Below are 141865 nucleotides of genomic sequence, written 5' to 3' on the forward strand. Positions count from 1 at the left end.
GAGGATGATTATCATGGGCTCAGGACGGAAGGCCCTCCTTCTGATTACCATTCCCAAGAAATGGTTTTAGCCATTAGTCTGCTTCCTGCCAGGAGGTCAGTTCTGGCTGCGACAGGGAGTGGCCTGATGCATGATGGGAGGTCTCTGAAGTGACTGTTCTCCTGGTGGACCCAGGCCTATGGATGGGGCCACCGGGGGCATCGGCATACATGGCCTTGCCTCTGCTGCCCGCTTCCTCCCTCCTTTGAGAGAACAGGCTGCAGCCCATGGTGTGTGCAGAGGGGAGGGCTCACAGGCAGCCAGGCACCAGGGTCCTGGGGAAGGCTCGTGGGCAGAGAGGACTGTGTGCACTGGTGTGTAGGCCGCTGGGTACAGCACGGCCGGCAAAGGACTCCATCTAAACCCTGTTACAGAGTCTGCAGATCAGGCCCACCTGTCACCGGGGAGCTTGTTAGAAATGCACAGCCTCCAGCACCATATGATTTCACTCTCGTGCGGAGTCTAATGAACAAAATGAGCCATAAGCCAAGGAGAGACAGACCCGTCGGCGGAGAGCAGGCTGACAGCCGGTGGGGGCTGGATGGTGGGGTGGAAGGATTGAGGAAACAAGGAAAAAAAGAAAAACTCATGGACACAGATCACAGCGTTGGGTGGCGGGGTGGGGGAGCTGGAGGAGGGTATGTGGGGGATAAATGGTGACGGAAGGAGACGTGGCTTGGGGGGTGAGCACACAATAGTGTACAGTGGTGTGTTGTGGAATTGCGCATGTGTAACCTGTATCATTTTGTTCACCAGTGTCACCCCAGTACATCATCCAATTAAAAAAGAAAGAAGTACAGGCCTCCGCCCCTACCAACGAACCAGAACGTGTGTGAGCAAGGCCCCTAAGCGCCTTCCATGCACAGTCCAGTTCTAGGGGCTCCGCTGCCCTGGCCCACATCCCTGGCTGCAGCCTCAGACCGCAGTGCACACACTCACCCTCCGGGCAGCCTTCCCGGCCCCCGGCGGGCCTGATGCTCCTCTCACCCCCTGCACTGTGTCACCCGGGTCCTCAGGTTTCCTCTCTGGCCTGTCGCTGCAGCTCTGCCCGTCTGCCCTCCCTCGGAGGAGAGCGGTAGCCCGGGTCATTCTGTGCTCACCTCCCACGTTGACTGACTCGGTGAAGGAAGGAATGAGTGGGCAGGTGAGTGACAGGACAGAAATAAAAGCCTGAAATTCAAAGGGTAGGTATTTATTTTTCTCTGCTTCAGGTAAAGCTCTACAAGTAAAAATGACTTTCAACGCATCCATTTTAAACATAACCTCTGACTGGCAGTCAGGATTCCCCCAGCTCGCCGCTTCAGGCACTTGTGCACCCAGCGGCAAACAGACCTTCCCGGGCTCCCAGAGGCTCGCTCTCTTGGGGATGCTGTTGCCAGCTGCTTGGTGAGGTAGGGAAGAGCAGCAGACACAAGGTCAAGGCCACGCCCAAGCCCACAGCCACCTGCCTTTTATGAGCTGCTCATCCAGCTGGTGAGTGGGGAGGTCCTCTGTGGTGCCTGTGCCTCCCGCCACCCACCCGGCCATCCTCTCCCTCCTGAGCACCTGCAGGGGATGTGGCGGGAAGGGAGGCCGCGCACTGGGCTTGGCTGTGTCAGCATCTTTGGTACAAGGACCAGTGCCCAGGCCCAGGGAGGCAGCCAATACCCACTGGGGCTGGCGGCTGGTGGCTGCAGCGGCCATGTTCTCCCTGCTGCCTGTCAGCAGGAAGCATGGGCCCTCATGCTGCCCGGCAAGTGCTGAAACCGCGCTTCACCCGCCTACTAGCAGAGACCTCTGAGGGCCACGGAGGCTGCTCCCACTGGGCCCGTTAACTAGGAGGCAAGAGCCACAGGTGGCAGCATCTGCAGGAAGCGGCAGCTTTGCTGGCTCTGTTCTCCTCTCTCCTAGTCACCAGCCTGATGAGATGTCTTGCACTTGGCTTTCCCCCCTTTTCACTAACGGACCCTGATGAGGTCACGAAGCCTCCCCGGAGAGGCAGGGTGCCCTCTCCCTGCAGTGCTGCCTGCCCAGCCTTTGTACCCGGACTCTTCCATCCTGAGATGCCCTCTGGCCCGGAGACCTAAGAAATGTGGGCATGACCCCACTGCCCGATCAGAGCAGAGTGCAGTGCGTCCTGCCGAGGTCTCCGACAGGAGCTCCCACCCTCTGTGTCCCGGGGCTTTGTGTGGAAATGACAGACGCCTTGGCTCTGCCAGGAGCTGAAGAGGGCCAGGGGAGAACTGTGGTCACAGGGGAAGTAAACAGTTTCAGGGTGAATCAGGCAGGGATGGCATATGACTCAAGGGCACATGTCCTGTGGCCCTGGCTGTGGTCCAGCCTCCTATGCTGTGTGGCAGCAAATTTCAAGTTTGCAGCTTTGGTGGAAAAAAACGCCCAAGCTGTTTTGAATGTACCCCTCCTTTAAGAGAACTTGGAATTTTCTGGGTGCTCAGAGGTAGGCTCTGTGCCCCGGGGCAGCAGAGGGCATAGGAAGAGACCCCTGTGTTTCCAAGACCAATTTAATGAAGACATTACATACCCGGGGGGGGGGGGGGGTAGGTCCTGAGAGAGGCTGCCTCGCTGAGCAAGCCTTGGTCACCTCCCTGCGCACGGACATGGTGGGGCCTGCTCCAGGCTCCCAGCAGACACTCAAGCTGATGACCTAAAGGGAGAAGGCACCGTGGTCCAAGGACCGGTCATCACCAGCTTACAGGAGGAAAGACATTCCACTTGTTCTCAAGACGTGGCTATCAGTGCCGCCAGGAGGGAGGTGCCTTCCCCCAACCATAGGAGGACCCACCTGCAGTGCAGGGTGATGCCTGGCTCTGCGGGAAAACCTCCCAGCTCAGGGCAGATATGGGGGAGCCATTCAGCTCAACCTCCCTCCCCTTCCCCTTCCCCTCCTGGCAAAGGAAGGGCCTCAATGGGTTCCCATGGCACAGACACGAGGATCTCCCCCCCCCCCCCCCCAGCCCTGTCTGCCCTGCCACCTTGGAGCCCAGCTCTGCAAACGCCGTGGGAAAGCAGCAAAGGGGGAGAGGGGGTGCGAGGCACAACTGGGCCGACGCCATGGCCTCTCCTGGACTGACAGTGTGTGCGCATCTCTGCAGACGCCAGTAGAGCCGCTGTCCTCCTAACACCTGTCACTGGCTTTTAGATCTGCAGGTTGGTATCTCAGGGACTGGACATTTTAGCTAGTAAGTATAATTGTGAATCCTGTTATACATATGAAATATATATGAACCTACGTGTCACACACACGCGTGTGTCATTCTGAATATTACTGAATACATTTGTGTCCCAGGAGTTCGGGCCTCAAACCACCGACGTGTGCAGTTACACCAACCACACCAGGAAAGCAGCCCCGACAGGCGCCGGGCTGGCTCCCGGAGCCAGCTGCGCATCCTCACAAGTGGCTGGTCTTCTGGCCCAGGGCGTGGTCCACGGGCAGCGTGAACTTGACGGCGCTGTCCTTCTCCCAGCCCCTCCGGATCCTGGCGAGTCTGCGGCTTACGCAGGGCAGGAGGAACAGGGCCTTGGCCAGGATGACGAGGCAGGGCACCAGCAGGGTGAGCGTGAAGGTGGGAGGCAGGTAGAACTTGTAGCGGCTTTCCTCGAAGGCGCGGGTCCAGCCGTAGGTGAGCGTGTGCAGGGTGCTCAGCACCAGGGCCACGAAACCCAGAGAGGACTGCAGGAGAGAGAAGGCTGGAGTGAGGGCCAGGGCTGGCGGGAACAGTGGTCCACCAACGGCACACTGCTTGCCCGGCAGAGGAGAAGGAAGGAGTGTGGCTTTAGCCATCAAGGCTCTGGGTTCAAATCCAACCTTATCACTTGCTCTCCCCATGATCTTATTAGCACTACCTAAACTCTCTGAGCCTCAGTTTCCCCAACAGAAAAACAGGAATAATAACTCTACCCTGAAAGGCATATAAGGACTGACTGATTCATATGGATTCAATAAAGTAACTGTTATTCGTACCTTTGGTGGCTAGCAGAGGACTTTTTAATTTATTTTTGACTTTAAATAATTTTATACTTTTTAATTACAGTTGCCATACATTAGCTTCAGTTGTACACGCCAGTGATTAGACATCATACAACCCACTAAGTGATCACCCAGATCAATCCAGTACCCATCTGACACCATACATACATTAGAATATTATTGACTACACTAGTGGCCTGGTGCAAGAAATTTGTGCATGGGGGTGTCCCTCAGCCCGGCCTGAACCATCTCCAATCTGGGACCCCTGGAAGGATATCCGACTGCTGGTTTACAGGGATCAGGCCTATACCGGCAGTTGGACATCCTTCTTGAAATCTGGGACTGCTGGCTCCTAACTGCTCACCTGCCTCCCTGCCTGATTGCCCCTAACCACTCTGCCTGCTGGTCTGCTCGCCCCTAACTGCCCCCTGCTGCCAGTCTGCTAGCCCCCAAATGCCCTCCTGCCAGCCTGATCACCCCCAGCTGCCCCTGGTGCCAGTGTGCTCACCCCTAACTGCCCCCCCCCCCCCACTGCTCACCCCCAACTGATCCCCCTGCTGGCCTGCTTGCCCCCACCTTCCCTTACCACTGGCTTCCTCACTCCCAACTGCCCCCCTGCTGGCCTGCTCACTCCAAACTCCCCCCCCCCCCCACTGTCCTGATCACTTCCAACTGATCTCCACTGATGGCCTGCTGGCCCTAACTGGCCCCCTGCTGGTCTGCACCACCATGGCTTTGCCCAGAAGAATGTCCGAAGGTCTCCTGGAAGGTCTCCCAGTATAATTAACATTTTATTAGTATAGATTCCCTATGCTATACTTTACATCCCTGTGACCATTCTGTAACTACTAATGTGTACTTCTAAATCCCTTCACCAGCTAGCTGGTGTGGCTCTCTTGCTGCTTTAGCATTTTAATTATAATGTGTCTTGGTGTGGGCCTCTTTGGGTTCATCTTATTTGGGACTCTCTGTGCTTCCTGGACTTGTGTGTCTAATTCTTTCACCAGGTGAGGGAAATATTCATTTATTATTTCTTCAAATAGGTTCTCAATCCTTTAACCTCTTTCTTCTCTTCTGCTACCCCTATGATACAGATGTTGTTAGGCTTTATGTTGTCCCAGAAGTCCCTTAAGGTATCCTTATTTTTAAAATTTCTTTTCTTTTTGCTGTTTTGATTGAATATTTTCTGCTACCTTGTCTTCCAAATTGCTAATTCTATCCTCTGCTTCATTTAATTTGCTGTTAATTCCTTCTAGTGTATTCTTCATTTCAGTTATTATATTCTTCATTTTTGACAGATTTTTTGTTATAGGATCTATGTCCATTTTTATGCATGTTATCTCTTTGTTGAAGTTCTCACTAAGTTCCTTGAACATCCTTATAACCTGTGCTTTGAATTCTGTTTCTGGTAGATTGCTTGCCTCCATTTTGTTTAGTTTTTTTTTTTTTCTTTTTTTTTTTTTCGCCCTGGAGTTGTATCTTCATCTTTTATTTGGGCCATGCTCCTTTGCCTCCTCATTTTGGCTGCCTCTCCATGGCTTTTCTGTGTATTCGGTAGATCTGCTTCAGTATTGGCCTGGTGGCAGTATGTAGTAGTTGTCCTGTGGGGCCCAGGGGCACAGTTTCCTGGTCCTCTGAGCTGGGCTCTCCAGGAGTGTCCCTTGTGTGGGTTATGTGGACCCTCTGGTTGTAGTCAAGCCTTGATTGCTGCTAGCATGTCTATGTGAGTGGCTGACCTTCAGGCTGGCTGGCTGTGAGGATAGGCCATCACCACAGTGTATGAGCTGTTGTGTGGAGCTGAACCCATGACATGGAATTTGCTCCAGCAGGGTCAGGTACCTGCTTAGTCCTCCCTTTGGGTGTGCTACCTGTGGACCAATTGAGTGGTCTCTGTTGTGGTCTGAGGTCAGACACAGGGTGTGTTGGTTCTGGGGCCTCTTCCGAGGGCTCAGCATGAGGCTGACACCCTTCACTTCTCAGGCAGGTGTGGGGTGTGGGGGGACGGGGGGGGGCACTCTGCCATCAGATTCTCAGCTGCCACAGATGGGTGTGGGGCCAGCCCATTTTGTGTCTCTGCCCCTCCTTGATGAGGCTTCTTTATATCCTCAGGCATATGACTTCTGTTCAGCTAGTCTTCAGATGGCTCTCCAGGTTGATTGCTCTGTAATTTAGTTGCAATTCTGATGTGGTCATGAGAGGAGGTGAGTGCAGCAGACACCTACTCTGCCATCCTGGGCCCTCTCCTGCAATCTAATGCTGTTTAACTGGCTTAATTAGGAGCAGTTAGCCCGGCCCAAACCAAATTAAAACAATACCCCCACCACCACCCAGACTAACAAAAATCCAAATTTAATACTTTGAAAATGGCCTCGGGAACAGAAGGATAAATGTAAGCACAAGTCGCCTCTATGGAACAATGCACTGTTTGAAAGCTTCTAGCTAAGTAAGTCTGTAAGGACCCAGGCAGGGTCGGCTGGGCCCACTGAGGGCCATGGCCTCTCCATAGCCAGGTGAGGAGCCTGGTGACTTGCTGGGTCTTGTGTTGCAGGGAAAGGAGTTGGGGTCTGCTTGCTCCTCACTGGCAGTGCTGACTTTACGGAAGATGGCAGCTTGCCTCAGCCGTCAGGCAGCCACGGGCCTGTGACTTTTACACGTCTTCAGCTCATGCACTCTCCTGTCCTCAACTCAAATACTACCAGTGACCACAGGACGTGGACACAGACATGTGAGGACACAGAGGCCCTGAGAGGCTAAAACACTGTCTCCTGGCACAGGGTCAGTGAGTGGTGGTCATAGGACTGAAACTCAGGAGTGTGCCCCCTCCCTCAGAGGGACTGCATCATGCACACCCACGAGGCACCCAGGAGCCAGCAAAAAACAACTTCCAAAGCGATCCAAGCCACCCCAGGCATCTGAGCTCATAGGTCAGGGATGAGTCTGCGTATTTCTCGAAGAGAGCTTGGTGACTTCAAACTTCTTTAATGGTGGCTCACGGTAAGAATCACACATCACTGCCCAGTACACATCTAGGCATGACACATGTATCTATAACTACCGAGTCAACACGACATAAAAAAATGCAACAGGCAAAGCACTCTGATGCTTTCTTCCCCATTCTATTATATTTCATGCTTTTAAAAAGCTGGCTGTGAGCCACTAAATTGATTTCATGACCACCAGTAAGTATCAATCACAGTTCGCAAACAGTGACCTGGTCCTTCTCCTGCCCAGGTCGGAGCTCCTTGACCTCACTCCACCTCCTACTGATGGGGATAATGGAAATGCGGCCACATGCTGTAAGATTAATAGCAAAATGCTTTTTCTCTTTCACGCACAGCCCCTCACAGTGGCTAGAGCATCCTTGTAGCGCACTGGCTCCATTTCACAAGAGGCTTGGGGGGATGCGCTCTGTCCCCGTGACAGCCAGGGCCCGGCTCCAGGGCACTCACAGCTCCCCTTCTCGTCAGCACCCCCGGGGGAGACAGGGCATTGCTTTCTGGACAGAATGCGGGCAATTGATCTCCACAAGTAAAGCCCTGCCTCTCTCCCCATCTCTGCCAGCCAATCCCGCTGCTCCTGCGGGGACAGAGGGACTTGCATATTTGTCTTTTCGACTCTTCAGTATGTAAAGCAGAGCGTGGCTGCTGAGGCCCCGGTCCCTTTGGCTAACAAACCCTAATCCTCCGGCTTTCCTGGGCAGTCGGGGGCCGGCTTGTAATCTGCGGCTGCTTAAGGGAGCACCTTTCTGGAGAGAGGAGCAACTGCAGTCTGTTTTAATTGTGGATAAACCATGCACCCAGGATACTCGGGCAGGAACAGGAAAATCCCAGCTTTGGGTGAGCGACACATGCGGATTAGTGGCCCATAAATGAAATTCTTGTTCCCCTCTGATGCCGGCACGTGTCAGCCCTGAGCATTCCCCTGGGGGCCTGCTGAGATGAGCAGAGCCAGTGAGATTCAGAAATTGGCACACTGAAAAGGAAGCCGCCACCGCTCTGGTGGATTCTGAGCTGGGTAAGCGGTCCCAGCCAGAGGCAATTACAGGGTTCCACAGAGCCCTGCGCTGTCGGCGTCCCTCTGTGAATCCTGGACTGTGTCCTCACTCAAAGAGAAGATTGCGACAGGCTTTTGTTGTCAGTGGGGGTGGATATGAGAGCTGCCCTCTGCCTGCCACAATACGGGGGCGGAATGCAGTCCCAGTCAGCTCCTTCCGTGGGAGGGGAGAGTTAACGTACCAACCCCGGGGAGCTGGCCAGGCCTTCTGCATGGGGAGCAATGGCAGATGCCAGCATGGGAAAAACAGTCCGTCTCGGTTGTCCTTATCATGGAAACGTGGCTAGGCCTGCCTGGTTCCATGTCACATCCCAGGCCTCGCCTATGGCTGGCATGCAGTAAGCGCTAATAAACAGTTACTGAATAAAAAAATGCATAAAGAACCTTTTGCCATAAGCAGTGTGTTTTGTGGAGTGTAGACAGTGCTCAAATAGTCTGGTTATTGCCCTGGCCGGTTTTGCTCAGTGGAAGGAGCATCGGCCTGCAGATGAAAGCATCCTGGGTTCGATTCCTGGTCAGGGCACATGCCTGAGTTATGGGCTCAATCCCCAGCAAGGGGAGTGCAGGAGGCAGCTGATCAATGATTCTCTCTCATCATTGATGTTTCTATCTCTCTCTCCCTCTCCCTTCCTCTCTGAAATCAATAAAAATACGTTAAAAAGAAGTCTGGTTATCCAGGTTTGAGTTGTAGACATTAGGATCTCCAGTGTGCCGAAGTGCACTGTGTCTCTCGGGGGCAGCAAAGCTTTCCTCAGGTTCATGTGGCCACCGGCCTCCGTTTCTCTGGGTTCCTCACAGGAATGGGTCCTTGGGAGATGCTGTGCTTCGTCCGCTATGAACTGGCGGTCCCAATGCTCCTCTCCCCCTGCCCTGCCCCGACTGGGGCCGCAGGGCCCGAGGGCTGGGGAGAGGAGGTGCAGCGAGGCTCACTCCCCGGCTCAGCGACTCCCGCCAGGGACGTCCAGTGACCGCGCACCATGAGGTTTGGTTTGGGAAGCTCAAATTGTAAAACTGATCCTATTTAACCCAGGGCTCCCTGGGCTTTTTCTACTCTGCTCACACACTTGTATCTGCTTCCCCAGAGGCCAGGAGAATGAGCTGGTCCCAGGCAGCCTTTACCAGGCACATGGAAGGGCCCAGAAGCCGGACACCTGACTGAGCAGTCCTGCTGCGCAGATTATCACAAGCGAGGCCATTCGCAAAGGGGGAGGTGCTGGCACACGCGGGGCTAGGGGAGGCGGGCCCAGGCTCGCTGCCATAGGCAGCCCTGCTTTACCTGAACGAAGCTGAACTCCCTCCAGTTGAGCGAGTTTGCAATGGACGGCAGGGAGGTGACAGCCAGCAGGGACAACGTGCCGAGGGCCAGCACTCCCAGGGAGAGGTAGATCTCCATCCGCCAGACATTCTCTTCAACCCAGAGGTGACTCTTGTTGGTCAGGACCTGATGGGGATGGAAGGAGAACGTGAACACCGGGCCCTGGGATGCGGCCAGTGGCCCCTTCAGATGCCGGACACAGAGTAACGGCCACCCACACGCAACACGTGCCGGGTTCTGCTCTTAGAGCTCGCAGGTACCAGACAGTCTAAGTCTCACAGCCACCACGAGGCCGAGGTCTAAACGAGGCAAAGAGACAGAGTTCCTTCCCCAGGGTCACACCAGCTAGGAGACGGCGAGCTGGGACGGGGACCCAGGCAGACTGGCTCCGAAGACCTGGGCTCCCTCCCTGTGGCTCTCACTGATCTGCCTGGGCCAGCCAGCCCGCCGGTCACAGGAGCCGGTGAGAGTCAGAGAAGTCAGCAGACAAGCAGACCCTGCGAACACGACCGTCTCACCAAGTCCCCCAAAGGAGGGAGAAGCTCACCTAGCTCGGAATCTCATCAGCCGGATGGACCCGTTTCTGCCACCTCTCTGACCCTTTGCCTTCCTGGTCCCCCAACATGCCCTGTTACTGCCTCGCACTCAGGGCACACAGAGACACATAGACCCTAGTGCCCCAGCTCCCACCTTCCCACCCAGATCCCCATTTTTTCTGGAGCCATGCGGCTTTGGCTTTCCACTGCCAGGCCACAGGGACTGACACACACTCATCAAGCACTTATAAAGCACCTACTGTGCGTCACACCCTGGGCTTCAGAGAGCAAGGACACCTGTCCTCAGAGCTCTGGATCCCCCTCTCCTCCTCCCCCAGAGCTCCAAATCAGGGGTCCACGTGGGCCTGGAGGTGTCTACCCACCTCCCCACCCAGAGCGTCTTTAGCTGAGCCTCCTCCAGCCCGGCTGACACGCAGGCACACAGCGTACACGCGAGGAGCTTTTATCAAGGTCACTCCATTAGAAGTGCCCTTTCCCACCGCAAGCAGGTGGCGGGGTTCCTGGAAGTCGAGGTGTTCTCTGAGAAACACCGTGACAGGCTGGTGCTTTGTCCGCAGCACAAGGAAGCCTGCCCATTAGGAACGGTGATAATGTGTCAGCAGCCAGGCCTCTGCTTCGCACAACACCATGACTCACACAGGCTTTTGAGAAAGTGTTTCAGCAGGAAAATCAACCCAAGCCCAGCAACCAGATATAACATTGAAAAGTAATCTAATGGGCTGAGCAGAATGCTTGAGTAGCTTATGAGAGAAAGCATAAAAATAAAAAGAAAAAGAAAAGAAAATGCCACCCATTGGGTAATTCTGCAATTTGAGAAAATGATGGCGCCTGTTCTCATTGAAGGGCAGGCCAGCCCACGTTGGGGTGTGTGAGCCTCACAAGAACCAGGGGCCTGTGGACCCAGCTTCTCGTCCCAACAAGTCATGTGAGTCTGGGCCTCCTCCGTCCACCTGGGAGCGCTGGTGTGGTCACGGCTAAAACCCTGGGACTGCTGCTAGCAGACTAGCTGGCAAGGTGGCTGACATTACCAAGAAGGCAGATGGCGAAGAGGTCCCACTCACACCCTTGTGCACTAACAACCGCAAAGCCGTCCAGATGCAGGCTGTGCGCAGAGTTTGCTTCCTTAGCCACCGCCTTTGCACGGCGGTGAGGTCAGGCAGCTTCTTCTCCCGTCGGAGTTTGGATGATCACACACACCCCACAGTTGCCTGCACAATGTCTTGTTTTTCCTCTAATACTTCCACTCTGCAGGGGTGCTGGGGAGGGCGGAGGGGGGTCACGAGGGAGCAGTGGGTGGTGCAGACCCTGTGTGAGGATCTGGATCCAGCTCCCTTTCATAGCCTGTGAATCCCGCCCAACTTACTGAACCCCAGTGCTGGACTCGGGGCTCCCAGTGACCAGCACCACACACGCTGGAGCACAGCTGACAGCTCCCCACTCCCCTACTAGTTCCCTCCAGAGCTAATCAAGGAGGCCACCTGGAGACTGATGAGAGCTGTTCCTCAGCAGATGATACAATGGTGGCGGCACTCACGAGGATTTCCCTCCCCTGTAGGGTGCAGGGCCAGGAGGACCAGCGGCTGCAGCACCAGCCCCTCTCTGTGTCCCAAGGGTGGCTGACGGAAGGGACGAGAGTGGTGCCGGCCCACAGGAGGGGGAGGCTGGATGTGGAAGGGGCAGCCTGCGGTGGTGGGGGCCGGCCTCACAGTCCCAGGGCCTGGGTTCCATGCCCACTCTGCTGCGCAGTCTTGGGGCCCTGGCTAACGGCAGCTCTGTCTCCTTCTCACTGCGCTATCGCCAGGACTAAGAGGAGGCTGTTTGTGACATAGTCACAGTGACTGGCACGCAGCAGGTGACTGATGCTATTTTTCCAATGAGAAGCGGGCAGGTGGGCTAGCTCTGTTCCAAGTCCCACACGGACTCCTCTGAAGAGACGCCTAGTGTCGGCTTTGTGTGGCCACGTTAACAACCAGCCACTCCGTGAACATAAGCCGGGAATCTGTGTCACATACATGGGCCTCCAGGGGTGAAGGCCCAGTTATGGAGGAAGACAGATGTGCAATGAGTGAGCACAGTGTTGCATGAGAAAGATCACAGAAGTGTGCACAGCGTGCCTGAGATGGGGGTGAGCATGGAGGAGGGGGAGAAGGGCTGGGAGCGGAACAGCAGGAGGGTTTGGAAGGATGAAGAGGAGCTTGTCAGGCTGTCAGGGTGTCTCCACGTGGGGAGCCCAGGCCAAGAGGAGGGAGCTTCGCCCAGTCACAGGACAGCCTGGGACCTAGTGGGACGGGTCACGGGAGCAGTGGGGAGACGTGGCTGGGAGAGAGGAGGCTGCCTGCTGAACAGTCTGGCACTACCCGAGGGCGGAGGGGCGTCGCTGAGCGCTTTTCAGCAGTGACAGGGTCAAATGTGAGTTTTAGACAGTTCTCTCTGACAGCCAAGATTGGACGGGGGCGAGGGGGAGAAGAAAGCTGTGTTGGTTAAACACTTCCTTTGATCTCAATCTTGAAATCCATTTTTAGGGAACCACACAGCACCTTAGGAAACACGGTGCAAATATTAGTTATTGTTCGTAGTAATACAGTCAATAAACATGGCCAGAGGTTTTCCCTGCAGCCGGGATGCAGCTCTGCCTCCAAGTCTGCGGGCTCAGGGGCTTGGCGGAAACCTTGCGTCTCCAGAGCCCTGGCTGATGCCCAGCAGGGCAGCGGGATGGTGAATGTGCACCCAGCTGGAGGCCCTGAGGGGAGGCCCTGGGGGAGGCCCAAGGGCAGGATGGGAGAGCCACACTCCAGGCACCGTGTGACTGCTGACCACAGGATAGCCTAGATGTCCAGTCTCGGCGCCTGAGAACAAGGCTGACTTGCAGACTCAGCATCTGCTAGGGCACCTCCAGGCCAGGCGGCTCACCACTCTCTGCTCCGCTCTGTTAACCCTGCCTTCCTCTACCCCCTCCTGACATCACCCCTGCTCTGCCCTCCAGACACTGCGGACCAAGGTTAGGCCCCTTTGTGTGACCGGCCTTCGCTACTCCCACTCAGAGAGGGATCCAGTCCTCTGGGAGCGATGGTTGCCTGGCAACCTCCACCAGGGCCTCCAGCCCTAAGGGCTTGGGAACTCAGGGAAACTGCATGGCATGCACCCCCCTGTGCCCTACCATTTGCATGTTGGCAGCACTGGGAGAACATCCTGTCAAGGAGAGCCTTGGCAGAGCGGAGAACTTAGGGAAAGGCCTCGGGAGGCAGTGTGGGGGTGGGGCAGGGGATTGCCTTGGGCTCTGGGGGAGGAACCTTGCCTTCTTCCCCACCCACTGCCTGACGTGCCTGCCACTCAGATCTGCCACCTCCTGGGCAGCAAACACGATGCCAGTCCCAGAGGAGCGGCACAGAGCCGCCCTTTTTAGAAGAAAATGTCATCAAAGAATCAAAAACATTAGCACTAGGGGAGACCTGATCGACATCCACACGAGGGCCCCAGGACAAAAGAGGGGCTCTGGCCTTCAGTTTTCCCCTTCCGCTCATTTCCAGCTTCTCTGCCTCAAGTGTGGTGTCCGCTTCTCCTACAAAAGGCCAAGCCCAACATGGGTGACGCCAGGAGTCCGAGGGTAGGAAGGAGGAGGGCGTTGGAGAAGTGCCAGCAGGGAGGCTGAGAATGAGTCTGTGGTTCACAGGCCGTGACCCAGCCTCGCCTCTCGGTCCTGCTCTGGGATGTGGCCCAGCCAGGGAGGGGATGGCTGCGGGGTGTGTGTGTGTGTGTGTGTGTGTGTGTGCACCTGGGGAGAGTGCGGCCCCACCACCATCCCTGCACTCCCCCAGGCCGGAACAGAAACTGCAGGGACCATCGAGGCTGGAAAGAGGGACGGAGGAACAGTGTCCCATTGGCACCTGGGCCAAAGCCTGTGAACCCATGCACCAGTCCAGAGGCAGGAGGTGGGACTAGGGAGGCTGGGGAACCGACAGAAAGACTGTGCCACTTGCAGACCTGAGCTTGCGCCCCGTGAGCTTGTCGGCCAGGAGGCAGCATCAGCGGCCTGTTCTGTGGGTCCAGGTGCAGCTGATGCTGCCTGTGGTGCTCCTCGCCTCGGCCATAAAGGCCCCCATTGCTCAGGAATCCTGCTGGCAAGAATGCAGCCTTTGGGGTTCTTAAGTGAATGAATACTACCCCCATGACAAAAATTACCTTCTCCTGCAGCCATCCTCTCCTCAGCTGATGGCAACACCATTCCTCCCAGTGCTCAGGCCAAAGCTCGGAGTCCCCTGGACCGCCCCCTGTCCATCACAAGTCTGTGTACCTGCCTCAATGCCGTCCTGCCCCTCCACTGCCCGCTCCTCTAAGCCTTCCCTGCCTCTCACCTCGGCTCCCACACAGCCCCTACCTGCCCTCTCAGCCCCTGCCTCCAACCACCTGTTGTGGATTCTGCACCGGCAGCCGGAGTGAGCCAGCGGAAACATCAGCGGGATCCTCAGTCCTCCACTCAGGGCCTCCGCTGGCTCCCTATGTCAGTGAGTCTAAGGCCGAGGCCCGCCCCCAGCCTCACAGGCTTCCCAGGTTTGGCTCCAACCCATCAGGCCTCACCCACCACCCCCTCCCTTGGGTCCAGCCACAAGGGCCCCACGGCTGCTCTTCACATGTGCCAGGCAGCCCCCTGCCCCCCACGACCACCCTTTACAGCTGTGCCCCACCGCTGTCCCCTGCTTGATTTTTCTCCTTAGCTCCCAGACCTTCTAAAAGCACTCTGTAACTTACTGCTGTATGTGCCCAAGTGCCCATGAGCCCAGGGACTTTCATAGTTTGTTCACGGATACTCAAATCTTGGCCAGCAGGATGTGGATTCTGCCGGATCAGGGCAGAATCGAGAGGCACACCGATTGGGCACGGACTGTGTCCCGGGCTTTACAAACCCTGCGGTCCCTCCGCCCTCCCACAGGCCTATAGCAGGTGCCATTGTCCTCATTTGTCAGGGGAGCCTTTGCAGGCTGTCTCCTCAGCCCGGAGTGCCCTGCTGCTCACCGGGACTGGCGGGGCACACCCCGGGCACGGCTGGCCCTGGTGACAGGGACTTACCTGCTTGAGGGCGAGGTTGACGAGGTCGTAGCGGTAGGAGATGCGCACGGGCAGACACACGCTGTAGAGGGCGTGCAGGGCGGCGCAGAAGAAGCTGAGCAGCCCGATCTGCTTGCGGTGCTGCAGCCAGTGGTCCAGCCAGTCGGGGAAGCGGCTGTACTTGGTGCCGCGCCACAGCTGCAGGGCGGCCGCCAGGACACCGGGCAGGTAGACCAGCGACAGCAGCACGTAGGCCACGCAGGGCAGCGACGTGTTGACCACGGACAGGGGCAGCTTGTAGAACTTGCTCTTGCCCTCCTGCACGTAGGGCTGCAGCACGTCCCGGGTGAGGTTGTAGGCGTAGAAGAAGACGAAGAGCCCCAGCGCCAGGAGGACCGGCACCTTCCAGCTGGGGAAGAGGTGCAGCGGCCGGGCCTCCACCTCCCGGGCTGCGGCCAGGGACCCCACGTCCACGGGCGTGAAGCCCATGGCGTGCGCCAGCTCAGAGACGACGCGCTTGGCTTCTGGCTGGTCGCTGCAGATGGGCACCTGCGGGAGGGAGGCGAAGGGGAGTCAGACTGGGTAGGGCACTGCCACTGGGGTGGGCAGAGCCTCAGAGTTTTAGGGACAAACTCCCCGCTGAGCAGCTGAACACCCGAGGCCCAGCAGTGCCAGTTAACAGTGTGGCTGGGCACAGAGGTGGCTCTGACACCCAGGCCTGGGGTCTTCCCTCACCTGTGTAGCCTCCCAGACTCTGGCCCAGCAGTGCCCACTCCTCAAGGAGAGCACCGGGCCCCCCCGGCAGTGAGCGTGCCGCCCAGGTCATTACCACCAGCCTCCAAAGCACAGTGTTCACCTCGGCCGCCCCTGCGGGGCCTGGGGATAGTGCTGGGACTGTGCTCTCCAGGGCTGTGCACTTGGCAACTGGGCTGAACATGCAGCTGGGAGTGCAGCTCTACCCCAGTCCAGAGGGTCCCTTCGGATCATGTTCCTCAGCCCTTAGGACCCTCAGCCAACACACAGCCGGCCCTGCTTGAACTCACATGCACGCTCCCTGGTTTTGTCCCTAAACCCTCCATGGGCCTGGTGACCCCGCTGTGGTCAGCATGTTCTACCAACACTGACTCGGCATATACTGTGTCCGGGCTTCACCCCTGCCCGGTTCCATTGTCCCCATTTGTTCGGGTGAGGAAACTGAGGTCTATGACTTTGCAGGTTGCCTCCTCGGCCTAAATGCCCTGCTGCTTCCTATGCATAACATGATGCGGGTAAGAACTAGAACAAGGCCAAGGTTGACCTCAAAGTCTTCCTCAGCCAGCCGCTAGCTCTCTTTCCTCCAAGCCCTGCCACCCCACACTCACCCACGGTTCCTGGCCTGTCCACATGGGAGCCCTAGGAGGCAAGCTGCACAGAGGCCGCTGCAGACAGGGGGGGCCTGGCCCCCGTGGGCTCTCCTCGGCCTGGCAGGCAGCTCTGCAGCAGCGTCTGGCCTGACCTCAGCGGGGGGAGTTCTCACACATACATGGGTCCTGGCTCCTTCCTCCAGGAAAGTGCTCGGCCTCCTGGTATTAAACACTACCTTGTCTTGGTAAGAGCTCCTCCTGCCAAGAACTGGGAACAGCTCGGCCATTCTCTGGAGCCATTTCCACCGTCAGAAAAACCTGCTAGAGACCGTTCTGAGAAGCCCTCTCAGTGCTGGGAAGCCCCCTGAATAAATGGGTGACACTGTGGGACATACACATTTCCTCAGGGCTTGGCACATACGTGTGTGCCTTTCCTTCTTCTGAGTACAATTCTAAAAGCAAAGCTTCTTCCCTTCTTGACTCTAAACATAAAAAGAAAGCCATTGGTTGGAGGAGGTTAATGGGGAATGGGGAAGGAAGGCATATGTAATACTTTCAATAATAAAGAATTATTTAAAAATAAAAAAAATTAGACAAGCCATCAACCTTTTCCTCCCACCTCCCTAGGTAAGCAAGTTACCATAGAAAAAAGAATGTGAATTTCAGGTTCACAGGAAATAGGTTCAAATCCCGGATGGCCAGCTGTGGGACCTGGCGTAAATTCATCAATATCTCTGAGCCTCAGTTTCCTGACTGTGAACTGGGACTCCCAGTGATGTGAGACGAGCTGAGACAATGAGCACGAAGAGCCTTGGGTGCTGAGGGCTCTCAAGGAAAGCTAGCCATTACATTTACCGTCACGATGGTTGCTACACCCCCTCTTCGCCCCCGCACCGACCTGCCTGTTCCCGTCCCGTGGGCCGGCCTGCAGGGTCCAGGCAGAGATGACGTTGAAGGCCTTGACCACCGTGCAGGTGGGGAAGAGGGCGGCCAGGTACTCGGCGTTGGACTCGCGGAGCTGCAGGTGCTCCTGCTCGGTGGGGTTGCTCACGTCCACCAGGATCTTGCCGGCCAGCTGGCCGCCGAGCCCACACAGCGAGGAGTAGTGCTCCCGGAACACGGCCACAAAGATGACCTCAGAGGACTCGACCGCCTCCGCCTGGAACACCACTTGTGCTGCCGAGGGGAACAGCCCAGCCGTGCGTTTGGGGTTGCGGCTTCCCACCACCACGCTGAAACCAGAGCGCACCAGGCGTGTGGCCAGGGACCGGGCAAAGTCCCCAGTGCCCAGGATGCCCACTCTGGGGGCCCCACTGGCAGCCTCAGCCAGGCTGCCATCACTGTCCACCAGGCGACGGCTGATCAGCGGCTTGTCCATCTCTCCTGGCGTGCTGGTGGCTGGAAGAGAAAACAGGGAGCTGGTCAATGGAGGGCTCCTGGACTGCCCTTCCTGTCAGCTCTGTCTCTCGTCACTGCATGGTGGTCAAACATTCACCCACCAGGCCTTCATGAGCACTAAGCGGTGCCAGCATGGAGCGACAAGCTGAGTGAGACGCAGCCCCTCCCTGAGGAGGGCACATGTGCAGGAAGAGGAGGGGGAAGGACCTCTGTCCTCCACCCTTTGTCTTTCCTACTGAATTAGTTCTTTGGGACAAACACGCAAGAGTGAGAGTGCTGAGTAAGGAGGGTATGGAATTTCCCATACTGTGCTGGCAATGCCATGCTCATTTTCAAAGGAACATGTGGTGGGCAGTGTTACTATCCATAGTGACTGTTGACCTCAGCCTCACCATCGCTGGTTTTATCTTAGATTACCAGGAAAAGCAGGTGTGTTCCTCTGCTCGGCTACATTTTGCATTTGGAATAGTACCTCTGATGCTCTCCTTATGTAGATGGCGAATAGCTCAAAGGCAAGGACCTCATCTTATGTGACTTTGGAGCTCACACTTGTCATAGGGCTGGTGCTCAATATTTGCTGAATGAATGACTAAATACTGCAGTGCTACTCGAGGAAAGGGAGGCTGGGTCATGACTTTGAATGGGATCTCCCTCACTGAGCCTGAGGGATGAGAGGACATAGATGAAACCCTGGACTTGAACCAGGAGTTAACAGAAGTTTATTGGGAAACATTACATTTTAATTGTTACCAAATCCTAAGTGGAATATGCTATTTCCTTATGCATGAAATTAAGCAACAAACCACAGTAGTATTCACAGTGAGCTTGTCACCCATCCTGACCTATGTGACAGCACTAATGTAATTGTGAAAGTTTTCCAAATACTGCTTAAACTCATCACTAATTTAAAATCATTATAAAGAAGATCACCTAAATATATAAAGCGAATATTAGCAGATTTGAAGGCAGAAATCAACAGCAATACAGTTCCCACTCTCGACAACAGATAGATCACCCAGACAGAAAACCAGCATGGACACATCGGACAGCCCTGTAGCCTCCTCATGTGTAATGGAACATTCCTCAGGACAGACCATTTGTTAGGTCACAAAACAAATCTTAACAAATTTAAAAAGATTGAAATCATATCAAGATTCTTTTCTGACCACAACAGTATGAAACTAGAAATCAATAACAGGAAGAAAACTGGAAACTTCACAAGTATGTGGAAATTACATAATACACTCCGAACAACCAGAGTCAAAGAAGAATACAGAGAGAGAAAAAATATTCTGAAACAAATGAAAATGAAAACCAAAAACTTATATAATGCAGCAAAAGCAGTTCTAAGAGGGTTATTAATATTTTAGTGACTACATTAAGAAAAACAAACACACTCAAATAATTTAACTTTTTACCTCAAAGGAATACAAACAAAGTCCAAAGTTAGCAGAAGAAATAAAAGATCAGGGTGAAAATAAATGAAACACAGGAGAGAAAAACAGTAGAAAAAAATCAACAAAACTGAGACCTGTTTTTTTAAATCTCTAAAGGAGCTGGTTTTCCCTCAGTCTGTGACAATGTAAACATTACAGGCAGCAGAAGCAGAGTGAGACATGTTTGTTTTTAATTGAAAAATCTTCAGTGAGACTAAAAAAGGGGAGAAAAAAATAAATAAAGTAAAAAATGAAAGAGGAGAACCTTAGCGAGTTTTGCTCAGTGGTTAGAGCGTTGGCCTGCAGACAGAAGGGCCGCAGGTTCAAGTCCAGTCAAAGGCATGTACCTCGGTTGCAGCTTGATCCCTGGCCCAGTCAGGGCTTGTGCAGGAGGCAACCAATCAATGTGTCTCACATTGATGTTTCTCTCTCTGGTCTCTGCCCTTCTCCCTTCCACTCTCTCTAAAAACCAATGGGAAAAATATTCTTGGGTGAGAATTAACAAAACAAAATTAAAAAAATAAATAAACAAATAAATGGAGAAATTACAACTAATACTATAAGAGACTATATGAACAATTATATGCCAATATTTGGGTAACCCAGAAGAAATGGATAAGTTCCTCAAAAAAACATACAATCTACCAAGACTGATCATGAAGAAACAGAAAATCTGACAGGCCAATAATAAGTAATGATATTGAATCAGTAATTTAAAATCTCCCAACAAGGAAAGGGCCCAGGACTGATGTCTTCACTGGTGAATTCTACAAAATATTTAAAGAAGAATTGATGCCAGCCATGGCCTGTTTTGTCCAGTGGTTAAAGCATTACCCTTGGACCCATGGGCCATGGGTTTGATTACAGGACAAGGGCATGTACCTCAGTTGCAGGTTCCCCAGCCCTGGTAGGGGCATGTGTGGGAGGCAACCAATCAATGTATCTCTTTCACATCAATGTTTCTCTCTCTCTGTCTCTCCCCCTCCCTTCTACTCTTTCTGAAATGGAAAAATATCCTTGAGTGAGGATTAGCAACAACAACAATAAACACACACACACACACACACACAAAAAAAAAAAAAATTAATGCTAGTCCTCTACAACTCTTACAAAAAATAAGGAAACTGTAAGAAAAGAAAATTATGGGACAATATCTCTGATGGAAAAAAACCCTCAACAAATTTCCTAGCAAAAAAATCAATAGCATATTAAAAAATCCTGTACCACGATCAAGTGGGATTTTATCTCTGGCATGCAAGGATGCTTCAACATCTGCAAACCAATAAATGTGATATACTCCATTAACAGAATTAGGGATAAAAATCTTATAACCATCTCAAGCGATGCAGAAAAGAGCATTTATCCTTTCATGATTAAAAACTCTTAAGAGCCGAGACCGGTTTGGCTCAATGGATAGAGCGTTGGCTTGGGGACTGAAGGGTCCTGGGTTCGATTCCGGTCAAGGGCATGTACCTTGGTTGTGGGCACATCCCCAGTAGGGGGTGTGCAAGAGGCAGCTGATCGATGACTCTCTCTCATCGATGTTTCTAACTCTCTATCTCTCTCCCTTCCTCTCTGTACAAAATCAATAAAATATATATTTAAATAAATAAATAAATAAAATAAAAAAATAAAAACTCTTAAGAAAAATAGGTATAAAAGGTATGTATCTCTTATGTCCACATAAGATTTGGTGAAGAGTCAGAATATCATGTTAAGACAAAACGCTCACCAAAACCGGTTTGGCTCAGTGGATAGAGCGTCGGCCTGGGGACTGAAAGGTCCCAGGTTCGATTCCGGTCAAGGGCATGTACCTTGGTTGCGGGCACATCCCCAGTGGGGATGTGCAAGAGGCAGCTGATCGGTGATTCTCTCTCATCGATGTTTCTAGCTCTCTATCCCTCTCTCTTCCTCTCTGTTAAAAATCAATAAAATATATTTAAAAAAAAAAAAAAGACAAAACGCTCAAGTGACCTTTAAAGTAGTGTTCTCTCTCTATATGGGTATTGGATTCCTCAGTGACTCAAATGCTTTATGGCTATGGAAATATACTGGGTTCACATCTCCTTTAAAAAAAAAAAAAGGTATGTACCTCAACATAATAGAAGCCATATATGACATGTCCACACCTCACATCATCCTATATAATAAAGATGTAATATGCAAATGGTCATTACACCTGAAACATAATGACTGATCATGCAACAACTGGATCACGGATCAGCAGGAGGGCAGGGCAGCAAGCTACAAGCAGGTGGCAGAGAGCTACAGGAGGGGGCAGGGCAGCAAGCTATGAGGGGGGGGGTATGTGAGGGAGAGCTTCAGCAGGACAGCAGAGAGCTACCAGGCAAGCTACTGGTGCACGGATTCCTGCGCAGGGCTACTAGTATTATGATAAAAAGCTTTCACTTTAAGATCAAGGATGCCTACTCTAGCCACTTCTATTCAATGCAGTACCAGAAGTTCTGGCCAGAAAAATCAAACAAGAAAAAAAAAAAAAAAAAAAGGCATTCCAATTGAAAAAGAAGGAAAATTGTCACTAGTTGCAGATGACATGACATAGAAAACCCTAAGGGCTCTATCAAAAATTTGTTAAAGCTAAAAAAACTAATTCAGTTAAGTTGCAGGATACAAAACTCAATGTAAAAAAATTAGTTGTAGTTCTAGACATTATATAAAAAAGAAATTTTAAGAAATCTCATTCATAATACCATCAAACATAAAATAAAAATAAAAAAATACTTAGGAATAGATTTAACCAAGGAGGTGAAAGACCTGTACACTGAAAACCATGAAACATTGATGAGGGAAATTGAAAAAATAAACACATTAATAAATGAAAAGATATCCATGTTCATGGATCAGAAGAATATTGTTAAAATGTCCATATTAGAGTTCAAAACACTATTAAAATTTCAATTACATATTTTACAAATATAGAGAAAATAAACCTAGGATTATTTAAGACTGCAAATAGCTAAAGCAATCTTGAACAAGAACAAAGCTGGAGGCATCATACTCCCTGATTTCAAACTATATTACAAAGCTATGATAACAAAAATACTGAACAAAAATAGACACATAGACTAATGAAACAGAAGAGAGAGCCCAGAAATAAACACACAGATAAGGTCAACTAATCTTTGACAAAGGTGCCAAGAATACACAATGGGGAAATGACAGTCTCTTTAATAAATGGTGTTGGGAAAACTGCATATCCTCACGCAAAATAATGAAATGGAACCTTTATTTCACACCATACACGAAATTCAACTCCAAATGGATTAAAGACTTAAATATAAGACCTGAAACTATGTAACTCCTAGAAGAAAACATCGGGAAAAGATCCTTGGCATTGGCCTCGATCATGAATATTTTGGCTTTGACACCAAAAACACAGGCAAACAAATGTAAAACCAAACAAGTGAGACTACATCGAACTACAAAGTCTTTGCATAGCAAACAATCAACAACGTGAGAAGACAACCTGTGGAACGGGAGAAAGTATTTGTAAATAAGTTACCTGATAAGCTTATATCTTATACACCCAGCTATATGTATCTGATAATATCCAAGAAACTTACTTGTATACAACTCGACAGTTAAAAAAGAGACAAATAAATGGGCAAAGGACCTGAATATACATTTTTCTAAAGAAGAAATACAAATGGCCAATAGGTACATGAAAAGACGACCAGCAGCACTAATCATTAGGGAAATGTAAATCAAAACTCAGGATTATCATCGGAAAGTCAAAATATAATAAATATTGGCAAAGATGAGGGGGGAAAAGGGAACCCTTGTGTGCTGTTCACAGGAATGTAAAGTAGTACAGACAATACAGAAAACAGTATGGAGGCTTCTCAAAAAGTTAAAAATAGAACCATCAGATGAGCCAGTAATCCCTCTTCGGGGCATTTATCCAAAAGAAATAGAATCACTATATATATATATTTTAAAATATTTTATTGATTTCAGTGAGGAAGGGAGAGGGAGAGAGGGAGAGAAACATCAATGATGAGAGAGAATAATTGATTGGCTGTCTCCTGCACACCCCACACTGGGGATTGAACCTGAAACCTGGGTATGTGCCCTGACCTGGAATTGAACTGTGACTTTCTGATTCATATTGAACTGTGACTTTCTGATGCTCAACCATTGAACCATGCCAGCCAGGCAAGAATCATTATTTTGACGAGAACTCTGCCCCCATGTTCGTTGCAGCAGTATTCACATAGCCAAGATAAGGGAACAACTTGAGTGTCTGTTGATGGGTGAACAGATAGAGAAGACGTGGTACGTGTACACAGTGGAATATTATTCAACCTTAAGAGAGAGGGAAATCCTGAGGAGCGTTATACCATGTGAAATGGGCCAAACTCAGAGAGACATATTACATGGTCTCACTTACATGTGGAGTCTAAAAAAGTCAAACTCACAGAAGCAGAGCGTGGAATGTCACCGGGCTGAGGGGTGGGGGAAACGAGGAGCTGCTGGTCCAGGGGCACAAACTTTCACGTATAAGAGAGCAGGTTCTGGAGATGTGCCGTCCAGCGCGGTGACTATGGGGAATAGCGCGATGCCGCCCAGTCCTAGCAAGAACTCCCCGAAACAGGTACCATTGTTACCCCCAACTCAAAGAGAGGGAACCGGGGCTCAGAGAGGCTGAGGAACTTAGGCCCTCGGCCTCTCACACTGGAAAGTGGTTTCAAAGCATCTCCCTGTCCTCACAGCACATCAGGGGCCAGATGAGCGAAGCCTCTCCGGGGTTGTTTTTGTGGGGACCACAGATGGAGGGGCCACGCTCACAGAGACGTGTAATAACAGTCGGGACCCCACCCTGCTCATTCGGACTCGACTGTGGACAACGAGGGGATCGGCCCCGCCTGGTGCTTGCTGCTGGTTCTGGGGGAGGTTTCCGAGTGGAGCAGCCTTTGCGGGTGCAGGGAGGCCCCTGGCTCCTGTGCACAGGCTGGAGGCTGAGCCCATGGGTGCTGGGGCTGGGGGGTCGGTGGGGGTTCCGGGACCAGACTGCCTGGGTTCTAATTCTGACTGCCACTTGCTGGCTAAATGACCTCGGGCTTCTCCGTGCCTCAGTTTCCCCAGCTATGAAAAGGAGGCAATCAGACCTTCCTATGGGGAGATCATAGGAATAAATAAATCAGTATTTGTGAAGCACTTAGGACAGTGCTTGCTCAGCACATAGCAGCAGGCAGTGGATGCAGGGCAGTGGTTATGACATAAACACTGGCTACTGGCAGGGACCAGCAGCAGGGTCAGGCGCAGAAGGATGCAGAAGACCGGGGACCTCCTCCGCATGGGGCAGAGGGCGCAGTGTGGCTGGGGCTGTGCCCGGGCCTCGGCTCCCAGGGCAGCTTAGGGGATGGGCCAAGGGGAAGGTGAGCGCTGACTGCCGGGACTCCAGCGTGCCCCAGCGGCCCGCGGCTGGAGAAGGTCTGCCAGCACCTTTCCGAGCAGCTGCCTCGGCCCGGACACACCAGCCCTGGGAGAGCTTTGCCCTCACGGGGAAGGGAAGGAACCCACCACCTCCAACCGTCTTCTCCACATTTGCCAGCAACTCGCAGGAGCAAATTCTCCTCCCACTCAGTCTCCTGAGAGACTGCTATGTGAGCCCTCAGAGGATACAGATGGGAAGACGGGGTCCCACCAGGAGTGTCCTGTCTGGTTTCCAGCGGGGTGTGTGTGAGTGTGAGATAAGGCGCCTGCACAGGGCAGAACACAGGGCAGCACGGGGGCCAGAGAGCCAGGCACGCTAGGCTCTATGGCACACGTGGCACCTGCTGGTCCCTAAAGGCCCAGTGGTTTATAGACTCAAAGCAAAACCCGGCCCACCAGAAGGAAGAGAGACAGTGAGGCCCGACTGGGCACACTGCCCTCGTGGACCCCAGCTTCCAGTGCGAGCGGGAGGAGCTGTTTGGAGCTGGCTTTTGGGGCTCAGTGCTTAGCACCCCACTGGGTATTTGCTTCCTTTGGGGGAGCTGAGACAGAGGCTCCGCACAGAGGGAAGCCATAGGCCGGGCTGGGGGATGTGGGGCTGGTCCCAGCTTTGCCCCAAACAGGCCCTGAGATGTGGGAGCATTGCTGAGCCTCTCGGGTGAGTCCTGGAACATCAGAGCCTCTTGAGCCTTCTCCCCCCACCCCCCTCTTGCAGGTTGGGGAGCTAAGAGATTCCCTGACTTACGGACCTCAGGGGCCCTGCCCAGGATGGAAATGAAACATAAAGCATCTCCACTGTGCTTCTTGCCGTCAGGACTCCGTCCTTAGGACGGGAAGCGTCAGGCGCAGAGGCCTACCGGTGAAGCCTCCGCCCAGGGCTGCTCCTCGCAGCACAGCTCTGACAGGCGGACACAGGGCCACGCACTGAGGTCACCCACAGCCACACCTGTCCCTGGGGAGCCTGTGCCTGTCAGCCTTAGCCCAGGGCCTTTAAATGGGACTCCAACTGCACCTTCCACACGGGTTGCTGTGAGATGAAAGGGGGAAATTCGTGCACATGCTCAGAGGCCTCTCTTCTGATTGGCGCATGTGCCGGTGTGTGCCGGGCTGTCCTCTGGGTGCTTCATGGGCAGCGGCACGTCACAAAATTCCTTTGCCCTCCCAGTGCCCAGATCACGGCCTGCTGCTGGTGGAGACTAATCCTGGCTCTGCCCTGGCTCCCAGGCTGTTCTATTTACAGGCCTGGGGGAGGGGAGTGGGCGGGGATCACGTTGCTGCTGGGTGGGCTGAGACCCAGCAACCCACAGACCTGCCCCGCCCCTCCCCCTCCCAAGCTTCCAGCAAAAACCAGACTCTCAGGCCGCAGGAGCTCCAACCACATGTCCTAGCCCCTCTGGGTCTCTGCCAGGCTCACCCATTCCCTCCCACTTCCTGGCAGAGGCATGGCAGGGCTGTTTGTGGCTGGGAGCCACGCCTGGCCCATGGGTCTGCCTGCCAGCTCCTGCCAGCTCCCAGGCAGGCCACTAATAGTGGGCAGTCCCCACACGGCCAGCCCCGCGGCCCCTTCTGCAGGGGCAGCAGACAACCCTCGGGCTGAAGTGGCTGGGTGGGCAGCAGCCACAAAGGGGTCACCGGGGGTGGGGACCGAGGGTAGCTGGCTGTGGTGCCCTGCAGCCAGATGCAGAGAAGGCCTTCGGGCCAAGTGGGGTGCCTCCCCGCTCCCAAGCAGAGGCCGATGGAGCTAATATTTCTGGCCCAGGCTGGCCATGGGACGGAGAGAGGACAGGGCGCAGTTCTTGTCCTCATGTGACCCACAGTTACCGTCAAACTTTAATTTTAAATGTTATCTGATAGTAAAATTAAATTTGGGGGATACATTCCTGTTATTGCTACATTTACGTATAAGTTAAATATATTTAAAATGTATAATGCGTGCAGTATAACGTGATATACAGAATAAATCAGATAGAAACAAATAGAAATGTAGAGGGATACGGCTGGGATTTAAATACACATAGAAGCTCTAAATGTTCTTCTCCCTGGGGAGTTTGTGCCCGTTCTGCAGACCTGTGCCCAGGGAGAGTGCCAGGCACAGGAGGAAGCTGAACAAGGCCTCCTGAGAAGAGGGCACTGGCTTCCAAAGGGGGAACGGGGCGGGCGGGCCTGAGCCGAGCCCTGAGGGAGGCGAGGAGGAACCAGGAAAAGCACTCCTGGAAGAGGGCCTGTGGCTGGAAAGGGCAGAGCGCAGGGACCCACCAGGGCTCCGCTCCCTGGGGCACACTGGTGTGTGCCCACGCCAGCACCAGGGCCTCAGCAAAAGCCACAAGTAAAAACAGATTCTTGCACAGACCTTTGTTTAAGCCGAAAATGTGCAGAGTTGGAAGGAGTAATCTGAGAGGCTGAAACTCTGGTCCTATGGGATGATTTCCTCACTTCTAGCCTCCTCCTCCCTCTAGCCTCAGTTTCCTCATCTGTACAAAAGGAATGCCTACAGCTGCCCAGCTGCCCTCAGTGGGCACAGCGAGGGCTGTCACACCAGGGCATTGCTCTGTGGCTGGAAACTTCTCTGAAGTCCTTGCCTGCTGACTCGCATGCTTGTCCGCCTTCCTGCCCTCCTGTCACCTTGGGGAGGGCAGAGGTCGCTGTGTGTGCTCCATGCTTTCCCCCTGTCACCCAGCACCATCCTGGCACATGGTAGGGGTTCCATGAAGGCACACATCTCTGGAACTTACAGCTGCAAATCTCACTGTATCCGGGGGGGACAGAAATCCTTTCAAAAGCAGAGTATATTTCGAGAGAAGGCAGTCAGATCCTCACCTGAAAGGCAGGGATCACCCAAGCTGCAAGAGATGCCTGTGGGTCTTGTCTTCTGTTTTATAGACCCTACTCTCAGCAAGGGAGGATGCCAGGACACTGATCACAGCTGTCTGTCTGCCTCTTGCTTCCCCCCGCACCTCCTTTCCATTGAATTTATTGGGGTGACACTAGTTAACAAGATTATGCAGGTTTGAAGTGTACAATTCTATAATACGTCATCGGTACACGGTATTGTGTGGTCACCACCCCAAGTCAAGTCTCACCATCACCAAGCTGACTTGCCTCTTAAAATCTCCCCTCTCCCCACCCAAGTCCTGCTAATTTGCTGTGAACAAGAAATACAGACAACACTCCATTGAGAAAGTAAAAGGACAACCCATGGAATGGGAGGAAACTTAGGCAAATCATGTGTCTAATAAGGGACTTGTTTCTAAATAGATAAAGAACTCTTACAATGAAATATTTAAAAGGCAGCCCTGGCTAGGTACTCAGTTGGTTGGAGTGTTGTTCCAATGCAACTTAGGTTTTGGGTTCAAACCCTGGTAAGGGCACACGCAGGATGCATGGATGGGTATAACAATAAATTGATGTTTCTCTCTCTCTCTGAATCAATGAATAAAAATTAAAAAAAAAAAAAAAAAAAAGCTTTGCCTCGATGGCTCAGTGGTTGAGTATCGATCTATGAACCAGGACAGGAGGTCCCGGTTCGATTCTTGGTCAGGGCATATATCTGGGTTGTGGGCTCGATCCCTGATCATGAAGGAGGCAGCCAATCAATGATTCTCTCTCATCATTGTTTCTATCTCTCTCTCCCTCTACCTTCCTCTCTGAAGTCAATAAAGGTTTTTAAAGAAATTAAACAGAAAGAGGTAAGTATTAGGACAAATAACCTATATAAAAAGGGGAAAAGGACTTGCATAGACACTTCTACAAAGAAGACATACAAATTGGCAATAAGCACATGAAAAGATGCAAATTAAAACCATGTGGCATCAGTTCACACCTATTAGGGTGCTATAATAAAAAAGATAAATGATAACAAGCATTGATAAGGATGTAGAGAAGTCAAAACCTGCATCTACTGCTACTGGGAATGTCAAATGGTGCAGCAACTGTGGAAAAGTCTGGCAGTGCCTCAAGGATTAAACAGAGTTTCTATGTGGCCCAGCAATTCCGCTCCCAGGTAAATACCCAAAAGAAATGAAAACATATTTCCACACAAAAATGTGAACATCAGCATTCCTAGTAGCATATTCATAATCCCCCGAACATGTTTTGAGTGAGAGCTTCAGGACTCTTCGTGAGCTTAATGTGTGGATTTTGGACATTCATGTTGGTGATTCTATGATCTTCCAAAGTTGTTTCCTGGCTGTTTCCCACTATTTGAGGCTTCTAAGCCCCACTACCTTCAGAAAAGTGAGGCGCATAATCAGCACCATTCACTGTTGTTGTAGGGGAGGCCATGCAATAGACTAAGCAGGCCTCAGCTTCTGAACAGGCCCTGCAGCTTTTGCTCACACAGCGGCTTCTCTGTACTTCACCTCACACAAGCAGACAGCATTCCCGGCCACATGGGGCGGCTGGCAGAGAAGGGTGCTGAGGTCTGAGGCCAACCCACCCAGCGCTCCCGAGTGGGTCAGCCCACAAGGCAGAAGCGGTCTGGTAAGAGGGTAGGGGGAGGTATCATTTGCCAATTACCCAAGTGGCTGAGGTTTACAGGGCACACAGCTGCAAAGCTGCTGGGGAGGGGGGCGGGCCTTAGGTCCGAGTTATTCCCCTTTCCCCACCCAACTCATCCCGTCTTTAATTAGACAGAGAATCAGCCCCTGAGAGCCAGCCAGCTCCCACAATGCAGCCACAGAGTGTGGGTGGGCTCAGGAAACACAGGACGTGCTGGATTTACTCCCCAGCAGGCCAGCAAGACACAGGCTGGGAGGCAGCGGGGTCGAAGGGCAGCCCACACTTACGACGTGGTGGCCTCACTGAGTTACGTTACCCCTCTGAGCCTCAGTTTCCTCGTCGGCACAAGTGAGTGCTGCTGCAGTAATGAGCTATAGTCACATTATATGAGATAGGCCAATAATGTGACTATAATGAGCTATAGTCACATTATATGAGATAGGCCAATAGGTCTGAGCCTATTAAGTTCACTCATTTTCATTTTGTTCCTCTCTATCTGGCATTTTTGAAAACCTCTTGTCTGTGTAAGGCAGAAATAGATGTTCCTAAATCGATACATGATGTTCCCTGCTGAATGGAAAAACGGGCTCTCAAATTTTTCTAAAAATGTGCGCTGAGGTAATGGCCTGGAGGTTCGCACATATCTCCCACCAGGACAATTGAAGAAATTGACTTGCTGCCATTTGTGACTCGGGGAGTGGAAAGGGCGGGGCTCGCGGTCAGGGGCAGAGCACCAGGGTGCTTTGGGGTTAAGCCATGGGCCCCAGGCACCCTGGAGGGGCAGCTAGTCCCAACATCTGGCTCCTTGCCAAGACAGCCTTCATGCCAGGGGGCTCTCCAGACCACCGTCCTTGCCAGGACCCTCAGCTCCTGGGCCAAACCCATGCCAGCTGCCTCTCTGCCTCCATGCCTTTGAGAGCAGCCCCTTTCCTGCTGAGAAGATCTCATTCTCTCCTGTCTACCTCCTCCCTGGACTCCAAGCTCCACCAGGGAGGAATGGAGTCAAACGCACTTGGCACCCCCCAGGCTTGGCCCAGGGTCTGGCACACGTGAGGTCAAACTTGAGCGGCACTGGAGCCCCCGGGAGGGCTTGATAAGATGTGTTGTGGGCTCCATCCCCAGAATCCCTGGTGCTGCTGGTCCCAGGACCACTCTCTGAAGACCACTGCGGTAGAAGCTCTGTGCAAGGCGTGAATGTGTGGAATCACATGCAAGAACCACTCCACATGGACCTTCTTCTGGGCTCTCACACTCAGGCTCCTCCTGGAGCCCTCCTGACCCCAGGACCTGGCAGCAGAGCTCTCTCCCCGAACTCCTCCAGGTCCTGAGGGCCAGAGCTGGGTCTCTGTGGGGAGGACAAGGCAGCCAGGACCATGGCAGCCTGGCAGCCTCATCGCTGAGCCAATGAGGCCAATGCCACAGGAAGGCTCCCACAGCCCCCTCCCCTCCTGTGTGGTGGGACAGGTGGGGGGGATAGTAGGGACCCACTGCGGGCTGAGGGAGAACAGAGGCGTGGTACGAGGAGACGCCATAGATCCTGGGCACCCCAACTCCCCAACTAGGGAGATCTTCACTGAAGTCCGAGTTCCCCAGATGACTGGGAATTCAGATGGCCTTACTCTTCAAGCAGGACTCTCTCACCCCCGAGGGCGGGGCCTGGAAGAGCTGCTCACTGGACAAGCCATCATCAGCCACGGCAGCAGAGGCAGGAGGGAGGCCAGTGCTGGCTGGGAAAGGGACGGGGAAGGCCCAGTGGTCAGCACCAAGGCCAGGAGCTCCAGGCAGAGGAGATGCTTTAGGCCCATGATGCCCATGCTGCATGACCCAGGGGCACCATTGACCCTGTAATCCCTGTGACAGACCTCGGGGCGTGCAGAGCACAGCCTGTGCGGTTTTAGGCAATAGTTGGTCCAGATCATCCTCATCTGAAACATTCCTCATTTATTATTCCCTGTAGACCTACTGCGTACCCCGCGTGGAGCAAGGCACTAGGGCCAAGGCTGGAGACACTGCAGCAAGGACTGAAGTGCTTCATTGATGGCAGGGCCAGCGCTGTGCGAGCTCGGGGGAGCAGCTGACCTCCACCCGGTGAGGTCGGGGAGCTGGCATGTGGGGGTGGCTGCCAGCTCCTCTGGGGCTGGTTAAAGCAGCCGGGCTGGAGGGTAGCAGGGGGGGCAGCTGAAGCTGCAGCCTCAGCGCCCGGGTGGGTGGCTTCTAGCTTTCCAGGGACACTGGAAGCCGCAAACCCCGGGGCCAGATCGGTTCTGTGAGCTGTGGCTGCCCCACTCGCTCCCCAGCCGTGGCGTAGGCTTGCAGAAACAGGGCTAGAAGCTCTGCTCCCTGCAGGGAGGGGTGGGTACAGGGAAAGGGGCAGAGGCAGCCAAGCTACACGGGGGCAGCTCCAGGGGCTTCCGCCAAGGAGCTCAGCTGCCTCACGTGGTCTGACTCCAGGCCTGAGGTGCATGCTGCCCTGCTTTGCCCAGCAGATGGGCCGCCTCTTCCAGGAAGCCTCTGGGGGAAGGGGGGGAGGAGGGAGGTCCCTGCTGACACTCAGTGGCTTCTGGGCTTCTGCAGGAGTCCCCGGGAATGCCTCCTGGCTTCCTCCGGGGACTCACGCTGCACTGTCACGTTACCATTGGCGATACACACCGGTTCACTTGTCTGTTACCCACCGAACTAGGGGTCACTTCTGACTCACTTCTGTGTCTCTAGCAACCAGCCTGGGCCTGGTACCAAGTGGTGCTCAGTTGCTGTTTGTGGCTTGGAGGACTTCGCTGCTAGACTGGCTGAGGGCAGTGTGCTGTGCGTAGGGCCTTCTCCCCAGAACCTGGCAGGGCCTCCCGTACACAGTGGAGACTAAATACTGCGAGGTTCTAATCCCACCGCAGCCTGGCCATTTATTGGACCTGGCCACGCACTTCCCTGTTTGATGGACTTAATAACTCGGAAGACAAATAATGCCCATATGTGCTTAAACACTGCAAATAAACAGACAACACAACGGACTCAGGCAGCTCTGGCCGAGTGGGAAGCCAAATACACGTGAGGCACGTCAGCGGCAGCGGGGTACGTGGGTACTGGGTCCAGGGATGCCGGGTCAGTGGCTCCCGGCCCGCGGGCTTCTGAGATGGGGGGCAGGCAGCAGCCATGAGGAGGAGTCTGCCCAGCCTCCCTCCAGCAGGGTGTCCGGGGGGCGGGGGGGGGCGAGGCCCAGCTGTGGCCACTGGGATGGCCTCCTTGGCCTTCCCACCCCAGTCCTGCCTGCTCAGTGGCCATCGCACCCAAGCGTCAGGCTCTCCCCTGCTACGGTCACAGCCCTAACCTTTTTGCTGGTCAAGTCCCTTCCTCCGACTGATGGCAGCCCAGGTGGAGCGGAAAGGCCACCTCACCTCGGGAAGCTCTCACCTCCTGGCGGCAGGATTAATCCCTCTCCCCGTCCCCTTCCCTCACAGGCCCCACCCCCATAATCTCCATGACTCCTTCCCACCTGCTAATATTAATATTAGTACCCTTCCATATAGTAATTCACAGTTCCCAGCCAGGTAAAATGACTAGCAGCCCCTGTAAATCCTTACCATTTTGTGGATCTGAAATAATCTAAGCAAATTATTTATAAAAATAAATATTAAAAAAAATGAATTATTTATAAAAATAAAATAAAATAAAAACTTCCCTGTTTTCAAGGAAGTCCCGAGTTCCTCTTCCATGTAGAAACCCTGGGCTTCCCCGGCTCTGAAGTCACCGCCCTGCAGCGAGGCAGCGGGTGAGTCACAGCCCAGCAGCCAGCAAGTGTCCGGCCCGGGCACGTGGGCAGAGCTCAGGAGTCACAGAGGATAAGATTTTGTGAGGCGAGGTCCACAGGGAAAGATCCCACTCTGGCTTTGACGCGTAGAAAGCTCTCATGACTTCCATGTTGCAGATAAGAGAATTGAGGCCCAGTTAGGACTTCTTTAAGGCCCCAACGTTGGCTCTTGCCCTGGTCCTAGCCAATCCCTGCACCAAGCTTCCTGCAGGGTGGGGAGAGGGGCGGCTCGTCGCCGTGGCATGAGTAATAGCCGTCAGCTGGTCCCCACGGGTCTGCTCCCTTCCTCTTGGCCATCCCTTGGCCTTGCTGAGCTGCCGGAACCCATCCTGCCTAGCCCCTCGTTCTCAGCTGTCTCTGCAAATCCACCCTCTATCCCGGACTCCAGACATGGCTGCAGAGCCCCGAACCTCTCCCGCCCTCTTAGGCCAGGGGTCCAGGAGGCAAAAAGGAGGCTCCACCGGAGTCCTCCTCCCACCTGGGCCCCACAGCTGACCCGAGAAGAGACAAGGTGGAAGATGCTGGTCTCGAATTGGGGCTTAAAAGCTGGATCAGAGCCACACGCATCTTAATCGCTGCATTTCTGCTTTCTCTGCGGGCACGGTCCCTTTCTGATGGGCTCTCACAAACATCTTCCTGCTACATTTCTTTGTAATACTGCCTGGAATGGTTACTTAGACATCATAAAAAAATCATTATATTTTCAAAAGGAAGGCGGAGAAGTTTCTACAAAAGGGAATACAAAAAGCTCACAACACACACAAGCACACACATATAAGCCAAACCACACATAATGCACATGCGTGCAAATTTGGTCTAACAGAAAAGGGCACCGCTTTGCGAAATGGAAGTGAGTGCATAACTTACAGGGCTTTTTACAAACATCTAGATTTCCTAATCATTCTAGAAAAATCCAGTTCGATTACGTACAGCAACAGTTCTGTGATAAACCAACCCGGAAACGGTTACCAATAAATAAAATTTACAGTTCCCGGCGGGCCTGTCTCCACAGAAATGCATCAGAGGCATTAACGACTTTTCCTCTAACACGCCGGACCCCACACGGCTCCCACTCACCGAGGGGCTGTGTGATAAATCCTGAGCCCTTTGCTTTCACAAGGCTCCTGGCTTATGGTGTAGGTGATATTCCCATTTTATATTGGCAAGAACTTCATTATATTCCCCTCTGTGCTGCCAGTCGCAAATCTGGGGCGCCTGAATTGAACGGTGCAGCTTAGGGCCTTGGGACCCCGAGATGACAGGGAACAGCGAGCAGCCAGGGGCTGGTGGGGCAGGTGGGAAGGGGCTGTACACTCCCAGGGCCCATCTGGGACCTGCCCTAATCCACTTACCCACCACAGCTGGCACCACATCTGGCGACGTAAGGGCCTGAAGCACCAGTCCTGACAACTCCACCGTGACCCGGGCCACCCTTCTTGCCGGGTCTCCCTCCCACCTGTGGGCAGCCTGACTCTTGTTTGGAAGGCGAGGGACCTCCCAGGGCTGGGACTGTGGGCGGCTGGTCACTGATGGTGGGTTACAGAGGGCACTGCTCAGCGTTCTGGCTCCACACCCGTTCGGAAGGGAAACCTCACTGATGTTAACTAAGGGCTCAGACTCAAGTCTGCTCCAGGAACTAAAGAAGGAGAGCAGCAGAACCCAGGACACATAGAATGAATAATGTCCTCCAAGCAGGGCAGTCTGCCTCTCCACAGAGTGTGTGTGTGTGTGTGTGTGTGTGTGTGTGTGTGAGAGAGAGAGAGAGAGAGAGAGAGAGAGAGAGAGAGAGAGAGAGAGAGAAGAGAGAAAGGGACAGAGAGAGAGAGAGAGAGAGAGAGAGAGAGAGAGAGAAAGGGAGAGAGAGAGGTGCTTTTACACTCGGGGATACAAAGCCAAACATAATGGCTATAGAAAGTGGCAATTTACAAATTGCTGAGGAGGTAATTTATTGCAATCACTGTGGCTGTCACAGGCTTAGCGATAACTCTCTCCACACCTTGTGCCAACAAAGGCTTCCTGGCCGTCTCTCCTGGATGGTCATCGCGATGGTGGGGAGAGACAGACAGGCCAGCACGGTCCGGGGCAGAGCGGGCTGGGGACCTGCCTGCTGCCAGGGCTTTCCTACTGGCCTGGAGGCCACGCCCACAGCACAGGGAGCCAGCGGTTTGGAGGCTTCTCTATCATTAATGCAAATTATGCAACTTCAGTCCTAGGACAAGCATTCTATTGTTTTCAACTTGTTTGAAAACTGGTGATCTTGGAAAATTGTAGCTCTGAGTAACCCTGGTCACTTGATAACCAGAGTATACCCACAGGCGCAGCCAGGCTTACGCTGTCATTAACAGAGCAGCGCCCGCAGGGTTGACTGCTGTGGCTGGGGTCTCTCTTCTGCTGGACAGAGGTGCTCGATCCCCCGGAGTCCAGCGCTGTCCTACATGCAGACTGATGCCGCCTTAGCTCATCTTCCACCCCCTTCTCGGGTCCCTGCTGCTCCCCACTTCTGCCAACCCTGCTACCTACCCTGACATCTGGGCATCCCCCTGGCCATCCAAACCCCTGCCCTGAAGGGCCTTGGGCAGGTAGGCGCTTCCCAGCCCCCTCCGCCCCACACAGCTCTCCAGGTCTGAAGTCAGAGAAGCAGCTGTGTTCCTTGGTGGATCTAGTGAGACAGACCTGGGTATGAATTTGGGTTCAGCCATGAGCCAGCCCTGAGACATGGATAGGTTACTCCTTCTCTGTCCTGATGATTAAGTAAAACAATGAACCTGAGGGCCCTCAAAGCCACACCTTAGCACTCTCTTGTTTTCACAGTTGCCGTGCTCTGCTCTGACCATGCTCACATTTCAGCTTCCCAATTAGACTCCGAGCTCCAGGAGTGCAGGGACCTGCGTGCCCGCCACGCCTGTCTGAACAGTCCCGCACAGCGCGCTCTGCTCACTGGGGTCTGTCGATGCCACTGGGCCCACGGGCTCAGGCAGTGAACACCGACACTCAGCTCCTATCACACTCGGGGGGTCTGAGCCCCTTGGAGAACCGTCCTGTCAGGAGCCACGCTTCCTCTGAAACAAACCCTCCAGGTGGGGGGCAGGAGCTCCGAGAGCACCCCCACGGTTCCTGGGGTCATCCCGGTCAGCTGCGATCTGTCCCTGGAGTTCTCACTGAGCCTTTAGCTGTGCCCTGAGCTCCCCGCAAACCTGGGAGCCCCATTCCCCTCCCACAGACAGCCAGGCCAGATCAGAATGTTCAAGAAGAGTTGTAGAAGCTATGGGAGGAGAGGAAGCAGCGATGCCAAAACTCATAAGAGCAGAGCGTGCTCAGGCCTCCAACTTCTAGCCTCCAACCTCCCAATCCTGGGAGGCCAGAGGGCGGGGGGGGGGGGGGGGGAGGAGAGCACCCCAACACCCCTGACCACCCTGGCTGCCCAGGCTGGCACTGTCCTGTTCCTCCCCTCCAGTGCCGGGTGCCACACGCTTTGGCCAGTCTGGAGCCATCTCCATGGACCAGAGCAGAGGGCCAGGTCTCGCCTCCTGCGCTGCTCAGCCCCACCCAGGCTGAGGTTGATTTTCTGGAAATGGGGACGGACCCTCACCCCACTCGGTGTGTCCAATGCACAGTCCTGACCCATGTGCTGGCCTGGTCATTCAGAAAGCCTCGGTACAGGCCCTCGGCCACCACAAACATCGATGCTATGGCAACAGGAGGATCATTCCATCAGATGCCAGCACACCAGCTTTGGGACCTGCTATCTACCCAGAAACTGGGCGTCACTCCACCTGGGAAGCTTAGTGGGCACCTTCGCCAATCCCCACATTACACTCACCTGTGACTGACTATAATCTTGGGGCTATTTTTTACTTTAATCTCCTGATCTGATAGCGCCAGGAGGCTTAAGAAGTGCACTGTTTGCTTAGATCCCACCTGGCTCTCATGAAGTGGAAAGGGAGACAAGAATAAGCTGCTGCGTGATTGCAGGACAATTAGTGTCACCTGTCGCATGTTCTGCCAGGTGACAATGGTGATTTATGAGGACAGACTGATTGGGAAGAGTTGAGCCCTGGGTTGAAGTGACAATTCAGGAATTCCTGGTCTCGCATAAATCACCCGTCACTGATGGAGCGATGGAGCGCTGAGAGCAGACGGGAGTCAATAGCTGAAGCTCAGCAGGGAGCTGTCTCTGGTTGTGAATCCTGGCTCTTATCACTGGGGACCTGGGAAATACAGTTCCCTCACTTCTATTTAGAAAAAAAGTGGGTGAGTGGGTTTTCTACAGGGTCATAAATGGCAACCGACACTCATCCCACCAGAAGTGGGACTCAGCCAGCCCTTGAGGCTGGGTAAATGTTCGTTGAATGAATAAATGATGAGAGGATTTGGACAAGAATATATAGTTAGTGGTTAGGAGTCGAAAGTTGGGGATCTAAAGAACGGATTGGTGTTCCGTGTGTTCTCGAGCAAGTTAAATAGTTGGGAGAACATTTTCTATGTCTTAAGAATGGGAAGATTCTAATGTGCTCACACATATAGCATGCTTGGCCCAGGGCCTGGCACGTGGGAAGCTGAGTGTTCAGTGATGACGGAGATTTGTCACTTCAGGCGTGAAGGAAGTGGCTCCTGCAGGAGGGTGCATGACGAGGATGTGAAGGGCTGACATGCAGACGCCTCAGACTGGGAGGAGGTCAAGTTGGACATGAAGGTGGGCCCTGCTGTAGCAGGCAGTGCGACTTCTGTCGCTGAACCTTTGAGAACCACTGTCTCTCTCTGGTTTTGAATCCTGGCTCGCATCCTCCTGAACAGGGTTGGCGAGGGCAGAGTGTGTGGGGGAAAGAGGCACTTGCCTCTCCAAACCCCAAGAGGGAGGAAAAGAGCCGGCTTGGCCTTAGGCTCTTAAAACTACTTAAACTGGCAAGTGTCTCTGTTTTAAACGGAGGCCCATTCCTGGTGCAGATGCTGGAAAGCAATTTCATGGAGTGCTCAACCTACAGCTCAGCCTGCCGCGCCCAGGAAGACCCGCCGCTGTGCTGGGGGGGAGGGCAGAAAAGGTGGACCCGGCCTCAGGTGGGCCCAGGGAGCCTGATGTTACTGCACAGCCCGTTCCGCTCCCCCAGCCCACCTGACACCACCCACCGGCCCAGGTTCTATGAGGAGGAAGCAGGCTTCTCCCAGGGTGGAGCCTGGGCCAGGGCACTGAACAGGAGTCCTGGGGCTGGGCCTGAGGCCAGCTCTACAACAGAGAAGGGGCAATGGAGGCCATTCTCTGGGCCTTACCTTCTCTAGTGAACTGAGGGGTTCAGACTATGAGAGTGATGAGTCTGGAAGGTCCCCGGACGGGGGGGTAGGGGGGATGGGGGGTTGGGGTGGGGGGGAAGGAGGGAGAGTTCCTAATATTGCACTCCTAAACTCATTGCCCTTCACATAATTAATCCCCCAGGAAGGCAATATTGTACCCTATTTATAGGAATATCAAGTGCAAAGCCCTTAACAAGGTTTTACAGATGAAGAAATGAGTTCAGAGCTGAGGACTGCCAAGGTCACCTCAGGCAGAGCTGTGGGGATTCAGACTTGGGTCCATCTGATCCCAAAGCCGGGAGCCCTTCCCTTCACCCTCTACCACGGAGGTGCGCGGCTGTGGACTTTAGTCACTCACCTTCACTTTTCAACTCCCCGGGGCCCTGCCCATAACTGATAAATCCAAGGAGGGAGGAGCAATGGGGCACGGACAGCCACATTTGGCATCTCCAGGCTGGAGACATGGTCCCGGTGTGACCAGGCCAGGCCCTGGGGTGCCCAGCACTTATGGCTCCGAGGCCAGGGCCCACCATTTGAGTCCTCCTTCAGGAAACCTCTATCACTAAGTCACTCATCCATCAGAGACTGATTAAGCACATGCTTCATGACAGCCCCTCGGCCAGCCCCTGGGGGTAGAGATGGGCTTAGAGATCAGTAAAACAGGTCCCGGCTCCCAGGGTGACCGTGGCTGGGTGTGGGGCTGGGGGTGCCCCCTGGTGATTGGGATTCCCTTAGCTGGGGTGGGACCAGGCATCTGTATTTTTGAAAGATATTTTTTATCGATTTCAGAGGGGAAGGGAGAGGGAGAGAGAGAATCATTGGTTGGCTGCCTCCTGCATGCCCCACGCTGGGGATCAAGCCCACAACCTGGGCATATGCCCTAACCAGGAATTGAATCCATCCACTGGTTCACAGGTCAATGCCCAACCACTGAGCCATGCTGGCCAGGCTAAACATCTTTTAACAAACCTTGCAGGTGACTGAGGGACACACCCAGGTGAGAAATTTGGTCTTGTGAACACTCTGGCTGCCAGCACTTGATTGTTTGGGCTGCCACAACCCTGAGAACATGCCTCTTTCCCACGAGCAGGCTCCTCCGGGCTCCCATGCCGGGCTTTGTATAGTCCTCTCCTTCACCTCGCTGCCAGGGTACCCCTGCAAACGCCCGTGCTCTGCGAGGCTCCAGTTCCCCGTCATTAACCAGCAAATAACGGCGCCTTCCCATCCCGAGGCTGTGTGCGAAGCAGGCTGCCGGCACAGATGCAAAATAAATGTCTACCATTCATTCTATCATCACTGCATGCGCGGACAGACATGCTTCCCTGGGGGGGTGTCAGAACCCCCACTGCCAAAACCGATCACTGTCCCACCAATAGAGATTGGACAGCGAACCTGGAAGGCCCCTGAACCTGGAAGCTCTGAAAGGTCAGAGCCCACCATTCCCTATCTAATGAAGACAAAGATAATGAGGCAACTTCCCCACCAAATAATCATGTAAATCCCTACCGAGCGGATCTCCTGCCAGTTACTGGAATTACCTGCCTAAGGGCTGTCGGTGTATCCCATGGTCTCAATAAAAGGGATGGCAAGGCCAGAGCCTGGAGTATCCTCCCACCAGAGGTGGGCCCCCAATATTCCCAAATTAATACTTTTCTAGTCTCTTTTCATTTGTGTGCGGCCTTCTCCAGAACGGAGCCCTGAACCACGCGGGAGGTGGAAGGGGCTCCCACACCCCACTTCTGGAGCCTGTCCCGCAGGTGGCCTGGCCCCCGGAGGCCTCTCAGCGCCCCTGCCAGGCTCGGATCCCGCCTCTAGCCCCTGAACAGCATTGGGGTGGGCAAAGGTAGGCCTACAGTTGTGAGTACCCGAAAGTTTACTTTGTATTGTTTGTTATTGAATTGTTTGTATACACCGGCAGACCTGCTTTCCCCCACGCACAAGTGCCTTCCCTTCAGGTGTGCCCCAAGTTCCAACCACGCGGCAGCCCACCCCGATTTCAGAAAAATGCACGGGAGAGGGAAGTGCTAGCCAAGTGCCTCCTTCCTACCATGGTCAGGCTCCTCAGACCCGCGCCTCCCTGGCCAGGGAAGCAGCTTGGGAAGCCCGACCCCGGCCCCGGCCCCGACCCTCCCTGAGGCCGGCGACAGACCAGGGAGCAGGGACCGGCCACCTGGGCGGGTGGCCCCCCGCAACCCCCCGCCACCCCCCGGCGCACGCGGCTCGGAGGAAGCGGGGCGCGCGGCGTGGGCACCGGGACGTGGCGGGTCCGGCGGCCGCCGTCGCCTGCGTACTTGGGGCGCTGCCGGCTGCGCGCGGCCATGGCACAGGGGGCACAGGGGCACGGGGTGCACAGGGAGGCACAGGGGGGCACAGGGCGCACAGGGGCAGCGCCGGGTCGCGGGATCCGGGCAGGTCGCAGCCCAGGACCCCGGACCGTCCAGGGGACGGGTCACTCACCTCTCCGCCCGCCGCTCCCGGCAGCCGCTGACGGACCCGCGCCGGAGGCGGTGGCCCGGCCCAGGCTCCTCCTCCTCCCCGCGCCCCGCCCGCCGCCCGCCCGCCCCTGGCGGCCGCTTATCCGGCTGGGCCACCTCCCAGGTGCGGGACCGGGACTTGCCCGTCCGCTGTCCGCGCTGCCCCGGCGGCAGCAGCCTGCCACCCTACCCCCTCGCCCAGGGTCGGGGCCATCCTGCAGCTTCCCCATTTGCCCCCGTGGCTCCCAGTAAAGTGTGCACAACTCCGGAGCCGCCTGTGAACCAGCACGGGGGCCTGGAGGCTGTGACTTCTGAGGCCCCCTTACCCAGAGGGACACTCAAACCCAAAGTTCACAGCGGCTTTCGGCGGCTGCACAGGGTGAGAGCCAGCATGCCGGCTGGCCCTGCTCCCTTCTGCGCTGGAAGCAGCGGCAGAGGCCCCTGGCCAAGGCTGCGCTCCGGCCTCGGTGGTCCTGCCCCATCCATGTCCCTTGGCCACCCTCAAGCCCAATAGTCCCCATGGGCCTCCGGAGCTGCCGGGCACTTTGCAACTTGCCTCTGTGGACTCCGGGGACCCCAAACCCCTCCCTCCCCGGCTCCTCAGTCCCCATGCTGAAGGCAGCACAGCAGGCACGAGAGGGGCGGCCCGTGGATACTCCCTAAAGGTCTGTGCCTTCATCTGATGCCCATCTCACTCACCTCACATGGGGTGCTACTGGCTCTTCCTCTCCCTTCGAGAACACGAGAACACGGTGGGAGGGAAAAGCTAGGCACCAAGACCACCACGCTGGGAGGCTCACTGTTATCTGATCCCTGGGACTCTTTCTGGACTATTGCTGGGGGCATAGTCCACCAGCCCCTGGTAAAGACCTTCATAGCACTCCAGGAAGCAAACCTGGGCTGGAGAGATAAGCCCTAACGGGTTATCTGAACCCCCAGGCAGAGGCAGCGGGACTGGGCCTCAGAGGGCTCAGTGGGAAGAAGAGGCAGAGTTATCCCAGCCCTGTGGCGGGAATGCTGCTATGAGGGGCCTCTCCTCCCCCGGTTCCCCACCAAGACCCACCCGTGAACATCTGGTGCTTGTCCGCCTCCACAGTCTTCTCCTGTCTGACATAAACCCCTTCCCAGCTCTCTCTGCCTGGCCCCAGGGCCCAGATCCTCTCCGTCTTCTTCCGGGACCCTCCTGCCCCACCTGCCGCAGGGCCTCACCCTCTGTCTTATAGGTCCTTTATCCTTTCAACACTTAGGGAGCCTGCAGTGTCACACAACGTCCCAAGTGCTGGGGACACGGGTGCCCAAGGCCTGGTTCCTGCCTTTGCATGGTGAGTTGCCTCTGAAATGAGTTGTAAAGTTTAAGAAGACAGAAACCAGTTTCTCCCCCCCACCCCCCCACCCCTTGGTGCCCCTAGCATGGGCCCTGCACAGAGTAGGTGCTCTCCACATACTGGCGCTAGCGGGCGGGGGTCTCTGAGCATCCTTCCTGCAACTACAATGAATGGCACAGGACATGGAACTTGGGAAACGGAGTGCTGAAGTCTCCCAGTGTTTTTTGAAAGGATCCTAGGATCCACCCAGCATTCCTCCCAAGAGGCCTGGTAGGCATCTTTGTGGGGCTCCTGGGGCCTGAAGAGAGATCGGGGAGACGAACTGGCAGAGGCTGTGAGAACAGTCACCTCACAGGAGATGTGGTGGTAAATTCTTAGCTGGCATGTCCGGGTGGGCAATCACACCAGGCACAGGAAGTGTTTCTCTCGTGAGCTCTCCCAGGGCAGGCAACTTTTCTGTCTCATTTACTTTTGCATTCCCAGTGCCTGGCACATAAGTAGGTGCTCAGCAAATAGTTGCTGAATGAATGCACTCCCAATCTCACCCTTCTTGGCCTCCTTCAGCATCTCTGAGAAGCTCCCTCATGGCTCTTGCCCACCTCTGGCCTCCTCCCCTGCCTGCCCAGAGCTGGCAGGGTGCTGGGGACTGAGGAGTGCCCAGTGTACCAGTACCTCTGATGCAAGGGGCACCGGAATTGCTGGGCATTCTCTTTAGGGAGCCCGTGGCTGCCACCTCCTGAGCTTTCCCATCTCCTAACCAGGAGGGTAGCCTTTTGGTTCAGAGGACAGGAGCGTCGGGATGAGAATCTAGGGCCACGTCCTACTCGGTCAGAGAGAAGAGGCTGTTGTTCCCTCTCAGCTTCTCGGATTGATGCAACATTTATAGGCCGCACATCCATTTTACAAAATAAATATTCTGACTGACTATTAAAGCGTGATGGCCAGGAAAAGCAGTGTGCCCTGATGCACTCTGACAGCGCTGGCTGGGAGCCAGGCCACCGGAGCCAGTCCTGCCACGGCAGCACCCTCACCTCTCCTCTCACCCAAACGAGGGGAGATGCCTCCAAACGTGGGCACAGGGAGCTGCTCCCCTATGTGAGGAGGGAGTGGGGCTGCAATTTCTCCATGTAAGAACTTAGAGGATTTTTATGAGTTTATCTGAGACAAATCGAAAATTGTCAGGAAGCAAAAGCTCAATGGACTTGTTATGGGGCAAAAATAGAATAGCTATGGTTATGGGAAATATTATGTTTCATTAACCATAATTGCCTTATGCTGGTTAAAGAAAGGACATTCAAGCTGGTTTGGCTCAGTGGATAGAGTGTTAAACCCAAGGGTTCTGGGTTTGATTCCCTTCAGGGGCACATATCTCAGTTGCAGGCTCCTCCCAACAGGTCCTGGTTGGGGCTCTTGTAGGAGACAGCCAATAGTTGCATTATCTCACATCAATATTTCTATCTTTCCCTCTCTCTTCCACTCACTAAATATATATATATATATATATATATATATATATATATATATATATATATGAAGGACATTCTAACCTGGCTGGGAGTTGTATACCCCCAGGACCTGGGAGTCAACCTTGGACCTGGGAATGTGGTCCATTCTCATTCAAGAACTACCTGTTTTTGCCCATGGACTGAAAGGTTCCAGGTTCAGTTTTGGTCATGGGCACATGCCCAGGTTGCAGGCTTGATCCCCAGTGCAGGAGGAAACCAATCAGTGATTATCTCTCATCACTGAAGTTTCTATCTCTCTCTCCCTCTCTGAAAATCAATAAAAGTATGCATATTTTAAAAAGAACTGCCTATTATCATGGAAAGATTAACAACCTTATTGCCCAAGTAATGGGTTCCCACCCAGCCTGCATAGCCTACTTCTCCTTGCCCGTAATCCCTACTTCCCCATGTAATCTTTGTCCTACCTATATAAGCATCTGAAGAGCAGATTTTTGTGGATAACCTTCTGCCAACAGTATTGGAATAAACGCTCATATATGATTTGACCCTGTCTCTGCTTAATTTGCTCAAGTAGTGACAGGCAGCACTGACCCATTGACTGTGTGGTTACAGACAGAAAACACTCTGGAGAATGGCAGTTTTACAGCTTATTTTATACACTAGAGTCAAAGGAGGAGATGCAGAGGATTATGTGAAATCCATCACTGGTTGATTAGGGGGAGGGAGAAAGCAAAGGGGGAAATTGCTGGGGTTGGATAAAGAGTCAGACAGAGAGGCACATACTCCTACATTGCTGGGTACATAGCATAGAGATCCTATGCAGGAAACAGATAACAATGAGGAGTCTGTGGTCTCCTGTTTTGTTGGGAGGTTATGCCCTATGGAGTTTGGAAAAGGAGATTACTCTGACATTTCAAAGGTATGTTATCTTAGATGCAAAAAGTCAGTAGGCGGGCTCAGTTAAGGTCAAGATTGACCTTTGTCATGGAAGCTACAGGCCTAGGATGTGTCCCTGCCATGGCTTGCTTCTAGTTAAAAATTTTTATTAACTTTAAAAATTTTATTGAATTTATTGGGGTGACATCTATATCTATATCTATATCTATATCTATATCTATATCTATATCTATATCTATATCTATATCTATATCTATATCTATATCTATATCTATATCTATATCTATATCTATATCTATATCTATATCTATATATATCTATATATCTATATATCTATATATAAAAGCCAGCAACCAGAATGCTGAAATGACTGGTCACTATGATACCCACTGCAGCCAGTAAACCAGCCCAATCGGGGGTGGGGCCAACAGGCTAACCTCCCGTGATCCATCCCCATGGCTGGCCCCACCCAAGATGGGCCCCCACCACCCTGATCAGCCCACGGCCTCCCCCTCAAGCCAGTTCTGCCCCTGATTGGCCCCCCTACTCTAATCAGGGGCAGGGCCAGCCGGCCAACCACCCATGGTCTCTCCCCTAGTCTGCTGGCCCTTGATCGGCTCCCCACCCCATTCAGGCCCACCTAGCTGGCCCACCACCCACAGCACCTTCCCACGGCCAACCCCATCCCCAATTGGCCTCCCCACCCCAATCAGCAGGCCAGCCGGCCAACTTCCCACCATCTCCTCCTCCCAACAGACCTGGCCCTGATCCACTGATTGGAGCTGGGCTGGCTGGCCCCCACCCATGCATGAATTCTTGCACTGGGCCTCTAGTTGGTTAATAAAATTATATAGACTTCAAGTGTACAATTCTCTAATATATCATCTGTATACTGTATTGTGTTACTACACAAAGTCAAGTCCCTTTCTGTCACCATTTATCCCCCTTTACCCTCTTCTACCTCCCCCACCCCCTTCCTTTAGCTAGGAATTTTTATGTTCAGACCATTCTGTGTGGTTATTTCAGGTCTCTGAGTTTGTAAGGCCACCATGCAGGCCTCCTCTGAGCTTGTCGGGTTCAGTGTGTTGCCCCTTTTTCATCCACAAATTCAAGGGGTCTTGAGGATGATTTGGGCAAATGGAGAGTTGTCTGCCACTGTGACAGTGGGTTAAGTCACGTCAGAAACTCCCAGAGCTCAGGCATGTGAGCAACAGGCATGACCTGTGAGGGAGGCAAGCTGGCACAGGTGTGCTTGGGGCCTGGGATTTAGCTACAGGCTCTGTTCTCACATGGCACCTTATTTTGAGACAGGGCACTGAGATGTACCCACCCCTACATCAAGCTCCCTGCACCTGAGGTTGGTACTCTAGCTTGGCATAAGGCTGCCCTCCGTCTGGTCCTCGGCTGAAACATGAACTCTCCCAAGAGGAAATGTTCCCTGAGCTCATCAGACTGGGGAGCCGTGTCTCCTGTTAGGTTGTGTGGAAAATAAGATTACTGTGACATTTCGGAGGTATGTTATCTTAGAAGCAACATTTGAACAGGAACTGCCAGAGACTGTGTGCACGTGGCAGCCTGAGAAATGCTGGTCTGCAGTACAACCGAGGAGCTGCAGCTGTGGCCAGCACAGGTGTGGAGGAGGCTCTGAAGGCAGCTGCTAAAGGGCAGGGTGGGTAAAGGCCTGGGGTGGGGTGTTTTGCTCCCTGGCACATAGTAGGTATGTCTGTATAAGAAAGTTCACACCTACACAGAATTTTTATAAAAATCATTTGAGCCACACAGGGGATATGCCTGAAAACAAGACAGGAACAGACTGAGGAAATGCTTCCTGGAATGACAGCTTGCAGCTGCTCTTCTGCATTTGGAACTAAGGAAGAGTCCATGAAGATGGGAGGCAGTGAAACAGGGATTGGATTACAGGAGAGTTAACAAGAACAGGTGTTCTCTTGAGAGAGATTTTGCTTAAGGGGTCTGAAAAGAAGCGTTTCAAAAGTGTGTTAACTAGATGCGTGGACCATGGGCCAGAGTTTGCTTAAGGCAAGGCTAAGCTTTCACTAGGGAAGTTATAAGCCTAAGGCATGATTTACCTACCACAACCTGTGTGATCCCATCACCCTTTGGGGTTACTTTCTACAGAACCTCCCCCGCCCCCTTTTTTAAATTACCCATATTTTTCGGACCATAAGACGCACTTTTTTTCCCCCAGAAGTGGGGGGAAAAAGTCCCTGCATCTTATGGTCCAAATATAGCCTACACATATACTTTAAAAAAAAAGTTTTTTTATTTGCCCAGCTCTGTGTGGTCTCTGTGTGCTTGCCCGGCTCTAAAATGGTTCTAAATGCTGCTGTTTACTTTACAGGGTTGATTACATGTGTTTATGACTGTGATGTTGGGTTTTAATGCACATAAAATATTTTAGGACACTATTTGTTTCAGAATCTTTTTTTCTTCATTTCCCTTCTCTAAAAACTGGTGTGTCTTATGGTCTGGTGCGTCTTATGGTCCGAAAAATACGGTAATTTTTATTTATTTATTTATTTATTTATTTAATCCACAGAACTTAATAACTTTGTGTGAGATCCAGTGTGTTGGCTTGTGACTAGGCCATTGCTGGCCAATGGGAATGTTGGAAGCTGGCCCAGCAGCTCCTGGGAACATTGAGTGAGCCCAGGAGCAGGGCCTTCCAGTGAGTGTGGGAGCCTAGCATTGCCTTTCAGCTGGAGGAGAGGGCAAAGGCGCCGACTCCAGAAGTCTGGGCCTTAGCCCCTTGCTCCCGGGGTGGGCACATGATGGCCTGGGAGGATTTTAAATTCCAAACCCTTAGGCCCAGCCTAGACCTCCCGAATCAGAACCACATTTTAGCAGGAACTGCCAGAGACTGTCCACATGGAAGTCTGAGAAATGCTGGTTTACAGTGCAATCGAGGAAATACCAACTCCTTGCACACCTAGGCCAAGACAGAAAGCCAATCCCAGGCCACACTCATCCTCACTGGGTCGCACTTTAATATTGCTCACACCCTTCGTTTCTTAAAGGACCTTGTGAGCCAAATGGACTTGTTTAATATGCTTCTGAATTTAAAAATTTTTAAATTGATTTTACAGATAGAAAAAACACATCAATTTGTCTTTCAACTTACTTATGCATTCATTGGTTTGATTCTTGTATGTGACCTGACTGGGGATCGAACCCAACCCAAAACCTTGGCATATCCAACCAACTGAGCTACCCAGCCAGGCTGCTTCTGAATTTTTATAAATATGGAGTAAATGACTCTGTCCTTCACAACACTCAATGCCTGCTATGCAAAGCTTCAAGGAGCAGATAAAAGACTGGTATGCTTACTCCTTTCCAATAACTGATCCTATTTCCCTTTTTACCATGGCTACTATGATACGCAGACCCATATTCATGACTGAATTAACCTTGTCAACTGTATTTACATCCTACTTTGTTTTCCTTTAATCCATGCTTTTTGTGCCTAGTGTACTATTAGCCTTATTGTTAAGCTTTTCATTATAAGCAACCATAACTTGCTTTTAGAAACAGCACATTGTCTGAGTCAGATGACGTGGAAACGGCTGTGTGCTACAGCAGCAAACCCTCTCCCCTGCGTGGCTATCCCCCTTTCATGGTAACGGCCAGGTCAGGGCACGTCCTCAGCTGGATTTTGTTTGAGAAGAGGATCAGGGGGAGAGGAGGGTTGAGAGAAGGATGTGTCCTGGAACTTCTACCCCGATTTAGGAGAAAAGAAAACCTATCCAGCTAGAGGTCACTGAGACCGGCTAAACAGCTGGGACAAGCAGAATAGGAAAATACAATAGTTAAACGGCCAGGCAGCTTACAGCCCTCTCATAATCCCCAAACCCTCTCTTCCCTGACCAAGGGCACTTCTGCCCTGGGCTCAGTTGCTTGAGCATAGTTCCATGCACCCAAAGCTTTCTGGTTGGATTCCTAGTTGGGGCATATGCCTAGGTTGTGGGTTTGAGCCCCAATAAGGGATGTGCAGGAGGCAGCAGATCAATGTTCCTCCTACTTCTCTCCCTTCCTCTCTCTAAAATCAACAAAAACATTAAAGAAAAAAAAAAGAACCAAGTTTTCAACATCACCAGTACCAACTTGGAGTGCTTACACTGTGTCCCTCCCTGCTTCCCTCCTGCACACCCTGCCCATCTCACCTGATCCAGAGTCCTTCGTGGTGGGGGGCTCTCCACAGCCTAGGGCAGGCTCCTGTGCACCAGGGTCTTCAGCTGCCATCTCTCCATGTGCCGCTTCTTCTGTGCTGGGTCTGCAGCTGAGCGGCCGGTGCTCGCTCAGCACAGCGTGGACTGTGGACTCAGGCTACTCAAGGTCAGGAGGTCATGGATCGCCCAGCACAGGTGGGGTCAGTGGCCTCAGACTATGTACAAACAAACTGGTTCGCACACATCCCTCGAGGCCTGAGGATGTTTTAGCTTGCTCAATTCTGTTTCTGGGTCTTGGCTCCCAAGGGGAGGTGAAGGGGAGCAGCTTGTCACCCCAAAATATGCCCCTTTGGGGGTAGTGATTATTTGAGGCTGGTTAACATAAGAAACAGCAGGCATGGGAGAGGCTCTGAAAATCAAAGGCCTAAAAGTGAGCACAAAGTTTGAGAAACATTTGGGAAAAGGGTCCCCCTGGTTCATCTGTCATCTGGAGCTGAAATACAACTGAGGCCTAGATGTACTCTTTAGGGAGATGTTATCTTTAGACTTGGGAGAGGCTCTGTAAAGGACACTCACATTTGTAAGGGAATCTCCCTGGTAAGGGGCTCTGCCTCCGAGCCAGGCCTGCACTGGAACTCAGCGGCAGCCTCGCCTTGGGTCACTGAGCTCTTCCCTGTTACCTCCACCCCAGCATCATCTTTTGTCTTTAGCTGAAGGTGCTATTTCAGATGATAGCTTCAGTCATTCCCATGTGCACAGGAGGCATACATGCTATTAAACTTGTTAGCGTAAGAAACATTAAAAAATGTGAAGAATTTTTGTGAGTTTATTTGAGCCAAACTGTCCACAATTGCCAGGAAGCAGAATCTCAACGTATTGGGATAATGGTCCAGAGAATGGCAGTTTTTCACTTTGTTTTATAAATTTCCATCAAAGGAGGAAATGTAAATGGGTTGCATGAAATCCGCTGGTGATAGATTAGGGAGGCAGGAGAAACCATGTGGGGAAACTTCTGGGATTGGATAAAAAATAAAACGATCGATGGTGGGGGCCCTGACCGGAGTACGCCGGAGGTTAAAGGCCCACTCGCCATACACGTGCATGCAGGCAGTGACTCCGCAGTAGCACTGTACATACTGCGCAAGCGCACCCTTAAATAACCTGCTTATGTTATGGTGCACTGACGAAACTAATTGCAGGAGGCCTCTTTCGTTTGAGCGCGTGTATAAGGTGCCACTGACCAGCCAGTAGTTGCTGTTTTGTTCGTAATAAAGCATGTCCCACCTACCTAAGGTCATTCATGTGTTCTTCCAATTTCCTGCACCCTGAGGGGTCAGGTCCCTGGCTGAGGAATTGCATGGGACATAGACACACATCTCTTTTACACAGGTGGGTACAAGATAGTTCACAGTCAACAATTAACATGGTAAAACCATGGGAGGATTTACCCAGTGGGGGTCTGGAAAAAGGGGGGTTACCCTGACATTCCAAAGGAATGTTGTCATAGATGCAAAAGACAATAGTTACGGTGGTAAAGATTGACCTTTTACAAGGAAGATGCCAGCTTTGGTCATGACTACCCACCCTATACTGCTTTTAGTTTAAAAAAAAAAGTTTGAATTTAAACTTTGTGCTTACTTTAGGCCTCTGAGTTTGTAAGGTCATCAGGCAGGCCTCCCCCGAGGTTGTCAGGTTTCATACATAAACTTTAATTTGTTTCTCTACTGCTAATCCGTCTTATGTTAATTTGATTTTAGTCCAGCCAGAAGAACCTTGAAGGTAGAGGATAATTTCCCCTCCCCAACAGAGGTGAGGGCAGGGAAGTGACATTTGTTGACGTCTCATCCTGAGGCAAGCACTGTGCTCTGTCTACATTGCCCCCTTTCGGCCCCATGGACCTGCCAGGGGAATGGGATCAGCCCCATTTTTCAGGTAAAGAATGTGCTTGCTTTGCATCACGCAGGTGGCAGAGCTAGGGTTTGACACAGGTCCTCCCGACTCCTCTTTTTGCCTCCTCTGCCTCACCAGATGGAGGGCTCCTGTGAGTAATGGCCAACATCCCTTCAGTGACAGCCCGCTTGGTGCGAAGGACTGGAGCTAGCTCTGTGCGAGGGCTGAGCAGTGCTGTGTGTGACAGATGAACCAGGGGGACCTTTGTCCCAAATGCTTCTCACAGTGCAGCCCTGCCCTGCCTACCCGAGGTCCCACCAGCTTGTTCCTAATGGGGTTAGTGGCTGGGACTTCCTCTCATCGACACAGGAAAGATCTTAAGGTCAACGCAAAGGAAAGCAAAGCAAAGTGGGATTTGTTGAAGGAACACTCCAAATGAGGAGAGGGCTAGTGGAGAGAGACTGGGAAGTCAGAGAAGAGGGGGCTTGGAGACAGGTTGAAGGAGTCAGCCCGAGACCAGTTGCTGCTGCTCGTTGCTCCCCTGGTTGTAAGTCTTGTGGGGTACCTTGAAGGTTGGGGGCATTTGCGCCTGTGGGGGAAGGGCACGGGTGTGCTCCTAGGAGGGAGAGTGCACACTGGGTCCTTTGTCCTGAGCATATTTATCTCCCTCTTGCAGGGGGAAATCTTAGGGGAGTGTATCAATCTTCATTAGCTTTCCAGGTGTGCTCTTTCAGTCTCACTGCTTAATGAGTGCCAGGGCAGAGGGTCATTAGTCAATGTAGCTGGGCTTGAGGCAGCTACAGCATCACTTGTCTGGTTTTGCTGCCTTTCTGGGCCTGGAGCTGAAATACAACTGAGGCCTAGATGTTATCTTCAGGGAGGAAAAGATCAAGAGACCTAAATCACATGACCAGAGCCAAAACCGGTTTGGCTCAGTGGATAGAGCATTATCAGCCTGAGGACTGAAGGGTCCCATGTTCAATTCAGGTCAAGGGCACGTACTTTGGTTGCAGGCACATCCCCTGTCCAAATTCAAATAATGGACTCTGAGATACAAAGTATGGTGAAAGTGAGGGCTTTACTGTGGGCTTCCAAGATTGGGTGTCTGGTGGAGCAGGCACACCCGGAGTGGTGATCACAGGTAACTTATCCCTAGTGTGAGAACTCCCTCCCCCAGTTCCTCATTGGCTGAGCACTATGTGGTTAACAGTTTCCCGTATGTCGCCTCAGTCTTTTTGTCTCCTATTGGGTTATTTAAAGATATATAGGCTGAGGCCTTCTCTAGTTGTTTCTATCTCCCTTTGTCTAGTTATGGAGGGCAGATCTTCCTGGAAAATGTGTTGCTTTTCATATATACAGTTCTTTATTCTTATACTCTTTTCCCTTCTCCTTATATCCTGTTTTCCCTGGAAAAAATTCAGTAACCGACTGGTAACATGCTGTTCATTTTCTCCATTAAACGTTGGCTATGCTGAAGATGGATCACAGATGCTTATTTCCTACCCCAGGGTGCAAACTGCCCCATGGCTCCATCTTGGTTGGAGGGCCTGATTTTGGGTGACTGCCTCACAGTCTTCCTTGGAGTTCCAGAAACCCTCATCCTCCCAGAATGGGAAGGGGGGTGGGACCCCTCTTTTGCCCTTTCTGCTCCGGGCCTATCTGGCTATTCTTTCTCTGGAAGTTGCTCTGTGAGGCCTGGAGCCTCCTGGGCATGCTGGCCACCCCTGCTGGCTGCACAGGCTCCTCTGAGTCTGGTTCCGGCTCTGCTGCAGCCACTGTGACCGAGGCTGAGACCCTTTCCTCCCTGGGCCTCTGTTTCCCCAGATGTAACATGAGAGGTTTCATATGCTCTGCGGAGCCTGAGGTCCCTGCTGACACTACTGTGTGGTGAGGGCCTAGCCCATGGTGGGACTCAGCTAGAGCAGGACTGCGCTTACTTGTCTAAAGGGGGACCAGGTTGGACACCTCTGAGCTAGACATTCTGAAAGTGGCCTCCACATCTAAGAGACTAATCTGGTTAAATTAGGACACTCAGGAGCGGGGGACGATTGGAGTTGCCAAGACCTGCCTTCTCTGGTGGTAGAGGTCAAAGGCATGGCAGCAGCTCCTAAGCCTAAGGGGTTTAGGCAGCAGGTATGTGTGTGGGGGGGGGAGAGGTGCAGGCCCAAGGGAGACCAGTTCCTGTTGGGGTTGAGTAGGGGCCCTGGATGCCCTCTTGACACGAAGCCCAGGGGGCCACATCTCTGCTGGTGCCCTTTCCCGGAGGCAGAGATACCTGAATAAAATAATTGGCTACAAGACACATGAATACTGTGCTCATGCAAATTTATGTAAATAATATGAAAATGTAGCTGGCCTTAGGCTGGGTGCCCTGGGATGGCAGCTGGTGGGGATGGGATACCCCCCTTTTACTTCTGCTTTGCCTCCCACCTGTTTCCCAGGAGGACTGCACTGGGAGAGGCCTGCCCCTTCGGTCAGAATCATTCTCAGTGGGCTCACGCAGGAGGCAAGCATGCATGGGCCTCCCTCTGCAGGAAGCACCAGGCACCGAGGGGACGCCCCAGGGGAAGATTTTAGTCACTGACCGCTGATTCAGGACAACACCTTACCCACAGAAAGGCCAGTGAGATGTGGAGAGGAGTGTGAATTCCCATCACACAGCAAGAGGCGACAGAGCTGGAATTCAGTCCAGACCTGCATTCCATGTCCTCTGCCATCGTGGCTGTCTACGATGCTGTGCTGCCTAATAACGGAATACCGGGGGTGTGTACATGTGGGCAGGGAGTCGCCTAGAGCCTGCGGGCCCCTGCAGCGGGACTCAGGCCCCCTGAACGGGCCACCTCTGGGCCATCTCTCCATTCCCAGGCAGCAGGTATGTGTGAGGTCTGGAAGTTGCTCTGTGTGGCCTGGCACGTGGAAGGGGTAGGCACACACTTTGTGAATGCATGGAAGCTCTTTAAGCTGGTAGTACACGAAGTTTGTTTCAGCCACAGGGGCATTGGCTGCTCTTTCCCTAAGTTGGCCTTGTCTGGGCCAGACTACACTCTGAGGGGAGCTGGGGGTAGAGTTTTTATCTCAGGAAATGGATGTTCTATTAGCCAGTCATGGGGAAAGGCACGCACCCTGGGGTGGCATCTTAGAACTGGGCAAGGAGGTCCCCTCTGGGCCCAACTGCCCAACTGTGGAGGGGCAAGAGTTCCCGTTGGTGAGAGTTGAGCTGTGACTTCCTTCCTCCTCCTCCCAGCCCCTGCCCAGTCCACCCTCCAGTTCCAGGGAGTGGGGGGTGGGGGTGGGGGCCACAGGCAAGAACAGAGTGGGTCTGTAAGGTCAGGCTGAGGTCGTGTGAACTGAGAGGCACTGGGTGGTGGTTTCTCCCAGGTTCAGGGTTTCGCCTCTCCGTTGGCAAATATCACATGTGAAAGCTTTTGTGCGGGGGTTGATTTGTCAAATGGGTATAAGCCGATGGTGTTCAAGGTTTTCACCTGACCCAGTGCACATGTGCTCTAATATATTACAGATCTGTAGCTGAGCCAAAAGTGCTACGGGACAAACTTACCCTATGGTGTGTGATAATGTCTGATATCTTAATTTCATTCTACTCCACTTCATTCTCTCTTATTAGAGAAAGAGAGATCTTTTACCTCCCGTATGCACTCTGACTGGGATTTGAACCCCAAACCTGGTATGTATCCTGACTGGGAATGGAACGGGACAATACTCAGCCACACTGGCAGGGCCATTCCATTTTTTTTGGAGAATATTTTTTCCCATTGATTTTCAGAGAGGGTGGGAGGGAAGGGGAGAGACGGAGAGAGGGAGAACCATTGATGTAGAGAGCACATGGATTGGTTGCCTCCTGCACATGCCTCGACCGAAGCCAGGGATCCAGCCTGCAATCGAGGTACGTGCCCAGGTTTCGGGTCCAATCCCCAGGCGGGGATTTCCATGTACATTTGATCTTCCCTCTTGGTTCCTGGCCGCAGCTCCCCGAACCCTTGGAATGCCCAGAGTGCTGAGAGCAGTGGGAGCGTCTTTGGTTCTAATACTTAATGTCTCCTCCTCCCTCAGTTCCTGAAAAGGCCTCAGAGCCTGAGGGGGAGATGGTCTCATTATTCCACAACTGGGCTTCTCTGCTAATGAGGTGACGTTTGGAAAGCACCTAAGGGGGCTGGCTGGCCCTTGAACTGGGGTTGGAACTTTCAGTCTCACCTGATTTCTGGGGAGCAGAGAGGCTGGGGCTGAATCAGTCACCGGCGGCAATGCTTCAGTGAGGACTGTGCGATGAAGCCTCCGTGAGCGCCCACCGGAGGGTTCGGTGTGCAGGCTGGGGACCCAGAACGCTTTCTCATGCAGCCACCTGGGCCCGGCCTCCTCAGGACGGAGCCCCTTTGTGTGGGACTCACCCTGTGCTTCTCTTCTCTGGCTATTAATTCCTGTCCCTTCATATCCTCTGCCGTGAATCAGTCATCTAGTGAGTGGAGGGGTTTTCTGAGCTGTGTGAGTCGCTTCAGCAAGTTTATGGAACCCCAGGTGGTGGTGGGGTCTATAAATCTCCGCTCTCTAGCCGCTCAGTCAGAGCGTAGGTCACATCTGGGCTGGATAGGGCAGACTTGTACTGAGTGCTTAACTTGGTGCTGTTTCCAGGTTGAGTGTCAGAGTTGAGTTGTAGGACGCCCAGCTGCTGTCCATGCATCGCTTGTTGGAGGTGTGGGAACCCCACCACACATTGGAATTGGGTGCTAGCCTCTTAGCCCCCTACAGCTGGCCTGCCATTGTTCTTGGTTGAGAGTTTATTAACATTTTACTTTAGGCTGAGAAATAAGTAGAGAAAAACCAAGATCCCCTAAAACTGGGTCCAGGAACCTTTTTTCTGCCAGGGGCCATTTTGATATTTTATATATATATATATATATATATATATATATATATATATATATATATATATATATGTATTAGAGAGGAAGGGAGAGAGAAAGATATTATAGAAACGTCAATGATGAGAGAGAATCCTTGATCGGCTGCCTCCTGCATGATCGGGGATTGAATCTGGTCATGTGCCCTGACCGGGAATCAAACTTTGACCCCCTGGTTTATAGGTCAATGCTCAACCACTGAGCCACATGGGCCAAGCCCATTTGGATATTTATAACATTATTTGTTGGCCATACAAAATTATCAACTTAAAAATTAGCCCAGTATATTTGGTCAAACATTTCATTAACACCCTTCTAATGCCCTGGCAGGGTCAGACCAAATGATTTCCCAGGCCTTATACGGCCCTCCAGTTAGGTGTTTGCCACCCTGCTCAAGGAATCGCCTACTCTATTTTGCCTTCGGTCCTTTCTTCTTGGGAGACAAATAATGAGGGGTCACACATGGCCCTTACAGGTGCCAGGCTCTGTCATGTATGTCCTGACAAGTATCATCTCCTAACGCAAATCCATAGGTGGTCCATTACCATCAGCCCATTTTACAGATGAGGAAACCGAGGTACTCCCAGATTCCACAGGTTTAACCACTGTCTCTAATGAATAGCTTTCCAATCGCCCTTTGGGGTATTTCTTAAAACATCTCTGATTAACCCAGGGTTTTCATTTGGGCCAACTCAGCCCCAGGGGACATCTGGCAATGGCTGGAGATCTTTCTGTTGTCTCAGCGGGGAAGGCGCCCCTGGCATCTGGTGGGTAGGGACCAGAGGTCCTGCAGTGCACAGACGGCCCCTCCACAGCCAAGCGGGGGGCAGGCCACGGTGCCAGTAGATGGAGAGCTGTCCCCGAGAACCGCTCCTGTGGGCTGTGCTCGCCTTGACGCTTCTCCTCCTGGCTCCATGCCAGTGCCGCTGCCTTACCAGAGATCCTCCTTGGCACCCAGGAAGCCCTCCATGGCCTCAGCCCACAACCTGAGCCCTGTGCCCTCCTGCCTCTGGCCCAGACCCAGCTGGAGCCTGCCAAGAAGACTGGCATGATGACTAATTGGTCCAATGCCTGAAACAACCCATAGGACGATCAGTGGACGCAGGGTTGGGGTAGTCTTACCTAATTTCTTGTCTAAAGATGGGGGAGCCGAGGCCCAGATCGAGGAAGGACAAGTTGCCCTCCACACACCCGCAGGCAGATGAAGGAGGCAGATGTTTAACCAACGCGAGGTGATGAGTGTTGGAGCCAGCGGGCCAGGAGCAGAGCTCCAACCAGAGAGGTGTGAGCAAGTCTGCCCACACCGCTCTGGGCTGTGGGGACTCGGCTGGAAACAGCCTGAAACTCCCCCAGATGCCAGAGAGGTCTGCCAGCAGCGTGTTTTCTCCTTCCTCCTTTCCTCGTCCTCTGTGACTACTCCAGGTTGCCCACAGCAGACCTGGGCTCGGACTGCCTGGGCAGGAGCTGGGCCCTTGTAGTATTAGGGAGTCCAAAGTGAAATAGGCAGGAACCACCAAAACGACCGCGGAGGGCATGTGACAGCATCAGGGCCATGAGCGTGAACACCAGCTGCCTCCCTGGCCTCTGCTCCTGCCTCCACAGTCGTGGGCTTCTGACCTGCCTGCTTCTGAGAGGCCTTCCCTCTGGTCTTATGTCACCGGCGGGAGCCTCCCATCATCTAAACTTAGGGCACCAGCGCTGCCCAGTGGCCGGGCCCAGGAGAGCAAGGCAGGGCTTTTGGGCTTTCAAGAAGGAGGCAGGGGCTCCCCCCGCCCCCCTACTCCCCCAGGCCCATTCCTGAAACATGCAGAGGCATACTAGGTCCATCGACTGTGTGCTCTGCACTTGCCTGGCCTCCCACACCCTCCCTGTGTAGGACAAGGTCCCGAGCTCCAAGATCTTTGTGTTTGGAGGCATCACAAAGAGAACTTCATCGGGAGAGAAGGAAGTGGCTGCAAAGTGGCCAAGTGCTCACTTTACCCATCAGGTACATATCGAGCACTGTGAACTCCAAGGCGACAAGGGGACCTGAACAGCAGTGCAGTCCTCTCCCGTCCCTGGTCCTCCGTGAGCTGGACTCAGGAAGTGACAACCCAAGGGCGTCCGCTCCCTGGCCTCTCTGCTGGCTACGATCAGCACGATGGGGAGCAGAGGATGGACAGATCTGAACCTTGCTCAGCAAAGCATCTGGAGGTCACTCCACATCAGAGCACGCAACGCCCATTCCTGTGACGGCTGCAGGACATGCCAAAGGAATTCATTTTTTTGTTGGTGAGAGTTTAATGGTTTCTATGCTTTGCTTTTACAGTGTTTGTGGGGTTTTGCACATATACATGCGACTTTTCGCAGGCTAAAGTCTTAGAAGTGGAGTGGTTGGATGAAATGCCCATTTAAAATGTTGCCCAAGGTGTAGTGGTTTAGCTCAGTGAATAGAGCATCAGCCAGTGCACTGAAAAGTCCCAGGTTCTATTCCAGTCAAGGGCACATGCCTGAGTTGTGGGTTCCATCCCCAATAGGGGATGTGCACGAGGCAGCCAATCAATGATTTTCTCTCATCATTTATGTTTCTATTTCCCTCTCCCTTCTTCTCTGAAATCAATAAAAATATGTCTTAAAAAAGCAATTTCTTCTAAAAAAAATTAAATGTTACACAAATTGCATGCCCTAGTTCAGGGGTCCTCAAACTTTTTAAAGTGGAGGCCAGATCACGGTCCCTCAGAGAGCCGGAGGGCCGGACTATATGAACTACTAATTCCTACTGTAACACCTCAGCTGCGCTCACTGCCCAAAAAACCTGGCGGGCAGGATCAGACTCCTCTGCGGGCCGCATGTGGCCCTCGGGCCGTAGTTTGAAGACCCCTGCCCTAGTTGGTGTTACTAAGTGGCTAGAGCATTGGCCTGAGCACCGAAGGGTCTCAGGTTCAATTCCCATCAAGGGCAGTGCCTGGGTTGAGGTTTGCTCCCTGCCCCTAGTAGGGGTGAGTTGGGGAGGCAACCAGTCAATGTGTTTCTCTCACATAGATGCTTCTCTCTCTCTCTCTCTCTCTCTCTCTCTCTCTCTCTCTCTCTCTCTCTCTCTCTCTCTCTTTCTCCCTCCCTCCCCAACCACCTCCCACTCTCTCTGAAAGGCAATGGAACAAATGTTCTCATGTGAGGATTAACAAAAACAAACAAATAAAGAAGTAAAATGTTACCCAAATTGCCAGATTGCTCTTGAGTAGCGGCTGTGTCAGTGTGCACTCCCACGAGCAGCGGATGGGATGAGAGCATCTGCCGCGTGGACTGTGAGCTTGGAATGCGGGGGAGGTAGAGAAGGTCGAAAAGTTGGCCAGTGCTAGTCACACCCAGCAAGATGGCATTGCCGGTGCTTGGCTGGGGAGATGGTGCCTCAGTCCTCCGGCTGTGTTATAAAGGTTGCTTTTCTGAATGCAAAGTGTTTTGTCAGAGCTTTTCCCTCCTGATGGCAGACGACTTGACTTGGGTAGTGAACACAGTGCAGCGTACGGATGATGTGTTGTAAAATTGTGCACCTGAAACCTGTATAATTTTGTTAACCAGTGTCACCTGAATAAATTCAATAAAACTTTCATTGTGCAGAAATTCAGCACTGTTGCCGAAATCAGTTTGGTTCAGTGGTAGAGCATCGGTCTGCGGACTGAAAGGTCCCGGGTTCGATTCCGGTCAGCAGCATGTACATTGGTTGTGGGCACATCCCCGGTAGGGGGTGTGCAAGAGGCGGCTGGTCGATGTTTCTCTCTCATCGACGTTTCTGGCTCTCTATCTCTCTCTCTTCCTCTCTGTAAAAAATCAATAAAATATATTAAAAAAAGAAATTCAGCACTCTTGATAGCTTATGAGCCTTCATGTCCCTTCATTTGGGGCTTTTCAATTGGTCTTGTGTTTCTTCATCATTCTTTCTTTTTTCCTCCCAAACATATTTTATTGCTATCAGAGAGGAAGAGGAGAGAGAGATAGAAACATTAATGATGAGAGAGAACCATTGACTAGCTATCCAGGCATGTGCCTTTAAGAGGAATCGAACCCGGGATCTCTTAGTCGCAGGCCAACACTCTATCCATTGAACCAAACCAGCTAGGGCTCATCTTTCTTTCCTATGTCTCCTTTGTGGAGAGGGCCTCAGTTCCAGGGCAGCTCCGCAGCCCCACTGGCCACAGCTGAGCGGGACGCGGGACACCATCCCAGTGGCTGCCCTTGCCGAAGACCACCCTCTGCACCAGTGGTTTTTGAGGAATCTGTCCTCATAGCAGCATCAGTCTTGATGTGGCTTCCTCTCTAATTCCCTAAATGTAGCCAGATTTCAGGCAGTTCTGAATGATGAGTGCTCTGAAGCTTAGTTGTGATTTTGATGTGGTTGCGGGAAGAGGCGGATTCTGTGTTTACCTTCTTCACCCTCTTCACTAGAAGTCTGAAGTCCCTCCGTATAGATAGATATAGATATATAGATATAGATATAGATATAGATATAGATGTAGATGTAGATGTAGATGTAGATGTAGATGTAGATATAGATTTCAGAGAGAAAGGAAGAGGGAGAGAGAGAGAATCATTAATACAGCTGCCTCCTGCATGCCTCACACTGGGGATCAAGCCTGCACCCCAAGCATGTGCCCTGATCGGGAATTGAAACCAAATCTCCTGATTCATAGGTCGACACTCAACCACTGAGCCACGCCAGCTGGGCTAATGTCCCTCTCTAGCTGCAGCCTCCAGCTGAGCCCACAACTTTAGGACCATGTGCCCTTGTTGGTTTAAGTGGGATTTCACTTGTCTTACTCTGTGTTGTTTTTTAAATTCTCACCTGAGGATATTTTTCCATTGATTTTTAGAGAGGGTAGAAGAGAAAAGGAAAGACAGAGAGAAATATTAATGTGAGATAAACACCCAAGACCCAGGCTTTTGCTCCGACTAGACTTTGCCATCTTTGTCTTCGCTGCAGACTCCGGAGTTTGCAGTCTTGTCTTTGCTGCAACACTCCGCTCCTGTCGATCCCTTCGCCTCCCGCCTTCCCTCTCATAGCAGGTGTCCAGCATGCCAGGCTACTCCATGCCTGGAGCAGCTGGGCAGTCACCATCTTTGGCCTTCTGATTTGCATACCCACTTTGATTGGCTGTGGGCATAGCAGAGGTATGGTCAATTTACATGTTTGTCTATTATTAGGTAAGATACCGTATTTTCCGCCGTATAAGACGACCCCCTAATTTTAAAGTTAAAACATAGGTTTAGGCCTATATTCACTGTACAAGACTACCCCCCATTTCCGAGGCAACACCAGTTCTTTTTTTAATAGACTGCCTCTCTGACTCTGGCCAATCTGAGCAGGCTTTTTACTAGAACACAATGTAGCTCCGGGTACAGAACATGTATAATTTGCATGCATAAAAAGCCTGCTCGGATTGGCTGAGTTAGAGAGGCGGTCTATTAAAGAAAGAACTGGTGTTGCCTCGGAAGTGGGGGGTAGTCTTATACAGCGAATATAGGCCTAAATCTATGTTTTAACTGTAAAATTAGGGGGTTGTCTTATACGCCGGAAAATACGGTAATGTCTAAACATCATGCTGTATGCCTGAAACAAATATCCTATATAATGAAGATCTAATATGCAAGTGGTTGTTATGCCATAAAGTAGGGGTGTAGAACTCAATCAGAGAAGGGGCCAAAATCTAAAATCCAGCCTAAATCGCGGGCCGAATGGTTTACTGAACAGTCATAAACTGACAATGTCATAAACTGACAGCGGAGTGCAGTGATGACAGCGCGGTGCGGGCCACATTGCAAGGCCTGGCGGGCTGGATTTGGCCCGCGGGCCTTGTGTTTGACACATGTGCCATAAAGCATAACCACCGACCATGTAACAACCAGATCACGGATCAGCAAGAGGATGGGGCATCGAGCTATAAGCAGGCAGTTGAGAGCTATAGGAAGGGGCAGGGCAACAAGCTATGAGGGGAAGTGGTGGTGGTGGTGGGGAGGGTTGCAGAGGGAGCTACAGGAGGGCGGGGCAGAGGGCAGAGAGCTACTGGAGGGCAGCAGCGAGCTACTGATAAACTACTGGTGCACAGATTCATGCCCAGGGCTGCTAATCCTACCTAATAAAGAGGGAATATACTAACTGACTGCTCCACCCTCAAGATGGAGGCACCCACAGCCACAAGAGGTGGCAGGCACACAGCACAGCTGGGCCCAATCCCAGGTGAGTCTGGCTTCTTTGAACACCTGCCTCTAGAGTCCCCCAGTCCCCACAGCCCCCAGCCTCCCAGGGCCAGTTTAAGGTGCAGGCAAGCCTCAGATGTCAGCTGCCCAACCAACATCTGAGGCACAGGCAAGCCTCGGATGTTGGCTGACCAACGGCCTAGGGCCAGCACAAGGTGCAGGCAAGCCTCAGAAGGCGGCTGCCCAGCTGCCCAGGGCTGTCCAAGGCTCAGGTCACCAGGGCTGGCCAAGGCTTGTGCTGCTGGCAGTGGCAGCAGCAGCGGTATGATGGGGGCATTGTCTTCCCCTGATCGTCAGGTCACCTCCTGCCCCTGAGGATTCCTGGACTGTGAGAGCAAACAGGTTGGGCTGAGGGACCCTCCTCCAGTGCATGAATTTTCATGTACCAGGCTTCTAGTAAAATAATGTTCAATTTCAACTATAATAAAAAAATAAAATAAAAACAAATGAACTGAATTTTTATGTCCACCCCCACTCCCACCACCCCCCCCCCAAAGAAAACAAGAAGAAAAGAAAGCAATATAAAGTACTAGGATGAGAAGAATTTATGCCCAAATGTATATTCCTCAGAAGTAGTAGCACAGGTCATCAGCATGGGACTCTGGAGGAAGCAGGTCTAGGGAAATGGGCAGCAGAAGAGAAGGAAGAGGCAGGGAAGAATCAAAGTAGGACAGAGGAGTCCAGACCTGATGGAAGGATGGCCACTAAGGGGGAGGAGGGAGTGGAAGAGGGAGGAGACCACCCAAATCTGTCCAGTCAGGGTCAGGGGACGTGATGCCAAGCAAAGGATTCTGAATTCACATCTGTCTCTGCAGTGATCCTTGATAGTGTGCAGGTGGGAGCTAATGGAAAGAAAATTCCATGCAAGGGAGAGATGTCAGACAGCAAAGGCAGCATCAATTGTGGGAGAGCAGTGACATTGAGAAGGGGCAGTGGGATGGCCTAGAGTAGGTGGGCCATGAGGGGCTGGAAGTTCAAAAAAGAGTGAAGTGATTGAGGGAGACTTACAATCAACTGTGACTTGGGCAGGTTCTCATGCCTCAATGGGCCTCAGTATCCTTCATGAAGCCAAGGGTATATCTGTTAGGAATGTTTTCAACTGCAAGTAGCAAAATAATTGACAATCTGTTGCTTAAGCAATAATGGTATTATAATCTCACACTAGTGGCCCAGTGCACAGATTTGATTCGTGCACATTGAAAGGAACATAATTAGGATAAATATTTTACTATTACTATGTGCTCTTTCTCTGTAAGGGATGCTGGTTGCCATCTGTGGGACAATTGGTGGGGCCAATCGGGCTCCACACACACCCTCCTTAGTCTGGTGCTGCCCACTCACCTGCTCTACCACCCCACCCTGGTCCTGCTCTCATCAGGGCCCATCAGGGCTGGCAACACCTCCACTGCTGCCCACTGTCAGCACCGCATCACCAGCGCCCTCATGTTCCATGCCATCCCCTGGTGGTCAGCACACGTCATAGCCAGCAGTCGAACTCCCAGTCAAACTACAGGTAGAGAGGACAATTTGCATATTAGGCTTTTATTATCCTATCTAATAAAGAGGAAATATGCTAATTGACCCTCATGCTGTCACAAAGATGGTGGTGCCCACAGCCAATAAGGAGGGAATATGCTAATTGACTGCCACGCCCTCAAAGATGGCAGCGCCCACAGCCACAAGGTGGTAATGCCCAGTACCCTCAGCCCCACCAGGGCCTTGCTGCATGCCTGCTTCAGGAGACCCCCAGTTTCCTCAGCCCCCCACCCACCCAGGGCCAGACAGCAAAGGCAGTGTCCTCCTCTAAACACAGTCAGGCAGCGCCAGATGGAGCTCCCAGCTGCAGTCAGTGGGTGGCGGGGGGAACACTGTTGTCCACTCCTCCGTCCCTAGACAAGAACAGTGTGTCCCACGCTCCTGGACGTCTGTAGCATCAGGCTCACTCCATGCACTTGTTCAGATTCCTGGCCTCACCCAGAACCACAGAACCAGGACCCGGCATCAGCTCTGCACTGAATAACCAGCTGCCTGCCCTGAAGGGGGGATGTCCCCCGGAAGGACAGCCTTCTCTGCATGCCACAGCTACGGAAGGGTCCTGGGTTTTACAAAAACATTGGAGCTCTCCCAATAGGATATGCAAGGATTGAGAGCACAAACATTGCTTCAAGATAAAGATGGAAGTGGAATGAGCAAGTCAGCGATGGAGAGACAGTGGCTTTATCCCCAATCAGCTTTCCTCACCCCATCTCTGTTTGATGTCCGTGAAAACAAATCTTTGGTCATGTAGAAAAAATAAATTTACAAAAGGCAATATGGCTGGGACCGGTTTGGCTCAGTGGATAGAGCGTCAGCCTACAGACTGAAAGGTCCTGGGTTCGATTCCGGTCAAGAGCATGTACCTTGGTTGCGGGCACATCCCCAGTGGGGGTTGTGCAAGAGGCAGCTGGTCGATGTTTCTCTCTCATCGACGTTTCTAACTCTCTGTCCCTCTCAATTCCTCTCTGTGTAAAATCAATAAAATATATATTTTTTTTAAAAAAGGCAATATGCTGTGCACATGCATTAGTGTCTTCTGTGCAACGAAGGAAATGAGGGGCTGGAGGAAGCCAGCAGAGTGTCAGGATGTGGCGGCCTCCTGTGGCCCTGGAGCACAGCCAGTCTGCCTTGTCCTCTGAGGACTCACTCCTGTCCTCCGCGGACTCATGCCTTCTGTGGACTCCTGCCCTCCGCGGACTCCTATGGTCTCTCTCACTGGTGTTGCTCCCTGAGGCCCAATCTGAGCTCACCCAAGGCCTCGCTGAGCACACATCCCCTTCATTGAAAACCTCGCCATAGGATCGTCCTGCCTCCTTTGCACATCATATGGAAATTGTTCTCTACTGGATCCATGGATCCATTCTTTGGTTTCTCAGGGGCCATAGCCAGTGGGACCCCTCAGGTGTCCTCATCAGAGGTCCCTGCTCTGCCCCAGGGGAATACCTGAGCAGCACAGTGGGAATCTCTTTAGAATGTGTCTCTAAGTGATTCTGGCTCACATCAAGTCAGGGAACCCAGGGGTGAGGTGTTGAAAGTCAGTGGCAGTCTTTTATGTTTCTATTGCTTTTCTGGGTGGCACCCTTATGGGCCCTTCCTCCCATTCCCTGTTCTCTCCCAGCCCTCTCCCCAGAGCTCCTGCCATAGCTGCTCCATTAACTATAACTGCCACTCTCAACCCAGTCCTCAACCCCTCCACAGCTCCGACCCAGCTCCTGTCCATTTACTCTTAGCTCCCATAATTCTTTTCTTTTCTTTTCTTTTCTTTTCTTTTCTTTTCTTTTCTTTTCTTTTCTTTTCTTTTCTTTTCTTTTCTTCTCTTCTCTTCTCTTCTCTTCTCTTCTCTTCTCTTTTCTTTTCTTTTCTTTTCTTTTCTTTTCCTTTTTAATATATATTTTATTGAATTTCCACAGAGAGGAAGGGAGAGGGATAGAGAGCTAGAAATGTTGATGTGAGAGAAATATTGACCAGCTGCCTCCTGCACACCCGCTACTGCAGATGTGCCTGCAACCAATGTACATGCCCTTTGTCCGGAATCGAACCTGGGATCTTTCAGTCCTCAGGCAGACGCTCTATCCACTGAGCCAAACCGGTTTCGGCTCTTTTCTATTCTTTTCTTTTCTTTTCTTTTCTTTTCTTTTCTTTTCTTTTCTTTTCTTTTCTTTTCTTTTCTTTTTTCTTTTACATTCTTTTCTTTTCCTAAATTGATTTGAGAGAGAGAGAGAGAGAGAGAGAGAGAGAGAGAGAGAGAGAGAGAGAGAGAGAGAAACATTGATGTGAGAGGAGAGAAACATAAATTGGTTGCCTCCTGTACATGCCTTAACCAGGGATTGAACCCTACTCTGGGTATGTGTCCTGACCAGGAATCTAATCCACTACCTTTTTGGTCTATGGGACAAGGTTCCAACCAACTAAGCCATACTGGCCAGGGCCCATATTTATTTTATTCATTTTAAAACACTTATCAATGTACAGGAAAATTTACATTCTTTTGGTGTATGGATTTTTAAAATATATATTTTATTGATTTTTTACAGAGAGGAGGGGAGAGGGACAGAGAGTTAGAAACATCGATGAGAGAGAAACATCGACCAGCTGCCTCTTGCACACCCCTACTGTGGATGTGCCTGCAACGAAGGTACATGCCCTTGACCGGAATCGAACCTGGGATCCTTGAGTCCACAGGCCGATGCTCTATGCACTGAGCCAAACCGGTTAGGGCATAGTGTATGCATTTTGATAAATAAATATAACCATGTAATTAATCATTTCGGTAAGCAAGACACAGAATGGGTCCACCCCCCTGTAATGACCTCTTGTTGTCCCTTTGCAGGCATTGTCTTCCCTAGACTCTAGCCCTGACAACACTGATTCATTCCTATAATTTTGCCTTTCCCAGAATGTCATAAAAGGCCTGTGATATTTTCCAGATGTCATACAATCGTGCAATATGTAGCCCTTTGGTTCTGGCCTCTGTTACTTAGCACAGTGCATTCTGTGATTCATTGTGCCATTGCAGTATCTCATTCCTTTTTATTATTGAGTGGTAATTCATTGTACGGATATAGTAGTATTTCATTGTATGGATTTGCTTATTCATTCACCAGTGGATGGGACACGTTGGGATATTTCCAATTTGGGGTGATTGTGACTAAAGATACTATAAACAATCGTGTACAGGATTTTGGGCGCACATTATGTTGTCTTTCTCTTGGGTAAGTGGGATGGCTGGGTCATGTCATAAATTTAACTTTGTAAGAAACAGCCAAGCTCTCTTTCAAAGTGACTGAACTATATTGTATGCATATATGCACAAACAATGTATGAGATTGTATGTATGTGTGTATGTATGTATACACATGTGTGCTTGAATTTGTATATAGTACATACATGAGAGAACTGTTTTGTTTGTTTGCATGTATGTATGTATGTACTTATGTATACATAAGCAAGACGTGAGAGTTCCGGTTTCTCAACACCAGCTTCTTCAGCTCTTATATGTTTTTTTTTTTTTTTTTAAAGTCTTTCTATTGGGGGTGTAGTCATATTTCACTGTGGTCTTAGTTTGCATTTCTTTAAAGACCAATAAACATCTTTTATGTGCTTATTTGCCATTCAAATGTTTTCTTTGATGGAGTGTTTAAATTTTTTGCCCATTTTAATTGGACTGTTTGTTTTATTTTACTATCGAGTTTTAAGAGTTCTTTTTATAGACTGATATAATTTCTAAAGAATGTGTTTTGCAAACTTTTTTTTTTCTTTTCACATTCTGTGATTTGCCTTTTCATTCTCTGAGCAATGTCTTTCACTGAACAGAAGTTCCATGTAGGTATCTTTGCCTAACTCAAGGCCAGGGATATTTTGTTTTCTTTTAGAAATTTTATATTTCTAGGTCTCTGTTCAATTGTCTGTAGGATTTTCTATGCAATCAGATCATCTGACAATAAGATAGCTTTATTTAACCTTTCCCCATCTCTGTCTTCTCTTTCTTCCGCTCACTGCAATATACCAGCTAGGACCTCCAAAACAGCGTTAATAGGAGTGTGAGAGTGGATGTCCTTTCCTTGTCTTGATCTCAAGAGAAACATTCAGCCTTTCACCATGACCATGATGCTAGGAGCATGTTTTTTATAGCTGCCTCAATCAGGTGAAGGATGTTTCTTTCTATTACCTATTTGCTAAGAGTTTTCTTTTGATTACTGATGGAAGTTAAAATTCATTGCACATTTGTTCTGTATCGATTTTCTTTTTTAGTTTCTGGACTTTGTGAACTACTTTGTTTTTTGATTATTGAACAAATCTTACATTCCTGGGATTGTGCCATGCCAGCAGAGCCAAGGGTTTGGTGAGCCTGAGGAGGGGCGGTGAAGGATTAAAGAAAAGACAGACAAAGAGAATATAGCTGGGGCTTGGTGGAACTCCCATGCCTGGATGAGGACACAGAAAGAGAGGGGACCTGCCAGCAAGCTGAGGCTTGATTTTATAGTCAGAGAAAAACAAGGTAGTGGTCAACATAGTTACAATGCTCTTGTGAGTTTCACTTGTTTTGGCAGCACTTGCTGCACCTCCCACAGCTCATTAGCTACCCAAATAAGATCTAGGGAGGCTGTAAGGTCAAGCTTAATTATGCTGGGGGAGCTCTGTCCTCTAAACTGGGACTTGTTTGTGGCTCTGCCATACGTCAATCTGAGGTTTACCCCTATAGCCGCTCCCTACATGGGATAAACCCCAAATTGTCATGATATATTATCCTTTTTATACTGTGATTCACTTGCTAATAGTTCACGAAGGATTTTCACATCTGTTCATGTTTTTATTCCTGCTATTAGAAATTTGTGTCTTCTCTCTTATTTTCTTGGTCAGTTTGGCCAGAAAACTATCAATTTCATTGGTTTTTTCAAAGAACAAGTTTTTAATTTCATTCATTCTCTTTATTGTTTTCAATCTGTTTTTATTGAAACAAATTGGTTGTTTTCTGATCTTTATTATTCCCTTCCTTCAGCTTGCTTTGGGTTTAATTTGTTCTAATTTTTCTAGTTTCTTAAAGTGGAAGCTTAGAATATTGATTTGAGACCATTCTTTTTTCTAATATAACTACTGAATGCCATACATATTCTTTGAATGTTACTTTAGCTGCATCTCACATTTGGTGCATTGTATTTTCATTCAATTAAAAATATTTTTAAATTTCCCTAGTAAGACTGTTCATGACTTATGTATCACTTTAGAATTTTATTAATTTCCAAATATTTAGGAATTATCCAAATATTTTCTGCTAATGATTTCTAATTTAATTTTGTTATGTCAAAGAAAATATTTTGTATAATTTCAATTCTTTTAAATTATTGAAGCATTTTTCCTCTAAATGGGCCGAATATCTTTTTATTTTTTTAAATGTCTTAATTGATTAAACTATTACATATGTGTCCTCAGCCCTCCCATTACCCCCAAGAATATCTTGTAGTGAGTGTTCTATGTGCACACAAAGAGAATGTATATTTTGTTTCTGTTAGTTTGATTAGGGTAAGCTTATTATAGTGTTACTCAGGTCTTCTATATCCTTACTAATTTTCTGTCTAATTTTTTAATTAATTACTGGGAGCAGATTATGACATCTAAAGTTTTATTTTTCTTGAAGACAGTATACAGATTGATCTTTTTGAAAAAATCCAATCTGATAATCTCTGGTATTTAATTGGAATTTAGAAAATTTATATTTAATGTCATTATTGACATAGATTTATTTTCATATTTGTTTTCTGTTTGTTCCTCCACTTTTCCCTGCTTTCTTTTCTTTCTTCCTTCCTTTCTTCCTTTCTTCCTTCCTTCCTTCCTTCCTTCCTTCCTTCCTTCCTTCCTTCCTTCCTTCCTTCCTTTCTTTCTTTCTTTCTTCCTTCCTTCCTTTTTTTTTTTTTTTTTTTTTTTTTTTTAGTATATTTTTATTGATTTCAGAGAGGAAGGAAGAGGGAGAGAGAGATAGAAAGATCAATGATGAGAGCGAATCATTGATTGTCTGCTCTTGCTCTCCCCCTACTGGAAATCAAGCCTGCAACCTGGACATGTGCCCTTGATAGGAAGCTAACTCAGGACTCTTTAGTATGCAGGCTGGTGCTCTATCCACTGAGCCAAACCATTAGGGCTTTTTGCTTTATTTATTTATTTTTTAAATATGTTTTATTGATTTGAGAGAGAGAAATACTGATAGGAGAGCTGCATTGATTGGCTGCCTCCTGCAACCGCCCTCATTGGGGATGGAGCCTAAAACCCAGGCATGTGCCTTGACCAGGAATTGAATCAGTGACCTTTCAGTGCATAGAACAATGCTCAAGCAACTGAGCCACACCAGCCAGGGCTTTGCTTTCTTTCTTTCTTTTTTTGTTTATTATTTTAATTGAATTTATTGGAGTGACATTAGTTAATAAGATTATATAGGTTTCAGGTATACAATTCTATGATACATCATTTGTATATTGTGTTGTGTGTTTATGTTTTCTTTTGCTTATTTGAATATATTTAGTATTCCATTTTAATTAATTGGCTTTTTACTTATGTCTCTTTGTCTTTTCTTATTTATTTTTAGTGTTTGATCCAGAGGATGCCATATATGTAACTGCATAACAAAGTACCACCAACTGGGTAGCTTAAACAACAGAGATTTAGTGTCTCACTTTCTGGGGGATAGAAGTCTGAGATAAAGGTGTTTGGGGGCCATGGTTCCTCTGAAAGCTCTAGGGAAGGCCCTGAGCCAGGCCTGCCAGGGCTGGTGGCAGCACAGCTCCAAGCTTCACATGGCATTCTCCCTGTGTCTGTGTCTGTGTCTGCCCACATTTTCTTGTTTTACAAGTACACAGTTATTTGGGGTTAGGGCCCACTTTAATGACCTCATTTGATCTTGATCATCTCTGTGAAGATCCTATAAGGCCACACATTCTGAGGACTTTAACATATGCATTTGTGAGGGACACAGTTAAACCCAGAACAATAACTAATCTTTTATAGTCTGCTTAGAGTTAATATTTTATCACTTCAAATAAAATGTACAAGTAACTATATAGATCCATTTATCCTGCCAACACACAGACACACACACACACACACACACACACACACACACACACTCACTGGCCTTTACATCATAGTTATCATATGTACATGTCCTATGTAAAACTATTCCAGATACCATTGTAATTTTTGCTTTGAATAGTCATAAATATTTTAAAGAACTTGGGAGGGGAAAAACCTTTTCTATTTATACATATACTAGAGGCTGAGTGCACAAATTTGTGCATAGGTGGTGTCCCTCTAGGTGGCCTGCAAAGATTGGGCTGAAACTAGCCCTCTGACGTCCCCCAAGGGGTCCCAGATTGCAAGAGGGCACAGGCCAGGCTGAGAGACCCCACCAGTACATGATTAGGCTGGGGAGGGACTTTGGGAGGGCTCCACGGTATGTCTGGCCCATCTTGCTCAGTGCTGATAGGCCAGACCCCAGCAGCAAGCTAACTGACTGGTCAGAGCATCTGCCCCTGGTAGTCAGTGCAAATCATAGCTACTGGTTGACTGGTTGACTGTCTGCCCCATGGTGTTCAGTGCGTGTCATAGTGACTGTCCAAGTTGACTATCTGTCCCCTGGTGGTCAGTACATGTCATAGTGAGTGGTTGAGCAGCCTTAGCATATCATTAGCATATCACACTTTGAATGGTTGTTTGGTTGTTTTGTCATTTGGTCTATTTGCATATTACCCTTTTATTATATAGGATTTGCATTTTTGTTGCTCTTTCTTCAACTTGTTGTTCCCACTTTCCAAGTGGTATTATTTCTCTTCAGCCTGAAGAACTTATTTTATCATTTCTTTTTTTAAAAAATATTTTTATGGATTTCAGAGAGGAAGGAAAAGGGAGAGAGAGAGAGAAATATCAACGATGAGACAGATTCATTGATCAGTTGAGGAATGAGTCAGAAACCTGAGCATGTGTCCTGACCAGGAATCAAACTGTGACCTCCTGGCTCATGGGTCCAAGCTCAACTGCCGCAACCTTCACTGCAGGGTTCAGGATCTGAAGGAGGGGCCAACCATAAATGAAAATGCTAGACCAGAATTATGAATTTAGAAGGAATTGGGGGCCAGGTGGAACCTCTTTTTTGGACTTCTGGCCAGTCTGCTATTTATTTTCTTGAATACACATTTGCCCTTTAACGATCCATACAGGCATATCAAAGGAAAGTTTGGTAAACAGTAAAAGGATTATCAGGTTAGGGAATTGCCTTGAACTACCACTATCTCACCACAAACAATCTGTGCTTAGTGTTTGGCTCTGCCGCCCATGAGGTGGATGCGCCTGCTTCAGTAATAAGCACATAGGAGGACTTTATGTTTACAACTAAAAATGTTTGTATCCCTTCACTCAGAATTCCATTTCTAGAAATCTACCGTAGAAATGTCTACAGCCCTGCACAAGCAGCAGCTTTGGGGACGTTTAGGCAATATCATTTCTGACGGGAGAAAGTTGAAGTCACCTAAACGCTCACCAGAAAGAGAATGGATGCATGTGCACAGATAGAATGTATTTACTGGATTTAAAAGTTGAAAGCAAGGAACCAGGTCAGTGACTCTCAAACTTTTTGGTCTCAGATCCACTTTTCTATCTTAAAAAGTATTAAGGCCCTCAAAAAGCTTTTCCTTATGTATAGGCCATGGACTATATTTAATATCTATAGCATTAGAAATTACAAGACTGAAGGCTAAAACAAACAAAAAACCCCCAAATAAACAAAACCCAAAACAAAACAAAAGCCTCAGTTGGTTAGAGTGGCATCCTGATACCCAAGGTTGTGGGTTTGATCCCCAGGCAGGGGCACATACCAAAATCAACCAATGAATGCATAAATAAGTGGAACAACAAATCTCTCTCTCTCTCTCTCTCTCTCTCTCTCTCTCTCTCTCTCTCTCTCTCTCATAAATAAATAAAAATTTAAAAGAAAAAAATAAATGAAAAGACTAAGAAATTTAAAATATTGTATTAATTAAAAAGTAATAAGCCCATTATATGTTAACATAATATTTATATCAATATAAATAACTTTTTAATAAAAAAGCTATATTTTCCAAAACAAAACAATTTTGTGGTGCCTATATAAGAACATCCATTTGTAGAGAATTTTTTATAAATATTTATTTGAAGCCAAACAGAGGATGTGTCTGGAAGTAAGGTCTAAAAACAGACAGAAAAATGCTTCAGGTTGCAGGGTTTTAAAAATTTTTTATGCATTTGGAATTAAGGTGAAAGTTTAAGGAAGATTAAATGAAGGTGGGATTGGATTACAGGACACTTAACAAGATCTGTACTCCCTTGAGGGTGGTTACGCCTTTAAGGTGTCTCACTAAGAGGATTACTCTGGCATCTCAAAGGTGTGTTAACCCAGATGCACAAGAACAGCGGAAGGACTGATTTAAGGTGAAGATAAACCTTTTACTAAAGACTTTATATGCCCAGGGTACTACGATCTGCCCAGTTAGGGATTTTTGATCAGCTCACCCTGTGGGGTTACTTGTGTAGAACCCCTGGTGTGGAATGCAATGTTTTACAGTTTTTTGAAAAGCTCTTTAACTGCTGGCTTACTAGAAGACACCTGGATTCTCATATCTGCTCTGCATTCAGATGAGTGCACATGCAATATAGTTTCTTGAAAACGTCACTATAGTCTTATGAGAGAGTAAGAGCGAAAAAGACAAATAGCCTCTAAGTGCGGTTACAGAAATAGTTTTGACCTGTGGACCCTCAGAAATGGTCTCAGGGACGAAGTGTCCAGACCATGTTTTGAGAACCACTAAAGTAGACCAAGGCAGATTTATTTTAAGTGATACTTTCAGTGTTTCAGCTTGGGTTCCATAAAAAACCTGAGACAAGGGATTGCACTCAGGAAACTGGACTTGGGAAGTAACCTGAGGGATTAGGAGTTGGTGAACTGAGGAGAATGAAGTGGAGAAGTAGGGAAAGCCTCTCCAGGGTGGGTTACTGGGCTGATGAGTGCTGTGGCAATTCAGATGTGGCTTATTTGGACCCTGTAGAGCAAGCATGTCAATCTCGAGGGCCATGGACTGCATACCTCATTTATTTGGCTGGAGTTAGCATTTGAGTTTGACATGCTTGCTGTAGAATATGCCATAGAACTGGGTGCCTAGACTTGGGAGTGTGAAACATTGATTCTCTGGCTTCCATCTCCCAGTGTCAAGGATCGCCCAGGGAGGTTAATGGCTGGCACTACTGGGTGTACAGTGCACCGAATGCCTGGGCAGACAGAAAGACATAGGAGTGCAGCTGAGGTGGGGCTGGCAGGCTACACCTGGGAGCAGCTGGTTGCATGTTTTTAAATATGCCCTAAAAGATGTCCAACACATTATGTAGGAAAACCAAGTTATAGAATACTACACATAGTAGATACCATTTGTGTAAACAACAAAAGCACCAAAATAGTAGTGTATATACAAGTTAGGATATTATAGCTCCTTTTCCATGGAGATTATATATAATCTCCCAGTGCACAAAATTCATGCACAGGGGGTGGGGAGGGGATTGTCGCTCAGCCCTGCCTGCACTCTCTTCAATCTGGGACCTCTCAGAAGATGTCTGACGGCTGGCAGTTGGACATCCCTCTCGCAATCTGGGACCACTGACTTCTAACTACTCACCTGCCTGCCTGTCTGATTGTCCCTAACCACTCTGCCTGCTGACCTGCTTGACCCCAACTATAAACCCCCCCCCCCCCCCCCCCACTGGCCTGATTGCCCCAACTGCCCTCCCCTTTTGCCTCAGCCCCACCACCATGGCTTTGTCCAGAAGGACGTCCAGTAGGACATCCGGAAGGTTTTCCAGTGTAATTAGCATATTGCCCTTTTATTAGTATAGATATAATGAATGTGTGTATATGAATTTGTGCATAACCAGTTTCAAAGATTTGGATTGAGGGTGGGGTCATCTAAAAGAATGTTAGTTTTTTTAATGTAATTTCCTAATCTTTCTCTCTTCCCCAAGCTTTAAAGACAGAAGATTAGAAACTTAAAAAGATCCACTGAAGTTAATGAATAGATTTTGTCTGTTATTGCCCCCTTTCTTCAGGCAGGACGGGTTTGGGGGTTCACAGACAAGACAAGTAAGGGGCTCCAAAAGAGCAGCATGTGGAGTGGGGGAAGGGGGTACCCACCAGAAGGAGGGAATGGCTCACATCCCTGAGTGCATGCTTTCCCCAGGGCACCAGAGTCACTGGCCAGTGCGGAATGGCATGGCAAGGGTCACTGAGAGTCTGGGATTAAAGATGAATAGAGATTTCTCCAGGTGGGACACTGCCTAGGAGCAGCCCTGATGCCAGATGAGGAGGGGTCAGTCACTGGGAAGCTGCACTTCCACGCCTGGCAGGGCAGAGATGCAAACATTTCCTCCCGGAAGTTGGGCAGAAGCTGTCTTGAAAGAAGTCCATTCAAAAGGACTGTCTTTTTAGGGTTGGGTGCCCTAGGAAAAAGCTGTGAGGGGTGAAGAATTGGAGAAACTTCTTGGGGAAAATAAAGGCCCTGTGGGGAGGGGAGATCCTCAAAACCCACCATGGAAGCCCAAGACAGATTTCCCACCATGGTCCTCCAAAACAGCCTCCTGTCTAACATCTTCTCCTCCTGGACCCTGACTCCGGAAGAGGGGGGAACAGGGAGGGAGGGAGGTAGAGAGGGAGAGGGATGGGGTCCACTCCTTCTCCTGAGCTTCAAGGTAGGTCTGAGCTGGGGGTGCAGAGAAGCTTATGCCAGAATGAGTCTTGATGTAGACAAGGCTGTGCTTTCCATGCTTGAAAATACTACCTCGGTTATCATAGCTCAACGTGTCTGAGAGGCTGTGGGGATGCTGAGAGAGTGGCATCCGGAAGGAGGAATGGAGGCTGGCAGAGCAGAGCTGAAAACAGCACTGGGAGCAAAAGCCAAGCCGCTTCTTGTCTATGCCCATCGAGTACTGCCCATCGGTAAATCAGCTGCTCCTGTTTGTATTGAAAATATGACATTTAGGACAAGCCGGAAGCAAAGATGTGCATAAGTTACTTGTGATTCTCAGACTGCTGGTTCCCTGTTCAGCCGCTGGTCACCTTCTACAAATCCTATAGAACTCCAATTTTGTTCAGGCATCCACTCAGCTCTGTGAAGTCCCACGGTCAAGAGAGCTGGTGATTTAAGTCAATGGTAGTACCATTCCTTAAGTGTGTTCTGGAAATTGGTGGGGTCTTTTTTGGGGGGAGCCCTTACTATAGACATTGAATGGGTGAGGGCTAACTACCCCACAGTGTGCATGATAGAAAAAGAAAGCGCTGTCAAAGTTGTCAGCCTCTTTCTACCAGTATAAGTCTTCCCACTCCTCCATCAGTCAGCCAATCTCTTCCCCAGAGGAAACTGACATTACCAGTTTTGTATGCCTTCTTATAGAAATACTGTATGCACAGACAAGCATATGCATACATGTGCACACAAACACATTTCATTTTCACATGTACCTGGGGAATCCAGATGAGGGTCAAACCTGGCAGGCAGGGCACCTGCTCCAACTTTTCTCAGAGCTTGAACATGCTCACAAGTCTGTGAGTGGTCACCTACCGCATCAACCTGCCCCAGCGCTTCCTCTGGCAGCTCTAGAGGCAGAAGGCCTTGTCAGCTCCCTCTCAGAGCATTAGCTCAGCCTCTGCTTGGTGCATCCCTGCCACAGCAGGAAGCTGGGCAGGTGTGGGTCCTCTGAGAGGAGCAGGACATGAGAAGGAAAGATGTCAGTCAGGTGTAGTCAGAGCCTGCGACCTTTGGGTGGTGGGGGCTGGAGACCAGACTTACAGGGTGATAAAAACCAAGGTCAGGTGACACCACTGAGTGCCGAGAGCTGAACCTGACCATGAAGGGGCAATAAGGAGGGGAACCTGGAGGCTAGCAAGACAAGGGCACCTCCATGGGGGCACAGGCCATAAAGCAGTGTCAAGGGTGGGGGTTGAGGATGCCCTGGGTGGACAGCCCCTCTGGGTGGACCTCCAGGAGGTGTGTCAGCAGCCTGGAGCATGGGTGTAGATGGCACTCGTGTGGGGAGCAGAATGAAGGCTAATGATGGCTCAAAGAGATGTTGAGATGGACAGTCCACAGCCACTTGGCTGTGGGGCCCAATAACCTAGAGGCCATAGGAAATTTCCATTCTAGGTTTGACAGATGCAAGCATACTGTGTGATGTTGTAGGGGCTGCCGTGGTGGGGGTTGTGCTGAGAGGAGAGGAAGATGGTGGCTGCCGTGAGAAATGCTGAGTGGTCTGATGACTCCTCCTTATGCTCTGCGATGAAATGAATAACCATGATGTATGAATATTAGGTGTCTAGAGTGGAGGCCATCACCGATCTTTGTGTGTACTGGTTATAAGAGAGGGCTGGACCATCTTGTCATATCACAAAACAAGGACACTGGAGCCTCTCTGCCCAGAGATGGGGTTAATTTGAATGATTAATCTTGAATAGCTACAAGATTATATATATATAATAGCTACAATGACTTGAAAACCACCAGAAAGACTTAAATCCACAAGTTCAAAATGATAGAGCAAAAACAAACAGATAACACTCCCAAGAAACCCAAACCTAATTGATCACTGGAGGACACTAGGAAACAAATACAGTATTTAGAAAACTGATAAATAGAAGAAAAGAATAAAAGATCCACTTCTCGCATACAAATGGTACCACTGAGAACCCAAATACTATAGCAGAAGAGAGAAGTATCCTATATAATAAAAGCCCAGTGACCATTATGGCAGAACGACCAGAATGACTGGTCGACCAGTCCCTATGATGTGCACTGACCACCAGAAGCCAGACACTCAATGCAGGAGGAGAGGGAGGGGGAATGCAGTGAGGCCTGGAGGTGCATGCTCTGGCCCAGGGATTCCAGGAACTGCAAACCCAGAGCTTGCTTTCCAAAATAAAACAAATAAATAAACAAAAACAAAAAATGATTAAAAAAAAAAAAAGAGTGGCCAATGCTGCCACCTGGGAAGAACAGCTCCATGAGGAAAAGGCTGACACTTCAGGCTCGCATGGACTCACCAGTGACACGCAGGAATTGCAGCCCCTCCAACTCCAAAGCTGTTTGCACAAACAGCTGCTCCCCATCCAGCTCCATGGAGGATGCAGTGCTGCTGGGCTGCCTCAGCTCTGACTTCCAGCTTCTGGCTTCCTGCCCACCCTTTTGTATACTATGTGCACTTGGGGTCGTGGCTTCGGCCTCTCTGGCCAATAACACTGCAGCACAGCCAGAGAGTGGCAGGACACAGCCACCAGGGCTGGCTGGGTATTGATTTGGCTGCTGACTGACATCCATGTATAGTTACACTGTGTGTTTACATTTGTAGGGAAGCAGGGCAGCCCACTCCTGCCGCCCGCCTCACCTTCTAGGCTAAGAAAGGCCCGAAGATCTCCATGTTTCTCCTCCTATCTGGAATCAAAACCTCTTGGGGATGAATGATCCCAACAATGGCCCCAACACCTGCATGGTGTCACTGTCACATCACAGACATTCCCAGTCGTTACAGCCCGTTCCTCAGCCTGCAGTGCCCTGCTCCACCCACTGCCACTCCTCACCTGTCACCCCCTGAGGACCACCTTATGTTATCCTACCTGAAATGTGAGCAAGATCTCAAATGCCCCCGTCCTTTTTTTTTTTCAATAGCTCTCTTGCCTTACCTCTCTTCCTCTAAAAACCTTGCATATTAAAAATATATATTTGATTGATTTCAGAGAAAGAAATAGAGATAGAAACATCAATGATGATAGAGAATCATTGATTGGCTGCCTCCTGCATGTTCCAAACTGGGGATCAAAACCTCTCCTGGCCCCTCCCCCATCTCTCCCTACAGCCAGCAGGCCCCCTGGAGCAGCGCAGCACTGAGGGAAGGAGGAGAGGGGAGGGGGAAACTGTGGGGTGGCAGGGTGCTGAGAGCAGCATCAGTGTCTGGCATCTGTTCCTTCTGCACCTGCCCAGCAACCATCACCTCCTCTCCCAACCCCTCTGGAGCCTTCGGGCCCCGATCAGCCTAGCCCTGATTGGCCCTGATCACCCACTAGGCCTAGGGACCGCACCCATGCATGAATTTCATGCACTGGGTCTCTAGTCCTATATAATAAAAGGCTAATATGCAAATCGACCAAATGGCAGAACAACCAGTAACTATGACATGCACTGACCACCAGGGGGCAGATGCTCAATGCAGGAGCTGCCCCCCAGTTATCAGTGCACTCCCACTGGGGGAGCACCAATCAATCAGAAACCGGGCTCAGCAGTAGTGGCGGGATCCTCTCCCACCTGGCAGTGCTAAGGATGTATGACTACTGGTTTAGGCCCACTCACCGGGATCAGGCCTAAGCCATCATTCAGACATCCCCTGAGGGCTCCTGGACTGCAAGAGGAGGCAGGCTGGGCTGAGGGGTGCACTCCCACCCCCAAGTGCATGAATTTTGTGCACAGGGCCTCTAGTTTCTTTATAAAAGTCAGTGATAATGAAACAATAGAATTGGAATATACACATTGTAACCTCTAGTTAATGAGTCAAAGCATTAAGCATCACCCACTGCTATCATCACCAAAAGAGAGGCAATTAGATATAGTGTGCCTTCCCACAAAAGGATCCTGTGAGATAATCTTGCCAAACATGTAACCCAGACCTGAACAAGATCCAACTACTAATTTATAGAAATACAGAGAACAGAGACATGATTAATTTGCACCATGGGGTTGCAATCAACAAAATTCAGACAGTGGGAAATTTAAGAAGAAAATCAATGCAGTTTTTTCAGTGATTAAATTACAGGGCAGAGAGAGATAGAGAGAGAGAGAAAGAGAGAAAGCAAGCGCTGGGGGAACCCATAAACCAAAAGAAGCTTAAAAACTAAAGATCCAGCAGCAGTGCATGGATCGCATTTCCATTTTGCTTAAAACAAACTGCAATAATATGGCCTTTGTGAGAAGACTGGAAATTTCAATGTGACTAAATATTTGATGATACTGAGCAGTTATTGTTAATTTTTTTAAAGGCAAAATAAAGGTATTGTGGCTATGGTGTTTTTTCAAAGTTCTTATCTTTTAGTAAATTCTTCTGAAATATTCATGAATGAAATAATATAATGTCTGGGATTTACTTCCAAGTCATAGAGGAGGAGTACAGTGGGGGCAGTGTATATGAGCAAGATAGGCTATGCGTAGATAATGCTGAAGCTGGTGAAGGGCACAGGGGTTTATTATATTATTCTATTTTTGTAAATACTTTATTTTTTTTTTCATTAAAAAAAAGTTTAAAAAATTAGAAAGTGAGGGTTCAGGACCAAACTGACTGGGTTCGTATCCTGGTTCTGCCACACCAGTCATGTGACCTTGGACAAGTTCTGTAACTTTTCTGAACCTCAGTTTTCACACCTATAATAATAGCAGTGTCCATTTCACAGTGTTATTTGTGAAAATTAAGCTAATAAACATATATAAAGCGTGTGAGTATGTAAGAAATGTTAGTAGTATTCTTGTTATTATTGCTTTTATTTTGTTACTCCCTCTCTCTGGTAGTCTTCAGCAGAAACGTATGTGCATGCTCCAGCCTTACGCACTGCTGTGGGTGTAAGAAGAAGGCTGCAGCACCTGGCTTGGGCCATTGTAACCGAGGAAAACACTGTCCCCCACTCAGGGGTTCTGTGGTCAGGTCAGCAGGAGTCCCCTGGGTAGGGGTTGGGGGACTAGCTTTAGCTTCCAGACAGCAGATCCAGCTCCTTGGATGCAAATTTTATTATAATTAGTAAAACAGGGCCAGGTCCTTGCTTGCACCCCCGTGGGCCTTGTGCACACTCTCCATTGCATCATCCCATTGCATCCTTTACCCATTAGTGTTTTCAACGAACCTGGAGATCCTATGGTGGGGCCAGGTGTTCTCTGTGGCCCGTGCTTACATCCTTAGGGGTGCGGGGAGGCAGAGGAGGCGAATCTAGGTATCGGAGGTTGAGGGGTGGCATGGGAAAGAAATGGAGGGCACTCCACTCAGAAAGAATGGCACGACCCAAGCAGCTCCTGTGGCTGGAGGTTAGTCAGGGTGCACGTGTCCGAGAACAATGGGACGCTGGCTCTGGGAGATGGCACTGGGGGAAGCCAGGGCAGGGCATAGGCTCAGACTCACAGGTAGACGAGCATTGAGGACAGGCCTCTCTTAGCTTCCGGGGAGATGCATGCTGGAACCAGCTTAGCTACACCACAGCAGGCAGTGCTCTGGGAGAGGGATGCCTGGCTGCTGCTTCCCTTTGCAGGTAGGAAGTTAGCCATGAGCAGCTGGGGTGGGGCCTGCCCTGGGGTCCTGATAGGGGCTGGACAACACTGCCTTCAGACCACCTCTCTACGGGAAGCCCAGCAGCCAGCAGACCACCAGCGGGCGGGTTTGGAGCCAGCTGGTTCTTGGCTCAATTTCAGAGGAAAACGACATGACTTCAATGCGGCCTTACTAGGGCCTTGGACTAATTATAATAAAATTTGCATTTCTGTTTTGAAATTTACCCTCAATGCATGGGTTTTCTTTATGCATTATGGGTAAGGGCATTCCCAGAAGAAATATAGTTATACTGGAGGCCCGGTGCACAAAATTTGTGCACTGGTGTGTGTGTGTGTGTGTGTGTGGGGGGGGGTCCCTCAGTCAAGCCTGCCCCCTCTCACAGACTGAGAGCCCTCAGGAGATGTCCTACTGACGGGGAGCTGGCCTAAGCTGCAGTCTGGCCTTCCTCTGTGGGAGGTGACTGGGCTGATCAGGGGAAGGCACCAGCCCCATCACCCTGCTGCTGCTGCCACTGTCACAGCTGCCAAGGTGTTTTTTCTCATTAACATGAACTCCAGTCCCTTCACCATGAAAAATTGACAACTTTGTTTAGGCACTTTCAAGATGTGTCTTTCATAGGATATGACATTTTTTTCTTTCTTTTTTATCCTCACCTGAGGATATGTTTCCATTGATTTTTAGAGAGCTTGGAAGAGAGAGGGAAAGACAGAGAGAAACATCAATGTGAGAGGGATACTTCAATTGGTTGCCGCCTGCATGAGACTTGACCTGGGCCCTGGCCAGGGAGGAGCCTGCAACCTAGGTTCATGCCCTTGATCAGAATCGAACCCAGACCCTGAGATCGGCAGGCTGAGGCTCTATCCATTGAGCCAAACTGGCTAGGGCAGAATATGAAATTTCTTAGCTCCTCCAGCAGCAGACCTTAGTTTTTTCTCCAAGAGTATGGTGGAAAAACCCTAGATTACCTTCTTGCATTCTTATTACTCAAGTTACCAAGAGCACTGTGAGAGGCAGCTTACAGGGAGCTTAGCCAATGAGCCTTCAGAAAAGGTGTTTCCGCCTTAACCGATTTGGCTTAGTGGATAGAGCATCAGCCTGTGCACTGAAGGGTCCCAAGTTCAATTCTGGTCAAGGGCACATACCTTGGTTGTGGGCACATCCCTAGTAGGAGGTGTGCAGGAGGCAGCTGATTGATGTTTCTCTCTCATAAATGTTTCTAGCTCTCTGTCCCTCTCCCTTCCTCTCTGTGAAAGCTCAATAAAATATATTAAAAAAAGAAAAGTTATTTCCTCTGCAGCTTATGCACAGAGGACCCCCTGCATTGTGTCTGCAGGGCTTCTGTCCACTGGGCTAGGGGCATGCCCCAAGTCACATTGCTGGGGGGCTGCCGGGAGCATGCCCCCAGCCCAGCAGCCCCGCTTTCTGTCAGCTGGGCTTCTGTCAGCTGGGCTTCTGTCTGCTGGGCTTCTGTCTGCTGGGCCAGGGCAGTGTCCCAAGCCCTTTGGTGTCCGCTCAGAGCTCATCCCTGCCCACTCACCATGGTGACAATGCCAAAGTCCCGCCCTGGCACTATGGGTGCCACCATCTTTGTAGTGGAGTGAAGGCTAATTTGCATATTACTCTTTTATTAAATAAGTTAACCCTTTGCCAAACATCCCTAAATGTAAATGAAAGTCTCTACCCAGAAAGTCCCTCTTTTAAACCCAGGCATTCTGGGCCCTTCTCTCTCTCTCTCCTAGTCCACTCCTTGTTTAGTGTACCTTCAATAAACCCCACTTTGCTTTATGTTCATTTTCGTTGACCTTAAGATCTTTTCTACATAGACGAGAACTGAGGTCTCAGCCGGTAACCCCATTCGGTAGCTACCTGAGCACAGCCCAGCGTCCGGCACACAGGAGGCCGGAGAGGGGCATTCCAGGCCCAGCTAGCTCTCTGCTGGGCAGCCAGGAGAGCCTCGGGTCATCGGAGCAGCTAATCCTGTCCTCTGCCCACACGTGGAGGGCCTTGAAGCCGGCAGGTAACCATGTTAAGCAGAGTGGCAGGGCCAGATTCCATTGTAGAAAGTCACTCTGGAGACAGACAGTCAGGGTGTGGAGACGGAGTGTGGACAGGGAGGGACAACTACAAAGCAGAGAGGAAGACCACCCAGGCCCCAGGGACAGCAGCATGCAGCTACCCAGGGCCACCTGCACGAGCGCCCTCTCGGCTTCCTCACGCGCTGTGAGGCCTCTCATGCACTGGGCTCTGCAGGCAGCACCAGCAGCTGCGGCTGGCGGACTCTCCTGTCTCCCCAGGGATGGCAAAGCAAGAGAGCCAGACCCTGCCCAGGGCCCATTAACAAGGGGACACAGGGTCAGGAAGGCTCCCTAGACTATTAAGCAGCGAAGGAATGGAGAAAGGGTGAGTGGTTGGCCTAGGTCTTGCACCAGCCTCTGAACCAAGGAAAGGCTGAGGAGGAGGCCTCTCTGAGACTGAGGTGGAGCAGCCTGCCAGTGTGGCCTGGCCAGGGTGCTGCAGTGAGGAGCATTGCTGGTGCCCACCCTGGGATGCAGAAGTGGGGGCGGCAGAGGAGAGCACAAGGTGGGGATGAGCCGTGTCGGGGAACTCTGCGGCCACACGGCTCTCAGGAGACCTCCTGGTTCACAGGTCGTCACTCAGCCACTGTTTTATAGGCAAGGACAAGGCCTGTCAGCTCAGACACCTCCCCCAGACCCCGGAGCAGGTGAGGGCTGCAGGGGGCAGCCCCTGAGAGGCCCCAGTCCCTCGCCTCCCATGTTCACCCACCTCTATGTCTCTTCCCGCCAAGCCAGATGTGAGGGGCTGGCAGAGCCCGAGGGGGCATGTGGCTCCCCAGCCCAGGTCACAAAAGGCCTTGTGATTTCGCCTTGGCCTCTTGTACCAAGTGCCCTGGGGGCAGCCACCACCGAGCTGAGGCTTCCCCAAGAGCCGTGCTGAGGAAGCCACACACACACACACACACACACACACACACACACCAGCCAACTTGCCAGCCATGAGGTGAGGGAGGCCCTTGGAGTCAATGCCCCGCCCTGACTCCCAAGGGGAGCAGCCCTGCTGACGTCCCACCACAGCCTTGTGACCCGGCCCAGGTGAGGACCCCCCTCGGGGTCCCGACCCGCACCGAGGGGATAGCCCACCATACGGTTGTCCTGCTCCGTGGGCTGTCAGAGCACTAGCACCGCGGCGGAGCAGGAGTGCAGACCAGGTGGTCCAACTCTGCTTCACCAGCGCCACATGATCCATGGGTGTGAGAAAACCCCGGGGCACAGGAGAGCAACCTAGACTTTTTCCTTCCATGTATTTTTAAACGGAAATCAAAGAATTGTGGTGTGCACATTGGCCAGGCAGCTGGCCCGGGTGCTGGCTGGTCCCGGGAGTGTGCTGTGCTCCTTCCCAGGTGTCCTCAGGGAAGGCTGCAGGTCCAGCTGGGGCGGGGGTGGGGTAACGCTCAGCAAACACAGCTCCGAAGTGGACGCAGCTGGCCAGAGATCGGAGGGGGAGCCGAGCGAGTGTGGGGACGGCAGAGCTGCCGCGGCTCTCAGGAGTACCTGTCGGACCAGCAGGGGAAGAAGTGACTCACTCTTCAGACCTGACAGTCTCAATCTGCTGGCTCCTGTGAGCAGTCCTACCATTACCATCTTCTAGTGAGACACGAAAAGGCTTTTCCTGAGCACCATTGATGAGTGAAATTACAGCATTACCTTGAAAATACTTATTGTTATGTCTTCCTCTTTGATATGTGATTTTGCAGGTGCTTTATAGTGTATGTAATTTGTCAATGCTGTATTCCAAATATAACAGCACAAGTTAACATGCATATCTAGAGGGGGGAGAAGGGGAGCACTGAGAAGCATGCACACTCAGAAAGCCCGGCTCCTGCCACCACTGGCCGCCTGGAGAGAGGCAGGACCCCCGCCGCCCTGAGGAGCACGCAGCTCAGAGAGAAGGTGACCGCCAGCCCCCGGGATGCTGCTGAGCAGAGCTTCCTCCGGTGCCCATGCTGCAGGCGACCCGGACAGGGGAGCTGTTGGTCCTCTCTGTCAGTCGAAGGAGGGGCTGGGTACCCTTAGCCCCAGTCACCTCCGGTGGAGAGCTCTCCACCTGTGACCTAGTGCTGGGAGATGCAAGGTGGGTGCACTGCCTGGAACTCGAGTTTTTGCACATGCGCCTGTGCCGGGCTTACCTACAAGCCACGGACTTTGGTGCGAGCCACTCCCATGGCGTCGAGGGGCAGGAGCCGGTGATGGGCTGGGAATAGGAGGGAAGAGGGGGAGCCCCCAGAGCACCAGGAGCGGCTGGGCTGCCCCACGTTGCGGGGGTGTCGGGGTCCGGAGGCTGAGACATGGGCTGGGCCGAGGGGGCAGAGGGCAGCTGGTGGAAGCCTTACTAAAGGTCCTTGTCCCAACTCCAGTGTGAGCAGACGTTAGAGGAGAACTTGGGCATATTTTGGAAATTATATCAGAGAAAGAGGCAATAAAGAGGGCGTTAGATCACAAGACTAAGAAGCTTCACGTTGGGCTCAAAGAAGGCTGGAGGTGGGAGTAACGGTGGGGGGTCCGAGACTGTCCCGCTGTGTGGGGGGCAGGTGAAGGCCGGGCTCCGTGCCTTGTGCTGAGCTTCCTGAGTTTCTCCTCTGTGCCCACCCCAGAGACATGCTGCTAGCCCAGTAGTCGTGAACCCCAGTTACCTTTCCACGCCTCTCGATTTCTCCATGAACAGAAAGTTCTGGGTTCTGAGTGGCGAAGGAATTTCTCTCATGCGGCTTCTCCTTGCAGAGGTGTCTACCGTTTTGAGCCATGGGCTTCCCACATGCTCGGGAACTCTCCAGCAGCTTCCTTCACAGGTGTGGACACAAGCTGGGGGTGGGGGCAGCACCTGCCCCCCACGCAGCTCACTGGGGGTGAACCCTAACCAGCCACATTGCAAAGCCCTGCTCTGCACCTTCCAGTTCCCAATGATTCCCAAAGCACGGGCCCCAGCACTGGAGGATTTTTAAGGCATTGGAGTACTACAATGGTGGATATAGGCATTACCCATTTGTCCAAACTCAGGACGTACCACACCAAGAGTGAACGCTCATGTCAACCCTGAGCTCTGGGGGTACCAATGTGAGTGCAGTTTCATCAGTGGGGACGAGGGCTGTGCTCTGGGGGACATTGATAACGGGGAGGCTATGTATGTGTGAGGGCAGGGGGCAAGGGAGAAATCGCTAAACCTCACTTTCCATTTTGCTGCAAACCTAAAGCTGCTCTAACAAATAAAATCTTTAAAAAGTACGTAAGAAAAATAATACCAACCCTAAATATCTCTGTAGATTTAATTATATGAGTAAAATTTTAGAAATAAGCCAAAAATACATCAATAGGAGATGATATAAACTCCCTGGTAACTATAAATAACGCGTATAGGGCTGAGTATTCACCAAAAACAGGGAGCCTGAGCTGCGTGCACAGAGGAAGGAGTACACGGGGTGCACACGGGTAGTGCGTGTGGCTGAGGAGCACAGGGCTGCCAAACCACATGCACAGCAAATGCCCCTGTAACAACTATTGCTCCACACATCCGGGCACTGGAAAAGGATGCGAAGACTGTTAATGACACGACCCTCTGGGGCCAGAGCAAGGGAAGGAATATTTGGGGGAGCTCTTTGCTTCATACTCTTCTCTTATTTAAATTTTTTTACAAACAAACATGTATTACTGTGTGATATAATTAATTTTCTGAAAGTGAAGCCCTGTCTGTCCTTCTCCCAGGTGCTGGAAGTCTGTGACACCCTACACTGGGAAGCCGCTGGTGCTACACACATGGACGAATGTTATTAATTCCACTCCTGCGTGACGATGGGCGTCCTTAGCACCCCACCCCCCTGCTCGCCTCCTTCTCTCTGGCACCTTTCCCTCCAGGCCCTGTTTCCCTTTCCAGCTTTTCCTTCTTGTAGATGGTGTGTGACAGAGGTGACAGGCTGGAGGAGGAGGACGAGGAGTCTTCCCTTCCAGCTCTCTGCGCCACCCCCCCCCCCCCCCCCCGCCACGTTCTGCCCAGGCAAGGAGGAGCTGGAAGACATGCAGGTCCCTGTGGCTGCCCTCCCCTCTCCTGGGCCACATGGGCAGGTCTCAATGCTCCGGGCCCGCAGGGAGTGTGCTCCAGGCCCCTGCTCACCAGGCTGCCCGTGCCCAGAGCCCCAGCTCCCTGCAGCAACCACAAAGAGCCCTTCCCAGAGCAGGGCGGGAGCAGTACCTGGCACTGCCAGTGGGGCCAAAGCCCCCCGGATTTGCTGCATGGCACTGAGCTCAGAACTGACAGATGGAGTCATATGGGCAAACTAATTATATTTTTCTCTTTTTTTTCCTGGGCATTTGTGAGTCTGCGGGAGCTTAATTTATGTATTAATTACACCTCAGAGCTAAATGAGGGGGCTGGAGTGCCTGTGACAGCTTTCGCATTTTATCAGGAAACATTGAACACACATTTGGCTTCAAGCGAAAGCAGCTACGGAAGCTTCCTTCTGGGGAGCTGGGGGCCTTGGGGAGCAGAGCTGGGCGGGAGGTGGGGGGGAGGGGGGGAGCACAGGTGGGGGGGGGGGCAGGTGGAGAAGCTGTGGGCCAGGCTTCCTTCACCTGTGGGCGTGTGAGCAGACTTCCAAACCACCTGATTACCTTGCTCAGCTCTCTTCCCTGCCGCACCTTCTCCAGCTGAGGCGCCTCCTCCGGATCCAGTGAGGGTTGCTGTCTGCTATTGGGCCTCTGTCTTCCTGTGGTGGCCCAGCGTGAGCCATTGACCTGTCTATAGAGGCTGGGGCTTCTGGAAGAGTTACCCTCCCCATCCCCACCATAGTCCCCTCCCAGTGAGCCCTTCCAGGAGGATGGCCTCAGGCAAGCGGGAGGAGGGGAAGGCCAGCCTGGCGGCGTCTGGTAGTGTCCAGTGGTGGGCTCGGCTGGGTGGGGCCCTTCCAGTGAGTGAGAAGTTGACAGAAAGCCACTTCTTGTAGCCACACCATACGGGCTTCTTAACCACCCCCTTTTCGTCCCCAGTTCTTTCTCGGGTCTTGCCGAAAATCCTAGTGTTGCTGTCCCATGTTGGGGGTGGGGGGCTGTGAGGGGGGATGGGTGGAGTCTGGGGGAAAGGCCCTGAATCTACTCTGTGGCCAGTTTCCCCGGGGAAACAGCACAAAGGCCTCGTGGCCGGTGGCTGCTGGTATCACAGCCGTCACCAGAGGAAAGGACGGAGGTGAGGCCTCGGGCCTCGGTGCGGGCAGCACTATTAATTCTCACCCAAGGAGAGATTTTCCCCCATTGATGATGATGATGATGATTATTATTATTATTATTATTATTTTAGAAAGAATGGAAGGGAGAGGGAGAGAGAGAGAGGAGAGAGAGAGAGAGAGAGAGAGAGAGAGAGAGAGAGAGAGAGAGAGAGAGAGATATGAGAGAAAAATGGATTGGTTGCCTCCTGCGCTTGCCCTGACCAGGGCTGAGGATGGAGCCTGCAACCCAGGTACATGTCCTTGACAGGAATCGAACCCCAGACCCTTCAGTCCATGGGCTGATGCTCTCCATTAATTTAAACCTGCTAGGGCTGGAGGAAGCACTTCTTAAAAGGGCTCAAGAAAGGCCCCAAGGCTCTCTGGTGTCTATGGGCTAACGGACAAGTGCCCTGGCCTGGAAGGACAGTGGCAGGCCCTGGACACTGGCATGTCCTGTCACTGGCCTGCGGGGGCTTGCCATCTGCACCCACCTGTCCCTTTGCTATTGCTCTGGCTCTTTCACAAGCCGGCAGGGCAGGCCCCTATGCAGCAGGGGTGGGCTGGGCAGTTGTCACACGGAGGACCTTGCCATTCAAAGTGCCTGGTGAAGAGGAAGGGGAGTGCTGGGGGCACACCCACTCGAATGTGGTTCTCTGAGGGCAGGAGTTGTTGTCCGCTTTGTTCACTGATTCCAAGCACCTGGGGGAATCCCAGGCACGCAGGGGTGACCATGGAACACGCACCAGGCAGCTGGGGTTAGGGAAGGATGGCTGCAGCCGCTCCCAAACCATCTTTTGGGCCACACAGGCAAACAGGAGGTGGATGAGTCTCAGAGAGGCTCCAGCACCTGCCCGAAGTCACACAGCGAGTGAAAGCCAGGCTGGGCCAGGAATGACTCTAATGGAGCCCAATTTCCACCCTCTAACTGGCTGCCTTAGCAGCTCAGGGTGCACTAAGAGAAGAACCCACACCGGGTGGCTCATACACAATGGGATGTTTCTCCTCCACTCTAGAGGCTGGGAAGTCCAAGATCAAGATGCTGGCAGGTCCAGTACCTAGAGGACGCTCTTCTGAGTTGGGAAGGCTGGCTTCCCGCTATATCTTCACATGGTGAGAGCAGAGAGGCAGCCAACTCTCCTGTGACTCTCCCCAGGGCCCCGCTCCCATCGCCTCATGTAATCCCAGCCGCCTCCCAAAGACCCACCTTCTAATATCGTCACCATGGGGGGTAGGTTCCAACACATTGCATTGGGCGGGGGGTGGGGGCACCTTCAGTCCATAACATCTACTCATGCTACTCAAATCTGTCACATTCCCAGCTACAGCCTCCAACCAGCTGGGTTATTGACAAGAAATCTACTTTGCCAGGTGACCTGGGAATTCCTATTAGTGGGAATCTCCTCTGGAGTTTGGGGTTCTTGCATTCACCAGGGGGATGCCTGGGGCAAGGGAGCGACTGCTCATGGGGTGCTGAGGCTGAGGGCTGACAAGGGGCTCAGCTCCTCATAACTGCCCCTGGGGAGGGGCTTGGAGGCCTGTGGGCTCCTTCCTGCTTACTGCAGTCTCGGTCGGAGTGCCTGCCACCGGCCGCCATGCCACCGGGTCTGCAGGAGTACGTGGGGACCAGGAGGGGTGGTGAGAGTGTCTCCTCAGGAATCAAGCTGGAGTCCCTTGCAGAGAGTCCCTGGCACATTTACCTGCCAGCAGCTCTTCCTCATCCTCCCACCGGCAGCTTTTAGGCGGTGAACTCTTGGGGCTTGTGCTGCTGTGAGCATCTGGAATCAGGGGCCTGGTGAGTCGCCACCTGGGCAGGGAGAAGGTGCTGGCTGCTGGCCTCTCCCCCCAGGGTGGTCGTAGCCTAAGCTTTGTGTCTCCGGTCCTGACACCTTTCCCCAGGGGCCCCGGCCTGCAGACACCTGCTTGCTCTGGCTTCCTCCAGCTTCCTCCCTGGATCCTCAGGCCCCGACACCTGCCTTCTCAGCACAGGATAGATGGGGCCTGAAGGGTCTTCCCGGGGAGCGATCACGCTGCCTGTGGAGAGGTGGCCAGCACGTATGACAGATAGCGCTCCAGATCCAGGTTGTCCGAATGCATTTGTCTCGTCCTGTCGAATGGCGCCAGCCCAGGAGATCAGTCTAACTCTTCCTGACAGAATCAGTTCAGCCTTGTCCTCCGAGCAGGACCCAGGGTGGGCAGGGGCTGGCTGGGGCTGGCATGGTGCTCTGACCATTGCCACTAGCATCCTGCTGGCAAAGGGACAACAACAGGGAAGTCCTGCTGGCCCAGCAGACAGGCTCCAGCCCAGTGGATGGAGCGAAAGCCAGGAGAGGGACAGAGGTGCTCTGCTTCTGTGGCTTCTCCCAACCCCAGGGCAAAAGTAGGCAGGGGAGCAGTGATGGGGTCTGGTTTGTTTTCTTCTACCCCCATCCCTGTGTCTATTCTGAGGCCCAACTATTGTGGGAGCCCACGTTGTTTGGATCGACATATGTCACCTGGGTTTGAATCCTGGGGGTATAGGCCAGAGCAGAGGAATTGCCTAGGCCCCTTTGAGGGCACAGTGTGGACTCCCCTGAGGGCCTGGTCTGCCCTCCCCAAAGAGACCTGCCCTAGGGCAGAAATCTGTTCCTTTGCACTTGGGTGTTCTGCTGCTAATGCTGAAGCCCCTCCCCCTCCCCCTCTCCCCTTGTCTAAGCTTTGTGTCTCCAGTCCCTTTAAGAAATTGAAAATTCACAATACTGTGAAAACTCATCTTTTCCTGGAAGAGCAGAGGGAGGGACCCCAGACTGTGGATGTCACTTGGAGGAGGGGAAAGGAGGAGGGTCTGGGCAGGAGAAAGGAAAGGAAAGATGTCAGCCTGTCCCCACGCCTAGAAGGTGCAGAAGGGAATTCGGGGTGTGGAGGTCTCACTGCTGGGTCTCCCTGGATGTCAGAGAACAGGGTCAGGCTGCAACATGCACACAGAGTCCCTCTGGGCCAGAGCCCCCATCCCCACTTAGGCACAGGGGCCAGATGACAGCCTCGGGGGCTGGGCCGGGGCTGGAGTTTCCGTGGGGCTGTTCAGAGAGCTGAAACACTTCCAGGGGTCTAAGAGAGGCAGGTGGAAGCCAGTGACCCTCCAGCCACCCCTTAGGGGATCAGAGGACCTCAGAGATAAAAGTTTCTGACCTGAAAGAGTTATAAATATGATGTCCTCGTCACCACTACCCACAACATGTCAAGCTGTGAAAGTGCATGCGTGATCTTATGCAGTCCTGTGCCGTGAGGGAGCAGAGCCTGAGACAGGAGCGTAAGCGAGAGGCATTTATTCGGGGGAGAGGCCAGGGAGTGGGAAGTGCACTGGGCTGGGAAAGGTGTGCAGCTGTGTCAGCTGTGTCTTGGAGTTGTTCCCGTTAAGGGAGGACTTGGGAGTCAACTCCCACTGGCCACTGCTTAAGGGCTGCTCCAAGGATGCTCGGATCCTGGGTTTTCCCAGCCCCCTGGGCAGAGTGGGCCCTGGCTGCCAGGCAGCCCTTTCTGCACCTCCAGCTCAGAGAGACAGGTGCTGGCAGTGGGGGGGCGTGGCCTGCATGCACAGAGGCCGCGTGAGCAGGATATCTGTTGCAGCACAATAGTCCCATTGCCCAGAGGATGAAACTAAGGCTCACAGAGGCCTCTTCCCTAAGGCCCTCTAGCTGGTAGCCAAGCCAGATCTGACTCTGAAGCCTGTGTTCTGCCTACTCTAACCCAGGCGCATTTGCTCTCTTCTGAGACACTGGCCCAGGGGCAGAGTCTGCAGCACCTCCACCAGCCAGTGGCATGGCATTGGTACCCAGACAGTGGCAAATAGAAATATTATTTCTGGCCTCTAATATCAGATGCAGACAGATAGGCCTTGTTAGGGCCATTGATGTGGACCTAGAGAAAAGTGAGAATCACATTATCTTAATTTATATACTTTAAAATTGTATTTTTATTAATTTCAGAGAGGAAAAGAGAGGGAGAGAGAGATAGAGACATCAATGATAAGAGAGAATCATTGCCGGAGCCAGTTTGGCTCAGTGGTAGAGCATTGGTCTGCGGACTGAAAGGTCCCAGGTTCGATTCCGGTCAAGGGCATGTACATTGGTTGCAGGCACATCCCTGGTAGTGGGTGTGCAAGAGGCAGCTGGTCGATGTTTCTCTCTCATCGACGTTTCTAGTTCTCTATCTCTTTCCTTTCCTCTCTGTAAAAAATCAATAATATATATATATATATATATATATATATATATATATATATATATAGAGAGAGAGAGAGAGAGAGAGAGAGAGAGAGAAAGAGTGAGAGAGAGAGAGAGAGAGAGAGGGAGAGAGAATCATTGATCGGCTATCTCCTACATGCTCCACACTGGGGATTGAGCCTGCAACCCAGGCATGTGCTCTGATAGGGAATTGAACCATGATCTTCTGGTTCATAGGTCAATGCTCAGCCCTGAGCTATGAGCTGGGCCAAAATATCTTTTTAAAAAAATATATGTTTTTTTTTTTAATTTATTTATTTATTTTTTTTAGAGAGAGAGAGGGAGAGAGAGAAAGAAAAACATTGAGCTTAACACTGGCTACATGCCCTAACAGGGAACTGAACCAGTGAAGATGACAATGCTCAACCAACTGAGCCAGACCGGCCAGGGCTCAAATTCTCTTTTAAATGCACCAAGTAGCTCACTATTAAAGGACAGGGGCTGCAACTTCTTTTATGAAATGAGGGGTATCTTCTCTCTGTGTTATGGCCTAAATTGTGCCCCTCAAAATTCATATTTTGATGTCCTAACCCCTGGAATGTGACATATTTGGAGACAGAGCTGTAACGTGATGATTAAGGTTAAATAAGCTGCTAACTGTGGGCCTTATTCTAATAGGACTATCCTTACAGGAGAGATTAGGACACAGACAAAGGAAAGGCCATGTGAAGATAACAGATAAAAGATAGCTTAGGAGATTTTAGCTTCATTTTAGCTTCCAGAGCCGTGAGAAAATAGATGTGTGGTATTTGTTACAGCAGCTGAGCTGTCCAATGCAATCTGTTTCACCAGCCTAGAGTTTATGTAATGTTTGAGCTTAAAGGTAACTTAGCCACGTTCCCTCCCACCTTCTCATTGTTTAGAGGAGGCTGCAGGCCCAGGGAGGAGCCTCCACGTACTGAGGCATGTAGAGTTAGGGGCAGAAAAGAAACTAATTTTCTCATAACCTGGGTGTGTTTAAAGCAAGGGACACCTCTTGCCTGCCCTCCTGCCCTGGTATGTAACACAACCAGGCTTGGAGGTTTAAAGAGCATTGGAGGTCCCCATCTGCCATAGGTCAGAGTGGCTAGTCCCCCAGGGTGGCAGGCCCTTCAGCACCAGAGAGCATAAGGGTACCTGCACCATCACATGCTAGCTGACACCGCCAGACCCCCAATGGTGCTCTTGTTTCCCACGCTGAGGAGGCCTGGGGCCAAGCTCAGTGTTCTGGACTGTGAAATGGGATGCAGCAGCAAGAGGCTGATGAAGACACTGCCTCTGTGGGCCTGGAGGGTCTTGGATTGGAGAGGAGCTGCTGGTGAGGGTGATCCAGCATCATTGCAGGGAGATGGGTGGCTCTTCTCCAGCCCAGGTTTACCTCGTGTCCAATGGCGCTCACGGCATCTGGTCATAGCATCATGGCAGTGCTCTCTACTCCGGGGCCTTGTGAGGATGGACTATGACGGCCATTCAAACTTGCTTCTGATCATCCAAACCTGCGTGGAACCCAGCGGAAGGGCGGTAAAGGCTATAGGTGGAACCGCGTTTAAGTACCACCAACTGCGGTGACCTTGAGGAGGCTGCTTAGCCTCCTTGAGCTACAGATTCCCATCTGTGAAGTGGGGCTAAGTCCCTATTTCTGGAGGCGTAGGTATGAGGATTACATAAGAAAACAGGTGACAGGGTGGTGTCCCCATAGGGCTGCACACACACCTTGCACCCTTCTTTCCTGCTCCCCTTTGCACCTTCAAATCCTGCTATGATTGGGTAGAAAGATGTGGAATTTCAACTCTACCATCCTTCTGGGAGGTAAATGCTATTGGGTGGGGCCTCCTTTCCCAAATAATGGGCCTGTGCTGACGGAGCAATGGGCCAGAAATAAGCCCCTCCTCTCTCTGCCTTCCCATATTTCCCAGACCGTGGGTTTCAAAATCCCCTCTCCTTAATGTCCCTGTGTGTGGCTTTCTGAGGTCCAGAATGCCTTTGCTTTCTCTATCCTCTGGTCGAAGAAATGTGTATCAGATGTCCTCTCTTCTCTGAGAAACAGCCCATTCCTGCTTCCATAAACAGAACCTCCCCAACACCCAAGGAGAGCCTGGGTAAAAAGGGATTAGACAGTAATAATGCACCCCCTCCACCGCCAGGGGGCGGCCACACAGAAAGAGTGGAGGGGCCAGACACCCAAGGTTTTGTACCAGTTTGCACCGAGCTGGAAGTGACTGGGCACAGGGACAGCAGTGGATGTCTGAGGGCACTGTCCTCAGGCAGACAGGGATGGTGGCCCCACTGCACGGACCGGAACTGGGCCCAGAGCGGGTCTGCCCCAGGCAGGCCTCAAAGGTGTGGGTTCTTGATTTCATGCAGGGAAAATTGCACAATATGAGTCCTGGTGATTCTGAGACAGTGAAAACTGGGGACAGTGAAACAGGGAGAGCTTAAGGTAGAAGAAGCAGCAGGGAGAGCCTGGGTGGACTGCTTTGTTCCCTACAAACGTCATAGGAGAGAAGTGAGCCCGGGCAGGGCTGCTTTCAGCTCACAGGAAAGTCAGAAAACCGGGGCCTTGGCGGCAGGATCAGGGGGTGAGCCAGGCACAAGCTGCTGCTGCCCACAGGTCCGCTGCTCTGCTGGGTGCAAGTCTCATGGGGACCCTTAGAGTTTAGGAGAGAGAGAGCAGAGCTATCCCTGGCAGGCGTGGCTCAGGGGTCCAGAGCATCTGCCTGGACACCAGGTTTGATTCCCAATGAAGGGTGCATACCTGGGTAGCAGGTTCAATACCCTGCCCCTGGTCAGGATGCGTATAAGAGGTAACCAATCAATGTGTCTCTCTCACCTCTCTCTCTCTCTCTCTCTCTCTCTCTCTCTCTCTCTCTCTCTCTCTTTCTCTCCTCCCCCCCACTTCCGCTTTCTGTAAAAAATCAATGGGAAAAGCTTCCTCACTCCTCAGGTGAGGATTAATAATAATAATAATAATAATAATAATAATAATCCTATATAATAAAAGCATAATATGCTAAGTGTTCAGTAGTCTGGTCGTCCATTCAACCAATCAAAGCATAATATGCTAATGATATGCTAAGGACATTCAACTGCTCACTGTGACGGGCACTGACCACCAGGGGGCAGACGCTCTGACTGGTAGGTTAGGTTGCTGCTGGGATCCAGATGATCTGAACAGAGAGAGATGTGCAGGACAAGCCCTGGAGCCCTCCCTCAGTGCCTCCCTAGCTAGCCAACCTCTCCCAATCCTCCCTGGCCCCGATCATGCACCGGTGGGATCCCTCGGCCTTGCCTGCACACTCTTGCAACCCAGGACCCCTCAGGGGATGTCAGAGAGCTGGTTTTGGCCTATTCTGCAAGTTAGGCTGAGTGATCCCAGTGGTTCACTGGTAATAATAATAGGCCTCTAGTAATAATAATAAAAAGAGAATGGAAATATAAGGTGTGGGCATTCTCTAGCAAGAGTGCAAACTGGGTCTTTGTCTTGAAGCTTTTTATCTTTCTTTAGCTGGCAGGGATCCTAGGGGAGGTCTTGGAAGAGTCTTAACATAATATTCATTAGCTTTCCAAGTGTGTCCTTTGATATGTTGATTCATCAAAATGTGTGTAAACACTGTCATTGAAGAGGGGCTGGTCTGCCCAGGATGGTCTGGAATGTGTAAACCATTTGCTCCCAAGTGTTCTTGATTAGGGAGGAGAAGACCTTGCGATTCATTAGCTGGCTGTAAATTGCTCAAATTGTTTGGCCTTGTTTATTTTGTCTCTGTTTGCCTTATTTCACTTGTTAAGGGAGTTCAGTTCCCTAAGCTTCTTGCTGTCCTGCCTCACTGCCCCATCTGAGGCAGTTCACAGGATAACTGATAAGGCTCAGGGCTTCCTGCATCTCTTCCCTGAAGATGGGCTGAAGCAGAAATGTGACCAGTCAGGAGCTCATCCAGGCTTCTCAGCACACCACGGGAGGTCCGTGATGCTTAAAAACTCTTCTTCATAAAGTCTCCCTCGAGGGCCCTGAGAGGATGTCTACCTGGCAGGCAGAGTCAAGATCCTGGTCTAGAGGGTGCCAAACCCATGCAGCAGACCCCTCCCCAAGTCCCATCCTGAAGCTGTTCTCTCTGGGTGGTGGCTGCACCTGCTATGCATTTCTCAGGGCCCTTGTCCCCCACTTCTCCATCCCCTTCAACAGGCAGGAACCCCTCCAGACCATACCTCGTTCACACTCATGTCCCAGGTGGGCCTGGCCCAAGTTCAAGTCCTATTAATGCCTCACTGAGATCCTAGAGCTTACCACATCGTTTGTGGCTACATATTCTGTACGTGCCTGTAGCCACACGCTCCTGTTTCCTCCTTAAACCAAGGAGCGTCTGCACAGTGGGCTCACTGGAGAGGTCCCACATAGGAGACGTGAGGGGCAGCAAGCCTGAGTGAGAGGTGGGGAGGCCTCGTTGAGCACTGGTGGGGTTGATGAAGTGTGTCCACTCTTACCGCCTCCAGCCAAGTCACCTCCCTCCACACGAAACTCTGCAGACCTCCTTGTCCTCTCCTTGGGTGGCATGATGATCGGTCTTATGTGTTGCCATGGCTCAACTACAGTCTCTAGTTGTTCAAACACTAATCTCGATGCTAATGTGAAGGTATTTTGTAGATGTGATTCAAATTTATAATCAGTTAATTTTAAATATATTTTTATTGATTTCAGAGAATTAGGAAGAGGGAAAGAGACAGAAACATCAATGTTGAGAGAGAATCATCTATCATCTGTCTCCTGCACACCCCACACTGGAGATTGAGCCCAAAACCCAGGCATGTGCCCTGACCAGGAATTAAACCATGACCTCCGGGTTCATAAGTTGACGCTCCGCCACTGAGCCACACCAAGTGGGGTATAATCAGTTAGTTTTAAATAGAGACGATCACCTAGATAATCTGGGTGGGCCTGATTCAATCAGTCAAAAGACCTTACATTCATTCTGAATTCACATTTCTTTAATGGAAATAAACATTAATGACAAAAGTTAAAAAAAACACACACACACAAAAAAAACCACACACACAAACAAAAAAACAACAACATAAAAGTAGAGCTGGGGCTTCCATGAGAAGAAATTCCAGCTGCAGGCAGACAGCAGGCTCCTGTGCCAGCATCCAGACCGCCCTTCCTGCCCTGCCCTGTGGACTTTGCCTAGTCAGCCCACACACTAGTATAGACCAAGTCCTTGCAACAAACCCCTTAATATGTGCCTCCTGCTGGCTCTGGTCTCTGGTGGGATTCTCCCTGTCCCAGGCGGGCTGAGGAAGCTCCCTGTGCTCGGACGGGGAGGAAGAATCTGGGTGACAGAGCGGTCCTGATAGCACTGCACGGCAGACAGGGTGCCAAGACTTTTGTCACCTTGAACCCTCTGAGCATCATATGTCACAGGTACTATTATCATCCCCATCTTCTAGATAAAGCAACCGAGGCACAGCAGAGCTAAGTGATATACCAAGGTCCCTCGGCATGCCGCAGGACTTCTGGCTCCTTAACCCAAGCCCCTCGCTATTTTTGTGTCAACAACCCCTTTTGCAGCCTGCTGCAGCCATGGACCTCTCCTGAGAAAGACTTTCATTCGAGTAAAATAAAATGAACAAGGTTACGAAGGAAATAATTTAAAAATTAATCATCCAAATGTTTTAAAGCACAAATTTATAATATGATAATACATGCACTCTTCTATTAATGTGTTTCATTATCTAGACTAGCAAGGGTCTGAACATTACGTGAGTGCATGTCATATCTATGGTTACAACACTGTGTTATAAAAATACCTGGGATCCTTCTTTAAAAAAAAAATATATATATATATATATATATATATATATATATATATATATATAATTGATTTTTTTTTTTTTTTACAGAGAGGAAGGGAGAGGGATAGAGAGTTAATAACATCTATGAGAGAGAAACATCGATCAGCTGCCTCCTGCACACCCCCTACTGGGGATGTGCCCGCAACCAGGGTACATGCCCTTGACTGGAATTGGCAGGCCGACACTCTATCCACTGAGCCAAACCGGTTAGGGCTGGGATTCTTCTTGGTGACAAAGTATTGTTAATGCTCTTTGTGGTTCCTTGCTTACCTTCCTAATGGGAGGAAATGATAAATTTCAATTAGAGTGACACAGAGAGGATTTCCCCCCCTCCTCCAGGTTCTCAGATCCCCTGAATGAGCTCCACTTTAAGTTCAGACTTCACCAGCCTCCAGCCCTGGTGGCACCTGCTTTGCAGAGCTGACAGTGGACCAAGTTCATGGACACAACGGAAGCCCTGGTACACAATGGGCACACGGCACACACACCTTCCCCTCTCTCCACTCCAGGGCTGAGATGAGAAGAGGAGCGAGAGACCCAGAGGAGGACATAGTCAGGTGGGGTGACTCCACAGCCCCAGACCCACTTGCATTCCCACATTCCTGGTGTCATGGCAACTGTTCCACTCGGAGACAGAGGCCGTGACTGCTCGTGTTTCCCGCAGACCCTTCTCATGTTTGTGCCAACGTGGGCCACGCTCAGCCCGCTGGCTCACCCTTCTGCGTGTAGAGTAGCTTTGCCGACTGGGGGCCAAGAAGGGCCAGGCAGAGCATCTCCGTGAGAAGAACCAGGAAGGAGCCAAGAAAAAGGTAAGCTAGCCCAGCTTCCCTCCTACCTCCCAGGACCTGGAGATGGTTGCCTCTCAAACCACAGCCTGAGGGCCCTTTGCACCCCACACCTGCCTCCCCTTCCCTGAAACAACCAGGCCAGCCTGATGAAAAGGGGTCTCCCTTCATCACAGCCCGATTCCAGCCCAGCCTCAGTCCCAGCGCCCCGCCCCTCATGTCCCTTCTCTCCGGTAAGAAGGCGGAGGGAACTGACATGCCTGAGTGGGCATTGTGTGCCAGGCGCCTTGGACAAATAATGCCAGCCACTCCTGTCCAGCGCCCCATGAAGTGCTGCTCGGACATCAGGTTGACTCTGAGGACACTCAGGCTCTGAGTGGGTGTCACCCAGCAGTAAGGGGCCAGCGTCTGAACCCAGCTCTGGGGCTACGATCCCTTCTCTTCCTATGTCACAAGCTGCTTTCTCTGGGCAGCCCTCACTGATCCCTCGTACCCAAGGCCCAGGCTGCAACAGGCACCTTAGATGGTTCAGGCCTCTGTCATACTAATTCAGACCACAGTGCTTATGACTCGATAGGTGTGAGTTACTCTGCTAGGGTGTTTGGAAGGTAGCTATGCTCTTCAGGCTGGCCAGCCAGGTTAGGTGTGCTTAGGGGCCACTCTCGGGACTCCTGAGTCAGTTATGCTGGGAATGTTGCCTTAGCCAACCCTCACCTTCTCTTGTAAATCCCTGAACCTGCTTTCCTCCTCCTCTCATTCCTTCATCCAGAAAAGCCCAAGTGCAGGTGCATGTGTGAGTTTGGCGAGGGGAGGGGGTTTGAAAGAATGGACGGGGTTGATATTTCCTCTAATTCTCCCTCAGATCCAAGAGGTAAGGAGCACTGGTCACTTTTTAAGATGAGGATTAGGTTCAGGGAAGAGAGGTGACTTGCTCAAGGTCACACATCTAGTAAGTGGAAGAGGCATGAGCCATGCTTCTCACCTCACTGTGCAAGTGAATGGTGGAGGGTGTCACATGTGCGTCCAGGCATCCTGCTATATATTGAAGCCTTGGAGATAGAGTGTAGTTCTTTCTATATTTTTTAAATTCTCACCCAAGGATATTTTCCCATAGATTTTCAGAGAAAATGGAAGGAAGGGAAGAAAAAGACACATGGATCAATTGCCTCCAGAATGCACCCTGAATCCCAATGGAAATCAGGCCTGCAGCCGAGCTACATGCCTTTGACCAGGAATCGAACCAGAGACCCTTTGGTCCACGGGCTGATGCTCTAACTACTGAGCAACCGGCTAGGGCTAGATTGTAGTTCTTGAAGACCTCATAGCACACGGAGGGAGAGAAGCATGTAAAGTAGTCATTACAATTTACTGTGGCAAGGTCTCTCATAAATGACAAGTCCAAGCCAAAATATTGTTCTAAGTTTTCAGAGAGGGACTAGTTTCTGCTAAGAGAGTCATGGAAGGCTTCTCTCAGGAGGGAACTTGGAGCTGGGTTTTGAAGGCTAACAGGCATTCGTCAGCAGTTTGAAGAAGTGAGAAGGACCTTGCAGGCGGGGATGGCGAAGGAGCAGCGTGAAGGCTGCGTGGCAGCCCTGCGGGAGCCTGCCGGCACTGCTCCTCAGCCGGGCATTTCCAGGCTGGCATCAGTGCCCCTGCTGACAGCATGTGGGCAGTGGTGCTGCGGGCTCACTGTGTGCCAGGCGCTCTTTTTGGAGCTCTTCCCTTCACCTCCGTTAGCTTTAACAACACATGGGACGTAAGTACATCCCCATTTCAGAGGTGAGGAGACAGTGGCACAGGAAGGTTAAGGAAATTGCTCAAGGCAGCACAGCTAGTCAATGGAGAGGCAGGGTTGGAACTCGAGCCAGAATGTTCTAGAATCCATGCTCCATGTGCTCTGTCTATTGCATACAAGCTGGCGGGTGTGTCGGGGAGCAGCACAGGGACTGCTGGCAGAGTAAAGGCTCTGGAAAGTGCTCCAGGGAAGCAAACACTGCAAGTGTTTCACCCAGTCTCCAACCCGATTTTGCTTAGGAATGCTTTTCTTTCTCTCAGTCTGAGCTCATGGAAAACCCTCTGGGAAGCACTGTTTTGTTCCTAAGAGAGACTCTAATGGAGGCCAGACCTTTGGTTGGGGAGTGGGCACTGGAGGGCTTTTCTGGGTCCCGGTGACCCCCAGCCAGGCCTGCTGGTGGTTGTCTTTGTGAAGAGCCGCAGCCCTCCCTGAGTGAACCTGCCAGGGCCACATGCTCCTTCCACTTCTTTACGAAGCCCTTTTGGTGTTAAAGCTGCCCTTCCAGCGTTGTGCTGGATTTCTTGTTCCCGGCTGGGAGAAAATGTGGCTGTGGGAGATGGCGAGTGGTTACCTTAGTGCAGCCGTGTTGCATGTGAAGTGTGTGTGGCTGCATTTGTGTGTTGCACATGTGTGTGTGCGTGGGGGGGGGGAGGGGGCAGAGAGGGTACACAGAGTGAGCAGCCAAAAAGAAGGAAAGCTGGGAGCCAGAGAGAAAAGAGTAGTTCCTCTCAGCTACCCAACCTCTGGCCGGGCCAGGGGGCATGTCTCCTGTGTAGGGGTGAGGCCAGGAGGGGAAGGGTATTCGTGAAGTGTCCAGCGTTTCCACACAGAACTATGGCCGCACATCAAAGCCTGGCAACAGGAGTTAAGCCTTGGATTTCTGAAACCCAATGCCTTCCTGCCAAGGGAAGTCAGGCAGCCACAGTCATTAGCACCACGGACAGCGACAAGGCGGCCAGGTGCACCCTGGGGAAGGCCAGGGCTGGAGCAGCAGACCCTGGTGGGACTGCTTTGATATGCTCACAGGATGGTGGTGAGGGGGGTTGCACTGCATGATGGCATCTCAGATAAACTTGCTAAAAATCTAAATCCCCCTTTTGCATATCCTATCAAATGGACAGAGTCCTGGAGGAAAGAAACGCTTGCCAGGGATCCAAAGATAACCCCAAAGGAGGGCGATGGTCCCAGCGGACAGAGCCATGATCTCCAGGAGGCCGAGATGGCTGAGGTCCTGGGAGCAAGGCGACGCTGTATTATGTGATTCCCTGCCTTGTCAATGTCTGCAAGGCCAGCAAGTGCATTCACTGCTCAGCCTGGAGCAGCTGCTCCATCACTGCTGCAGCGGGAGGAGCTCTGCTCCACGGCCAGGTTCTCCCTCCGCAGGAACAAAAGGCTGCGTCTCCCTCTAGGGGAAATCCTTATGGTCTCTGATGAACTTCTGAATCAAAGGCCTGTTTCCCTCTTCACTCAATAGGTATGTTTGGGGACATGGAAACTTGCTTTATTACCAGCACAAGGTAAGCACAAGCCTGTAAAGAGAAACACAGACAAGAAGCTACTCTGCTCTGCTGGTCTCGGGCTAGGGTGGCTGGATGTGCTGCCCAGGGTCAAGCTCATCTGGCCCGGGCTTTCCTGTCTCATCCGCTCCACCCTGCAGGGCCAGGTTGAGGGTCTAGTCCCAGGGCCAGTTCTGTGGGATTGGGTTCTTTGAAAAACACAAAACCCCTAGAGGGAAAAAGTCACTCAGAGAAGCAGGATTCTGCAAGGGCCACCCAAGATTGTCACTCATCACACGTGTCACCCCAGCCTGGGGCACAAGTGGCTCCAGAGAGGCAAGGTCCATGTTGGTGGGTGGTATCAGGAAGGCAAAAGAGAGGTTGGAAAAGCAATATAATCAGCCAGCAAATGCAGGATATTGCTGCTTTCTGCTGGATCTCCATATCGAGTATATAGTAGGCACTCGATATCTGCTCCATGGCGAAACACACCACCCTGCCTGCTGAAGGGCTGGGACAAGCAGGGTGGGCAGTGCAGCTTGGATGGCTGGGGAGAAGGCTGGCTCAGTGGGAGCCCCAGCTTAAGTCACTGTCACCTGGGGGTTATGGGAGAGCTGTCTTTGGCACTTGGGGGGCATTGAGGGGATGTGGGCTCTAGAGAAAGCAGACCAAAGGCAGCTACAGGCCCACAGCTCCCTGCAGACCCAGCCAGAGCCAGCTTCTCCGAGGAGCACTACTTAGGCTCCAGCCGTGGTTTCTGAGAGACTTGCTGGGGCTGGCTGACCTGTTGACTCAAATGTGTTGCTGGGCTAATGGGCCTGGCGGGCGCTCCCTCCGTGGCTCCTGAGAAAGGCTGTCTGAATATCTTCAGGGGCTGGAGTGTCTCCCCCCGCCCCCGCCCCTCTCCCTCCCTGCTCCCTTCAGCTGTGGGCTCAGGAGCTGAAGCTGGAAATGGAAGAGAGTCCTCAGATCCTGAGGGCCCAAGCCTCTTGGGGCAGCGGGAGCTCTGTTCTCAGCCTGGCTTCTGCCTGGCAGGACTGGAGAGGCTGCGGTACCCATACCCCCAGAACCTCAAAGCCTCTGTGTTTAGCTGCCAAATAAGATAAAAAGAAGATTGCCTGGGAGAGTTTCAGGGCCAGGCTTGAAAATGACTTACATCACTCTCATGTTCTGTGGGCCAGAGTTCAGTCACATGCGCGCCCCCCCCCCCCTTCTGAGGGGGAGTCTGGAAGATACAGTTTGGTTCTGCCCAAGGGGAAAGGAAATGGTTCGAGGAGCATACAGCATTATCCCTGCCACAGTCCCGGGCGACCTCCATGTGGCCATGCTCACTGCATACCTCTTTGTCCTCATCTTACCCTACCTCTTAGCAGCTTTCTAAGTAAGTGATCATATCTTCCTTCTTGAGTTGCTCTTCTCTGTAAACCCTCCCTAGTGTTCTTCTTTAGTGTGGCAGCTTCTTCTCCATCTCTGCTGAAGATTTCCCTTTCTCCTCTACTTACTTTCCAAGATGACTGCGTTGGAGGGCTGGTTCTTCATGAGGTTGGGTTCTCTCTTTCCATCTACCAATCCCTCATTCTTCATTCCCAAGGCTACGAATACCATCTGCATCCTGAGGACTCTCGGGTGTATATTTTCTTTTTTTCTTTCATCTCTGAGTCTCAGACTCAGGTCCATTGCCCCTGTGATGATTCACCAGATGGTTCACTGGCATCCCAAGCTTAGCATTTACTGAACTGAGCTCATAAGTCCTTTAACCTCCCACCTCTCATCTACCACCCACACTGTTCTTTCCTAACATCCCCCTTCTTGTGTTCATTCACCCAGTTGCTTAAGTCATATCCAAAGAGTTAACCTTGATTTCTCCTCTTCCTCCTCACTTAACTTTCACTTCAGATCCATTATCAAGACCCCTGGCTTCCATGTTCAAACTACATTTATAATTCACCCCACTTCTCTTCTATTATCCCACACCAAATCACCATTACCTCCAGTCTGGATTATGCAATAGGTTCCAAATTGGTTTCCTCATCTCTACTCCCTCCCTGACAACATTCACCACAGCAGCCAGAGTAATCTTTGCAAATGTACATCATGTCAACCCCTGCTCAAAACTCCTCTGGAATCTCTTAATTGCAACCAGGATAAAAGCCACATCTTTTAACACGGACTCCAGGGCCTTGTATAGTGTGACATTTTGTGTCACGCTGACCTTCCCCTTGGGGATGGAGCCAAGCGATGGGCCAATGTATTTAAGATGATGTCTCTAAAGAGCTTACAGTCTAGTTGGGGGTGCAGGTCTAATTCAAGAAAAGCTTTCCAATAAACAGCCATGCCAGAGAGCAGCAGTTCAGATGCATGCCCAGGTGACAGAAGCAGAAAGAGGAGGCGGGCCAAGGAAGCCTTGCAGTCAGCTGGGAGGGAGGAGAACCACACCTATCACCACTGCACACTCGGCATGCAGCCCCATGCCTGGTATACAAAGGGAGTCAATGCATATTTGCTGAACAAGTGAACAACACAGGCATGAATGAATAAATGACTTGATTTCTTCCCTATGGAAGCTCAAAGCCTGGTGGGGGAGGCTAAAAAGCAAACATTTAGTCATGACACATGATGGCAGGGGTATGTACATTCAAGGTGCCCTTTTTTAATCCTCACCTGAGGATACGTTTTTATTGATTTTTAGAGGGAGGGAAGGAGGGAGGAAGAGAGAGAGAGAGAGAGAGAGAGAGAGAGAGAGAGAGAGAGAGAGAGAGAAACATTGATGTGAGAGAGAAACATGGGTCGGTTCCCTCCCACATGTGCCCTGACTGGGAATTGAACCCACAACCTATGTATGTGTCCTGACTGGGAATCAAACCTGCAGCCTTTCTTGGAGTGTGGGATGATGCTTCAACTAACTGAGCCACCTGGCCAGGGCCTTTTAAGGTGCTCTTTACCTTCAGGAATTGTCAACTCTTCTTGAGGAGGGTTCAGGGAAGACTTTGGACAAGAATATGACACTTTGCTGGGACTTGAAGGAAAATTAAGGATGAGTCCAGAGGGATGAGCAGAGACAGGCATCCGAGGCTGAAGAGCACTAAACTACAGTGCGAGGAGAGCACTGAACAAACCAGCGTGTGATAAAGTGTCAAACTGCATGTCACAGACCACAGAGCAATGAGGGGTGAGAAGGTGCAGGTGACTGAGCATCAATGGTTGTTGGTGGGTGAAATGCAGGCTGGAATACTAAGGGCAATTTTGGGCAGATTTGAGTCATTATTAAGCCTGGAATATAAAACTATGGCCAACATGGAAGGCTATATGCTAATAAAGATCATAATTAATATTAATGAGAAGACAGTCACTGATGATGTGGATCACTCGTGGGAGAGCAGAAGCCAGGGGGATGAGGAGGTGTCAAGCATGCCAGCAGGGCACTCTGTCTGGCTCCATCACCGTGGGAGGAAGGGCGGGTGAGCAGGGGAAGGACCCCCGACTGATGTGGCTGGATGGGAGGCTGCCTGCTTTGCCTTCTCTAGCTGCTGCTGCCCTGGCCCCTGGAGGAGGACTGGCCTTGGGGAGACCTCCTGCCTGCAGGGCTGTGGGTGCTCCAGGGCTGAGGTCTGCGGGGGTGCAAACCTGGGTCTCACACATTTGCCCCTCCGTGCTTCTTCCCTGTCCAGATCCTGCAGGGACAAGAAGTCTGGAATTTGGGCATAATGGGCTGCAGGGCTGGGCAATTCAAAGTGAGTGTCTGCCTGAGAATGCCTGTCCAGGGCGAGCTGGGGACCAGAGGCACTCTGGACAGTCTTGATAAATGGCAGGAGCCAGAGCAGGGCAGCCTGAGAGGAATGGGAAGGACAGTATGGCCTCCTTGTCGGTTTTAGAAAAAGATAGAGCATGGGGGTGATCTTTGTGTCTCTCTCTTGTACAAACCATAAACTCACCCCTCCCATCCTACTTCCTGCCCACATGGCTCATCTTTGTGCTCTTAAGCATGATGGTGGAGGTCTAAAGTATCAATGTTCATAATAATAACTAACCTTTACTGAGCCAACTAGAGTTCTAGGCCTTTAATTAACTCACTTAATCTCTAAACAACTTGGGAGTAGGTACTTTTGTCATCCCCATTCTACACACATGGAGACTGAGGCTCAGAGAGATGAAGCAATTTGCCCAAGGTCTCACAGATACAAGGTTGCAGAACTCAGATTGGAACCTGAAAGTGTGGCTCCTGGAGCTCACTAGTTCCAGGTGTGGCCCCAGCGAAGGGAAGGGAAGGGAAGGGGAGGGGAGGGGAGGGGAGGGGAGGGGAGGGAAGGGAAGGGAAGGGAAGGGAAGGGAAGGGAAGGGAAGGGAAGGAGAGGGAAGGGAAGGGAAGGGAAAGGAAGGGAGGGGAGGGAAGGAAGGGGAAGGGAAGAGAGGGGAAGAAAGGGGAAGAAAGGGGAGAGAAGGGAAAGGAAAGGAGTGCTACCAGGACTCACAAAACCAATGGCCAGGAACTAGCTAGTGCTGCATTCACTGCCAGCGCCTCAGAGCCCCTGGACTGGCTGTGAGGAGGAGTCTGGCTCTGTCATATGGGTGGAGGTCACTGGCAAGCATCTTACATTTTCGGAGCCTTTGTTTTCTCATCTGTATAATAGGAGAACAATTGCAAATCCATAAAGAGGAGTGAGTGAAGGAGCATGTACAAAGTACCTGAGCATCATAGTAGGTGCCTAATAAATGAGTTTCTTAACCCCTTCTCTCCTGAGTCAAGTTTGCTTCAAGCTGTTTAATTATCTTTTCTACAAATGTGTACTGAGGGCCTACGGGGTGCCAGATCTTCTGTTAATCCCTGGGAGATACATCGATGAAGGAAGAGGCAGGAGTGACTTGAGGTGGGGTGGGGTGGGGTGGGGAAATGGCTCAGAGTAACCAGGAAGAAACAAAATGGATTTTTAAGAAACCCAGGAGAACAGGACACTTGAAAATTTTCTCTTGAAACAATAGCCTCAGGAGGGCGCCAGTCAGTTCAGAGATGCCAATGCTGTGTCCCACATTGATAGCACCAAGGGGCAGGATGGGGGGAGGGGTACTGGGAGAGAGGACGGGTCTTCTGCAGGGGGGGGGGGGGACCCAGTGCACGCTGTATATCGCAGGCTGGGGCAGGAGACCTGCCCAAGTCACAGAGCTGCTGGGGCAAGAGCAGAAGCAGAGGGCAGAGCTTTTCATTTCTGAGCCTGAAGTCTTCCGGTCACGGTTACACAGGAGCACTCACTTCCTCCCTTTATCCTCCCGGCTGCACTGGAGATGGAGAATTCTCCAAATCTGGCGGCACAGCTTATTTAAGATTGTAGCTCAGAATGGCTTTGGAGTGTTTTCAAAGTTTTTATTTTATTGATGAGAGAGAGAGAGAGAGAGAGAGAGAGAGAGAGAGAGAGAGAGGGAGAGAGAGAGAGAGAGAGAATTGGTTGTCCCACACATTTATGCGTTCAGTGGTTGATTCTTGTTTGTGCCCTGACCAGGGATGGATCAAATCAGCAACTTTGGCCTACCTGGAGGATGCTCTGATCAACTGAGCACCTGGCTGGCCGCTGGAGTGTTTTGTAAACTAACCACCCCCACCTCACTAGGAAGGTGCGTGGGATGTCCAGGCGCCTGTCTGAGGGTCGGGCTGGCCTGCTAGCCGGGCGTCGGAGCAGAGTGCACCCAGGTCACGCCAAGCGCTGAGTGTCCATTTGTATCTCTAAATGGGCTTTATATAGAGGACAAGGCCCAGGCGATTTTCTGGCCCAAGAGCGGGCTGAGGCTAACAGACGCCTGTATTTGGCCTGAGGGCTAAAAAGAATCATTAAAAGAGTTTGGAGCTGTAACAGCTTGGAGTCCTCAGCTAGGCGTGAAGGGCCTCTTAAAAGCGAGGCTTACTCCTTCCTGGAGAAGTAGCTGGGGAGGGGTGGGGGGTGGGGGTGGTTCAGGAGTCCTGGCCGCAGGGCCTCCCGGACTAAGGCTGTCCTAGGTGGGCTGAGGTTTGGTCCTGCTTGCAGGCAGGGCGATGGATTCAGTGATTCTCGGAGGACCTCGCTGGCTGGCATCAGGATTCTGGCTCCTTCGTGGCCATGTGGAGCTGCCTGTGCGCTCGTGAGTGCGCCCCTGAGTGTCGGTGAGTGGCTGGTGGGCGGCGCGCGAGTGGCCTCGGATGGGTGTGTCTGAGGCGCCGGCTCCCGGATGCGCCCGCTGCGCCCACTTGTGGCTCCCGGGCGCCTCTGGGAAGAGCAGAGCCTCAGCCGCCTCTGCCGGGGACTCAGCCCGAAAGGAAAGGGAGGACAGGAGGCCGATGCGATGAGGGCGCCGTCTCCCCAGTGATGGCAGCGCACGCTGCCCTGCCGCCGCTGCTCAGCCCGGGCTCCTGACGTCAGGGCAGCCGGGCCCCCTCCGCGCGGAGCCCGCAGCCGGAGAGCGCGCCGAGCGGAGCGCACCGCAGAGCCGGGCGCCCCACCTGCGAGCCACCCGCGAGCCCCGCGCCCAGCCGGGCAGAGCCGCCGCTCCGAGCCGGAAGCCACTCCCGCCCTCGCTCCAGGCCACCTGCGGACCCGGGGTCGCCCGGCCGGTCCGGGGCCCCGCCATGCGCGCCGGGCTCCGCGCCTCTCGCTCCGGAGCAGCCCGCGCGCCGTGAGCGCCGGCGCCGGTGCCGGGGCGCCTCTCCCTGAAGTCGCCGGGCGCCCGGAGCGGGGGTCGCCACGTCGTCGGGGGTGCGGCCGGGACCCGTGGAGTCGGCCCCCGAGTTGGGGGAGCGGGGCCGCCCGCGCCGCCCCACCATTACCTCCTCGGGGGGCAAGGAGGAGCTGGTGGCGGCCGCTCCCCCGCGGTGGCAGCGGCGGCGGCGCGCCTGCCTGGCGGCCGTCGGCGTGCTCCTGGCCATGGCGCTGGGGCTGCTGATCGCGGTGCCGCTGCTGCTGCAGGCGACCGCGCCCGGCGCCGCGCACTACGAGATGATGGGCACCTGCCGCATGATCTGCGACCCGTACCGCGCGGCCCCCGGCGGAGGGCCCGCGGGCGCCCAGGCGCCGCCGCCCGGCCCCAGCACCGCCGCCCTGGAGGTCATGCAAGACCTGAGCGCCAACCCGCCGCCCCCTTTCGTCCAGGGACCCAAGGGCGACCCGGGGCGGCCGGGCAAGCCGGGGCCGCGGGGGCCCCCCGGAGAGCCGGGCCCGCCTGGACCCAGGGGTCCCCCGGGGGAGAAGGGCGACCCCGGGCGGCCCGGGCTGCCGGGGCTGCAGCTGACGGCGGCGGGGGCGGCCGGAGGGGACGGGGCGGCGGGCGGCGGGACCCGGGGCGGCGGCGGCAGCGACCCCGAGGGCGAAGTGACCGGCGCGCTCAGCGCCGCCTTCAGCGGCCCCAAGATCGCCTTCTACGTGGGCCTCAAGAGCCCCCACGAGGGCTACGAGGTGCTCAAGTTCGACGACGTGGTCACCAACCTCGGCAACCACTACGACCCCGCCAGCGGCAAATTCAGCTGTCAGGTGCGCGGCATCTACTTCTTCACCTACCACATCCTCATGCGCGGCGGCGACGGCACCAGCATGTGGGCGGACCTCTGCAAGAACGGCCAGGTCAGTGCCCCCCCGCCCCACAGCCCCCAGACCCCCGCCCCGACTACCCGGGAGCCAGTCCCTTTCTCCCCGCCGGCCGGCGAGCGCGCCCGGACTCCGCTCCCCAAAGCTCCCGGTGGCGTTTATCCCCGGGTAACCGGGAGGTTGTGCCGGGAGAGCCCGGACCCCGCCACCGAACCGCACTCCCCGGCGATGTGCGCGCCCCGCCTGCAGCCCCCGGGCTCTGGGAAGCCCCTTCCTTCTCCAGCTGCCCCGGGCAGGCGCTCGCCCCTCGCTCTCCTTCCCTCTGCTGCCGGCCCTGGCCCCCGCCCTTCCCCGCGGGGCCGGGGATCGGGAAGTCCCAGCTTTCCTCCCTCCCGGACGCCGGGAGGAAATGGGCTAAGTTGCAGAGAGAAGGTGGAGCCTGGGTGGGAGCGTGGACTCCGGAGCCGGAGCCTCGGGCAGAAGGCCGACCAGGGGCGCGGGGTGGGGGCCGGGAGGGGCCTGGGCAGACTGCCCAGACCCGACCCTCAGCTCGGCCGCTCGCCCCCAGGTCCGGGCCAGCGCCATCGCGCAGGACGCGGACCAGAACTACGACTACGCCAGCAACAGCGTGGTGCTGCACCTGGAGGCGGGGGACGAGGTGTACGTGAAGCTGGACGGCGGCAAGGCGCACGGAGGCAACAACAACAAGTACAGCACCTTCTCCGGATTCCTCCTCTACCCGGACTAGGGCGCCTGGAGCTGGGCCCGGGGGCTTCCCGCAGCCTGTTCCCTGGCGAGGATCCCTCACGCTTCCTGACGCTTCTTGACATGTCGGAAAAGACACGTTCCCGCTGTCCTCCCTGTCCCGCCCCCATCCCCAGTGTGTCTGCAGCTCACTATGCTCTGGGCAGCGCTCCTGGCCTTGGGCCCCCATCTGGGGAGGGAGAGGGTCACTCCAATGTGGTGAGAGGAGCCTGAGTCTGAACCCCAAAGGCGTGGACAGCAGCGGTGGTGGTGGCAGCACAGTTTGCAAACCTGATTGGACTGGACAGGCTGGGCGGAACTGCCCTCTTTCAGTCTCCCTCCTTCTCCCAGTGCCCAGGGGCCGAGCCTTCCCACCCTGGCCAGTGAGATAGGCCAAAGCGCGCATGAGCTCTCTGGGGAGTCCAATGCTCCTGCCAATCCCCCTGTCCATCAGTCAAAACCCCACCGCGCAGAATCCCAGCCAACGGAAATCCGCCTCTCCGCAAAGGCCTGACTCAGACCCGCTGCGATGCATTAAATTATGTTTCTAGACCACGTGCTCCGATGTTTTTGTCAGGGTGGCCCCCAGACCAGCCCTCCAGACGTCCACTTTGACATGAAGACATTACCTGGGCCGGGAATAGCCCCATCTATGCCTGCTTGTCAGCCACTGCCCTGTCCCGCCACCGAGATGGGAGACAAGATGTGAGGAGGGATGATAGAGCGCCCACCCTTCGGGGAGATGGTATTTCTCCCCTGGGTTGCCTCCCTGAACTGGAGGGGCCCAGAGGAGGTGGGCAGAGAGAATTAGAGGCAGAGGGAGAGGGCTGGCTGAGACTCCAAGTTCACAGCCTTGTGGGAGGAAGTCAAAGAGCAGGAGTTTCTGGAGAAGGAAGGGGTAAGGGAGGCAAATGGGAGGCAGGGAGGAGGCACTTGCCAACAGGTGGTCTCAGATGTTTGTCCCTAAAAAGATGTAAAAAGTCTTCCCCCCCCCACCCAGAAACCCACCCACCCAGGCATAAAGTCCTCAGGACCCATCCATTTGCCCACACCACTGGCTAGGCCCCTGGTTGACAAACTGCGGCTCAAGAGCCACATGCAGCTCTTTGGCCCCTTGAGTGTGGCTCTTCCACAAAATACCATGGCCTGGGCGAGTCTATTTTGAAGAAGTGGCATTAGAAGAAATTTAAGTTTAAAAAAATTGACTCTCAAAAGAAATTTCAATCGATGGACTGTTGATATTTGGCTCTGTTGACTAATGAGTTTGCCGACCAGTGGGCTAGGGTCACAGCTCTTACAAGAGCAGGTAAACTGAGGCAACCTGGGAGTCATGCAGCTCCCGGAATTCACCCAGAACTATCCCTGGGGGAGGGAACCCTTTCCGAATCTTCCCTTCCCACTTGCACGGTGCCCTGGCACCTGATCTGAGCCCCATTGTGTGTGGTCTCCTCTCGGCACTTTCCACCCCATCCCACACACACAGCGAGGGAAACAGCCAGCACCGCTTTGGTTTTTTTTATTTACCTTTTGTTTTGTTTTTAGATCATTGAATTCCAATAAATAATAAATTATCTACAAAATAACCAGTTAACAACCTGTTAGTACTGAGTTCATTTTGACCAGTTGTTTGAAGAGAAATGTGTGCACACGGAGGCAATCCCAGAGTGTGTGTACTATGTAAAGCTGGAGACACACACACACACACACACACACACACACCATGTGGATATAGTGTGGTTGTCATCACTAGTCCATGTTACACATGTGCACACATACATGTATTCATAGGTCAATGTGGGTGACAATGTTCATGGCTGTATGTCTGCCCCCAAATCACATTGGGCTCAACTTTAGTTCCTGGAGGACACTAAAAGCTGTGATTCCCTTTTAAAGACAATTATGCCCCAGCTTCAAGACCCGTTGCTGTGGCTATTCCTCTTGATGCTCTTATTTTACTTGAATAATGTTTTATTGTCATTAACTTAGGTATTAGTAATGATCGAATCTGCTTTGAATCCAGGGATAAAGTTCTGAAAGAGACAGCAAGGCAGAAAACAAACTATCACCATTCCCCAGTTCCCGACTGAAACTGAACCCAGCCCTGCTGACTGGGGAGCCCAAGCCCAGCTGAGCCCAGGAACTGGGGAGGGCAGAGTCGGGCCCCATCTACAGTTGCATAGTATACATTTCTGATACCTTGTCGATTGTATCATTCAGAAATGCAATTAAAACCAAATGTCTGAGACCCAAATGAAGTCTAATTGCTATGGATCTGCAATCCCCAGCGGGGCCCTAATTCTTTTTGACTCATTTGTCCCCTTCTCCGATGAGATGGAGCTTAGACACAAAGCCCTCGGTTTAAATTTCAAAAATTAAAATTGACATGCAGCAGCGGCTTTCCCAGGAGGGAGTGGGAGGAATTTCTAAGGAGGTGCCTGCACCCAGCTTCATCCTCTGCATTAAGAAGCAATTTGTACTTCTAACAAAACCCTCACCACTCCCTTTTGGTGGAAGGGCAGTGGGAACGCCTTGCCCAGATCTGGCTGTTCATAAAACTTAGACACATTTGAATCTGAGATTCCTCCATCGGTATTCCCCAGTGCAACCGGGCTCCTTGCAATTCTAATGCCCAGGCTGCCAGGAGGTGCTGTCAGCAGCTAAGAGGAGATAGATTGATGAGGTGGTGGCAGCAGGCAGCAGGGCCAGGTCAGGAGCAGCCTCTTTCTGTCTGTGTTCTCTGCATGGCCCAGGCAGGCCCCTCATGGCTCCGAGGGTCAGGCTCCCATGATCTTTCTGGAGGACTCCCTGGGAGGAGGCAGGGAGGGTGGGGAGGGCAGGTCTCCCACCCCTGCCACGTTTGCTTGCCGTCATCCTTGGAGTGCATGTGGAATGCAAGCAACCCTTTGCCCAGACATTTGCTGTTCTTGCCTCTAGTTGAGTAAGCAGTTGTTGTCAATCCGACTTATACAAGGTTGTTTAAATTTCCTAATTGCTTTCAGGTCCATGATCTCTGTGTTCTTAGGTTGGGATTACAGTGCTGGCATGCTGAGGGAAGTAGCAAAGGTATCTTTCTGGCCCTGGGGGAGGTGGGGAAATCACGGCTCGGAAAGGTTCAGTTTACAAAGCGTATAAAAGACTGAGCCTGGACTTGAACTCAGACCTCCAGGCCTGGGGTGTGTCTGACTGCACAGATGGGGTACATCCACCTCCCAGAATTCCTGAGTCTTTGAGAGGAGAGCAGGCAGGTGGGGCAGACTTCTCGCCTTCCTCTCGGTAGGGGATCTCAGCATGCTCTGCAGGGCCAGAGGACAGGAACCAGCCCTGATCCTTGGCCCAGGATGCTCCCAGAGAGTCCTCACTCCTGAAGCATTTGGCTGAATATCCTGGCCTTGGGCTCAGAGTTGATGACCCAGCAGGACCCTTAGGTCACAAACTGCAAATGAAGCATTTGCACCCATCTGTCTCCACCAGCAACCCCTTTTCCTGAGGCTCACGGACCACCTTCTCCTGTAGCAGCTCTCCCTTCGTCCTCTCTGGATGGGGAGGGGACATCTTGCAGGTGCAGAGGGTTTTGCTGAAGTGAGCATGGCCGCTCCTTGTGGGCAAAGGGCCCTTTCTCATTCCCGTGGTCTGCGTCTATGTGACCACTTGTTTTCAGGACCGCCTACGTGCATGAGATACACACCTGGCCCAGAGAGTCGGAGAGAAGTTATGCCTCTGCTGCATTTTCCTCTTATCTGTGCGAGCAGATGGCTCTGCTGGGCAGCCAGGACAAAGCATCCAGGGCTCCCTCTGCATTAAGCCTGATGACCTCACGGAGGGACCACATTGGGCACTGTGGTGACCAGTTGCTCCGCAGCTCACCAATTCTATTGGACAAACACTTTTCAGCACTCACACCCAGCATGCCTTTGACTGATGAATCATTTATGTAACCTGTCAATCCACACCTTAAAAAATTCTATCTTTTTTATATTTATATTCATCAGAGGATCTGCACGTCCGAGTCAGTATCTATATTCCAGCTGGCTAATCACATTTGGAGACGGGTGTCCTCTCACGGGAATAAAAAGAAACAAGGGTCCGTTCATGTGTTTCCCTCCGACTTGCCATTTTCCCAGAATCTTAGGCAAGAAAATCTGTTCTTTCATGAGTCACAGCAAGACTGTGCACTTTAACTGTCGGACTGCACAGTTCCAATCCATATTTTAACTATTAGTGATGCTGAGCTTTCTCTCCTTTTTAGATTAAAAATAAATAAAATGAAAGTTTCAGTATTTCCTTCTTATGCCTGATTTTGAGGCTCTGATGTTGGCACTGGCACCTCTTAGAATAAAAATGGACCGGGGTGCAGCACTGGGCCCCGGCCTGCTGCGGAGATGGAGCTGGCAGGTGGAAGTGGGGGTTTGGGAAGTGGGAATGTTCTGCTCTCTGTCCTGTTGCACTCTAATGAAGGAGGGCACTGCCCGAAGGAGCGTGCATCATAGCAGCAATTGCAGAAAATTATATGAGCAGAGGTTTTTATAAACACCTTTTATTGTAATAATTTCAAAAATAAATGTAAGATGGTAGTAAGCCCCATGTCTATCACTCGGCATTGACACTGACCCAATCAGGGTCAATCAGACAGAATTACAGCTGTATTGATTAAGACCTTATGGTGCACCAGGAATTGGCATGAAGGCACAATTGCATTCTTACAACACCCCCCTGAGAAGTAAGTATTGCTATTAATTCCACTTTACAGACGAGGAAACTGAGGCTCAGAGAGGTGAAATGACTTGCTCAAGGTAAGGGCCAAGGTCTTTCTGACCCCAGAGCCCCAGCTCCTTTGTGAATATGGCCGGGACAGGGAGGTGAGACCTTGGAGACAGCACAGTAAGGGCTCACTGATACGGCTAGCCTCCCCGTCAAGCACTCTGAAGGTGAAGCCCTTTCTGTAGAGGCCTCCAAAGCACCTGCTCTCTCCTAACACTGTAATCAGGCTCTCTCCCGACTCCTCACTCTCCCCCTTCTTACAGCCCCACACACCCGTCATGCTGGTCCCTCTACTGGGATCCTCTCCTCTGGGTGAGCTCCTGTCCTTGCTCTTACTTCAGGGCTCAGCTGGCACATCACTTCCAGCCTTCACCCTGGTGCCCACGGGTTTCCTCTTCCCCTCTTCCCAAAGGCCCATAGAATCCCGATCTTCTCTCCCATGATGCCTGTCTCACTATAATCACACATATAGTGTCTGTCTTCCCATGGACTGTAGGCTTCACAAGGGCAGACCCAGCGTCTGTGTGGGTCACCGCTGAATACCCTGCCCCTTGAAGTTAGAATGGTGCCTAGAACACAGAAGATGCTTAATACATGTTTGTGAAATGGATGGGTGGGTGGATGGATGGATGGGTGGATGGATGGATAGATGGATGGGTGGATAGGGCAATCCTGGAGATTCTAACGGGGTAGATTTTAGAAAATTTTCCAATAGGGTGTCTGATTTTATTATTATTTTTTATTGAAAAATACATTTTTATTGATTTCAGAGAGGAAAGGAAAGGGAGAGAAAGATAGAAACATCAATGATGAGAGAGAATCATGGATCGGTTGCCTTCTGCACACCCCCCCCCCCCCCCCCCCCGGGGATGAAGCCCGCAAACTGGGTATGTGCCCTGACCAGGAATCAAACCATGTCCTGACCGGGAATCAAACCATAGGTCGATGTTCAATCACTGAGCCATACCAGTCGAGTGGGTGTCTGACTTAATAGTGGGGTAGAGGGTGGGGATCTTCTTAGCGAGCTGAATACTGCTCTTAGCCAATGGGCCCCTTGGCGCCTCACCCCCGGCCCTGAGTTTGTGAGGTTTGGGTGAATGGGGAAGACAGTGCGCAAAGGAGCATTTATCTCAACCCTCAACGTGCTTGTTACCCTCCAGTTCTAACAATCAGCAGGATGACATGGGCTATGACCACTGCCACCTGCGCTGACGTAGGGCCTCCCGAGTCCCTCAGCCTCCTGGGCTGCTGGGCAGCAGCCTCACTTCCAGTGGGCCCCTCAGACGGTGCTTTTGCCGTCCAGGTTCTTTTATTCTCCTCAAATGAGTAACACCTTTTGAAAAGTTGTTGATGTGATATGCACTTGCAAAAAATGTGAACGAATTATAGAGAGATATGAGACAGAGAGCGAGCAATCCCTCCCTCTTTACGCAGCCTCCTTCCCCAGAAATAATAAAGAACATTGCACTCTCCACACTGTTCTGCACCGGCTTTTTCCTGGAATGAAACTCTTGAGCAAGTCTCCTTTATTGAGGTTTTGCACAAACCTCAGCGGGTTAGACCACCTGGGAGTTATTTCTGACGTTCCTGCTCCAGCAGAGGAACAGCCTCTGCAAACTGCCCTCCTGTGGGAAAACCCTACTTTCCTTTCAAAGCGACAGGAACAATGTCTTCATCCAATGTCTTCACCGGTTATTGAGTGCGTCCCCTCCTTCTGTTCTCAGCGTCTCCCTCTTGGTGTGTTATCTACTTCAGCAGCCTGGGCCTGGGACCTAGCGAATTAAGGAGAGAGATCAACTCCAGTTAGCCCAGTTTTGTTCCAGGTTAGGGGGTGGGGGAGAGAAGGAATGGAGTCCTGGGTGTGTGTGTGTGTGTGTGTGTGTGAGCAAGTGTGCACATGTGAGTATGAGCGTGCATGTGTATGTGTGTGTAGGGGGAGGAGCATGCTGGGCTCCAGTTAGGACGGGCCTTGCTGCTTTCCATGTATTGCTCCAGCTTCTCAACCCTTGTTAGAGATGCACTGTTTCCGAGGAGGGTGAGGGCTCTGGAGGCCCGGCCACTGGAGTTTGGGGCGTGGTGGTGGGGGAGGCTGCCTAGAGAGAGTACCGCTTTTCATGTTGACTCTGGGGCAACTGACTGGCAGAGTTTACTCCCCGCTCCCCCAGAGCCGGTCCCGTCCCCTTTCTCCGCCCGCCCACCGGCCTGGAAAGTTGTGTTTTTTAATGGTATGTGCCTGCTTCCCCACAGGGAATTGTGGGAACTGGTAACGAGGCCTCTTTCTTCAGGTGGAGGCCGCCTTCTGCAGGGTCACGGTGTCCTCCTGAGTGCAAAGCGGACAGGAACTCGACTCTCATTTGGCTACTCAGCTGCCCCCAGGCCGGTTGGGAGGGTGGCCCCTTCTCCTCTCTCTTCTCCCTCAGTCCTGGGTGCCGGATGGGGGCTGCTGCCTCTCCCCACGCACTGCACCCAGGGACGCGGGCGGAAGACAAAGCAGGGCAGGGTGCTCTGCTCGCTGCCCAGCGGCTCCAGGCCAGCGGCAGACTGCTAGGCACAGGGAAGCCAGGCCACGCTGGGCATCTGACAGTGCCCTGCAACCTGACTGAGCAGTGGACGGCACCAAAATAGCCCAGCCTAAAGCAACTAGGTCACACCGCAAAATGGAAAGAGGAAGACAAAGTGGTTTTAATCTCTTTTTCATTTTTTATTGTGCTGAGCCGTTATCTGTGTTATCTTGCTTCATTTCATTAATGATGGCACTTGAGGCTCAGCGAATTAAATGGCTCAAAAGTCCCGGAAATCTGTGAGGCTGAAGCTGAGGCCAGAGAGGGCTAGTGATTTGCCCAAGATCATACTGAGAGGAAGTTGCCCGAGTTTGAAGCTCAAGCCCGTCTGACTTGAGGTTCTGCCTCTTGTACTCCAATGCCCTGGCTCTCATCCTGGCAGCTGGGAGTCAGAAGCCTGTCACAGGACCTCTCTATGCTCTGGTTTCCTCCTCTAAAGTGCCACCTGCTCCTTAAGACTCTGGGGGTGGTGGTGACTGAGCTGATGGAAGTCGCCGTGTTCATGGGAGGCACACTGCTGATCTCCGCATTCAAACACGTGTTTTGAAAAGTCACTTCTTCACTGGTACCACTTGGCAACGTTCCTAAGCTACTGATAGTCAGCATAACGCAGTCCTGGGCCTTGAACTTGGATTCAAGCCCACCTTTACCCAAGCTGGCTCTGCAATACTCTGACGGGTATTTATTTCATTGCTCAGCCTTACCGTCCCCCACTGTCTACTGGGGCCAGTGCTCCTGCCATGTGGGGGGGGGTTTTAATGGGCTGTCACTCACATGGGAGGCACGGAGTCGGTGCTCGAGACCCCGGGATGGAAGGTGGTGTTGCTGAAATGGTTCTTAGGGGTGCTCTCTCTCCGGAGCTGACACAGTTCAGGAAGCATCAAACCCAGGCTGCTTGGAATGAGAAGGGGCGGGATTTCAGTGTCAAGAGCTGGCATTTCTGAGTATTACTATCGTGTAGAAGCCACCAAGGGCATTTCCCAAACGTGTCTACAATGCTTTTGGTAAGTCTGTGAGGTGAGGGTAATCACACCCATTTCACAGATGAGGAAGTAGAGGCCATTTTCAGCAATTGTGTGTCAAAGCCAGGATTCACCCTGTGCCTTTGCCTCCGTTCAGGCCTAGGCTCCCAGGGAGGATGAGCCCCACGGTGAGCATTGCTGACTGCTCCCCGATGTTGGTATGTGTGCAGCGACCCGGGCAGATCCTGGTGGGACCCTCTGTGGGCTCCCAGGCCCTGCCAAAGTGGGCCTGGAGCACCAGGTGTCAGGGCTCTGCAGCATGAGTATGAGAAGTGGTGCTGTCACCCAGCTCTGTCACCGCTGGTTTCAAACTGACACACACTGACCGGCGGCGGTGCATAGCAAGAACCCCGCTAATCCCTGCTGAGGCCCCGAGGGTGGAGGAGCCGGTGTGCTGAGGGCATGCAGTCCGGGCCACAGCCTCTCCCAAGGGTCTTACAAGCCTTCGGAAGGTGGCCTTCTCCTCCAGCTGTTGATGCACATGGAGCCTCAGGGCTGACCAAGGGCACAGAGTCCCAGGCAGAAGCCTGCTGGCCTTCAGAACGCAGTTCTACCACATGTCCCATTTGAAAGCTGCTTAGCGGGTGTTCACTGTGCCCCCAGCTCTGTGGCAGGAGACCCGGTCGCTCCCCTCTTTCAGTCTGGCTGGTGACAGGAACATTAATTATAAATGATGGCAGAGATAGTACTCCTTCGAGTACCTACCAGGAGGCACCTGTGACTCGTGCGACATCATTTGAAACTCTCTGTAGCCTGCAAGATGGGTGCTGTTCTTTCCATCTCCCAGCTAAGGAGCTGGGACTTGAGATGCTAACTGACCTGTGCTACAGCCCAGAGCTAAGAAATGGTGGGACCAAGTTCAAGCCCAGAGCAGTCTGGCCACAGCACACAATACAAGTGCTGAGGTGTGTGCTGAGACATTGCACACAGGGGGAAGGGTTGTCAAGAGGCTGCTCTGGGCGCAGGAGATCTCCATCTGGAAGCAAGAGGGCTGGGACGGGTGAGAGTAGTCAGGAGGCTTCCCATAGGTGGTGACCCCTGAGGCAGGGTTTGCCACATGAATTGTAGGCATCATCCTTAGTGGGTTTCAATGAAGCTGAGCAGGAAAGACACACACACTGAAAATTTACTGATTAGATATTAATTCTTCAAAGAATGATTGAGTAGCCTACTCCAACTATGTTGAGCTCTGAGCTAGACCCCAGGGTATAAAACATCCTGAGATGCATCCCAGCCCAGCAGGGACTCCCAGGGGAGGAGAGAAGCCAGACCAGGGCCCATCCAGGGAAGTGCCACCCGGAACAGGGAGGAGACAGCACCAAAGAGGAAGTCACTGAGCCCAGGGTGCTGTTCTAGTGGGAGGGGCCAGCCTGGACAAAGGCATGGACGTGGGGCTTGCTTCTGGAAGGCTCTCCCGGGCTCTCTCCCCACGGAGTGTATATGTGTGTGCACACTCACTTGTATGTGCGGGTGCTTGTATGTACTGGGGGTGCCGATAGCGACAATTGCCATGGTGCTTCATTGGGCCCCGTTATTGGGGCCCTTTTACGTCACACTGGAAAGACGAATTTCATGCCCTTGTCCCCTGAAGCAGAGAATACACTTTGTGGCTGCCTCCTTTTGAAATGTGTTTGGAGTTCGTATTTGGGGTAGGTCAGAGGGTGGGGTCCAGGGCTGAGGGCGGGATGATGGGGTGTGAGAGGCTGGGGACAAGGACTATCTCAGAGCAGGGATGGAAACAAATGCAGGTACCTGGACAGGTAGCAACAGCAACTTCAAGTGTTTATGTAGTTGACTTGATGGCTATTTTCTTTTTTTTTCTTTTTTCTTTTTTTAAATAAATCTTTATTGTTCAGATTATTACAGGGGTTCCTCTCCACCCCCTACCCCTTTAGCTCCCCTCCACCTGATTCCCAACCCCACCCCACACCCTTACCCCCGCCACTGTCTTCATCCACGGGTGTAAGATTTTCGTCCAATCTCTTCCCACACCCCTCGTACCCCTTTCCCCCTGTGAATTGTTAGTCCAGTCCCTTTCTATGTCCCTGATTCTATTATATTCACCAGTCCTCGTTTTGTTCTTCAGATTTTTTTTTTATTCTCTTGATTTTTAGATTTGCTTGTTGGTAGGTATATATTTGATGCCTTTTTGTTGCTCATAATTTTTTACCTTTACCTTTTTATTCTTCTTCCTCTTCTTAAAGAATACCCTTCAACATTTCATGGAATCCTGGTTTGGTGTTGATGAACTCCTTTAACTTTTTCTTGTCTGTGAAGCTCTTTACCTAACCTTCAATTCTGAATGATAGCTTTGCTGGGTAGGGTAATCTTGGTTGTAGGTTCTTGTTCATCATTTTGAATATTCCTTGCTACTCCCTTCTGGCCTGCATAGTTTTTGTTGAGAAATCAGCTGACAGTCGTATGGGTACTCCCTTGTAGGTAACTAGTTGTTTTTCTCTTGCTGCTTGTAAGATTTTTTCTTTGTCTTTTGCTCTTGGCATTTTAATTATGATGTGTCTTGGTGTGTTCCTCTTTGGATTCCTCCTGTTTGGGGTCCTGTGCGCTTCCTGAACTTGTAGGTCTATTTCTTTCACCAGGTAGGGAAAGTTTTCTGTCATTATTTCTTCCATTAAGCCTTCAATATTCTGTTCGCTCTCTTCTTCTGGCACCCCAAAAATCTGGATGTTGGTACGCTTTAAGCCATCCCAGAGGCTCCTTACACTATCCTCAGACTTTTGGATTCTTCTTTCTTTTTGCCTCTCGGGTTGGTGATTTTTGCTTTCTTATATTCCAGATCTTTGGTTTGATTCTTGGGGCATGTTGATCTATAGTTGAGTTTCTGTATATTCTTTATTTCAGACTTCGTATGCTTAATTTCTGGCTGGTCCTTTTCCTTTTTTTTTTTTTTTTTTTGTATTCTCATTAAGGTCCTTGAAGGTCTCACCAAGCTTCTTGGAGGTCTCATCAAGTTTCTCAAAGGTTTTTAGAAGATTCTTGAGTAATCTTATAAATGTGATTCTGAACTGTGTATCATCCAGTAGTTTACTCTCCTCCATCTCTCCCATTCCTGTCATGCTTCTGTGTTTTCTCATTTTGGCTGCCTCCCTGTGTTGATGGAGTGGCTTTGTGTGGTCGGTGACCTATAGGGGTCAGTAGCTCAGCTTCCCCAATCACCTGAGGTGGTCGCTCTTGGTACACCCCTTTGTGGGCTTAGTGCACAGTCTTTGTGTAATTAAGCCTTGATTGCTGTTGGTGCACTGGAAGGAACTGACCTCCAGGCCAATTTTCTATGAGGACCTGCTGTTTCTATTGTATAAAGGAAGAACTGCTGAGCTGGAGACACACCTTGTTTCAGTGGGGCTTTGGCGCTCATTGAGACGGTCTCCCGAATGTGTCACTTATGGGTGTGAGGGATTGAAACTGAACACTAGAACTCTGGTTTCTGGGTCTCAATGAGGTACAGTTCAGCTACTGTCTGAGGCTAGTACTGTCACAGAAGCTATAGCGTGAACCACAGTCCTGTCCTCCTTGGATCTGTTTGCCCCAGGTTGCAATTCTGCTAAACTGCAACAGAGAGGGCCATTCATATGCAAAGTCTGCTGCTTGGAGCTTGGATGCGTTGTGAGGGGCAGAGTCTCAGGGCATCACTAGGCTGGGGTGGGGCCAACAGTGATGGCTTCTGTCCGCTGCCATCTCTCTGATGGCGTCCCCGCTTGATGGCTCTTTTCTAAAGCATTTGGGTGGCTATTTACTCTCATCTGTGGTGACACTCCAGCCCCTACACTTGCCAGCCTGGGGTGATTGCAGGGGGCTCCTTCCCTTTGATTTCTGTAAGGACCTGGCTGCTGGGTGGGTGGGCTGTGATGTCTCCATTTATCCAAGTGATGGACATCAGAGCAGAGGAAGCTTCCCGTTTCAGCAGGTGATGCTGAAACCATGAGGCAAAAGCTCTCCTGCATGAGTGCCTGGACTGCCTCCTGTCCTGGGACACGCGGGGCGGGGAGTGAGATTCCCGGCACCTCTGCAGGCCGGGAGTGTCTGGGGCACTGCCTGCCTCTTGCCTTGAGTTCGGTTGTGCCCTGTGCCAGGCATGAGATCTGTCTGAGCCCTGGCTGGGACCCTGGCCTCAGGTGTACCCTCAGCTCAGCTGGCCCCCTTTGCTACGTGAGCCTATGTCTTACTGTTTCTGCTGCCAATTTACTACTGGTGGGGAGGGCTTCCCCTAGGGACAGAAGGAGAAGCCTGCTGCCAGCCCTGCCCAGAGGAGGCACTGTCAGAGCTGAGCCCAGGCCCTAGGCTGTGTGTTTGCCTGGGAGGTGTGTGTTTGGGAGCTGGCTAACTAGCCCTCACTGCCCGCTGCCGCCTTTCAGATCGCTGGACTGATAGGGCTGCCACGTCAGGGCCTGTGGTCCCAGCCCTCTAACAACATGTCATTGTTTCCACCGCGTGAGCAGGCGTGGCTCCATGAGCATTTGCCTGGGACCAGGCAGGGCTTTCCGAATCTACTCTCCATCATTCCCAGCCCAGGAGGCCGGCGGCGGAGGAAGTCCAAGCCCTGCCAGATGGCAGGCATTGCCCTGGGCTCCTTGCTTGGCAAACCACGGTGTCGTTGGCACTCATAGGATGAACTCCATGTCCCAAAGCCAGAGATCGGAGGCTCCTGAAACAGAGGCTCCTGTTTCCTTCCATGCAGGACTGAGCCCAAGGTGAGGGGGACATTTTGAGGAGAAGCCAGGAAACTGCAGTAATTAGAAGTAATTTTAATGCAATATTGAAAACATCAAAATCAATGTAACCCATGAAAAACAAATGATCACAACTTTAAATAAAGACGCCACCATTCAGGAAAAAGGAGGGTAGCTTTTCTTGGGGGGAAAATTCCTGATCCCATTTGATCCCAGCTAAACCCCAGATTGTGGAGGGGAGAGAACAGAGAGGAGTGGAGGGGTGCTGAGAGCTCAGAAACAGGGTGCTAAACTGTATTAATCTTTTAAAAAGTATATATTTTATTGATTTTGTACAGAGAGGAAGGGAGAGAGATAGAGAGTTAGAAACATCGATGAGAGAGAGTCATTGATCAGCTGCCTCTTGCACACCCCCCACTGGGGATATGCCCGCAACCAAGGTACATGCCCTTGACCAGAATCGAACCCTTCAGTCCCCAAGCCGACACTCTATCCATTGAGCCAAACCGGTTTCGGCTATATTAATCTTTTTTTAAAAATATGTTTTTATTGATTTTAGAGAGAGAGGAACGGAGAGGGATAGATAGAAACATCGATGAGAGACAAACACTGATGGGTTGCCAACCCTCCACCTCCTACTGGGTCAAGCCTGCAACTGGGCATGTGCGCTGACCTGGAAGCGAATTGGTGACCCCTTGGTTCATGGGTTGATGCTCAACCTCTGAGCCACACTGGCTGGGCTAGACTGTATTAATCTTAATCTCTGTTACATTCACTGTGTGCTGAGCACTCACTCAGTGCCGGATACTGTGTTGTACACTTGACACTCATGAGCTCATTCTTTCCCGCAGAGGCAGGTGTGACCAGCTCATTTCATGGACTTGGAACCCGAGGACAGAAAGGTCCCGTAGCTTGCCCAGAGTCACACAGCTGGATGGGGTGGGGCTGGACCTGACATCCCTGGAGAGACACTTCCGGCTTTACATTTCTCCTGTCCCTACAAGGATGCTGACTGAGTTACTAATAATACCGTACATAAACTTTCCCAGACCCTTGCGATGTGCCAAGTACTCTTCTAGGTGCTTAGAACATGTTATCTCACTTAATCGTTCTGGTAGGAAGTACCCCCATTTTATATATGAGGAGATGGAGGCACGGAAAAGTTAAGTAAGTTGTTCAGGATTTCAGAGACAGGAAGAGGCAGAACCGCCCCGGGTGGCACCAGAGCCGCTGTCCAGCCTAGTAAGGTGCTGATGCGGACAGGGGAGGGAGGGGAGGGAGAGGTGGGGGGAGCTGTCCAGGTCCACCTGCCACCAGCCCGGTCTCACAGAGTCCCACCTCAGGCTCTCAGGCTGGGGCCTTCTCCACCCACTCTGGGATGCACCACACACAGTGGCCCCTTCCGCTGTCGCTGTCCCTGCCACGCTCAGCAGAGCCGTCATCTGTGTGGAAACCTGCCAGGGGGACAATGAAGGCATTCAGGGCCATTCTTTATTTATTTCTCAATAAAGAAACTTCATGAATAGATGGATATTTATTCACCTAATTCACTTGTGCAAATGCAGTGTCCTTCAAAGGAAGATTTGTTTGCTGAGCGCGGCTGAGGCGGGAGGTTAAAAATAGCTCCCAGCAGTACCGTATTTCTCAGTAAATCAGTGTTGATAATTTAATAATAAAATTAGTCTTACATCAGGTACCAGATAACGCTCCTCTGACATGCAAATCAAGTTCAGCTTCTACCTAGCGTGGGCCATTTGTGAGGCTGACAGATCCAGCAGCCTCTGTTTGGGGGGCGCTAAATTTAGAGCCTTTCCTCCCTGGGTCAATAGGACTGCCTCTAAAACGCCGGTCGCACTAATGCGGTCATTTGTAATAATCGCTAGTTCCGAGTGTCAACTGCTGGCCTTCCTTGCTCTTCAGAGCTGCTGCACCCAGCAGGACAGGAGACAGCCTGTGTGCACCTGTCCAGCCGGGGAGGGCACTCTGAACTGCTTTGAGTTTCTGGCAGAGGAGCTGTCTCCCACAAATAAGAGTTTCATGACACCTACTAGGTGCCAGGTCTTCTAGTAGGTGCTGGGGCAGCAGAGATGGCCTAGGAGTTCCTGCATAGTCTGGTAGAGGATAGACACATCCAAGGGCATCATGGGATAAGGACGGTGAGAGAAGCATGTGAAGATCTAGGGGAGCACAGCAGAGGGAAGGGCTAATGTCATCTGTGAAGAAAAGAGTACATGATTCAGGAAGTCTTGCCTTCAAAAAAGGACATCCATACTGGGTTTTGCAGGATGAATAGGAGTTCTCTGGACAATTAATAAGAGTTGACAGCATCGGAGAGGACATTGCAGGCAAAGAAAATGCATATACAAAAGGTGTGAATCCTTAAGGTTGGGTACTGTCTGGAGAAATTAAAATTGGTTCTTTGTAGCTATATATTGGCAAGAGGGAGGCTGATGGGAGTGACAGCTGATGGGGGGGGGGGGGGCTGAGAGCTTCTGGCTTGAGTCCTCTCGGAGAGCCGCAGGTCTCCTCTACCCTGGGTAAGGTATTCAACTAGCCCCTCTATTTGTATGACATGTGACATTTACAAACCATTTCCACGTGGATCATGTCTTTTGATCCAGACTATAATCTCCTGAGATTAGCAGGCAGGCACCATGATTCCATTTTACGGATGAGCAAACTGAGGCTTAGAGAGATACAATGACCAACACCCCCCCACCCCCCCGGTCACTTAGCTAGAGAAGGATAGAACTGGAGTCAAACCAAGTCGTCTTAATTTCCAGTCCAGGCTCCTTGGTCTATATAATTCTCAGTTCAATGAGTTGGGTACCTATGATAATTCTCTTTTCATCCATGGGAAGTGGAAAACACAATTAAGAGTGACTTTCTCAAGATCATGTAGCTGACCCAAGGCCTGAATTTTTATTTTATTCTCCTTAGGTTCCATTCACTCAGTCATTGCATTATCTGTGGCCTCCTGTCCTCATTCACTGCTCCTGGACACACTGTCCTCCCTGACATTCTGTAGCTGGCCACGCCTACTCCTGCTCATGACCTTCACCCTTGCTGCTCCTCTATCTGAAGCTTTTTCCCCCCAGGTAGCAGCACAGCTCCCTCCCCTACGTTATTCCGGTTTCCCCTGACCTCCTCAGGCAGGCTTCCCTGACCTCCCACTTCCCACAGCACTTCCTATTGGCCCATCCACTTGCCAGCTTTGGTTTTCTACACCTCACTGTCCTGCTTGGTCTCCACTTGTTTAGTGCCTGCCTCCCCCACTAGAAAGTGAGTTCCATGGAGGCAGGAACTTCGTTTGCCTGTGCATTTTGTTTTCCGTCTTGTTCATCTGGTAAATGTTTGTTGAGTGAATGCATGTGGAGTGCCCCCAGATGCACGGCCTTGCCCTTGGGTTCAAGACCAGCTCTCTCCACAGGAGCTGCTGGTTCACAGCGTGCTGGGACCCAGGCTTGTTGGCTTCCGTCATCTCCTTTCCTGGGAGATGAGGGACAGCCAGGATCCTGCCCCTGCAGCAGTGCTTGGGGGCAGAGGAAGGGGAGTGGAGGACTCAGTCCTGACAGCAGCCTTGCCCGTGGTATGCTCAGGTGCCCTTAGAGTGAATGCAAAGCATTGGCAAACGTAGAGAGGACGTGCGGATTGCACTGAAAAGTACCACAGGGCATCCGTAACCACTGGTGATCAACTGTCAATATAAACGCACTGGGGTACTTGGTCAAGTCCAGAGCGGTGGGTCTCAGTTTACAAGCAACAAGGTGGTTGGAAACTTCCCACTTTTACTTAGCTCATGAAGCTGGACATTCCTTGTTGTTGTTTTAATATTCACCCAAGAATATTTTCCCATTGATTTTTTTTTTTTTAGGGAGAGTGGAAGAAAGAGGGAAAGATGGAGAAAAATATTGATGTGAGAGAAACACATCGATTGGTTGCCTCCTGCATGAATCCTAATGAGGGCCTGAGCCAGAGAGGAGCCTGCAACTGAAGTATGTGCCCTTGACAGGAATCGAACCCAGGACCCTTCAGTTTGCAGGTTGATGCTCTGTCCTCAGAGCCAAACCGGCTAGGGTGAAGCTGGACAATTCTGTCACTCTGTCCAGGGGAGTCAGTCTTTTCCCTGCATTCAGTTCTTTTCCTTGCCGCTTTATCACCCACTAAGTGCTCAGCTCGGTGCTAGGCTGGGAGATGCTGGAACCCTCCCCAACTTCCCTCTCCCCAGAGTGGCTGGGCTGGAGCTTAGGGCCCCTTGGTTTCAGAGAGCCACAGGGAGGGATGAAGGAACGGGCAGGAGCAAGCAGAGCTGCGGTCCCAAGAGCTGCCTCCAGTAAATGCGGTTAGATGACAGCACATTTCATTCTGTCATGAAAGGGCTTTTAAGAAAAATACAGAAATGCCTCGGGGAAAATGGAGAGGGGACAAAGGGAGGTGATGGAATTGCTGTGCTCATTAGTGCCTGAGAAGAATCCGCTCCAATGATGCGCTCTTACAGGTGTTAGGGTGGCGGGTGCGGGTGGGTGCCCGCCTCTTCCCTGGCACAGCTCCCACCCGCCCTGGAAACCTCTGTCCCCAGGCTCCTGCCCAGCTCCACGGCTGAACTGCCACCTCAATTTTAACAAGTTCAAAACCAACTCTTAACTGCCCGCCCCCCATCAGAGCTGATACTAGTAGGGTCATAATTGTGGGTAAATTACTTACATATTTTGTTTAAGTAATCTTATCTAATAAATAGGAAATATGCAAATTGACCATCATGCCATACCAAAGGTGGCTGCACCCACAGCAGAAGCAGGGATCCGATAATACAAGATGGCTGTGCCCTCAGCAGGGACCTGAGGCTGTGGTGCCTCTCCCGCTCCCCACCTGGTGGGGCTTGTCAGGGGACCTCAGGGTGCGCCCCCAGCATGGCAGGGCTTGATGGAGAACCTCAAAGTATGCCCCCCACCCTGGCGCCAGGCCAGGGGACCTCAGGCCATGCCCCCACCTGGAGGGGCTTGATGGGGGACCTGAGGCCATGCTCCCCCAGCCCTGGTTCCCATTGGGGGGACCTCAGGTCATGCTCCCCAGTCTGGGCCTGGGGACCTGAGGGTGTGCTGGGGGACCTGAGGCTGTCCCTCCACCCAGCTCCAGGCCAGAGGACCTGAGGCTGTGCCCCCCTGCCTGGTGGAGCTTGATGGGGGTGGGGCTGGCTGGGGCTGGGTCTTGCGTGATTCAAGGCACTTGCAGGTGGGCAGGGACTTGACTCTTGGTCCCGTGGCACACCCCAGACTCTGACAGGAGAAAGATTTTCATGTACATTTTACTAATTTTCTTTCATTTCTGACACTTCTATTGTCAGAGAAAGAGAAAATAACAATATTAAAGTATTTCCTCTAATTAATTCCCTTTTAATGTGCATGAATTTTGTGCACTGACCACTAGTTTAATATAAAAAACTTTGATATTTGTTAATAAATAGCCTCTCTCCAGAGTTGGCGTGGTCTTTCCCCAGAACCCCTGGACCTCTCCATGTGGCAGCAGGTTAACTACTGGCCTGACTGAGGTCTTTTCGAAAATTTCTCCTGACCGGTCAGTGTCACTGCCCTGGGTTCCTAATTAATTGACTGTCCCCTGTCTAAGCCCCTCACTCACACCCACAACCTACTCTTCCTCTTCAATGCATGTGAATGACATGCCACCAACCAGGTGCCTTAGGAATCATCTGGGGGGGCGGTGTCATGTGCATCCAGCTCCCTCCCCCCATCTCTCTCTCTCTCTCTCTCTCTCTCTCTCTCTCTCTCTCTCTCTCACACGCACACACACACACACACACACACGCACGCACACACACACACACACACACACACACACACACAAGCATGCACACGCTCACGTGCCCAGGGCAGACCCAGGAGCAGGGGTCGGGCACTCAGTTGGAACCTGACAGATGCACAGTGGTCAGCTGATTAATCACCGAAGACGTCCACAGCCTTGTCTCTGGGAATCTGTGAAAGGGGCTCTGTGGGGAAAAGGGATTTTGCAGCTAAGATTAAGTAAGGACTTTGAAGGGGTGATTATCCTGGGTGATCCCGGTGGGCCCAAAGGTCTTGAAAAGAGTGAGCGCAGGGAGATTTGACAGAGCGGGGAAAGGCCACGTGGTTCTGAAGGCAGAGATGAGCGTACCCTGCCACAAGCCAAGGCCTGCAGGTGGCGGCCAGAGCCGGAAGAGGCAGGAACAGGACTCCCCCGGGGCTTCCACAGGAACCAGTCCTGCCACCACCGTGGCTTCACTCCCCAGCCCACGGCAGTTCAGATGTCTGACCCTCAGAACTGCAAGAGGGGGCAGGAGCTGGGCAGGAGGGTCAACTGGGGGGAAAAGAGGGACACGTGTGGTACTTTCAACAATAAAGATAAATTAAAAAGAGAGAGAATGCGTTTCGGTTGTTTTAAGCTACTGATTTTGTGGTGATTTGTTACAGCAGCCATCGGAAACTCGTGCTCATGCCCAACTCATCTTAGCCGTCAGGGAAGTAAGCCCAGGCGACTCGGAAACCTGCTCAGGGTGTGGCCCACGGCCTCTGGCAAATACGGACCCATTATGTTCCTCCCCAGCCCTCCCTGTCCTGTAGGCCCCATTAGGTGCCTTTGGCCTGGTTTGCCTGGAGGCTTTGAGCTAGAACGCAGTCCTGGTCACCCGCCCCTGCTGGCCCCGTGGGTCCTCCTCTCCCATTTCCCCACACCGCCTCCCCCGCCCCCCCCATGCCAGTCAAGCCAAACCACTGAGTCCCAGGCCTCACCCTCTAGTTCCCATTCCTATGCCTTCCTCCCAAACCAGTCGCTATTGCCTGGGAACTCACCCTCTTCACTTGGTCACCTGCCACCTGTCCTTCAAGCCAGGCCAGGAGTCCCTCCCTGCTGGCCCTGCGGCTGGGCTCCTGCTCCCACAGCCCACAGCGGCGTCACTGCCAACTGAGCTCAGGACTGTCCGTGTCCCGCACAGGGCATCTCATGTGGAGGCTGCAACCTCCTCCACCCACCTTTGCAGCTCGCCTCCAGTCACAGGCGGGCTCATGCTGGGGTTGTGACTTATGGCCAGTGGAGCTCGGCTCTGTGGCTTCTGTCCAGGATGGCAGAGCAGGTGTGGGCATCCAAGGCCTGTTGGATGCTGCTGGGGATGCCCTGTGGGTAAGAAAGAGGCCGGGGCCCTCAGCTCCACTTTCGGCACCCTCTGTGTGTATAGTTTAGTCATAAATTAGATAGAACACATTTTCAATGAGCGTTCTCTCCCCCTCCCCCGCCCCCGATAATCCCATGGGATTTGGGAGTGTTTGTGTGTGTGTGTGTGTGTGTGTGTGTGTGTGTGTGTTGTGGGGGTGGGGGGGTATTGGACATTTTTTGCCTGAACCTGCCGGCCACAAACAGTACCTGATTGAGGGGGTGAGGATGAGAAAAAAGAAAGACAAGAAAAGATGGGGTCGGGAGGACTGAGACTGAAGTCTGCAGTCCCGAATTTTATTTTTCCAACCTTTTTATACAATTCTGAAGGAGGAAATATTTATTTCAGGCAATCATACAGGTGGCCATTTCTGCTAACATGATGAGTTCCTGCACAGATAAGTTCCTTCAGCACCTGACCTTTTACAACCACCTGACCTTTTACAGCTCCTTTTACAGCTCCTTCTGTGTCAGCAGGCTCCTATCAATGGTTTTACCCTAAAGCAAAGACATCTGCAGTTCGCAGCATTCCTAGGGGTAGAAGTAATTTTCCACTTAGGATAATGGAAAAGGGGGGCACATGAAGAGCTGTGTCCTACACCCATGCCTGCATTCAGGCATATAGGACCCCTGCATTCAGGGCAGCTTCCCACAGTTTTCTAGATAATATATATAAGCAAATAAGGGGTAAGGGTGCCATTACTTTCCTATACCAGAAATGGCTTTTGTGACTTTTTCTGGGTCATTAAAGTTGCACACGTCCGCCAAAACCGGTTTGGCTCAGTGGATAGAGCGTCAATCTGCGGACTGAAAGGTCTCAGGTTCCATTCCGGTCAAGGGCATGTACTTTGGTTGCTGGCACATCCCCCCCCCCCCCCCCGGGGGGGGGTGCAGGAGGCAGCTGGTCGATGTTTCTCTCTCATCAATGTTTCTAGCTTTCTATCACTCTCCCTTCCTCTCTGTAAAAAAACAACAAAATATATATTTTTTAAAAATGATGCACACGTTCCCTGTGGAGCATTCAGACACTGTGGAAAGGGTGCTGCTTTCGGGGAGGCAAACAACCTGGCACCAGTGACTTCTTCCTCTCCCCAGACTATGCACCCCCTGGGCTCCCATATCCCATGCCCCTGCCTCCTGGATGCCCGGCCTGTAGCTGTGAGCCTTCCCTCCCAGTGTCCATAATCCTGTGGGTTCTTCCTGCAGACGCCCTGGCGCCTTTCTCTCCATCCCCACAGCCATTGCCATCTGTCAGGTCCTGGTCCTCTCTCACCCACATGCATATAGTGGCTCCCACCATCCTTCTCCCCTTTCTCCCCCCTCACCTGGGTGGCCACCGCCCGTGATGGAAGGCCCTGCCTGTGGCCTCCCATCCCCTCCCATCCCCCAGGAGGGCATATTCATCAGGTGGTCCCCGCCGCACCCCGCCGTCCTGGGCTGACCGACCACGAGACCCGACCTGCCCCTCTCCAGCAGCACTGGCTCCCCTGGGCTCTGCCATGGGGCCACCCCTCTCTGCTGAGTCTGGGTTTACACCCTGCGCTGCCTTTGGACTTAAGAAATGATAGTCACTTCTGGCGACATGGAGCTGGAAGGGGAGGCCACGCCATGACAGGGAAGCAGGGGAAAAATGGGGTGTAAGGATAGGGCAGGCCTGGGAGGGATGGGGCAGCCTGAGACGAGAAGATCAAAGCCCCCCCCCCCATTTCCCGATGATGCTCAGCCTGAGGAGGTGGTGGGGACAGAGCTGAGTGTGCAGGCCAGAAGGTGACAGGCACCAGGCGAAGAGAATGCAGGCCCCACCAGGCTGCCAGAGGCCCAGGAAAGAGGTGGGGCCCTGCTGTCTGTGCCAGGGCTCTGGTGGGCATGAACTGTGCCAGAGAGCAGGCCAAGGAAGGCAGCTTCCGGAAGCCTGCTGAGCCGCTGGGCTTGAAGGCCCTGACCTAGCTGGTGGGCCGCTCGGTCGCCATTACGCAGCACCTGCTGAACGCTCGAGTGCTAGACCCAGGCTCCTGTACAGGAGGCAGACAAAACACCCGCTCACGTGATCTGCACGTGGCGTGTCCCAGGCATGGTGCTAAGTGCTTCATTACATGGATTCTGTCATTTAATGCCCAGGATGTCCCTCTCAGGTGAATGGCTGTCATCTCCTTTCACAGGGCACAAAGTAACCAGGGCGGAGTGGGAGTTCTCACACATGCCTTTTCTTCTTTCTCACAGAAAGGCCAAGTGCCAGGCCAGATGGAGCTGATAGGAGGTCATGGAGGCAGGCCCAGGTGCTGCTGCCATGCACTGCCCCCAGGCTGTCCCTGGACCCCTACAGCTGGCCAACAAAGGCTGCCAGTTTGGGCAAAGGGCTGATATTAATTCCCTTGTTAGGAATTAGCAGCATGGCAGACCCTCTTAGAGATGCTAACTAAACTGGAGTCAGCCAGGGAGGGACAGTGGTCGAGGGTGAACCTTACCCAGCCCTTCACCTCTACCCAGAGGCTGAGTTGATGCTTCAAGCTCTCGAGGTGGAGCCAGAGTGGGGGCTTCTGGGAGTGGGGGCTTCTGGGAGTGGGGGCTTCTGGGAGTGGGGGCTTCTGGGAGTGAGGCGGGGAGCCCTGAAGCACCTGCCTCCTCTCACTCACTTTCCTAGGAAGAGTCACTCCAGGCTCAGCTCAAATCATAGCCAGGGGCCGGGAATCATGGAGCCCACGGCAGGCCTGGGCACACAGCAGGTGCCCAGCAGGTATTTGTTGAATCGAGTGTAGGGGGAGGAGCAGATGGATTCAGGCCTGGGATGAGGGCTGCAAGCTGAGCTCTGATCCAGCAAGAGCTCTCTGGGGCAGTGGGTGGCAGGACTCTGGCTGGTCCCATGCTGCCGTTCACAGAGACGAAGCTGGGAGGAAGCGTGAGGAGGGAGAAGAGAACTAGGGGTGCCGATCTGGGCCACAGTAGTGCTCTTTGGCCAAGAAGCAACCACTTCTGGGCAAATCCTAGCCCAGGAACTACCAACTGTCTGGCTCCGTAGAGAGCGCTCAGGAGGCCACTGGGTGCCTGTGGAGAAAGACGCTGGTCCTCCCAGAGACCGAGGTGTCCGCAGAGGCCCGGGGATGTTTTCTCAGTGCTGTAGACTGAAGTGGAAGCCCTCATCCCCAGCGTGGCTATAGTTGGAGCAGGGCCTAAGGAAGTAACTGAGATTAAATGAAGCCACAACCCTGATCTCATAGGATTAGTGCCCTTATAAGAAGAGACACCAGAGGTCTCTCTCTCTCTCTCTCTCTCTCTCTCTCCTCTCTCTCTCTCTCTCTCTCTCTCTCTCTCTCTCTCTATATATATATATATATATATATATATATATATATATATATATATATCTTTCTCTCTCTCTCTCCACCATGTGAGTGTACAGTGAGTGGTGCTCTGCAAGGCAAGAGGAGAACCCTCACCAGGAACGGAACCAGCTGGCACTTCACCTTGGATTTCCAACCTCCAAAACTGTGAGAAAGACATTTCTGTTGTTTTAAGCCATCAATTCTGGGGCATGCCAGGAATCTGAGATGACTAACGTAATCAGTGGTAACTTAACAGGGCTGTGGGCTTCACACCGCGCTGGCAGGAGGCTAAGCAGTCATGTGAAATGGCTTAGGGAGCAGGGTTAGGGAGGGGCAGTCCCACGGCCAGAACCTTCAATGACCGTGCTGCTGCTGCTGCTGCTGCTGCTGCTGCTGCTGCTGCTGCTGAAGATGCCAAAGGTGCTGAGGATTCGCGTGGAACATGATGGTACAAGAGAGATGGAGCTGGCCACAGAATAAAGAGGTAACCGGGGTTAAAACCAAACGGGCGCCAAACGGGATCAGAAGCTCCAGGTTCTCGTGGGAACAGTCCACACCTTCCAGCCAGGTTCCCCTGAGGACTCCGCCTGTCTCTAGACTCTATCTGAGGGGCCTGATTCTTGGGAATCAATGTTTGTGATTAGATACTGCCGGGCGAGGACCCAGATACAGAGTGGGGACCCCAGAGTGCTACACCTTCTGGACTCTGCGTCAGCTGGGGGTCTGAGGCGACTAGAGAACCCTCCTTCCATTCAGCTCATTGAATACCTGCTCCAGGAGGGTTTGCCCCCCCCCCAGGCTGGCATCCTCCCAGCCACATGGACTCTTCCATCACCCACAGACACCCAGTTGGGACCTTGGGGTCCAGTTCCTGCCCCAGAGGTGGGCCTCTTGCCCTGGCTGTGGGAGGGGCTGTGAAGAGGCCAAAGGGAACAGAAATATCTGTCATGGCTCTGGAGTTCACGCCTGCAGACAAATAGCACAATACCAGGATCGAGTTTATTTATTTATTTATTTATTTCAGAGTTTATCTGAAAAGTTTACATTAATGCAACTTGTCATCTTTTCCGGAAGCCATCTTCGAGATCAGAAGCCTCAGCTGGGCACCCGCTCAGCACCTGAGGGATGATGAAGCAAAATGTCAAGAACTGAAATGATGCTATTTGGCAAGCAGGGACTCCAAAAGAGAAGATTTGGGCCTGGGAAAAGGCAGCCCCCTGACTGCTCCCAGGCAGGCCGGTGGGGTGCAAGGGTCCCTGAGCAGCTGGAGGAGTGGCCCCGTGCTGGGCCTGCGGCTCCTTTGCTGTGTGGTTTAAATGAAACAGTTGCCCTCTCTGCGCTCAACATCCTTCCTAAAAGGGAGGTGGCTATCTCTTGGATGTTTTCAAGATCTGTGTTTCTTTGAATGACTAGTATCAATGTGATTTTGCCACACAGAGCTTTGCAGCATGCTTTTCCTTAAATTCTGGTGTTTGAATCACTACCTCTGCTTTCCACACACGCTCATGACCAATTATTCTTTGGTCTTTGGGGGAAGATTCAGACTTTGTTCATGTCCATTCAGTTATCCCACTGACAGCTGTGCTGCCTTCAGCAAGGTGGGGGCGGCAGCCCTGGTCCTCCAGGCCCTATGGACTGACCAGCTGTTGACTGAGGGCCAGAGAGAAACCTTTGTGAATGGAATGGGCTTTGGCCTCAGACAGAGCTGGTTTGAATCCAGTCCCTCTACTTACTGGTAACAGCGGTGTGACTGCGGGCAGGGTACTAAGTCTTACTGAGCTGGGTTTCTTCCTGTACAAACAGAACAAATGTGCGCTGTCTCATGGGACTGAGAGAGGTTGGTGAGACGGCCCGGAGCTGCACCTGTCTGAGAGGGAGCGCAAGGTAAACCGCCACCGGATGGCTGCCGTCACCTGCCCCTGCTGTCACTCTCAGTCTTGCATTATTAATCTCGTCCTCCCAGTAGATGCGCGGGTCCTAGCGTCAGAAAGGGGCCGGAGCCTCTGGCGGCCTCGCACGGAGCCAGCGCACAGCCTGCAGACAGTGTTCACTGGCCCTTTGTCTTTGAAGTGGCACCATGGGCTCTCTCGGCTGTCACTCCCATCATGGCCAACCCAGGCCCTCCTCAGGGCCTCTTTGTATTGACAGATACTACATATCCTGACCTCTAAGACACGCACTTTTAAACAAACAATTAATGATTGATCACTGTACCTTTCCTCCATTTTTACTTTATTTATTTAATGAGAGCAATGCCTGTCCAAGAAGGAAGAAAAAATTCAAATATAGATGTATATAGAATAAAAGATAAAAGTCCTTTTTAACCCTTCTCCCAGTCCAGGCCTAGCCCCAGAACGAAACACAGCTAATAAAAATGGCTTTAACCTTTCCTGGCGATTTTTTCTCTATATTATAAATTCTCTGTATAACTATTAAACTTACACACATATATTTCCTAAAAACATAAATGGGGTCATTTCTGAGACTCATTGTGTTTCATACTGAGCAACATGTTATGTCAGTCATATTACCCTTTTAAAAATTAATGAGCCCTGACCGGTTAGGCTCAGTGGATAGAGCATTGGCCTGTGGACTGAAGAGTGCCAGGTTCGATCCCAGGCAAGGGCATGTACCTTGGTTGCAGGCACATCCTCAGTAGGGTGTGTGCAGGAGGCAGCTGATTGATGTTTCTCTCCCATCAGTGTTTCTAACTCTCTATCCCTCTCCCTTCCTCTTTGTTAAAAAAAAAATCAATAAAATATATTTTAAAACATTAATGATAGTCCTTAAATTACAGTAAAATTGACTTTGGAGTGTACAGTTCTGTGCATTTTAACACACGTACAGATTTGCAGACCCACCACCACCACAATCATCATAGAATCACTCCAGCACTTCTTACCTTTCTGAGGGCTGTCCTTCCATTGTTCTATTCCTGATCCTGGCAACCCCTGATTTAGTTCTTTGTCACCACACTTTGGTCTTTACAAAATCCTATCTAATAAACAGGTAATATGTTAATTGACCCTCACATCATCCAAAGACAGTGGCACCCATAACCAATAAGGAAGGAATATGCTAATTGACTGCCATGCCCTCAAAGGTGGTGGCAACCACGGCCACAAAATGGTGGTCCCCCAGTCGACTCAGCCCCACTGGGGCAGCCTTGCCGTGCCTGTCTCCAGAGTCCCCCAGCTCCCCCAGCCACCCAGGGCCAGCCCAAGGCACAGGCAAGCCTCAGATTGTGGCTGCTCAGCCGCCGAGGGCTGCCTGAGGCTCAAGTAACCAGGGCCAGCTAGGCTTGCACTGCTGGCAGTGGCAGCAGCAGAGGTGCGATGGGGCATTGCCATCCCCTGATCGCCAGGTCACCTCCCACCCCTGATGGCTCCTGAACTGTAAGAGGGGGAAGACTGGGTTGAGGGACTTCCCTTCCAATGCATGAATTTTCATGCACCAAGTCCCTAGTGTTATATAAATGGAATCCTGAAATTTGTAATCTTTTGAGACTGTTTTCCTTTTCACTTAGCACAAGGCCCTTGAGATCCTAGTTGTAACACATTTTATTGTTGAGTAGTATTTCATTGTATGATTTGACCACATTGTATTTACCCATTCATCATCTGATAGACATTGGGGTTGTTTCCAGTTGTTATGAATAAAGCAACTATGAGCATCCCTATACAGATCTTCATGTAGATATATGCTTTTATTTTTCTGGGATTACCAGGAGTGAGGCTGTTCAGTGTTATGGTAAGTGTATGTTTAACTTGATTAGAAATTGTCAAACACTTTTGCAGAGTGGCAGTACTATTTTGTGTTCCCACTAACAGTGTATGAGGGTTCCTGTTGCTCCACCTCCTTCCCAGCACTTGGTGTTGTCAGTTTTGTTTATTTTGTCTATTCTAATATGTGTGTAGGGGTATCTTACCAAGGTTTTAATTGCATTTCTTAATGGCTAATGATGTTGATAAAAGGTGTGTTTTAAAATAAAATGTTGAAATTTTTTTGTCATCGGCCTACATAGTTTAATCCAAGTGTACTTTTAGTTTGATGTTACTTATTGAAGGGATGCTGGCACCCTCTGAGAATGAGGAACTGAGTGCTGTCGATCTGCTCTGGCCTGGGCTAGACCCTCCCACTCAGATTTTGCCTCCAGACCAGTAACAAAGGTTTGGTCAACGTGAGGACCAGCCAACACCATTACTTAAAAAAGAGAGTCTCACGATAAGCAGCTGTCGTTCACAGAACCCATAAACAAGGATTCGTGAATTTGCTGGGCATTCCTCCTGCCACGTGTGATTTAGTCGGACCTTCTTACTTTCTCAACTGTAAGAAAACAAACTGTAGGATAGAAACATGTCTGATTATTTGGAAATGTGTTGAGCGATATCCAGATGATTAACTGCATGGCTTAGGTGTCCATGTGTCCAGTTGGTGTCACTTAGATACAGCTGAAGCCACACAGATTTTTTAAAAATATATTTTATTGATTTTGTACAGAGAGGAAGGGAGAGAGATAGAGAGTTAGAAACATCGATGAGAGAGTCATTGATCAGCTGCCTCTTGCACACCCCCTACTGGGGATATGCCCGCAACCAAGGTACATGCCCTTGATCGGAATCAAACCCAGGACCCTTCAGTCCCCAAGCCGACGCTCTATCCATTGAGCCAAACCAGTTTTGGCTACCACACAGATTTTCTTAATTTCAGTACCAAACATAGCTGGCCTCACAGAATGATAGATTCCTCAACTCGGTGAGCCCTTGGGGGTCATTTTCCATCCTGGTTCAGACAGACATTTGTGTTTCAACTTCCTCCGTGAGAATCCTGTCTGGTTTAGGGGATGACACCTTCCCTGCTTCTGCCGTGCTTAGAAGGACGAGTTTGAGGAGCGAGGACAGAGCGCGGGCTTGGGTATCAGGAGGCCTGGGCTCCAAGTCTGCCCTGGCCTTGGGCAGCTCAGTCTGTAGGGCTCAGCTTTTTCACCTGTTACCCTTCACTGTAGCACTCCCTCATTCTTGGGTTGAGTCATCGGGGTGTGGGGGAAGGCAGGCCCTGGCTTAAATTCTGACTCAGGCACCTAACAAGCTGAGGGACACAGGCATGTGTCTGAGCCTCTGGTTTCTCATTTGGTAACATAACTCTGGAGGGGCTGTGGAAAGATTGGACTTGCCACATGCAAAGTGCTCCACAGAGAAGCTGGCACACAGTAGGAGCTCCACATGCAGTAGACATCATCATGAAGTGTTTGATGCACAGCAAACGCTTAGGAAATGGTAACAAACCTGGACAGAGTGGAGGCAGCTGAGATCCTTCTGGAATCTTAGTCTCAGGGATGCTGTGGATCTTTGGGGCAGATCTCTGACCAGTGTTTCCCAGAGAGCCCTGTGCTTGGTGCTCCTCATCAGCAAGCTCCTGGGTGGACCGGAGACCAAGCCTTAGGACAGCCAGAGGGAGAGGGGAGGCATAGATGCAGAGACCTGGCCATCTCTCCTTGCTGAGCGCTAGGCCTTTGTCAGGCAGCATCCCAGGCCCAGAAGGTAAGACAGCCAGGTCTTTCTGATCACAACTGACCAGTCCTCTGGACCAGCTGAGCAGCAAACCTGTCCCTCAGGAGGGGGCTCCCAAAGCAGGTCGCCTGGCTTTGGGGGCTGCGTGGAAGAAGGACTGACCTCTGAAATACTGAATGACCCTTCCTCAGCCCCAATCCTGCCAATACGAGTAGGAATTCCAAGCCTCATGACTTGGACAACCTCCTGACACTAGACAAACAACCTTGCGAAAGGAGTACTTTGTGAGGCAGGAGGAAAACAAATACGGTTCAAGGACACATCCAGCAGCCTGATTATATTCTGGGGGCCGCCCAAGTCCGACAGCCACCTCGAGCACAGAGATCCTGGCTGCTCTCCACTCGGGGAAGTCTTCACCACCGCGCAGGGAAACTTTGCATTAGGCCCATGGCGATGGTGCGTCATTAGAATTCTGGGGGCATATTAAATGCCATCTAGTTGCTAACACGATGCATCATTTTCTGCTAAATAATTGATCACGGTGCAGAGATTGTGTTTGTGGAGTTTAAAAAGTGATTAGAGCAAGGGACATTTCTGGGAAACTAAGCTGCATCTGTAACCCAGAGCCTGCCCTGCGCCCCTGCCCGGGGCCACAGAGGACTCCTGCCACAGGGAGGTGGGGTGCGTGCAGGAGCGCTGACACAGCAGAGTGGGGGCGGTGGGACTGGTGAGGGCGGCATAAGACAGACAAGGATGGGGTGGGAGTATAGCCCTGTGATGGTCCTAGGGGCTCTGCTGGCCTTGCACCCTGGGGAGAAAAGGCAAGAGGCCTGCCCAGGGAGACAGCAAGTACCGTGGGGGCCCTCGCACGGCCCCAGGCCTGAGTGTGGGCTCCTGCAGACAGGGTCTGTCCTGAGAGGCTTTTCTCAGGACTCCCGGCACTTCCTCCTTTTTCTGCCCTCCTGTCCCGCAGAGGCTATGCTGTGCTCCTTCCCTTTGTTTTGGGAAAGAGCTCAAGTTCAGCTCTGAGTAGAGCTATGCTGTCACAGTTAGGATGTGTATGGAGCTGCTGGAGGCAGACTCTGAGGTGTGGGCTGCGGGATGCTGGGAGGGTGGCGAGGCTTCTGAGGTCATTCAGATGCTGGAGAGGCAGAGGTCCGATCCCGTGCCCAATGGAAAGCAATAACATTTCTCAAATGAATGACACAGACTTCAACATTACTGACCAGCTGTGTGTCCTTGAGAAAACCCCTGAGCCTCAGTTTCTCTATCTGAAAAGCACATGCCTGTGTGTGGTGTATGTGTGTGTGTGTGTGTGTGTGTGTGTGTGTGTGTGTGTGTGTGATTTTTAAGGGGCTTCTGGTCCTGACACTCTGTGCTTTTAAATCAGTTGTGCTTCCTCCGGGCTGTGGTTTAGAATCCCCAGGGACCTTAAAAAAATACAGATGTGAGCACAGTCCCCAGAGATCTGGTTCCATGGGTCCAGGGCTGGTCCTGGGCATCTGTTCTCTCAGGACCTTCCCCAGTGACTGTGGCGGCAGCCGGGGACCAGAGTCCTTACCTGGGGAGGGAGTGGGTGGTGTGGGAAGGGCAGGCACAGGCCTGGGCCAGCTCCCTCGGTCTGTGTGTGAAGGCCCCCAGGTGTGGAGCAAGAAGGGAAATAAAGGCTGCTGTAGAAATAGTTTCAAATACCCAGCTGCTATGGAGTGCTGGCGACATGGAGAGCTGCGGCCTTCAGCGGGTGCTCCAGCTGCAGGCTCAGTTAATGGGAGGGTGCAGGACGCCCAGGGCTCAGTGGTGGCCTCCTGGGGACGGGCAGGACACTGGGGACAGGATGCAGGGTCTGCAGAGGACAGCCAGCTCTTTATGGAGGAAACGCTTCCTTCACAGAGAGCCTGTGAGGTCCTGGGAAGAACCATTCCCCTCACACCCTGCACGTCCTTGGCGTGGGCCTGTTTCCTAATGGCACAGGCATGTGCAAAGGGCTTTGAGATGGTCCCACCAGTCAGCGGTTTGCCCTGGCCCTGCTCCCTCTTCCCTAAGTGACCTCTCCTCCCCCGAGCTGTCCAAACAGTCCCCTGGGTCCCCAATACCCATGGCGCTGACCCCAGGTGTTCAGGGAAGCTTGAGCTGTCCACAGTCCTCTCCCTGAGGGCCTGGAGCAGTTCCCCCACCTTCCTGGCATCACAGCGTTAACGTCCTGTTAGTTCATTCAGGCGCACATCTCACCGTACAGGCTGCATCCCACCAGCCCGGCCACGTGTCCCCTGGCCTAGTCCCCTTTCCTGCTCTGGACCCGGTTCCTCCTCTGAAAACACAGAGGGTCACTGCGGCCCAGGGATGACCGGATTTCACCAGAGTCACTCAGCCAGGAGGTGGGGGTGCCTGAAGCAGAGCACAGGGTCCTGAGTCCAGCGGGAGAGAGTTTGCTTCCGAAAACAAAAAATGTGGTCCAAGATCTCGGGGCGTTCCCAAACCCCCAGCCTGGAGAGAACACTACTTTCTGTTAGGAGCTAGGCACCCGCTCTGCAGTGAGCCTCTCCCTCTCTCCAGCAGACCTAACTGGTTTGTTCCCTGCTGCCCCCTGGCTGTTCCGGGGTTCCTCTGGGCCTCCCTATCAGCTGCTCGGTGCCCCCGAGGG

General features: G+C 51.7%; 2 protein-coding genes across 4 annotated transcripts; one reads left to right on the plus strand and one right to left on the minus strand.

Moving 5' to 3' along the window:
- Positions 1–1215: 1215 nt before the first annotated feature.
- STEAP3 (STEAP3 metalloreductase) lies at positions 1216–48612 on the minus strand (the record flags this gene model as incomplete). Of its 3 annotated transcripts, none has more annotated exons than XM_084892226.1 (5): positions 1216–3709; positions 9336–9500; positions 14996–15523; positions 17216–17715; positions 48534–48612. In XM_084892226.1, the coding sequence occupies 5 exons, from the start codon at positions 48610–48612 to the stop codon at positions 3428–3430; spliced, it is 1554 nt and encodes a 517-aa protein (XP_084748352.1). In that variant the 3' UTR covers positions 1216–3427. The 3 variants fall into 3 exon arrangements, with proteins under 3 accessions (XP_084748352.1, XP_084748351.1, XP_084748350.1); XM_084892225.1 differs by lacking the exon at positions 48534–48612 and adding an exon at positions 41367–41516; XM_084892224.1 differs by lacking the exon at positions 48534–48612 and adding an exon at positions 40651–40719.
- Positions 48613–108150: 59538 nt separating this feature from the next.
- Positions 108151–110720, plus strand: C1QL2 (complement C1q like 2). The gene is made up of 2 exons (XM_084892235.1): positions 108151–109460; positions 109993–110720. Exons 1-2 carry the CDS (start codon positions 108768–108770, stop codon positions 110170–110172), a joined length of 873 nt encoding a protein of 290 aa, XP_084748361.1. The 5' UTR covers positions 108151–108767; the 3' UTR covers positions 110173–110720.
- The last annotated feature ends 31145 nt before the right edge of the window (positions 110721–141865 follow it).

This window comes from Pipistrellus hanaki, assembly GCF_964339955.1.
Source record: "Pipistrellus hanaki genome assembly, chromosome: 8".
NCBI classification, from domain to species: Eukaryota; Metazoa; Chordata; class Mammalia; order Chiroptera; family Vespertilionidae; genus Pipistrellus; species Pipistrellus hanaki.

Excerpts from the sequence above, each read along its gene's own strand:
- C1QL2 (XM_084892235.1), top strand. The coding sequence starts at position 108,768 with ATGGCGCTGGGGCTGCTGATCGCGGTGCCGCTGCTGCTGCAGGCGACC. Across the intron at positions 109,461-109,992 it reads ACCTCTGCAAGAACGGCCAG|GTCCGGGCCAGCGCCATCGC; the intron begins GTCAGTGCCCCC and ends GCTCGCCCCCAG.